Raw genomic sequence first — 121,896 nt, 5'->3', positions numbered from 1 at the left:
AGAGGTCAAAAAACACACATACACACACAGGCTCAGATAAACACAAACTCATAACCAAAGAGAACACACCCTGTCCCTATCACTCTCAGTTAACCATTTACACATTTTGCAACATCAAGTAATGCAGCAATTCAGCATCCACACCACCCACCCAACATATCAACCCATGTGGCATAGAGCAACACCCCCCCCCCCCCGTCCATTCTAGCCCCCTATATAAATTCCTCTGCTGCGTCCCTCTGTCTTCCTCTCCTGCTAACTAACAGTTAGCCATGCATACATTAATGTTTCTAATTCTGCTCTTATGGATGTGTGGATGCAGCGCAGGAGTACAGTCACAGCACAGGTGAGTTACTCCCAGTAATGAAGAATGGAATTTTTCCACCTCTTTTATCATTGATAAATAATTTGTGTGTCTTTTGTATTCAGAATTGATTTTGTGGTGAGTTAATTATGTTTTACTTAGAGTCTTTTCCTATAATATATTGTAATACTATGTAATGTTCCTACAGCAATAACAGTAAAGTGTATCGTGTGAGTTGCTTGACATCTACAGTGGCAGTGGTTCCCAACCTTTTTGTCCTGAGGACAGTAAGATTATGGCCTTCTGGATTTGTGGACTTTTGGTTCTGATGGCGGGTTGATTACATTTTTTTTTAGTATTTTTTCTTTTTCACGTTTACTGGATTTAGGCCAACAAGAAAAGCAAGACATGAATGATTCAATGTGACTACACCAAAGATTTGTTCCTGGCATTGTGGAGAAGGCTTTCAAACTAAATTTAGTTTACTCTTGCTTTTGTTGACTGACTCTCTGTAATTACATAACAATGTCAACTGTAGTATAAATGACAGTGGTTAAGATACATTTTTTACACAAGCTGATATACCTTTAACCAAACTTTAACCTGAGTCTCCCTCTCTTCACAGTCTGCAGAAATCACAGAGAGAAGCAGGTAGGTCACTTTTAATCATCCAACAAATTATGTTTAGCACACATTAATGCACAAATTATATGGTAAACCAATCTACATTCTAACACGACCTACTCACACAGAGCTTGGACAGTAGTGCAGCATATGATCCACTGCTTCCACCACACTGTCCTTGGGATGGATGTGGACTTTACCTCTTTAGAGCTCCTTATCTTCACTATCCACAACTAACAAACACTTTCACACAGCACACATCTGTTAACACAGCCCAAATATACACACAGCAAAGTACAGAAAGGTATCATTTATCACTCAGAGCATTAAAATCACTGTAGTGTGTCACCCAAGCATCATGTTATAAAAAAATGGGTGCTGCTTTCACCTGTTCTAACACATATGCATCACATATATGTATCATATTGTATTGTGATCATACTATGACACTCATTTTAAGAAAATCTCAATATATCACCTTGCTAACAGTATTGGAATATATCACAATGTATTGAATCGTTACTTTTTTGTATCCTGATTACGTAACTCAGTTACACACACTTCACACTCACATTCAAGGCTGGATTACCAACCTCGGTGAACGTGAATGAATTAGTTAGTTTCTGTCTGATGGGCTTTGCCATCATTGTGTGAATGTGTGGCATGTAGTGTAAAAGCGCTTTGAGTGGTCGGAGGACTAGAAAGGCGCTATATAAGTACCGTCCATTTACAATTAATTTATCATTTACCAACCAAGTAAAGCAGGAAGCTGTCCTGGGGTCCCTGCATCACATTTGTTTTGTGGAATTTGATATCACAATGTTCCTGTATTACTAGTTAATCTTGAGGCCCTGTCTGTAGTGTGTTGCAGTGTATTGACAAGAATCTAGCGGTTATGATTCAATATTGCAAAATAGTCAGAAAAACTGTCATAACACAAAAAGTTTACTTTTTTTTACACAACCAGAACAGTGGGATCTGCATTTGTCCCTGTGACATCCAGTATCATAGTCGTAGTTTAATACACTGGTATCTACAGGTTGGGGACATAAACGCAAAAATAGATGGTAATAATAGTTTTTGAGAATCAGTAAAATATCACGAAACAAAATATTGCAATACAATACAATAGTGACTGTTGACCTTTAAACCTGTGGTGTACTTGCTGTGAGGCAGCACTGCCAATAACTCAGCCACCATTCATATCCATAGCAATCTAATTCTGATTATCAATTCAATTTTTTTTTGTATTTGTACGGTGCCAATTCATAACAAAAGTTTTCAAATAGAGCAAGTCCAGACCGTACTCTTTTTTAATTTTTTATTATTTACAGTGACCCAACAGTTCCCACCATGAGCAAGCATTTGGCGACAGTGGCAAGAAAAACTTAATTTTAAAAGCATAACTAAATAATAACATTTTGTCAGTCAATTGAATAATTTATCAACCTAATAACATCTTTCCAATAACTGCATTTTATTATTAATCACAAATTGTTTTGAGGGTAAACGCTATTACATTGCTATTCTTAATATAATTTACCTCTCCATTTTGTGTTTCTCCAGCAGTGCTGACCTCCTGTGACTTTAACCAGGACAGTGACCCCTTCTGCAGGTTCAGTCAGGACAACACAGACAGCAATGACTGGACAAGACACAAAGGTCCAACCCCGACAGATGGCACTGGTCCCAGTGGAGACTACCCTGATGGAAGTCAGTCCTGAACTAATTGTTTATTTCAAATGTCTTATTTCTGTACAATCCCGTCATTGGTAACCAAGCCATGATTGAGGTTAATTTAGATTCCTAGGAGGGAAACATTGAATTCTGACTCATGATTACAGAAATACCCTTCATCTGTCTTCTATGTGTCTACAGAGGGCTACTATATTTACCATGAGGCCGACAATGTGGCTAATGGACAGAAAGCTCGTCTGCTGAGCCCAGCCCTCTCATCATTGGCCTCTCAGATCTGTGTCCAGTTTCAATACTATATGTATGGTTCAGACAATAACAATGTCTTGAGGGTACTGGCCAGGAGGCCTGGAGCTGAGGAGGAGGTCTGGAAGAAGACAGGAATCCAGAGTCCATCCTGGCTGCAGGGCTCAGTCACTGTGTCAAAACCCAGCAGTCAGAGCGTCACTGTGAGTGTCAGCAGGTTACTGGCTTTAACACACAAAGCAGAGAACAGCAATGTGGTAACTAGGACCCAGTCTGGTAATTTGGTTATATGGGGGGAAAAAAGTGGTGTTTGTTCAATTTCACAATTAAATAGTTAAATCTTGAGAAATGTATTATATGATAAGTTTACATTAAAAACAAAGAATCCTGCACAATGTCAGTCACTTCAAACTTTAACTCTTCAAAGTTTTATCTGACACAATTTACCTGGACATCAAGGGTTTAAAAACATAAATTCACTTGTCTGCTACTGCAGTCTGTTAACAGAAACTGGATTGGAAAAGTATTTTCATATAGGAGAGCACATATTATTGATTAAACACTATAAAACACAGCTATACCTCAAATAAATAGCTAAGTTTCCATCAATATTTAGCACAAATTTTAAACAAATTTCAGAAAATTGGCAAAAGAATGTCAGTACTTGGTGGCACTTATTTTCCAGTCTGGGGCCTTCAAACTATTGCAGAACAAGAGGGCTTCACGTGAAAGACAATGTCATGAAAATTACATTTCTGTTTGTTTCATGTATTAATTAGAGTCACAAATTTGATACACCAATTTTTCCACCCAGGCCAAACGTAAAAACATTTTTGTGATATTCTGACCTATTTTTTTCAAATATCCGGTATTTCCGCTCACTTGGAAATGCACTTACTGTCTTATGAAAGAAAAAGTTGAGCTAAATGAGCTACAACATATTTGAACCCGAGTCAATTGCCATAAGAATGAATGTAATTTAACCAGACTGTAAAGCTGAAATTTGTTTGTAACTTAGATGCCAAGTCTGTCATACAGTACAACTGCTTTCTTCATATTGTCGCAGGTTGATAATGTTTTCTTCCTGTGTCTATAGATTGCCTTCGAGGCTCAGAAAGGCTTCAGTCCTTTCTGTGACTCAGCTCTGGACAACATTGTCATTACTGAAGGAGCATGTCCCTGTGAGTTTACACAAATGTGCGCATACACACACAAACCACCACATCTCGAAGTATCCTTAGCAAGATACTGAACCCCGAATTGCTCCCAATGCTGTGCATCGGTGTGTGAATGTGTATGAATGAGTTAGTTACTGTTTGATGGGCTTTGCCATCACTGAGTGAATGTGTGTGAAAGGGTGAATGTGTAAAAGCGCTTTGAGTGGTCGGAAGACTAGAAAGGCGCTATACAAGTACAGGTCCATTTACCATTTTTTCAAAACTCCAGTATACAGTATCTAAAATGGGTGACATCACGCACTTCACACAAACACATATTGCTGTATCATTTATTGTCTAAATCGTTTGTCCACAGCTTGTGTTTCTGGCTGTGACTTTGACACTCTTGGTGACCTGTGTGGGTGGATGACACAAGCTGACAATCCCAATGTGTTTGGCTTTGATCAGTGGATTGGGCCAACGGACACTGAAGGCACCGGACCTGATGATGACTTCTCCAAACCTGGATGTAAGTGGTTTTGCTTAAAAGTCTGTATTAAAATTGTCTGTCACTGAGTCTGCCAGAATGGTGCAATGAGGTATATAAAAAAATATTGAGGTAACAAATTAAATTTGGATTATATATCATCAGACCCAGGGATGGAATTTAAAGCAGATTTTTGCCTCATGTTATTTGTATGAATGAGTGTTTTTGCAATCTGGGTTCAATCGAAACCGCAATTGGGTACCACCTGTGCAGATTAAAGTTAACATTTTCTGTGAGCTTCTATTTCTATGTTTATGAATTGTTGTCACGAATCCACTGGCATCTTCCCATTGACTTGCAATAGCACCACCGAATGGTTGCTTCACATCAGTCTGAAGACACAAAAATAATCTCAAAAGGAAAATGTGAGAATTCAAACTGTTATATTTCAGAATTCTGATATTAACTTCAGAATTAAGCAAATAATGCAAAGAAGGTATGAGCCTTATTAGTCCTGAGGGGTACACCTTCATTCAAGATTGGGCCTTCTTAACTTCAACATAAGCCATAATCAAATATTTAGCTGTTAAATTGTGGAATAGAATACATCATGATAATGTTTTTATTTTATTTGTTTTATGTTATTCTTGTCTAATAGGCAGTTGTTTATTTTGTCCCTTTCATATGTAGTGGGTGCCTACATGTTGATGGATTCTTTTGAGGCTATCCCTGGAGTCAAAGCTCAGATCAGAAGTTCTCTAATAACCCCCTCCTCTGGATGTTTGGACCTCACCTTCCACTATTACCTCTATGGCACCAGCACCACCATGGAGCTTAGCGTCCACACTATTACCACAGGTAGAAGAATGCATCTATTGTTATGTTCACACATACAGGAACACAGACAGCATGAAAATGTCTGTTTGACTTAAATGTGTTTGTTCGATTTACCAGGTGGAAGCCTTGGACCTGCTCTCTTCACTGTCAGGGGGAACCAGGGTCAAGGATGGAAACCAGCAGAGGTCCGCTACCTGGGAAATGCTGCCATTCAGGTAAATACTAGAACTCTGTGTGTCTCTGTAGGTGTTTGTGCATAGGCTTACATTAACTTATTTTTCACATTTATATGTATTCCAGTTTGTGATTGTGGGTACCTTTGGAGAAACTCCTCAGACAGATATTGCGGTTGATGCTGTATGTGTCTTGGCCTGCAAAGGTGAGAAACTGACCAGAGGGAATTCAAGTTATTCTCTGCACCATCTGAAATATTTATATGCCAAGTCAATGACAGATGTTTTCACAAGAAACTATTTATTTTTCATTTATAGCTCTGCCAACAACTCCTCTACCACCAGTAACAACTCCAGGACCAACTACTCCAAAACCAACCACTCCAGGACCATCTACTCCAAAACCAACAACTCCAGGACCATCTACTCCAAAACCAACAACTCCAGGACCAACTACTCCAAAACCAACCACTCCAGGACCATCTACTCCAAAACCAACAACTCCTGGACCTACCACACCTAAACCAACAACTCCTGGACCTACCACACCAAAACCAACCACTCCAGGACCAACTACACATAAACCTACAACTAATGGGCCTACCACACCTAAACCGTCAACTCCAGGACCAACTACTCCAAAACCAACAACTCCAGGCCCCTCTACTCCTAAACCAACAACTCCAGGACCATCTACTCCTAATCCAACAACTCCTGGACCTACCACACCTAAACCAACAACTCCTGGACCTACCACACCAAAACCAACGACTCCTGGACCAACTACACATAAACCTACAACTAATGGGCCTACTACACCTAAACCGTCAACTCCAGGACCAACTACTCCAAAACCAACAACACCAGGACCAACTACTCCAAAACCAACAACTCCAGGACCAACTACTCCAAAACCAACAACCCCAGGCCCCTCTACTCCTAAACCAACAACTCCTGGACCAACTACACCTAAACCAACAACTCCTGGACCTACAACACCACAACCAACAACTCCTAGACCAACTACACCCAAACCAACAACTCCTGGACCCACTACACCAAAGCCAACAACTCCGAGACCAACTACGCCTAAAACAACAACTCCTCAACCAACAACACCTAAACCGACAACTGCTGGACCAACAACACCCAAGCCACCAAGTATGGCATGTTCTCAAAGTTTGGATTTGGTTTCCAATAATACTTCATTCATAATTCTTTCATTCTGTCTTTCTGTCTTATTATATTATTATAATTTTCATCAACCAATTTCTTTTCTTTTTGCTGCACAGAACCATGTCCTCCTGATTCAGAGTATATAGACTGTGGTCCAGCTTGTTTCCCCACCTGTATGGAACCCTCCACCAACTGTTCTGGCTCTTGTATCAGTGGCTGTTTCTGCAAACCAGGGTTTGTCTTCAAGGGACGGCGCTGTGTGCCTCTGGAGAAATGTGGTTGTTTGGATGACCAGAATAACTATTATGAGGTTAGATTATGTCCTAGTTAATTTTCCCATACACATAAATCCCTGCTTATTACAAAGATATACTGGCAAGACAGTAAACGACAAGGTTGTACTATGTAGTTATTGTGACATACAGTGAACCAGTATTGATCCATTGTTTAATTTTGTTTCAGCCTGGCGAGATTGTTTTTGGTGATGGCTGCTCAAAGCTGTGTCGCTGTGTAGGGAACTACACTTTGGAATGTGTTGATAACTCCTGTGACACATCTGAAGAGTGTCGCGATGTCAATGGTGTGTCAGGCTGCTATCCTAAAGGTAAATTGTCAAGTAACTGGAACAGGAAATAGTACATTGTGTTGTCCATTCACATCTTAAACAAAAGTTTTAAGAACTGTCAGAGGCAGAAGGCAGAACATCTGTCATCATAGAGAGGGGTAAGACAGGATGATTGTTCAAATGTTGGATAGAGTTATGGTGCCATAAGCTTTTCTTAAAGACATTCATAGTGTTGCACTAGGTTGTACGCGCAAAACATAATATTAATTGTGAGTAGAATGGAAAAAGAGAGCTTTGTGACAGAAGGGCAACAGCTGACTTTTTTTTTCATGCACTCATGGCCAATGATTTCTTAAAATGTCAGACATTCCAACATCTGAAAAGGTTTCAGACACCTTTTGACAATGCAACAAGTAGGTAATTTGAAACATACTCACACTTTAGAAATTGGAGCTATGGTTTTAGCCAGTGCCATTTCATAAACTATGTCTATGGTGAAATAAAAAGTGCACTGCAAAAGCCCTGCGGTGTGGTTTGCAGTGTATGTGTACTGAGCTAAATAAAGTTGCTAGCCAGTAGTGACGTAGGCTACATTAAGTATATTGCAGCACCTTGTATTGGTGTAACCAGTAGATTATGGTGGCTAATTTTAGAAAACTTTAGATAATATTGCTCTGTAACTGACATTATTGAGTCAGTTTCCATATTGGTTCTGTTACACTGCATTTTAGTAGCCTACACATTCCCATGTCACTTTCTGTGGCCACAGTGACTGTTGTTATAAAGTTATATGTCTCATCTGATTTAACTGGTCGGACCAGTGTAACATATTTGTAGTTGTTAACATATACATAATTTTGTATTCCCAAAGATACATCCACATGCATAGCGTCTGGTGATCCCCACTACACCACCTTTGACAAACGCAAATACAACTTCATGGGCAACTGCAGTTATTTGATGTCTGCACCCTGCAATGAAACGACTCTGCCATACTTTGAGGTCAATGTCGACAATGAAAATCGCTATAACAGGCCCACCATCTCCTATGTAAAGGCTGTACATGTATATGTACATATGGTGAAGATCTCGATCCTCAAAGGTGGAACTGTGCAGGTAAGAAATGAAGGAAGGAACACAGTTGTTTAATGTTCACCTTTTTAGTTGCTAATCTCATTGTAACAGTAACTGTAAGTTTATAGATAGATAGATAGATAGATAGATAGATAGATAGATAGATAGATAGATAGATAGATAGATAGATAGATAGATATACTTTATTGATCCCAAGCTGGAAAATTGGAGATTCTATACATGAAGAGTTTATGTTTCCTCAGTAATCTCATAATGTTATTCTGATTCCCTGATCCAGGTGAATGGGACCAATGTAAACCTGCCAGTGACTCCAGCCCCTGGTGTCTCTGTGTTCAAGTCAGGACAGCACTACACTGTGTCTATGAACTTTGGTGTAACTGTTCGCTATGACGGAAACCACTTCATGGATATCAAAGTGATCAAAGAGTAAGTGAAGACTGAGCAGATGCTCTCAAAAGATACTGTCTCTTAACATGTGTTTTTAAAAGAAGTTTTCTAATGATGAAAATAAACTGATAATCAGTGAAACGCTAGCGTTTGATTGTAATGAGAACATAAACTCTTGCAGCTATCAGAAGAAGCTGTGTGGTCTGTGTGGCGATTACGATGGAGATACCAAAGATGACTTCCGTAAACCAGATGGATCATTGACCAACAATGCCAATGACTTTGGACACAGCTGGAACACGGACCCAGAGTAAGTAGCATACAGTAAAATCTCTACAGACACCTACATACACACATAGAAAATTTTTAACTGACTGTCTGTGTTGATAGGTGTAATAAGAAACCCAACACCACCATCCCTGGGTGTGATGAGGAAGAGCAAGAACAGTATGAGAGCTCTGGATATTGCGGCATCCTGCTGGACAAAAAGGGTCCCTTCGCTGTGTGCCATCCAAAAGTCAACCCCAATGTAAGTCACTCTTTTTGTGTTTTGTTGCAACTTGGCGCCCCTACAGTTTCAGAGTGCAATACCTTACAACGCTTGCCAACCAGGACTCTGATCTGTACCATATTTCATGAAGAAAAGAGTTTCCCTCCAATGTCCTCTGGCTGATTTGCATCAACTCTCTCTGCTTTAGAAAGAGCTTGGAGCACCAGGGGATGTTAGTACAGGAGCTTTGGACCAATGTTACAAATGTCAGCACTCAATTTTTCAAATTCAGTGCCCCATATCTATGTTTTCCGAGCTATACTTTCGCTGTCATTGTGTCAGAGCGGAGTATATTGCTTATGCTTAGTGGTATTTTATGTAGTCCCATGAAGCTTTACGCATTCTCGTGGGAGATTGTACCCACTCAAACCAACTTACATAGTGCAAGAACAGAAGTTCAGCGCCTTGTGGGAATGACAGAGCCATTCTCCTTATTACAAGTAAGTGTACCAAGCTAAGCTGTTATTTTAAGGTAGAATAGTTGAATAATGTTGTATTAAGAATTGTAACTTCACCAACTGTGTGTGTCTTCAGAATTACTTCAGGGACTGTATCTTTGATCTGTGTGAGCTGGATGGAGCCAAGCCTATTCTGTGTGAAGCTATTGAAGCCTACGTGAATGAATGCCAGGACCGTGGGGTCAACATTGGACCCTGGAGGAATGAAACCTTCTGCCGTGAGTGTTGGGTGATGGGATGGATGGAGAAATGATACGTGGATCGGGGGATGTAGGGAGGGTAATATAGGAGCAATAGCGAGCTGCTTCCCAAGGGTCAGGAAGGTTTCTTATTTTGTCTCGGTCTGTATTATCAATAATCTCAGAGCTGGAAATAACTCCCAATCGGCCAAACATTCTCAAAGCTGCGTGTGCCTGTGCAATATGTGCACAGTAGTCCGAGTTGTAAAATGATGTGGTTATGCAGTGCTGATATAGGAAAAATGTATACAGAGTCAAATTACCTACTATATTAATTTGCATATTACACATTTATTAAGTCAAACGAAGCCAGCACGAGCCAGTGGATGTTACGTACTGCAAGTTGATCTGCGCTCATTGGCTGCGCAGTTTTGACTCGTCTGTAGCCGGAAACAATGGCGGCTGGTCACACACGGTCTTGTATTACAGCTAAACAGTACATTCAGATATGTTTCTGAAACAATTTTAAGTGAGAAATAGGAAACACAGTAACAGAATCATTGCATCGTAGTTTCCGCTGGATGGTGACAAGTCGCCTCATTCTCCATTAGAATGAATGGGATCGCTGTGTTATTGCAGCCAATGGAGCTCCTGGTGCTGACCATTAAATATACTTTTAATTGACTTTGGCATCATATTTTTGCATATAACCCTGGTGAGTGATCTAAGTTATTTGCCTATAGCCTACACATAGTAGGTTGCTGATAAAACAAAGTGGTGCCATTTTCTGCAGTTTTTCCATTGTTTAATATTTCAAATTTCAGTTGTCAGGAAACACATTATCATATTTTACATATCTGACTCTTCGTGTCTCTGAGTGTCACACCCAATCAGTTTTCTCCTATTGAAAGTCAGTGTAGGCTTCATTTATGCTTCATAAACTTACTTTATTTTTTACATATACTTTGAGGTAGGATCTGTCTTTAGTCTTAGATTAACTTTCAGTGCAATTCCTAGGAGTGCGAGACCCTTGATAAATACACGCCCTGGTCTCAGAATATACCTCTTTGCCTGCCTTATTGCTGACTTCAGCCTCCCATCCACCCCCTAGCTCTGAACTGCCCCCCCAACAGCCACTATGAGCCCTGTGCAGACCCCTGTCAGGAGACATGTTCTGGGAATCCTCCCTCCTGCAGTGGGCCCTGCTCAGAGGCCTGTGTGTGTGATCCCGGCTACATCCTGAGTGCCGGCAAGTGCGTCAAGAAGAGTTCTTGTGGCTGCAAACACACTAACGGCCAGTATTATAAGGTATGTATGTATGTGTTCTGTCCTTTGTTTGTCGTCAGCACAGTTTTTGTTTGCACGCTGTCCTATTTAAAGGTCAGTTTTATATATAGACATATATATTCAGACCCTGTGTCCATTACAATCGACGTCACATGACAGGGGCTTCTTTTTGACTTTTTGCAACATTTAACACCACTTGAACCCTCAAGTCCATTGAATTGGACATTTAACAACCAATCAAACGGCAGTATAGCTTTGCTTGTTGATGTATGAAAAACATCCACCACACGGAAGAGAGGCATGGCAGGGCTTCACCCCACACGTCGAAGTAAGGATCATTTTCAACAGTTTTACTCACATTTATAGATATTTGTGCCAAGATTTCATAGTTTTGATATAATATTGAAAGATGGAATGTATGAATAGAAGTGTAATATCACATGTTTCAGTGCAAGTTCTTACACAGGATTTTTTCAAATATCACTGTCCATTAGAATGGACAGGGGGTCAGAAACCATGTTATTGAACTCAATTCGCCAGTATTGATGAATGACCTTATTACTATAAAAACAGTACATCAGAACAAGAGAATGAGTTGATAATCAGTTGAAAATATTCCATATGCAGAACAAACAAAAAAATAAGAACATTTGAAAAATTATATTTTAAAACTGTTTGGACCTTACAAAAAAAAACATCATTTGAACTGTTCAAGTTTATGTTCCATGTGATGTCAATGTGACAATTATAAGACAAAAAATAGGTATGATGTTGTCATATGATGTTGGTATTTTAACAACTATTTGTACCCGATGTCCATTGAAATGGACAAAAAAATATTAAAGTTTTGAAGTTTTTTTATATTTTTCACAAACTTGGAACATAAGGCAGGTCTGAAGGGGTTAATTATTTCAAATTCATCATTCAAGACATTTCTTTATTGAATCTTCCTCCTGCTAACACAGTTCAAATGTGTGTGTCTGTGTGTGTGTGTGTCAGCCTGGAGAGGAGTTTTATGTCGAGGACTGTAAGCTGAAGTGTCGGTGTGATGCTCCCTTCATTACCTGCGTAGCCTCGGAGTGCCCCCCAATGCACAAGTGTGAACTCCAGGATGGAGAGCTGGGATGCTATCCCACCGGTAAGTTTACACCCACCGCACTACTAGCCAAGAGAAAATTCAGCTGGATATTCTTACAGTAACAACATAGCTGAAACTTGATAGTCGGTTGTCTTTGGAGGATAAAAAAGTTAATATTTTCTTAATATCCAAAACAACATCTCACTATGTTTAATATGTGAGTTATTCAACGTTAGCTTCTTCTTCTTTGATAAAATGATGAGGTGCTGATCAGTGGAAGCAATAGTGGAACAGAGGACAACCTAGAAATTGTTTTGCTTTTAAATAAGTTAAAACATATTTACATCTTTGGGCATAGTCAAGACAGATAAGTCTACAGTGCTCCTTAGGTTCTTCAAGTGTATTGAACTCTACTAGAAGGATGAACAGCATTCTTCCAAATTATATTCTCTTATTTGGTGTTTTGGTGGTGGAAAACGCTGTTAAACACCAACAGTCTGAATCCCCTGAAGGACCACTAGAAACCACCTGAAAGTTTACAAGGACCCATAGAAGCTCCTCAGTGGCCACCAAAACTCCTTAAGTTTTGCAGAACCTCTTCAATGACCACTTAAACCTACTAAAAGATCCCATGATCCACCTCAGTTACAAAAGGAACCTCTAAAACCTCTTAAAAGACCCATAGATTCTCAGAATAAAGTACTCATATGTGAGTGAAACAAAAGTTGTAGAAGCTTGACCCAGGTTCTTCCTTTAATCTCTGACCCATCTGTATGTCTAAAGAGATCAGATGTATCTGTCGTGAAATACCAGTGAAAGTCAAAGTCAGAAAAGAACTGTTTGTAGGTTTAGCGAAGTTGTTCCTTGGGGGTTGTTCAGGTCTCTTGTCCCTCTGTTTCAGGCTCTCAGGACTGTGTGGTGTCTGGAGATCCTCATTACAACACATTTGACAAGAAGTTCTACAGCTTCATGGGAACATGTACCTACACACTGGCCAGAACCTGCAAGAACAACACAGGTAGGGAGAGGTTTAGACATATGTCTTTTATTTTCATTGCGCCCAAACTTTTTCAAACATTTTGAAATGATTGTTTACTGTATTTTTAAATTTTACATGTTTACCGTTAATAAAATGCATATGTTAGCAGGTATAGGCATATGTTTGATCTCCCATAATGATTAGCTACAAATCAGCAAGGAGTGGGAGATTTTATCCTAGCAACGCACGCTGCTAGGCAATAGCAATAGTCACATGTATTCACATGAGCGTGAATCGCTAAGACCAGGCATAGGCTTAAGTTTGGCTGGTGCAACTGACGTGAAGTCCATTCTAAAGACTGGTCTATAGAGCTATTATTGTAGCAAAAATATTTACAAATGTGTGTGAAGAGTTGTGTAAAATAATCTGTAAATATGTACTGAGATTTGTGAATGTGTACAGGAATCTGCAAATGTGTGTTTAGAATCTGTGTGTGCGTAATCATATATGTAAATGTATAAAAAAATCTACAAATCTGTATTTAGGTTTGCAAGTGTAAGGATATTTGTACACATGTGGACAAATCTGTAAATGTGTAGACAAATCTGTAAGTGCAGACTTAGACAAAAGTCTATGTATTTGCTTGAATAGCTGGAAATACAGACAAATCATCAATTTTTTACAAATTTACAAATCTGATTACAAACACAAGGATTCTAAACACACATTTGCAGATTCCTGTACACATTCACAAATCTCTGTACATATTTACAGATTATTTTACACACACACAGATTGAGATACAGTTACACAACTCTCCACACACATTTGTAAAAAGTTTTGCTACAATAATAGCTCCATACTTCTCTTTACAAAGACCAACTTAGCAGTTCGGACCAGGCTTAATAAAGACCAGTTGGTACAACCAGCCTCAGACTACTGCAAGACATGAAAGCTATTATCAGATATTTTGCCCTTAATGGGATGTGTCACTGAAATCTGCTTTAGTCAACCCCTGCTACAATCTGGCAGAGCCCTAGACTTTTGAAGCTGATATAAATATTTAAGTAATTAATTAAATCTGATAGCAATATATCAACCAATATTTATTAATATAAACTATGTATGATTCTGTGCTCTCTGTGCAGGTCCTTGGTTCTCAGTGGAAGGAAAGAATGAGGAGAGAGGAGCACCAGGACTGTCCTACCTGAGAAAACTCTACGTCACTGTGAATGGAGTCACTGTGACCCTAATGAAAGCCAGGAAGACACTGGTCAGTATGGGCAACATTTACACCAATATGCAATGTACTGCAAAAACAGCCCTTCTAGAAACAAGCTAAATATTCTTAAATCTAATCAAATGTTCTTGTATTTAGCAAATCAATCTTCCAATGGGGTAAGCCAGTTTTGCTTAGCTGGAATTCTTAAAACTAGCATACAAATCTAGCCACTGAAAGATTTAAGCAACTTGTGCTTATTACAATCAATAAAAACTTAGTCAAATACAGATTTTGGTCACTTTATTGCTCTGAATTTAAGAATTTGTACCTTAATCTAAGAGGAATAATTAGCAAAAAAAAATGCTTACAATAAGACACAATTTTTCAAAAAGAACAACAATAAGAATAAGTAACTTTGTCTTAAATAAAGCCACCAGAAACATTCTTTTTTCAATTTAAGCTGTCACTATCACAAGATGATAACTGGGCAAAACAAGTGCATACGCATGTGCAACACCACAGCTGTATCATTCTCTCTGTATCAATCTTAATCCCGGTTTAGTGAAATTACAATTCAAAGCCTGCCCCTTCACCTTTTTTGTTTCATCTCATCCTCTTCCTTCTCCTCGTCCACAGATCACACTAGTTTTCTCAGTGTCAATGCTCTGCCATCTTAACCCCTAGAGCAAGAGAGATCCAAATCCCTTTATGCTAGGTTTTTATCCATGTGTCTTATGATCTATGATGCATCGGATTTGAAAAGCTGCCAGGAAACTGTAAATATGTTACAAATATTAACTGTTTAACATTGTCTTTACGACGTTGTTGTCTTTCCTTCTGGCAGGTAAATGGACTGCGGGTGGCCCTTCCTCACTCCCCCTCTCCTCTCATGTCTCTCAGTCTTGCCGGCCAGTACATCACCCTGAAGACAACCTTTGGTCTCCAAGTACGCTGGGATGGAAACCATTACGCCCAGATCTCAGTTCCCAGGTTGGTATAGCAGTTAGTTGAAATGAAAGAATTAGGTGGTGACACCCTAATAAAAGAGGTAGGCTAATAAAATTAACACTTTATTGTTTTGATGTTTTAGGATCTCTTCATAGGGTTCCTGCATAGATGTGTTTTTTTATTGTCTTTTTTATTTGGAAAATTCTTACATATGTACATATTATACAGCAGGTAAATGTTTCATTACAGAATTTTGTGTTGATTCTGGCTGCCCCTGTGGACAAAAGTGGTAGTGTTTCTATCACCTCAATTTTGTCTGCTTTCAACGGGAATCTGACTGAATTCGACCCGGTGCCATTAAGAATAACAATAAAGAAGGGTGCCTGGTTAGCTCAGTGGGTAGAACTGGCAACCCATGTACTGAGGCTGAGTCATTGCTGCAGCGGCCCAGGGTTCGAATCCGACCTGTGGCCCTCTGCTGCTAGTCATCCCCTCTCTCTGCCCCCCTTTCCTGTCTATCTTAAGCTGTCAATATCATAAAGGCAATAAAAGCTAAAAAAAATACTTAAAAAAAACCAAGAATAACTATAAAGAAATAGCCTGTCTTGGTGTTTATGGATCTAATATACAGGCATGAGTATCAATCTGAGACTGTTTTATAACCAGAAAGTAACCAAAAAAATATTTTTTGTATATTTAAGGAAAAACTTCAGGCAACATAGAAATAACAGATATATAGTAAGATAACTCTGGAATATTAAATACACTAAAGCATGAACTACGGAACCAAGGACTCAGGTGACTCTTAGTTTAAATTTATTCAACATGCTGTCACAAACTCAATCAGTGCTTCCAAGCAGGTTTCAAATTGTGTGATTTGGGGGGAAAAACAAAATTAAAATGAAATCGCTTTGCACTCAGTCGAAACACACCCTAAAATACTGAATTATATGGGTTTGGTACACACCAAATCTACTAAACAATCATAAATTTTTTCAAATGCAGCCATGATATGAATAAGAGTAATCTAACTGCTGAAGGTCCCTGTGTAGGTTGACACAACTAAAGAGGTATATTTTGTGAAAACGTCTTAAGAAATCAGCTGGGCATCTATGTAAACTGTAGCTCAAAGGTCGTTCAGATCTGCTATTTTTGATAAATCCTCCCAACATTCTTAATGCTTTTGTTATCTTCCATTGATGATGCCCTGACTAATTTAAGACTCTTAAGACATCATCTCTTAATCCCGAGTTCTCTTTGTAGCTCCTACTACGACCAGATGTGTGGTCTCTGCGGTGACTACGATGGAAATCCAGACAATGACTTCATCAAACCAGATGGCACACTGGTGGGAAATGTCAATGACTTCGGGAACAGCTGGCAGACAGAAGAGGATGAGGATGACTCGTGAGTTTATGTGCATTATTTATTTATTTTTGCAATAATCTAAGAATTTCCCTTAAACGTCCTTGGAAATTCAAGCATGTGACTAAACTACATGTGACTAGGCTCATAGATGGACTACATGCATTCAGTTACTGGGAGTAATAAATAAATAAAACATATATTATATAAACAATGTGCATTTTTTTTTGTCTGTGCTCAAAATGTTCCATTGGTACACACTGAATTGAGACACAAATATGTTGCCAAAATTGTTATATACTTATAATGAACAGTCTAAATTCTTAATGACATAATTCTTGAAGATGAATTAAAAGAATGGACTTTTGATTTGAGAATTTGAACATGATCCTGTTGTCGTGTTGTATTGATCAGGTGTAGCCAAGGCACCAAGCCTGACCCGGAATGTGACCCCAAACTTCAGGCTGAGGTGGTGAAACCAGACAAATGTGGTAAAATCAAAGACCCTGCTGGACCCTTCAGGTGAGAAAACAGCCCAAATATTGACCTGCTCCAACTGTTGGGCGGCAGGTTGTTCTACTGTTTGGTCCTGAGCTAAAACCATTACCCTGCTGAGATGCAGATTCCATAACTGATTTCACTTAACAGACATAACAAAGATTTTTTGTGACCACACACCCATTCAGAATAACAACCCACCAGTTGAGAAAGCTGCTAGTCAGATAGTCCAATTGAGGGTTAAAAGTCACTAGAAGCACATTCATGCCATGTCTGTGGGGAAGTGTCAGGTTACAGCTATGTAGCAGGCCACAGTGGTTTTATATGGGGAGGAGGAGGGTCAGGGTTAGTTGGTGACGAAAGCTGCCCCAGCATACATCACCAGCCTCCAGATCAACCAGTAGTGAAATTCAATTGCCTTTCTAGTCGAAAAACTATATAACTACAGTCCATTTACCATTTAAGTAGTCCATTGTAAATTAATTCATGACCACACAATGTAAAATGACTTGTGTCCCTCAGTTGCTCAAAATTGGTAACCTAAAGCACTTTAATGGTTTACTGGTTGAACCCACTTGATGCTCAATGACCTGATAATGACTTGTTAACATTCACAAGGCGTGACCAATAGGAGGAGATACATAGAAAATCATAAACAAGTGTCTGTAAATCATTCTATTACACCTTACAAAGACTACTTGTTTATCTGAGGTCAGATTACGTATTGTTCTTGGAAAATCACATGAACAGCATTGGACTCTGAACCACATCTAAAGCAATGTGTTCTCTACCTACCTACCTACCCTAGGTTTAAGACACCTCACTGTATGAACTGTAATGACCCCAAATTTAATTAAATTCAATACCTAATTTTCCCACAATATCTCTCTCTCAGGTTACATTGTTGGATGTTATTGCATTTATTTCATATATTTATTTGTATATTTGTAATCTATATTTGTAAAAAAAGGAATAAGGAACTGTCCTTCACTGACCTTCCCAATATGTTGGACCACCTGCCTTCTCCTCCCCAAACTGAGCATGTTTTTTTCTCTGTTCCAGGGAGTGCATCAGCGTGGTAAATCCCACTCCATTCTTCCAGAGCTGTGTGTATGACATGTGTCAGTTCAATGGACAGCAGCATGTACTGTGTGACCAGCTCCAGGCCTACACTGATGCCTGCCTGAGCACCGGAGCCAAAGTCCACCAATGGAGGACTCCAGACTTCTGCCGTAAATCTTATTATTTATATAAATTTATATACATAGTATTTTAATATGACAAATGGAGGATCCATTGCAGGCAGAACTGGGCCCTCATTAAATTATTGAATAATAATAAAAAAAATTAAAATAGGCCTATTTGTGGAAAAAAATTTTAATATTTGAGTTACATAAAAGCTTTGTATTTGTTTTCTTCCTAATTGTCCTTGAAATAGGGTCAAGAACCCCCCAACCCCCAACACAAAAATGGTTTGGCCACTGATCAAAATTTGATGTTGTCATTTGAGTTGAAGTTCAGTAGGCTCAAAATATCTGGTCAGCACAAGTCCGGTGCTCAGAAAAGGAAAGAAAAGAGAAGAAGAAAATAGAGGCCTTAGAGATTTTCTAAACAAATATTTAAAAAAAGGTGGTGACGGTGAAGCTGGAACTAGTAAAGTCAACGTAGAGCAAGGTAAGAAACAGCGCAGCCAACGTTTACCAGCTTTGTAACGTAACCTAACAGGCCAGCTCTAATGTTAACGTCCATTAGCTTGTATAAAAGCCTGACACAACACGTTTTCTTTGACAGAAACAGTTGAGTTTGGTAGCTCCGTCAGAGAGAATGAGACAGAGAGGAGAGAGATCCAGCTGCAGGCAGGTGACAGAGAGAGTGATGCGGGAGGGGCCCGCTGCCCCGCAAACGGAGGGACAGAGTCAGGCTACTGGTGAGAGAGAAGAGAGAGAGAGAGAGAGAGAGAGAGAGAGAGAGAGAGAGAGAGAGTCACAGTGATGCGGGAGGGGCCCGCTGCCCCGTCGGAGAGTCTGAGCAGGATGAATCAGAGACTGATCACACACTTAATTTCAGCGATCCTGCATTATGGCCAACTAGAATGACCGACTCTGATAGAGTGAACCTTGTACGTGTGATGGCAAAACGAACGCCTTTCTCAAAGAGGGCAAAGGAATTGCCAGCAGATGCAGAGGGCAGGGAATTCCCAAACTATTTGACATATTCCACATCCCACAATGGAAGGGAAAAAATCGATCGCAGCTCAAAAAAGGCCTTATTTTGCCTATCATGCTTGCTGTTCTCCTTTGAAGTAGAGAAAAAGTCAACTAGTGCACTAAATTCCACAGATGGGATGAAAATATCGAATATAAAATAGAGAGGAAGAGCAGAGGAGAGGAGAGGAAGAGCAGAGGAGAGGAGAGGAACAGAAGAGGAAGAGCAGAAGAGAGGAAGAGCAAGAGAAAAGGAGAGATCTGGGCCCATCTAAGATTGTCTCTTCCTGGGCCCAGGCAAGACTGTCAGCTGGCCTGGTGGTCGGTAGTATACTATACTATACTATACTATACTATATATACTATTAAAGTACTTACTTTTTTACTGCAGTGAGCCACCAGGGGGCGATTGAGATGTTTTTGCTTTACTTTTGGAGAGCTGTCATGTTGTCCATCTTTATGTCGATGGTACAGTCATGTTTCCCTCATGTTTCCCTTCCCTTATTTTAAACCAAATCTTGATGTTTTCCAGAATTAGTTTTGCTGATTAAACCTAACCAAAATGTGGCCGTTACATGTGTGGATCTCAACTGTGCTTGCAGATTCTGGCAGTGATATGCCATCATAACGTACTGAAATACTCAGTGACTGAGTTACTTCCATACTACTGCACCCAAGTGTTCTTGTTCTTATCATCTTTTCATCTTTGTCCTAATCCAACTGCTTCTCCTGTTATCTATCCTGGTCTCTATCCTATGCTCCTGCTTATCTGCCCCACCTAAATCTAAACTGCCCTCCAACCGCCCTTGATTTGTATTCGCTCTGTTTCCCCATGTAGCCCTGGCCTGTCCTCCCAATAGCTCCTACTCCCTGTGTGTGAGTTCGTGTCCAGAGACGTGTCTGGGTGTGGTTGGACAGCCCGGCTGTGAGGATGTGTGTGTGGAGGGATGCGATTGTAATCCAGGCTTCATCCTCAGCAACGACAAGTGCGTGGCACTGAAAGACTGTGGCTGTGTGGACCCCAGTGGTTCCTACCACCCTGTAAGTGGGAACAACCTCCAAGGGACTTAAATCACAGCCCACTGATCCTGAACAAAAAATAAACTAATCTCATGCTCACTTTGCCATGAGGCTGAAGTCAGGATATTAAATGAGTGGAGATATTAAATTACGTGATCGCAACAAGAATAGTATCAGAAGCAAAGAATAATAACAGTGAGTGGTTCCATGGTTCATCAGGTGCAGGGATATGAGAAAATTGTGAAAGAGAGGACTGTCAATCATCAATTGTACAGCTTACTTGACATGACATCATCTGAAGCTAATGCTTGCTTAACCTTGATCCAGCACCTGCTTACTCCACATTACAGTCCTGTTGTGATGGCTCAGTGAACATTTCAAGTGTCCACTGCTCACTAAGAGTGTTGGAAACACAATCTGACCAAAGGGAAGGCAAACATTTCAGTGGCCTATCTGCAGAAAAACTGTTTTTGTTACAATGGTTTAACGTAAGAAGAAGGCAACTTATCAAATAAATGGTGTTTTTTAAACAGATGGATGTCACAATAGAGCATCAGCATCTCAGACCAAAACAGTCTTTTTTGATGTTCCAACTCTGCTTTGGTTGAAATAAATACAGTATTTAATTCACTGACGTAGATGAGAAAAACAGCCATCTATGTAAACAAAGAATACATTTTTCTACTTTGAGGTTGTGATAAAGGCAGACAGAGACACATTTTTCAATAGGCCTTGGTGTCACAGTACTTGCTTCTACTGTAGTTTAATCAGAGCAATTAACTGCAACATCCTTTGTTGGAGAATGGTTGGTTGAGGGTCCTTTTATGTCATCCTTGCTTGAATTTCACAACAGGGTACACATGGTTTATTCGTGTAGAGAAATGGGAGAAAACACAAATCGCATTTTAGGGGGGAAGCAGCAGTGACATGCCATAATGAGTTACTGGTGCCTGATAAATTATGTCATGTCTGTTTATTTTGTGGAAATGTCAGAAATGCACCTAAAACTTGCAAACTTGCAACATTTTAATAGAACTTAATACATTCCTTGTAAAAGCCTACATTAGAAAATGTTTCAAGGACATATACCCAACAATACTATTCTATTGTTTTAGTTTACCACCATGTAAGCACTTTAGATTCTATTGACATTTGGCATTTTGCCTTTATTTGACAAAATATGAGGTAGCATGTAGAAGATTATGTCCAAAAATGCCAGTTTGGGTTTTTAATGTGAAACTGGGCAGAGCTTTGTGCAGAGCAGCATGTACTTCACATCAGTTAAGAGACTGAGAGATGACTCTCAGTCTGAACATACTCAATAGACAAATGGGTTGTGTGATCTGACCTGGACGATGACGTTTTTGTGGAGGCTTTAAGCATTTTGATCTTGCACTGATTGTATTGTATCTGCCTGTACAATGTATAATTTACATTGTGTGTGTGTTTTTCAGGTGAGTGATGACTGGTACTTGAAGGGTTGTGAGCAGAAGTGTATGTGTAACAGTGGAGGTTTGATACAGTGTCACAACACCAGTTGTAAACCAACTACTGAGAGCTGCCAGCTACATGATGGAGAATATGAATGTCGTCCCCTGGGTATGTTAATAACACACACATATGCACACACACACTCTCTCTCTCTGTCTCTCTCTCTCTCATACACACACGACAAGTTGATAAGGTTTGAAGGAATAGGTCCTCTTCTACCATGGTCATTTACCAATTTGCAAAGTGGGCTATGCCCCAGACAAGGGGCCTCCAAAAGCCCTACGTGTATATTCCTAAATTAGTTTCTGTTTAATTGCAACACAGCAAACCTGGGGCAATGTACTGTATGATCTAGATGAGTTATTCAGAAGAATGTGATATGTTTACATCTACCTATTTATGATAGGTCCCCACTATTAATGAGTAATGGGAAGAGCCTTTTTTATATATTTGTTAATTTTATGAGGTACAAATGGTAAAGAATCCTGTTTTTCAGCCAATATGACAGAAAGAGTGCACTAAGGACAGACATGAACATCCGATAACTGAACATTCAGTGGCTATTTTCTCAAAATGACATTTTGTTTACACTCAAGCAAGAAAAAGTTCTGACTTTATTTGTTCGACCTGGTTTCTACTGAAAGAAAAATTAGAGAATATTTAATTGAGACACCACCTAATTTGCATAACCATGTCATGATACAAACAAGTCTAGTATGTGGATACATATAAATTTGCTTTATTTTTGGAAAATAATATTTTTTCCTGGGTGGTGCCTGGTCTTTTTTACTGGCCATTTTTACTTCTATCTAGTCTAGTCATGTCCAATGGTGCTGGGTTGTATTTGTGAACATCTATGTGAAAAATTGGCCCTTAATTTTGAAATAATTTGTCCTTGAAAAGTATTTGAAATACCAGAGACTGACAACCCTGCAGATGCAACAGTAGTTTAGATATTTTCAGCACATACCAGAGGAAGGTGTGAAATCAGTGTAATATGTCATTAAACCCCAATAGTTCACAATCTACACAGTTAAGAGTTAATTTCTTACCTCTCATGCTCAGGAAATGGTATCTGCTCAGTATCTGGTGATCCCCACTATACCACCTTTGACAAACACACCCACCATTATATGGGAGCCTGCTCCTACACCCTGACCAAACCTTGCAATGACTCCTCTGACATGCCATACTTCACCGTGGACACCCAGAATGAACACAGAGGAAGCAATAAGAAGGTTTCCTATGTCAGGGCTGTGGTGATCAATGTGAGCGGAGTGACTGTCATCCTCGGCAAGGGTCGCACAGTGCAGGTATGTTACCTTCTTTCACAGCAACTGATGCACTAAAGCAGTGGTTCACAAACTTTTACCCTGAGAGACTCCTTTTCTATCATTCAGTAAACTGACTACGTGACCTATATTTTATGGATATTTCATCTTCTTTTCAAAACTATACAATGAACCCAAACAGTGAACACAATAACGGCAACTGCACTTTTTATACAATTTTCTGTCTGTATTATGTATTTATTCACAACTTTTTAACAATCATACATACTTGTCTTTTGTTCTTCTTTCTGGACAAATTCAATGTTTTCTTGTTTCTGGCGCTTGGATGTTGTTAGGTCGGGAACCACTGCACTAAAGCTTTAGTTCCGCATGATAGATTTATTTTCTGTACCGTCCCCTTCATCGCATCTGTGGTCAGATTTAGTAATATTTAGTGCTGAAATTATGACTCAATAAACGATTAGTCCACTGGTTCCCAACCAGTTGGGACCCCCAATAGGGGTCGCCAGAGCTTCAGGGGGGTCACAAGGCCTTCTTGATTTTAAGGGGTGAAAGAAAACTTTACTAAATTTTCACTAAATTAAATTGTTATTTTTAAACTTTAGATTATTAAGATCTAAACTTTGAAGACCTGAACACTTGTCCTGCATTAGAAAAGAACACAGTTAAAACAACCAAAGAGCTCATAGAACAATGGCCAAGTGTCAGGGAGAAGAAATACTTGAATTTGTCAAAAAAAGAAGCTTGTTAAAGATGTTCCTAAAAATATCCAAAAAACTCATCTCTGATATCTCAATATTCACGGGAAATACTCGGGAACCAGTGTTTTGAACTGATGAGACAAAACAAGACATTTGAAGAAATCATCTAGGAGCCTGGAAAATTGTGATTAGCATTATTAAATTGGGGTTTTTAAGACATGACCACGGATAAGCACTGCTGTAAATGAATGCCTCAACATCATTGATGCCCATCATCAAAATAAATGTTTTTCAGGTCAATGGGACAGTGGTTGTCCCACCTGTCACCTCCATCAGTGGAGTGAAGATCTACTTGAGTGGAAAGTTTGTTGTCCTAGAAACATCCTTCGGGCTAAGGGTGCGTTTCAGTGGCGACCACCATGCTGACGTTACTCTGCCAACCACCTACAATGGCCTGCTCTGTGGCATGTGTGGTAAGAAACAGCATGATAATTTGTCGTGTCTCATTCCAGGATCTTAAAGCTGCAGTAGGTTTATTTTATGAAAAATAACATTTTGTTATATTTTCTGAAACTTTTCATTGTATCCTTTACGCTTTTGGTTGGTGGCTTGAAGATGGTTGACTGTTGAGTCTCATTCCCAGCATCGGTATTTTATCAAACTGGGAATGAGACTCGGCAATCAAGTCTTTGTTTCTAAGTCTTAACATGAAAATATCTTGTCATAATAATAAACTTTTCACATTATAACATTATTTCTTTTTCTGCCATGGTAGCAATACACTGCCATACTCCGACCTATGACTACCAAGCCAACCAAAATGCTATTCCCAAAGGCAACCCTGAATGTCTTTTTTAGCATGTTGACTAATCACTCTGTGGTGAGGCTTAATGTTTGTTGCCCCGGTAGGAAATTTTGATGGAAACTCCAAAGATGACAACTTGAAACCAGACAATACACCAGCTGCTAACACCAATGAACTGGGAGACAGTTGGCAGGTTCCTGACCCGCGGCCTGAGTGAGTCACACACAGAACTGCATTTTCTCTCTTGGGGCTCTGGTTAGCTCACCTGGTAGAGCTGGCGACCATGTACCAAGTTGCTGCAGCAGCCCAGGGTTTGAATCTAACCTTCGGCCCCTTGCTGCATGTCATCCCCTCTCTCTATACCCCCCTTTCCTGTCTACCTACTGTCACTATCCATTAAAAGCAAAGGCCAAAAAAATAACTGCATTTTGTTATGTCAATAAAACATACACAACTCTCTAGTAAATAATCTCTTTCCTTACTCTAATGGCAAAAAGAACAAGGCCTTATATTAGAGACAAACTCATCATTATTTGCCTGTTGATAAATTCAGGATAATATCCATTTCTACAGCGCTAATTCCATCAGCATCAGAGGAAAAATATTACATTCTTTATTTCCATACATAATTATTTCCAATTGCTTTCATTACTTTGCAGTTGTTGGGTTGATATAATAAAAACCTACCAGGAAAGGCAGGGTTGACTGCCTTAGGACTTTTAATGTGAAATATCTGCGGAGGAAGTGTTTCAGGAAGTGTTTCATTGACGTTGACAGGGTCTCAGCTGAAAGGAACCAAGGTTAATATACAGTAGCGTAGGCTGACCCTATTCAGCTAAACGTAGGAGGCAGGTTTATTTCTAATAACAAAGATTATTTATTGTAGACTGTTGTTGAATCCTGAACGTAGGTGATTGAAGAACCAGAGCTAACCAGAGCAGAGTACTCCTGGTCCACATTTCTTTTCCCAATAGTGTTTTTAATCCATTCATTTTACCTCCACTAGACCGTGAGTGGAGATAAAATGAAACTTATTTTAAATTACATTTAAGTAGTTTTTAATTTCATTTAAAATGTTGTTGTATTTTGATAGTATTATACGTTTTTTATTTCATTTTTTAAAATATTTCAGAGATTCCTCTGCACACCTAGAGGCAGCTTGAAAAACCAGTGGATTAGAGATCAGAAACTCAGAACAGCAGGCTTTTAATGAAAATTAGTATTGAGTTTCATTGTCAGTAACTTAACAGTGAAAACAAGAAAGTTAGAGCAACTGAGACTCATTTGTAAATGAAAACAGTATTTCTGAGCAGCAGGCCAGACAAAGTATTTCATTGTGCAAAGTGCACAATATATATATATATATATATCTCATCCACTAATCAGAAGTATTTATATCGTCTACTAATCAGAAGGTTGATCCCCAGCTCCTCCCGCTGCATGTCGAAGTGTCCTTGAGCAAGATATTGAAACCCAAATTGCTCCTGATGCTGTGTATCAATGTGTGAATGTATGTGAATGAATTAGTTTCTGATCTGATGAGCCTTTGCCATCACTGTATGAATGTGTGTGAATAGGTGAATGTGTTGGTGGTTGGAAAACTTGAAAGTAAAGTCCATATAGTTAATCCTTTGAAAAAAGTATAGGCTCGGCAGAGGTCATTACACAAACATACACACTCAAACACACAACAAAAATCACCACTCTCACCATTCTGACGAACCTTCCACCTTTCCCCCAGCTGTACCAATGGTGGAGGACAGGAAGACTGTGATAAAGAGGTGGAGGAGGAGGCCAAGAAGCCTACCAGCTGTGGCATGATCACTGATCCCAATGGTATTACACACACACACGCACACACAGTGCATCACATTGAGAATAACATTTTCCAGACCTGTCACCTGCATATATCCTGATCTGAATGATACTAGATACTAGATTTAAGTCAGCAGAATAGAGTATCCAAATTGTGAAGTGATAACTTAATAAAATTGTTTTTTGCATTCACGTCCACTATGTCTCTGTGTCTTTGATCTTGACTTTAGGTATCTTTAAACCCTGCCACTCTGTTGTGCCCCCCGAGCCATACTTTGGAAACTGTGTGTACGATATGTGTGCCACTGGAGGTCAAACCGTGGCTTTGTGCCAGGCCATAGAGAGCTATGCTGACATGTGTGCTGTTGCAGGAGTCCCCATCGCATGGAGAAACAATACCTTCTGTCGTAAGTCTGTGTGTGCGTGTGTTTGTGAGCCTAGGTCTGACAGAGGAAGCCGTCAGAGACACATTTTAGACTGAAGATCAATTAATTTGGAACAGCTTGTCCAATTGACCATTTCTAGTTCAGACCTTCCCTGATAGACTCCCTTCATTAAATTTGAACACATTTTGTAGATTATTTTTTTTGTAATATTTTGACACATTAACATGGAATTCATCAATAAGAAAACTCTTGCCAAAACTTAGAGTTGCCAGTGTGAGAAAAACATAATTTGCAGCATTGCATTTTACCTACCTTTAACATCTTCCAAATATCTGTTTTCCAAATGTCTTCCTCCCTGCAGCTCTGAAGTGCCCCCCAGGCAGTCATTACAACCCATGCGGCCCCGCTTGCCTGCAGCCTACATGTCAGGACCCTGCGGGCTCCGGTGGCTCCTGCAACCAGCCCTGTGTGGAGGGATGTGTTTGTAACCCCGGGCTTGTCCTTAGTGGAGACAAATGTGTCCCACTCACCGATTGTGGATGTACTGATGAAGACGGAAAGTACCGGCCAGTAAGTGTGCTTAGATGATTTTTTATAAATTTGTTTGTAAGAGAATGTGTTGCTTAAACATCTTTACATGCACTATTGTGTAGGTGGGAGACTCTTGGTTCACTGAGATGGACTGCTCGGAGCGCTGCAAGTGTAACACCAACCACAACATCACCTGCGAGCCTTGGCAGTGCAGCCCTGCACAGGAGTGTAAAGTTGTAGAAGGAGTACTGGACTGCCACTCTACAGGTAAACATTACAACAGACTGGATGACCAAAGATTCACTACCCTTGAAGCTCCACATTTTCAGAATAACTATTATCTGGTCATTTTCCATCTTAAAATACATCCAGATTGATTCAATTGAGTTTATAAAATAAATTGAGTATTATTTTTGTAGTTTTGTTTATCATTTCCCTTTGAGCCAATTGTTGATTAACTATCAAGTATATTTCTTACATTTCACTGAGCCTCCTTTCCCTCCTCAGGTACAGGAGTGTGTCACGTGGCTGGAGATCCCCACTACTACACCTTCGATGGTGTGATGCACACATTCATGGGTACCTGCACTTACACCTTGGTAGAGGTATGTGATGAACATCTGTCATGTTTGTGCCACTGGCTGCTTTGCCTGTTGTGCGGAGTGTGCCCAGCATAAAAAAATAACAATGTTTTAAATTATTTTTCTAGGTGTGTAACACTACCAAGGTAACTCCATTCAAGATAGTGGCTAAAAACGAGGAACGTGGTCAACCAGAGGCCTCTTATGTTCGCTCCGTTAAAGTCTATTTGCCTCATGACACTGTGGTTGAACTGCAAAAGAGCCGCAGAGTTCTGGTAAGGATAATTTTTCTGTTCTTTTAGATTGGATCATTACTACAGAAAACAGTGATGCTATACAGCATAGTGAAATTATCAGAGGCTGACTGATGTCTGTGTTCTCTGTTTTGTCTTAGCTGAACGGACGGCGGATGCGAACCCCAGTTTCCATTGACTTAGTCGGAGCCAAGGTGATATCCAGTGGATCTTACAGTCTGCTGGATACGAACTTTGGTCTGCAGGTGAAGTTTGACGGAGTCCATCACCTTGAGATCACTGTTCCTGGAGAGTACTTCAACAAGGTAGGAAAACATGAGCCAGTGTGTTTGTCAAATGTAATATCATCGATACGAAAGTATCATCCTAAATGTGGTTCGAAAATCTTTATTTGGATGAATGAATGAATGCAAGATGGAACCTTGTTGAGGTCCCTTGTGCATGAAACACTGTAATAACCCTGTCCCACCTCCCTGTTTTCCAGCTGTGTGGCATGTGTGGGAACTACAACCACAACTCCTCTGATGACAATCTGATGCCCAACAAGAAACCAGCCAAGGATGTGATTGAATTAGGCAACAGCTGGAAATCAGATGGAGACAGTGATCCTGGGTCAGTGGGTTCAGCCACGGGTAGTATAAATGTCATGAAACTCAGTGTTTAGTTTCTCTGAATTATTTACACATTCTGTGAGCATTTCAGTACATTTTCTATTGAGTATTTTATTCCTATCTCCAATAAAGGCAAGAAAACCTAATATATATATATTAGCACCCTTTCGAGATAATTCAACAGCACCATATTGGCTATTGCAGGCTGGATAAGTACAGTTAATGATTTAGCTTCCACAGTGCAGAGCTGCACTTTCCATTCAAGCCTTGCATCCATCACAGAAAATAAACTACATGCATTACATATACCATGTGAGGCAGCTGTGGCTCAGAGGCAGAGTTCGATCCTCAGCTCCTCCCGCCACACGTTGAAGCATCCTTGAGCAAGAGACTGAACCCAAAATAGCGCTCAATGCTATGAATCAGTGGATGAATGTGTATAAATAAGTTAGTTCCATTTGATGGGTGAATGTATATGTAGCGTTAAAGAACTTCAAGTGGTCGGACGACTACATAAGTACAGTCCATTTAGCTTTATCACTAAAGAAGGCAGATAACACTCAGAAAGAACACTGCAACATCCCAGAGACTGAATAAACCATTTTCTACCCTCTAGTTGTCAGCCAGACACTCGTCCAGACATCCACCCAAACTGCACCTCAGAAGAGGAGAAGCTGTATGAGACTCAGTGTGCCGCGGTCATCCTCTCTGACCTCTTCAAGCCCTGCCACTCTTTGTTGCCCCCTGAGGCTTTCCTAGGTAACTGCATCTACGACATGTGCGAGTATGACGGCATGCAGGCTACGCTTTGTGACAATGTGGAGGCATATGCTCAGGCCTGTCAGAGTGCCGGAGTAACCATCAGCTGGAGGAACAACACTTTCTGCCGTAAGTTAGAGCAACACTGACTGACCATTTAAACAAAGAAAAGCTTGTAGTTTTACTCCTCTCATCCTTAACTCTCTTTTTTCCTGCAGCCCTGCCCTGCCCTCCTAACAGCCACTACTCAGACTGCACCGCCCCCTGCCCCCCAACCTGCTCTGACCTCTTCCCCATCTTCTGCCACCTACCTCCAACCACCTGTGTGGAAGGCTGCCAGTGTGACGCCGGCTACGTCCTCAGTGACAACAAGTGTGTTCCCCTGGACAAATGTGGCTGTCTGGACTCAGATGGAGAGTACCATGATGTGAGTGGATGTGCAGAGTGTCAACGGGGTCCTAAAAAGTCTTAAAAAGCCTAAAATCTAATAATCAGACTTTTATGAATAACATATAGGAATATCTATTGTCAGAAATGGAATATAATAGTCATAGGTATGTTTTCATTAGTGTTGTCACCTGAGAATAAGAATCGTGTTTTAATTACCTTAGAATGAGACGTTTTTATCTACAGATGGAGCAGGTCCTCTTCTACAGAGGATGCCATGTTGAACCTGCATCTTTCTACAGTAGCTCAGAATGGACAAACCAAACCCTGGCTGTATATAGGGTCTTTTTCGAGTCAGTTTTGTGGCCACTGTAGTTTATCATGAAGTCCAACTAAAACTGACACTGCCAAGGACAAGGGCAGACTGCAGCGTATCATTCGATCCGCTGAGAAGGTGATCGGCTGCAATCTGCCATCCCTCCAGGACCTGTACGCCTCTAGGACCCTGAGGTGTGCAGGCAAGATTATGGCTGACCCCTCCCACCCTGGTCACAAACTCTTTCTAACACTTCCCTCTGGCAGGAGGCTGCGGTCCATCTGGACCAAAACCTCACACCACAAAAACAGTTTCTTTCCATCTGCAGCTGGCCTCAGTAACAAGACCCGGAACCCCCTTTGACACTGACTCTTATACCCACTCTGTATATATGCATTACATTAATTCACTCCCGTCTTCTGCACAGTTTTCTTTCTTTCTTAGCTTATTTATCTATATTTTAAAAGTACTTTATTTTTCTGTGTGATTTTTGTGTGATTTGTATATTTGTATATTTTATGCACCAACGCACCAAGTCAGGTGTAGGTGTAAAAACATACTTGGCAATAAACAATTCTGATTCTGATTCTGATTCTGATAAGTCTATTTTGTGTGGGTATGTGTGTGTAGGTGGGAGACTCTTGGCTGACAGATAAATGTGCTGACTCATGTACCTGTAATCTTGGAGGCAAAATCACGTGTAAGGACCACAGCTGTAATTCCAACTCAGTGTGTGCCCTGGACAAGTACGGAGACCTCTACTGCAAACCCACCCGTGAGTCCACCACTCTCAACAGCTTCACCTGTAATATCACAGCATGTTGTAACTGCTTGGCAGTGTACAGTTCAGAGATTTCAAACATTAAAAATGTCAGAAACGTGGGCTGGTTCACTAGAAAGCACCACAGTTCCAAGAATTTTGAACAGTAGCAGCTCAAGAACCAGAACTAATTTGGTGGAAAGGGGAGAGTAACTACCTTGGTGCACAATACAGTTCTGTATTGTTTTGGTCATTGCCCATTTTGACCATTCAATTTTTTTTATCATCCTCCCTAGAGTTCAACAAGTGCAGCGTCTCTGGGGATCCTCACTACCGAACATTCGATGGTTTCACCCATCACTTCCAGGGTCCCTACACCTACGTCTTGACTCAGGGCCACAACCTGCAGAACTCTATGATTCCCCTGGTGGTGAGGGGGAAGAATATCAGACGTGGGGGGAACAGGAAAGTGTCGTTCCTGGATCAGATGTACATTGACGTTTACGGTGTCAATGTTCGTTTCCTGCAGAAGAAGACCATCCTGGTCAGTAGTTTGCCTTTGTCAGATAACTTGCTGTTTTCTGTAGTAAAAGTATACACTGCAATCATATTGTATCTCCTCTAGGTGAACGGAGAGCGTGTTGCACCTCCTCTTAGCCCAGTTGGTGGTTTAACTATCACAATGAATTCCAGGCAGGTCCAGCTCACCACTGACTTTGGACTTACTGTACGCTTTGATGGCAACAGTCGTGGAGGTAAAAGAAGAGGAAAGCTCTTCCCTTACTAACTGGTCTCTTCTTTGGCTTATTTGTCAATTTCACTCCTCTGTCTTTCTCTTTGTGTATCAGAGGTCATACTGCCCAGCACCTACAAGAACTCTGTCAGAGGCCTGTGTGGTAACTACGACGGCATCACCAGAAATGAGTACATGAAGCCAGACGGGACGGTGGTCAGGGACCTGAACACGTTTGGAGAAAGCTGGAGAGTCAGTGACCGACAGGGTGATACACTGCAAATAATCAACCTTCCTCACACAGTCCACCTCCACAGGTAGGACCACAACCTGAGCTACTACTTTAGCTGTGAACACAGTCTCTTTAGATTTTGATATAGACCTTTTTCACAGCAGCCATTTTCACGAGAGTAACGCTAGTGCAGCATGGCACGCCGACAACACCAACACAGTTTAGAAAGAGAAAGTATTTTTTGTCTGTGTCTGTTGGAAAAGCAATAAACATGATGACATGTGATTCTGAATGAGACATTTGCCGAATTGTTCCATATTAAAATGCATTGTCTCTTCTTTGAAGGGAGAGATGTACACCCCTTGTAAACACAAGTGTTACCAAAGGCACTAATCAAGTTTCTGTTACATTTAGTGTAGCAGAGCTACTCTGTTTGACCTGCTGATATATCACTTAAATTCCGACATCAGGTTAGAAATGTCTTTTCATCCTTTCTACCCTTTGTCTCCAGGCGAGAGGTGGAGACTGATCCGGACTCAGGATTTGAGACATCAGACTGCTCTCAGTCTCAGCTGAATGACTACAACAGTGTGGCTCAGTGCGGAGCGTTGTCCGACTCCAAGGGACTGTTTGCTGCCTGCCATGCGACCCTGCCACCTAAAACCTACCAGGAGTGAGTAGCCTTGGAGTGTGTGGTCTCAGTGATTAGTCGATTTATCGATGAGTTGTCTGCTATTAAATTGACTTCCAACTGTTTTGATAAACGAGTAATGACTTTGAGTCCAAATACCCGATGTGAATATTTTCTGTTTCAGTAAACTGAGTATCTTTGGTTTGTGGATAAAAGATGCAAAGATTCTGAGCACGTCACTTAGGGTTTAGTAAACAGTGATCTTCCCTTTTTTTGTTACCATTTTCTGACATGTTATGGACCAAACAACTAATCAATTAATCGTGAAAATGATTGGCAGATTAATTGATCATTAAAATAATCGTCAGTCCCAACCATACACGCCTTGTCCAAATTGTCCCTGTATGAAGTAATGTGGTTGTGTGAGTTGGCAGCCTTTACTCACGCTCAGCATGTGTGTGTTTGTTCCTCAGTGACTGTGTGTTTGACCTGTGTGCTGAACGGGGCAGTGCAATTCTGCGTTGTGCTAGTTATGAAGCATATGCTGCAGCATGTCAGGAGGCTGGAGTCAAACTGGGAACCTGGAGGCAGCAGCTGGACTGTGGTAAGATTCTGAACACGCAATAAAATAACACTGCTTTTACATCACATGGAAATAATGACAGTAGAAAGAAGCATGCTAGAATGAGTACCAAACCAGTCTTTTACCATTTACCTCAAACCATGTGTAATTTTTGACTGTTTTGGAATTTACTAGCAGTTCGGTCGAATATTAGATGGCAGCCCTAGAAGTTAAAGACTTGACTTGACTTGAGACATGATGACTCGAATTACTTGTCTGTGTCCCTTAAAAGTTTTCAATTCAAATATTACGTATAATGTTGTCAACACTGGCATTAAAAGTGTCTGTGAACGTTACCTGGACCACATGACATGGAACTTGCTTGAAACTTGTGCAAAATGACTTGAGTCATGTCGGTACTATAAGTTCTTTGGGTGAAAACAACAAGAACAACTCATTTCATCTATGTCAAATACATTTCTACATTGCTTTATGTGATTTTCATCAGGCAATATCCACATCAGACTGACTGTGACTTTTGTCTCCCTCCTAGTCCTCAACTGTGACGCCAACAGCACCTATTCCTCTTGTATGTCATCTTGCCCCGCTTCTTGCGCCGACCTAGCAGCACCTTCCGGGTGTGACACCACTTCCTGTATGGAAGGGTGCCAGTGCAACACAGGGTTCGTCATGAGTGAGGGAATCTGTGTGCCATACCCTCAGTGTGGCTGCACCTACCTCAACAGATACTACCCTGTAAGAGGCCTCGAGGACCAGTGACAGCATGTGTGCCACTGTGTGATGATGTACTCTCATTTCATCCTCCCTTCTCGTCTCTCTTTCTCCATCCTGCAGCTGAAGGAGAAATTTGTGACTGAGGACTGTTCTCAGTCCTGTGAATGCACCAACACCGGCGTTGTGTGCCAACCTAAGACCTGCCAGGACAGTTACATCTGCACCATCTACGACTTTAAACGCGACTGCTACAAAGGTGTGTTTTTTAACGGAAGAGTTCTCCAAAATCATCTGCACAGAATCAAATGGCAACAAGCCAAGCACAGCATGTGTCTAATTAGCAGTGTTGGGCAGTAAGGCATTACTAGTTACAATATTGCAGTAATAACATTACTTTCCCCACTAAATAATAATGTCCTTTTTTATGTTGCAGCAAGCCCCTGCCTCAGTTACCCCTGTCTGAATGGAGGAAAATGTAAGGAGGCCAGTAACAACAGTTACACCTGTCAGTGTGCAGAGGGCTTTGAGGGCACAAACTGTGAGGTGGAGATAACACAGAGCGGAGGACTGGGTATGGCCTTCTCATCTGTTTCACCCTTTAGGAATTAAAACTACACACACTGTACAGTTTTGTGACTCGCATTGACAAAACCTGTTCACAGACATGTAAACTCCCGCCACAGTAGGTGTCTCCAGGAGCACATTCTCCCCATGATCACACAAAAAGATTCACATGGTGAAAAAAGAGAATACAAATAGAAACTATACAAGAGCAGTTAAATGTACAATATATAATTTCTGCCATCAGGGGGTCTCTGACGTCAAAACAATAACAAAAGACAAAGTTTGATGACTCTGTGAAGTAGCGTGGGAGTAGCTGTACACATACAGTACCCACGTGTGTCTGTGTGTGTGTACATGTATGAGGCAATATAAACTAATATAAGCATAATATAAATTGAAATGTAGTAATATAGTATAACATAATGTATAGTATAGTACAACAGTGAAGCACAGAATATAAAATATAATAAAGTATGAGCATAGTATATATAGTACAATGAATAATAAATTATCAAACTTCTGCTGCATACACTGTTAACTATTTAGCAAGATAGCTCTGATTGAAGCAGAAGGGTCATTCTTTAAATATACATACATATTTAGGAATAATAAAAAGACTTAATATCACAAAATTATATATATTTCTCATTCCTAATATATTTTCTATCTTTTCCTGACAGAAATGGGCTTCCATTGAGAGCCAAAGTTTTCTTTTTTCTTAAGTTATCTTTTTGGCCTTGTTGTTGTTGGCTTTATTTATAGAGACAGCTGTAGAGAGGCAGGGGGGGTGGGTGGAGAGAGGGGGGATGACACGCAGCAAGGGGCCGCAGGTCGGATTTGAGGCCGGGCCGCTGCAGCAACTCCGTATATGGGTCGCCGGCTCTGCCGACTGAGCTAACCGGGCACCCCCAAAGTTTTATTTTTTAAACTTTATTGTTATTTATTACAGAAACCAGGTGGGTTATCCTGATTGCGGTCCTGGTCCCAGTGGCTGTCATCATCATTGTGACCACCATTGTGTGTGTTAGCAAACGCAAAACCAAGTGAGTCTCAGCTCAGTCTGTGCTGTACAGATTATCAAAGCATTTGTTTGTTTGTATGTGTGTGTGTGTGTGTGTGTGTGTGTGACCTGGTGACTGACATTTGCAGAATGTCCAGACTGACATTCCCCAGCGTAAGGACACTGCTGCTTCTATCCTCCACTAAACAGACAAAATACACTCTTATTAAAGCTTTTCATTGCAGGTCACATGTTTATGTAATTCAGAAGCAGCAGTCATCTCACAGTGGGTGAGAGAAAATTACAGATTCACGATCTTATTGGGAATTTCTGGGAGCATTCTGTATCAGCACTGGGAAGGGAAGGGTTGATTCACTGACTGCCTTCTTTACTCTACTTTGGACTTTTTCAAAATCCTCTCTACTCTTACCTAGGGCTGGGTGACAAAAACTCAGATTTTGTCATTTTTTTCTTCTTAAAAAAAAACAAACTAAAACAGACACCATATCTTTGACGATGTGAAACACCACTTATCACTGCGCCCCCATCTTTTCATATGGGATTCTATGGGAAAATGATTCTACACAGTCTGTGTAGATAAGTGACTTAAAGGGATTTGGGCTTGTTTTACAGAGCATCCATAGTTTAAATCTCAATTTTTATTTGTCGCCCAGCCCATTTGTCACTCTACTCTCAACTGCAGGCAGAAATGTGCTATTGGTCAAATTTAATCCCGGTTCTTTCACTACACAGGAAAAAGAAGATAACGGAGAAAAAACTCAGCATGAAATCAACAAGTAAGAATTATCATGATTGTTAGTGGAAACTAAATATGAGTAAAACTCAAAAGAACAGCAGTCAGTACTAAAACCACATTTAAAAATAGCTGACTGTTGTTTTTTTGACACAATAATGTCCGCATGCAGGGTTCAACCAGGCTTTGCAGAGTGTGAATGAGTTCACAGAATATAAAGTTTTTAGAATTGACCCTACGTTTTGCTAATGTTCGCTAACTTAAAATGTGACTATATATATGATATATGTTGCCTTTGCTCAACTGTTACTGGAACATAATGCAAAAAGGGGCGGGACTTAGTAATGGTCAATTGGACAAGTTGTCCCCAATTAACTGTTTTTTTTAAATGTGTCCCTGAAAGCTGCCCCAGTCAGAGTCAGGCTCACAAACATGCATGCTTACACAAACTTACTGGGTGCTAGGCTTTTGAGGATGGTTAAAACCAGACTTTTTAAGACCTGAGTTAATAGTTAAAATATAAGAGGCTGACCCACATTTTGGAAGGCTGATATCATTGTCTGATATTGACCACAGCAGATATGCAAATAGAATAGCATATTTGAAGATATGCAAATAGAAGAAGCAGTAGAGAAATGTATTAAAGGCTACATTTAACCTCTGTTCATCTTAATTCAAATTTGAAATGTATTTGTTGTATTTTATTTATATAATTTATATTTGCTGTAAAGTTTACTTGTTAGAATGTATTATTTTACATATGATCTTAGTGTCATCCTTGATCATTTGTCTTTGTTGGGTACCTCTTTATTTTAAGAATCTGTAATCTCCTAATAACCTCTAAATAATTCTCCAGTATTAATTACAGAGAAAATACAAATACAAAGTTCTGAGACCATTTGAGTTTAATTAGTTCTGTTGAGTTTATAAACCAGTTATTTATTTACATAGGAGTCATAGAAAGTCAAATTTAGTCTGCATTTGTGTTGTAGACAGATTTCACATTTCTGCCCATTCATCTGTGAGCATCAATATCATTACTAATAAACGGTATTTGTGCAGCTCTAATATTGATCCTTTTTTCTCTTTTAGGTGTACCATATAAAAACATGGATGAGGGAAGAAATGATAAAGTGACTACTATGTGATGACAGTTTTATCTGAATCAAACAAACACCTGATATGAGGCGAAGTTCATTCAACATGCCTGAGAAAAATAAAACACTGTAAGAAATGAAGGAAGTAGTTTTTGTTTTTGAGTGTTGTGAATATATTATAGGTAATATTATATATTATGATATAATATTGTTCATGTGCCCGTGTTTTGCTTTTTAACTTATGCTGTTCAAAATTTAATTTTAGGCAGATACAGAAAGTGCAAATCTCTCTGTGTATCCTTTAAAATGTATATGTATTTTTGGAATGAAACGTGCAAAGAAAAGAAAATGTGTTTGAAAGTGCGTTTGTCTGTTAAAAAAACATGATAGACACACATTCTCAGGCAAGCATGTTCCGTACATGATGAATTCTAATGACTCTGAGGTTCCATCTAGCACCACTACCAGCTCAAAATGTATACTCATCAGATACTGTATCACCAAATACTTGAAAGGGAGAGTATGGAGAGGATGCTACAACCAATAAGGTTCATGTGACAGTCAGAAACAGCTGAAGGTTTACCTGCTTTTTTGCCATCCATGTTCTACCCTTTCTAGTTTTAAGAAAGTAATCCGTGTAATAGCACACAACCCAACTGTCCTTGAAAAATAGTTCAGCTGTCTACAGCAGTGGTTCACAATCTTTTTCTATAAGGGACCCCTTTTATATCATTGCACAAACTGAGAACCCCTTACTAAGTGACATTTTATGGATTTTCTACAGTATGAAACTAATAAACTGTACAATAAACCCAAATAGTGAGCACAATAACTGCAGGAAGTTGGTGTAAAACCAGTGGTTTGGATGAACTTTGAGCAGATTATTTCCTGTAAATATTACATCAGAGGTAAAGTTACTGATGGTTTTAGAAACTTGTAATACAGCTATAGGTCTGCATTGTGTATTTTGCAACAATCACACATTATATCTAAGCAAACATTTCATTTAGTTTTTTCCACAGAATTAGACAGAATGCGATACAGGCCTATAATGTATATTTTGGGGTTTTCTTAAAATCAAGGCCTCACAACCCCCTGTGAAGCTTTGGCAACCCCTAGTGGGGGTCCCGACCCCCAGGTTGGGAACCACTGGTCTATAGGAGTATTTGACAACTTGGGAATGAATGGTTCTGACCTTTTCAGTGGACCTCCACCGTGCCATTGTTATGCCAATGATGATTTAAAAAGACCTTTGTGGCTTTACATTGCTCACAATGTTACTTGCTTTGCAGATCGTACTGGTCCCTTGAGAGTTAACACTTGAGAAACTATGGAACTGATGCAGTAGTATGTGGGTTGAATATATGCATATTAAACACAGACTACGCAGAAATACTTTGTCATTAAAGTAGGAAGAAAACAAGAGATCCCAAAACACGTTACTTGGGGAAATTCATCAAACATCTTCCACACATATTGAATATCACTCAAAACATTTGTAAGGAGGTTCAATAAAGAGGAATGAAATGAAGAGGTACATTCAGATTGTCTGGACAGCAGCTGTGAGATTTAATATAAGTCAATACATTTACTATTAATTTCCAGTGTAAAAATACCACACATAATTTCACATATTTCCCCCTCAATTTCAGGACTTTAATGTTCAGTATGAACAGTGTCCTGATAGGTAACACTGACACATCATACAAACATACTGTATGTCAACAATAGGCTTTTAAGTGTTCATGGTTCTTAGAGGAAGATTCCTATGACTTTATTGACCCTTTGACCAGGTGTGGAGCCAAACACTGTAAACATTCGGGCTTAGCCCAAACCTAGTATTTCAAGTCATTTGAGATAATAGAATGTCTATAAGCTGTACATCATTTGAGAAAAATACATTGAAGAACCTAATGTACAGAAACAGCGATGATGATGTGTTCAATAAAAAATAATAATAATAATGTGTAGACACACACACTCGTTCAAGCTTTAATACAGCTTCTTCAATGCCCACAATAAGACGATGATTTTGAGAAAACGTGATTCAATATGTTCACTTGCCTTTTACAGCTCCTCCTCTTCCAAAACCCTGCCTGACAAAGTGAGACTTTTGACATTATAGGACCCTCAGTCCTACAATGTCAGTGTTTTTGGGAAATGTGAAAGAAACGGAATTTCTGGCTCTAAGCAACATTAATCCAACAAAATCATATCAGTCAGACCCTGTTTTCACTGGAGACACACAAGGTTAATGTTTTACACGCAAGTTATTGTCAGCTATTATTTAACATGCTACACTGCTAAGGAAATGAGAAGACACTGTAAAATGTTGTAGTACACTGCTGCACGATTAGACCATAGATGACAGCAGCACATCAGGTACTTTGCCCTGGTGAAAGCAGCCCCTCTAGATTGACTGGGGATAAAGGCGAATTCTGAGGTCTTTGCCAATTTAAGAGCATAAAATAAGCATCGCTTTTTAGCTATAGCCCAAATCCTACGGTCAGTCAGGCAAACATTTGTTATCTCAGCGATTGGTGTCGTTATATGGAAAAAAATTGAAAGAAATAGGGGTTGATGAACATCCTTTCAGTCTGCCTCCATTAACGTGGAAACAACTGACATACAACAACCCGTTCTCATTCCCAACTCTTTCTGACATCTGACACGGTTTCTGTCATTAAGAGACAGGTTTGGTCGTCTGTCCAATATGACGTTACTGTAAACTAATTCCTTCGCTGTGGCGAAGCAGAACTCCCGTTTGTGCTTATTAATTAACCTTTCACTACGAGAGAAGTAGAAAACATGTGAGTTTTTTTACTTCCCATGCTGCTTTATATTTTGGAAGCCACAAATCTCTTCTCCACAAATCTCTGTCCTTTACTCTTTACGGAAGTAAAGAAAATCGTAACCTGGGTTTTTTTCATCTTTGTACAAATGTGACGCAGGAATAGTGCCACTAGATACTTTGTTTCACCCAAAAGGGAGCCTGGATGTTCTGAAGACAGGACAGTTACCTATGCCTGCTCTTATCTATGGCATGCACACTGGAGATCAAAATTAGAGAAAAATCTACAATTTCCCAAATGTCAAGGTCACTGCTTAGTCCTATTTGAAATGATCCAAACCGGAGTAAAATAGCAGTATTTTAAGCATATTTCAGTTACATATGCTCTGAAGCACAGTATAAAAAACTTAAATGAGATATTTGAAAAAGAACACTGATCAAAATTAGACAACACTTTCAGATATCTCCCAGTTATTGGTGTTAATCCGGCACCTGGTGCTAATTTCCTTAATTATCTGACAAACCTCATTTAACTTGCAGCCTAACTTTCCAGTTTTCACTGACTTTGCAAGATGGTGAGCCATTCTAAAGTGACTGAAACCCTTTGGCAGCAGGTTGTCCAGATGAAGGCCAAAGGGATGACTATCAGTCATAGCAAGAGAAGTTGGTCGTTCCCAATCTGTGATTTCTAGAATATTGCATCTTTACAATGTCACAAACTCATTCAAGTCCCCCAAGAAGGCTGGTCATCCACGAAAGACAAATGCAAGAGAGGACAGAATAATTCGGAGAATCTCAGTGGGCAATCGGTTCAACGCTGCAGCTAGAATTGCTTGCATGTTCAACGCTGAACAGGGTAAGGATCTGTCTTGTCATACAGTGTCTCAACGTTTTAGAGCATTTGAACTGAAAGCCCAAACTGCAGAGACCAAACCTTTCATATGCAGAAAGATTCAAAAGGCTAGACTAACCTTTGCTGAGGAGCATGTTGTGTGGACAGAGGAGAACTGGTCCAAAGTTCACTTTAGTGATGAAAGCGAGTTTAATTTATTTGGGTCCGATGGGAAACAATATGTTTGTCGTCAAACTGGGGAAAGACTGAACCCAAAGTTTGTAAAGAAGTCAGTGTCATGGTTTGGGGAATGTTTTCTGCAGCAGGAGGTGGGCCCCTTATACAGCTACATGGCAGAGTGAATACAAATGTCTATCAGAACCTTCTTCCACAACGTGGTTCCTGCGTTCATCAACCAATCAGCCACAGGGACAATGCCCCCGTCACACAGCAAAACGGGTAAAGCAGTTCCTTGATACTGAAAACATTGAAATAATGAAATGGCCAGCCCAGAGTCCTGATCTAAACCCATTAGAAAACCTCTGGAAAATTCTTGGTGACAAAGTTATGGCCAATTAACCCAGTACAGTCACCGAACTGTGGAACAGACTGGAAGAAGAGTGGACCAGAATCACACCAGAACAGTGTGAGAGACTAGTGATGTCCTGTGGCCTCAGATGTGCTGACGTCATTCAAAGCAACGGCCTGTACACTTCCTACTTATTGTTGACTGTTGTAACCTTAAGAAAATGTTGTAATCTTTCAGCGTGCTACAGTCATTGCTGTTCTCTTATTTTGATCATTGTGTTTTCTGCAAAATAAAGGTTTTTTGTTGAAGTGTCTTGGTCATTTTGTAAAACACTGTTCTAGTAGCATGGTATAGCTACAACAAAAACTCCTTCAAATGTTGAGAAATGAAGATTACATTATTTCTGAAAAAATCAAGTGTTCCTAAATTGTTCTTCAATTTTGATCTCCAGTGTATGTGAGGGGTCAATAAAAGACAAAAACATCTATTTAAAACTAAGAAGCCACATAACTGAAAAGTAACAATCCAACGTTGACAATAAATAGACAGCATTAAGACAATTCAATTTAAATAAACTAGCCCGTGTGTAAAGACACTGAATGCATCACACTCACATTCCAATTGTATCGCATTTTATAATAAATATATAATGGATGTCAAGGCTGCAAACCACTTCCAACTATAGTAGGAAAGGTATGAGGCAATGCAAGCCCTTCAAATCTTAGCTGATGTCCTCCAGTGTACAATAACATATTTGTATTCGTAATATAAACAAATTACATTTTCATTTTTGTAACTTTAAAAAGGTCCAGTGTGTAACATTTAGGAGGATCTATTGGCAGAAAAGGAATACAATATTCATAGGTATATTTCATCAGTATGTAATCACCTGAAAATAAGATTGTAATCATTGTATTTTTTTTTTACCTTAGAATGAGCAATTTTTTTTCTACAGAAGGGGATGGTTACTCTTCTGGCAGAGTTCAGCATGTTAAACTGCCATGTTTCTACAGTAGCCCAGAACAGCCACACCAAACACTGGCTCTAGATAGGACCTTTGGCTTTTTTGCAAATTTCGCAGCCACCGTAGTTTCTCCTTTGTGCTTGAAAGGCTGACCTGTCAATCATTAGGTAGCCATGCCCAAAAGCATACATGGCTTTATCGTCTATTTAACTCTAAATGGGACCATCATTTACTAAATTAACATCAAAATGTATTGAAGAAGACTGAAACTAGCTATTGAGACCATAAACTTGTTAGGGAACTGTTTACTGAGCTTATAAATGAAGTGACAAGTCGGCTCATTCTTCATTAGTGAATAGTAAAGGTGTGTTATTGCAGCCAATGGAGCTACCCTTGCTGGCCTTTACATAGAATGCAGGTTTTAAGACACTTCCGCGTTGGCTTCACTTTTCAAACCCAGAAGCTCTGTCCATTATATGTACTGTCAATAATTTCAAGACAGAAACAGTTTCAGAACATGTTTAACTTAGGTTAGAACAACACAACAGGCCTGGCTCACATTAGGCGTTGATGTTCATCCCAAAGGTGTTGGATGTAGTATATCACATGGAAATAGGACTGTTTCAAGGTCTATGTTTTAAGACGTAGCTAGGCTAGCAGTTTTGTCTGATCTGACGGGGGTTTGATACCAAACAAATTTATTTCATGAAATGTTGGAATGTTACTTTACTACTGGATCCTAATTGCCACATTTCCTTACTATATCCTATAAGAAAACAATGGCTGCCATACAAACAATCAATGATGAGTCCCTAAACTTGACATTACTTCTTGTAATACTCTATAAATATCTACAAAATCACCCAGGCATACAAGTAGGAAGGCAATAAAAATAACCCATTGAGTAAAATGGAACAAATGGAACAAAGGCTGGAAGAATGTAAAAAATAAAAAAAATAAAAAAATAAAAAAACAAACTTAAAAACGTTCTCATCTGGAGAAATGATAACCCAGTGAAATGATGAATCACCTCCTCCTTCCATCAGTCTTTCGCTCTGAATGTCTCCTTGAGGAAGAGGCTCTGGCAGCTGGACAGAAGGATCAAACACTGATGTTTGTATCTCCAGTAAAGGTTTCCTTTCCAGGTCATCTGACAGCAGAAACAGAGAGAAGATTTGCTTAACATGCTTTGACTGGTTTCAGTTAAGAATGCCAATATTCTGTATTTGACAGTTTGCAATATGTGGTGTTACGAATATGTGGATTTTGATCCCCAGCCTTAGTGTCAACGAACAGCCTAGTCATCCTGCCTCCTCTCCAGCTGGCCTCTGATCTGCAGCACCTTTTATTACACGGTTTCTTTCATTTGTTGCTCTTAAACACGTTCATGGTATTTACTACATTGGCTCTGAATCAGAGTATCCACTACTGTACTCACTAAATGTTACCACTTTAGTTGTACATTTAGATAAAAAAGGAATGTTAATTAGAATATGCCATGTCATAACTGAGAACTATGCTGTAAAAGCTGATTTCTTACCTGCTCTGTACCTCTTGGATTGGTTCCAGCACTAACACCTTACACTCTCTCTTGGCTATTCTGTCCATTGAAATGAGGGTGTGGTCAGGGGGCAGGTAGAGGGCTCTGCCCATTGGAGACCCTATAGATGGGGTTACAGTCCGACGCTCCATCACACTGCTTGACCTGGAGACAGTAGAGACACTGCGTCAAGGACATGATAGCCAGGAATGTGTAGGTCCGACTTTAAATGTCTCTCCTGTACTGCATAATGTGTTGTATCTAACAATTAGAACCGACTGATATATCATTTGGCCGATAATGATTTTCCAGCCGATATTGGCTCTAAACAGCCAATCAGATGACACATTTATTTTATTTGACAGGAAAGTTATATTCAGTCTTTCACATGCATAGATTTTTGGTGGGACGGCAAGTACATTTCCCAGCAACAACTCATTTGTGTTCTTTAATAAAGTTATTTGTTCAAGAAAGCAGCCTTCTCAGTACCTGTGCATTGTCACATTGGTGCACAATGCACATAAAAAAGGCCTATTTTCATTCCAACTAAAAAATTCACAGTATCATATTATATTCAGGGTTCCCACATGTCCTGGAAAACGTGGATATTGAGATACATTTAGAGACCTGAAAATGTATTAAATTTACCAAATATCCTGGAGATAATCTATGCTGTCTGTTGTATTTTAGCCCCTCACTCAGCCTGCCTATGTAAACCTAGTTTAGAGTTAAATTGGCTGTGGTGAGAACAGTGGAAAGTGAGCTAACATGGAGTGTCCCATAAAGGCTGACCACCTACCTGCAATGACTCACTTCATCATGAAGCCTGCATCACTAAAATCGAGGAATAAAACTGGGAAGAATGTAAATATGATGCCTAAAATGTCCTGGAAAGGTCCTGGAAAATGATTTCTTAAAAAGAGAGGGAACCCTCCCCACTAAAATTTCATTTCAGTCGGGCTCTACTTACAATGACCTCATCTGTAATGTGATGCATTTATAAAATTACAAATCCGATACCACACATGAATAAGCCCTAGAGGTATTCGGTTTTTGGGTTACGATTAGTGGACCCACTGATGGGATCATCAAGAAGCTGCCATATTTTCATAAATGCTTGTCAAAGGGTTAATTAATGACATAATAATGAAAATATAGCTGAGATAAACTCTCTATTGGAAGCAGCACGGTGCTGCACAGTGATCCTCTGTACCTGACGTGGTGTGACCTGGACGGGTTCTGGTGGGAGAAGCTCTGAGACCGGCCCAGGCTGTGTCTTTCCAGCAGCTCTCTGACCGCAGGACCAGAAGATGAAGGAGAGTTCCTCAGTGGAGATCGAGACTCCATGGGAGGAGTGGACACCGAGGCTGTGAACTGGAGCTTCAGTTTCATATGCTGGCTCAACTACATTGTTGTCATGGAGCAGGATCGGGATGGACAAGATGGAAGAGCACTTTATTACATTACAATTACTGTATTATAATTACAATACACGAGTATTACGTGTGTAGCCGTGTTAATTTTGTCAATGAATATGTCTAGTTATGACAAATGTTTATGACAAATGTTTGTTTATAAAGAATAATGTAAAATGGTAAATGGACTGTACTTATATAACGCCTTTCTAGTCTTTCGACCACTCAATGCGCTGTACACTACATGCCACACTCACCCCATTCACATACATTTATACACTGATGCACAGCATCGAGAGCAATTTGTGGTTCAGTGTCTTGCTCAAGGATGCATTGACATGCAGCGAGAGGACCCAGGGATCGAACCACCAACCTTCCAGCTGAGAATGACTTGTCAATCACAAGGTAGCCAAGTCCTAAAGCATACCCTGCTACTCTACCCTGCTACTCTAAATGAGACCATAATTTACTAAATGAACATCATACTATATGGAAGAAGAAACTATAATAAATAAATCAAGTGAAAAGTAGGCTAATTGCTCTTACATACTGTCAATGGCTCAAGGAAATGAGGGAATACCAGTATATCAGTATACAGGAGAGCAGTGACATCCAGACAAATAATTTTGGTACCTCAAAGAGTCCAGTCCTAAGGATCTGGAAGGCCACGGTGAAGGAGAGGGTTGAGCCCTTCCTACACTGTCCGAGGTGGTTGATGGGAGACTGACACACCACTGCCCCAACCCTGGGGTCCTGCTGACCTCCTCTATGAGCTGATGAACAGATGGATGGATGGATGGATGGATGGATGGATGGATGGAGGTAGAGACAAGATGGCAGAGGGGAGCAGGTAACAAGCACATGTAGGGGAAAGAATGTGAAAGTAGATTAAGACAGAAAACTGGATGACTCAAAGGAGGTTTGTTTAAATACATTGTAGTGAGTTTTTCTAATAGTCGCGTCGTACTTATCTCTGCTGCTATTTCACACTAACACTGTACAAATACACAAATTCCAATCACTTCTAGATTGCTGTTTTTATATAGCTGGACCAGTTACGCACTGGACCAGTGCGTAAGATTTAGTTGCATTTAGTGGTGAGATTGTGGATTGCAAAAACTGAAACCCCTTGACTCAACAACATTTGAAGGAGAAACTACGGTGGTCGCGATGATGAACATATCTACAGCCAGTGTTTGGTTTGTCCCTTCTGGGCTACTGTAGAAACATAGCGGTTCAACATGGTGGACTCCATGGAGGAAGACCTGCTCTCACTTTAGATAAAAACATCTAATTCTAAAGTTAAAAAACACACTAGTTCTTATTTTCAGGTTATAATACAATAATGAAAACAAACCTATGAATATTATATTCAATTTCTAACAATAGATCCTCCTAAATGTTACACACTGGCCCTTTAAGCTATTGTAAATGAAAGCCTTCCAGGTAAAGGTAGATTTTAATTTGAAACAATCTGTAAAGTAATAAAAACATAAACTAGACATAAACTAGAAGTGATTAGAATTAATTAGTGAATTAGAAGCATATTTGTAGCTTAAAAGGGCCAGTGTGTAGGATTTAGCAGCATCTAGTGGTGTAGTTGCAGATTGTAACTAACTGAACACAGCTCGCGATTGCATTTGAAGACCTGGGAATGAGAACAGGAATGACCCTTGCAAAAAACGTGAAAGGCCTTATCTAGAGCAAGTATTTGGTTTGTCTATTCTGGAGTTTGGTCCATTAAGACTTTGAAAGAGCATTTGTTGATAAACTGTTGTGTGTGTCAATTAGGTCCCTTCAATGCTCATCTACAGCCAGAGGTCCCAACTAGAAGGAAGAATCATCTGTCCCAAGAAAGGAAGCAGTCTACCAAAAAGCAATATAGGTTTGATTTAAGTCACCAATAATCTCTGTTGGTAGATTTGGATGGGGTTATATTTGTTCTCTTTTGCAAAGTATCAAACAATACATAATAAAATTGCTCAGTAGAGAAGCTTGGAGGACTGCCTCTAGGTTTAGAACCTAACATGTAAACTGCAAATGATTGGAAGATTGAAAAAAAAAATTTTTTTTTAAAATAGAAAACTTAGCTAGAACATACTTAGTGTGAAGTGTAACAACACTTACTCATGATCAATACTACACTTTACTCCGTTGGCTGTGTTGCTGAAGAACTCAAAGTGAACTAATCTGAGAGAACAAAAGCCTGAAACAGCAGTCAGAAGTGGCAGTATCAGTGACCAGTGAAGCAATAACACTATTTACTGTAGAAATGAGTCACAACTTGTACTCTGACTACACTACACAGAGTAAATCTAATATGAGCTGCATGTTAGAGTGATGAATAGTTTTCTTTTGTAATGTAACTGTATGAAACAATACTGATATTTTATTTAGCTCTTTAATTGTAATGCATGTGAGGGGCTTTGTGCTGGTGGTAACACACCCACTGCTGGTAGAATTTGAGGTATTCACCAATTAGCTGAATGTGTAAAGGTAAAAGCTGGCAATGAAAGTGTTATATCAATGGCAGTGCAAAAAAGCAAGCAGCACTATGTCAGCTAACCTTGAAATAAGCTTTGCCTGTCTGTTCTCTGTGTTGTTTCCAGTGGCATGCAAAGAGCATAAAGGTGGAATGACAGGTGCAAAGTGAGGCAGCACAAAGCCAGGTATTACAGGTATTTTGACTTAGAGGCAGAAGCAGTTCTGTTGCAAGATGATACAAGCAGAGAGACCGGTTTGTCAAGTGCTGCTGTTGTAGTTTAGCTATAAACGTTGACAAAGTCTGTCTAGGGAAGAGGTTGTGGTGGGCAAATGGGTTACACACAGGCCTTTCCCCTGGAAAACTGGATTTTGAGTCCCAACCTGGGAGACTGGGAGAGTGTAGTGTGGGAGAGAAACAGGATTTGGGGGTAATAAAATAGATGTGCCCCTGGTCAAAAGGTTGAGTTTATGATAGGAAGAGCCAGGGGGAAGTCACACATCAAAGGATCATTTGGTGAGAGAGACCTGGATTTACAGGAGTAACATTTGCAAGACACACAGGGGGTTTCATTGTTTGTGATGTAATGAGATGCACTGAAATGTATATAAGGGAGAGCATTTTGGAAGTCGGGAGAGAACATCCATGACGTGACCTTCTCTCCATGCAGCATGAATTAAAGTGACTTGATTATCACACCGGCTTGAAAGTTCTTCAGAGACTTAGCACCTCTCACGTTTGGGAAGAATTTCCACGACAGTAGATTTTAGAAACAATGATTAATGGTTAATGTTGACATATCAGGTTTAGGAAACAAGTTTACTTGGTTAGGTTCAGTGAAAGATTGTGGCTTGTCTTTGCCAAAACAGCTATGGTGCAGATTCCATTGTTTGCTACAAACACCTAGGTGCATGTCTCTGCCGTTATAATGTGCTATGATTATTGATATAAGATATGTACTTTATTAATCCCCTATTGGGGAAATTGTTTTTTCACCCGTTTTTATTTTTACAGACAGACAGACAGACAGACAGACAGACAGACAGACAGACAGACAGACAGACAGACAGACAGACAGACAGACAGACAGACAACAGACAGACAACACCACACACACACACACACACACACACACACACACACACACACACACACACACACACACAAACACACAGGCTGAAAAACACACGGCAGTGCACAGGAGGTGAAACTGGCACCTCTCCAGCTACCAGTCCACACTCCGTATTGTGGTCTGTGGGACTTGAACCGGTTCCCAAGCCAAGTCCCTACAGACTGAGCTACTTCCGCCCCTAATGTTATAAAGCATTATGAATATCAGTGTTTATAACTATAATTATACATCACTATCAGCACAGGATAATTTAAGTATGTTAACATGACATACAAAGGCTTACCAGATGAATCAATTAATTAAACAATTCACTTTATTTATGCTGAGGAGTGAAGCATCCTTGCGAAGCAGTTGTTGTGCCTTGGGGTAAATCACCAATCACTCAACTGGACGACATGTAATGAACTGAATGAGAATAATTCTTTGTGCACAGTAAGAGTAGGAGGTAGAAAGTGAGACTGTATGATGGTAAAGACTGCTACTCACCCTCAGAATTCCAGATCAGACGAACAGCCAGGAAATCCTGCAAGTTGTTCAACAGGGTGTATTTTACCCAGAAGTTCTCAAGTGGCCTGACAGCACTGGGACAGGAAGCTGTCATCACCATCCGAGGACGATACAAGCGGATACTGGGCAATGAGTAACAACTAGAGATGTATCTGGAGACAAAGCAAACAGGCATTTTAATTTCCTTTAATTTGTCTTTTTCATCATAATTTTCATAGCAGGAAAAGTACAAATGAAACAAATTATGTTAATGAAGGCTCAGGCTGTCCCAGTGAGACACCATTGAGCATGCACAATGCCAGCACTCGCTTACCTAAATGTAATACATTTGTTTTTAATGTTATCACTGAAACCTGTGCTTTTCCTGCTATGACATGTTCATAAAATCAAAGGGTAACCCTAATCTTACTTGAAATATCTCACAATTACCTTGTGAAAGGCAGTGTTGGAGTGTACCATTGTAGCACAGCCACCAATGGGACTTCCAAACCCTGTAGAAAAATATACAATAAACATATTACGATCATGGGAAATTAGGACATGGTCCTTAATGAAGGAGGGCTAGGGTTAGGGCTTAATGCCTAAGACAATTTCAAGCAGTTTAAGCAAATTACTCTTTTTTTTCTTAAAAGAAGATAGACAATATATTTGTGAACCTGAAGTTTCCAGGTCTTTGGCAATTTAATGGCATAAAATAAGAATACCGTACTGCTTTTTAGTTAATAGCACACAATCATGTTATGTCTTTCTGATCAATGATTGCCAATGGTATAAGACAAAGAATTTAAGAAATAGGGATTGAGTGTCCTTTCAGTGGGCCTCTATCATGTAGATCTTTTCCACCCACGGGGAACTGGCTCTCTTCCATGATGAGGGTTTGTGCATGACGCGCAAAATGACTGAATGAATTGAATGAATTCAAACTGAATGAATTCAAAACACAATCAAACTAGCGTCTTCCTCGGCGCATTATCTATTCCACCTGTCTGTCTCGCTCTTGCGCTTCCTGCTAGAGCGCCCCCTGGAGGACGTTAGCCCGTAAAAATTTATAGATTAGCCGCATCATTGTTTAAGCTGCAGGGTTCAAAGCGTGTGGAAAAAGTAGCGGCTTATAGTCCGGAAATTACGGTAGAAGGTATGTCAGCTCAGTCTATGTAAATGGTAAATGTACTGTACTTATATAGTGCCTGTGTAGTCTTTTGACCACTCAATGCGCTGTACAGTTCCCACATTCATGCACTGATGGCAGTGGCTGGCCATGCAAGGTGCCAACTGCTCACCAGAACAAAAACTAAGCATTCACACACACTCATACACCGATGCACAGCATCGGGAGCAATTTGGGGTTCGGTATCTTGCTCAAGGTTTGAACTGCCAACCTTCCAATTAGTGGATTATCCACTCTACCTCTGAGTCATATGTAAATTTTTAAGGTTAAAATACCCTCTGGTCCCTGCAGTATTTCGAGTGGGCAGACTGTCAAACCAAACTCTATTCTAAAAGCTGGTGTGTAAGGCCATCAAAAAAAAAAAAACTTCAGTTACACCATCGCTAAGACTCTATTGTAATTCTCTTCAATCTACAGATACAATAGGCACACATGTCAGTAACATCATTAACTAACCTGTGAAGTGTTTGTCACAGACATACATATAGTGACTGGCCGGGTTCCTCTCTTTACCATGTTTATCTTATCTGCAAATGGTCTGAAGCCACAGATCGCTCTTTTTTACTGTTCTTCACTCTTTGGAAAAGTGAAGAAAATCGTAAACTGGGATTTTTGTTATTGTTTGATGTGAAAAATGTGAAACAGCAGCTTTTAGGAATGATGCCACTAGTTTTTTTAAGTTTGGCAATGGCCCTTTTACAGAGGTTGCTTTCACCCAAAAGGGGATATGGTCGTTCCTGTTCTCTTCAATGTGCTTGCGTCCAAACCACAGTGGTTTGCAAAGTCAGGATCCCTTAAGGAACAACTAGCAGTGTGACACAGCATTTAAAAAAAAAACATGGACAGCTGCTTCAGAGGGCAGCATAGATGCTGCTAGCATCAACTATAAGGATGTAACAATACACTCACAATATGATTTCTTACAAAAAAAAATTTAAAATGAGATCGAAATCAAATTATAACTTAAAGACTGAAGTCTTTACTTGTCAGACAACATCTACATTTTTCTCTTATGTTTTCTTTATTAAATTAAAGAGTCTATCTAAAGTTTATTACTGAAGTAGGGTATAAACTGCCAAACACTGTATATTTCCTTTTCTTTGTACAAGTGAACTTGATATTTTTCCTAATCAGTTCTATCAGAACTAGAGAGTATTTCTTAATTGGAAGAAGAGCAAATAACAACACTTAAGGCTTTTCTTAATGGAAAAGATGTTTTCACTCTTCTCCCGACTGGCTTACTGGTTTGTTGAACCAATCTGTTCAAGCCTGTGACAGTGATAGACAGATGGTTCATTCAAATCACATTACTGCATCAGTATTTTTTTCAAATATTGCCTGCCCTTTTCGAGTGACAACCTTCCTGATGGTTCTGTGTAATAAACCATCTGGCGCAGTTGGGTTACTTACCTGTAATCTGTATATGAATATATGAATAATTCTGATTTTTTTTTTATTATACAAATAAAAAAACATTACAGGATTAACTGGTGGGGACAGGGAGCCCTTGTCCAATATGTATAATTCAATTCAATTCAATTCAATTCAATTTTATTTGTATAGCACCAATTCATAACAGAAGTTATCTCAGGACACTTTTCAAATAGAGCAGGTCTACCGAACATTATTTACAGAGACCCAACAGTACCACCATGAGCAAGCACTTGGCGACAAGGGCAAGGAAAAACTGCCTGTTAAAAGGCAGAAACCTAGGACAGACCCTTTGGATCTAGGTGGGTGGTCGTCTGTCTCGACCAGTTGGGGTGAGAGAGAGAGAGAGAGAGAGAGAGAGAGAGAGAGAGAGAGAGAGAGAGAGAGAGAGAGAGAGACAGACAGGCAGACAGGTGCACAGCAACAACAGTAGCACCAACTACACTAATAGTCGACAATAAGGCTGGGAGTTCGTGTGTATGGGTGGTTTCCATAGGCCACACAGCACTGCCAAAAAGGAATCTCAATAAAGTAACAAGGTCTTGTTTCTGGGAAATTAGTCTAATCAGTTTTGCATTAGAAAAGTAATCTGATGTTAATAATAATAATTATAGAAATCAACTAATATTTTTATTATGCTGTTTTGCTAATAAAAAATGCACACATTCTTAAATTCAGCTCAATAAAGTGACCAAAATACTTATTTTAAGAAAGTCTATCTTAAATAAATTAGTTTTTATTGCTTGTAAGAAGCACCACTTGCTTAAATTTTTGTTCTTTTTTCTACTTTTAAGGCCTCTTACAGTTACAGCTAGTTTTAATAATTCTAGCCAAGCAAAATTGGCTTACCCCATTTGCAGATTATTTTACTTAATACAAGACATTTTTATTATATTTAATAATATTTAGCTTGTTTCAAGAAGGGCTGGTTTTGCAGTGTGTCAACTGTTTTCATAGGGACTATTTCCTCAATAGAAAGAATTTGCCCTCAGGGGATTCTCCACTGTGTCATTCCATTAGTCTGAAAAACTGAAGTGAACTTAGTGAAATTATCCACTGGAGGGCTGAGGGAGCCAGTCAACAAAAATGCTCACTTCAGCTGTGTATATCACCCACAATGCATTGAAGTTGTGCAATGGTTAGGCAATTTAATGTATGTCAATTTTAGGGAGAATGCACATTTATCATTTCAGGTTACAGAGAAATATTAATGTGTTAATGAGGTAATTTTCTTCCCTATGAAAATCATGGATTAAATTGCTTTTAAGTTTCAGTTTTTTATTAAAATTGTTTGTAAAAAGCAGTATAGCACTGGCGGCCAATTTCTGATAGTTTGGGCTGAAAGTGTACAAGGGCAAGTGATATCCATTTAAATCCCCCGCAGCTACCTCGCCCATTTTCCCTTCACTCTCCTAGTGGCCTTGGTGTGACATATACTGTTACATAATACCAAGTGGAACTACTAATGAAACACAGCTATTGTGTTCTGTGCATATGGACTGTACAGTGACACCGCTTTTGGAACAAGGTGTGCCTAATTTTAATCTAAATGGCCAGATACCACTAAGAAGCAGGATTTATTTATTTAGCTCATTTGGACGAAGTGACCCTTTAAATGAGTGGCAGAGAATTTGTGTGTTTGTGTGCTGAATATATGGTTCACGAAACACAAAATTGGAAATTGGAGGAAACTAGGAAGATGGAAAAATGTACATTCAACGGCTGAAACATTCCATTACTTTGATTTTAACAAACAGAACTGGATTTTAATTGTCAGAAGTCTGAATTTTGGGAAGATGGGAAGCAATTACCAATTTTGTGTGGAGTAGCAGAAAAGTAATATAACTAGTAGTGTAACTAATTACTGTTGACAGGGAACAATAAGTAAAGTAATAACATTACTTTTGAAAAGAGAAACTAGTAGTAAGCAATGAGTAATAAATTACATTGTAACTAGCCCAACACTGGTGATGGCCTTAGCTATTTAAGTCAAACATTCTACATTTGTTTTGTCAAGCATGATACAGTGTCTGAAAGCAGCCAAAAGTGTGAGGGTTGGTGCATGGTACTGAAGAGTTATTTAGTTGTCAGGAGGCGGAGCTCCGGTGGGCTCTGGTCTTAACTATGCACCAAGGTTAGCGCTGCACGATATGGTAAAAAAATATATCATATTGCGATTATCTTGACAGATATTGCAGTATGATTCACAATTAGTGGGAATTATCATTTTTGATTACCAATTAAAATGTTCACAGAGAGAAAAATATTAAAATCATGATGATGTGACATTTGTTGGTGTGTATACAAAACAAACATGTTCTTACATCTGAACAAGATTTGTAAGTCAGGGAATCTACAGTACTTTATTTAATGCCGTTTGTCACATTTTACCTTTATCAATAAACTGCAGCTTCTCTGATTTGGATATTGAACTTGGCCATATTGCGATTTCGATAATAATTTGATTAATTGCACAGCTCTAACCAAGATCACAAAACTTATTTGGGCATAAAACTTAAAGATTCCAACATCTGATTTAGCTCATTTGTATTCACAGTACTGTTCAGTAATGGGATTTTCTTTGTCTTCTCTGATAGTCTCTAATCCAATTGTCAGTCTTTGTCATGTATTCCTCACCTCACTGGAGTCCTTCTCCCCTTTGTCTTCTAGCTGCAGCTGGAACAGGAAGTTCTGTTCCTCCAAGGCGCTGAGCATGCTGGGTAAACGTGATGACTCGCTGTCTATCCGATAAAATGAAGCCATGGTGACCTCAGCTGATTGGTGACTTAAGTGGAAAGTGTAAACAAGAAGTGCTTGTTAGGATGATTTCTTATCACTGGGGCCCTTCGTCTCATATAAGATACTATGGGAAAATGATTTGACATGTTCTGTGTAGATGAGTAACTTTATTGGGGCACATTTTACAGAGTCCTCTACAGCTGTATATTCTCACATTATAACATTCATACTTTAAATCTCAATTATTATTTATTTTAATATCTTACATCATAAATCATTGTTTTGAATTGTTAATTGAATTAAAGCTGCAAGCAGCGTTGAGCAGGACCTCGCACTCCACGCAACTCGGGGCGTGCTGCGGCCGCATCGCTGCCGTTCTTACCCATGCGGACCAAAACATGAAATTTCACGTAAATCAGCTCAAAACTGCCACGCAGTGCTTACTTCCTGTTGCCAGTAGGTGGCGCTATCACTATGTCTTAATATTGTCATGTAGAAAAGTTCAGGGCGGGACTGCTATAACACACGTGAAGTTTCATTGAGATTGGACCACGTACGCTAAAGTTATGAGGACGTGTTCAGGGCGAGGCTGTTACAGAATATATGAAGTTTATTGGAGATTGGACATTGCACACTGAAGTTATGAGTGCTGTTTTATGGCAAATCGGCTGAATTCGACAAGTCGTCACCGGCACGGTCATTTCACGTAACTCAGCTCAAAATCGCCATGCAGCACTTACTTCCTGTTGCCAGTAGGTGGCGCTATCACTATGTCTGAATGTTGTCATGTAGACATGTTCAAGGTGAGAGTTATCAAACACGTGAAGTTTCATTGAGATTGGACCACGTACGCTGAAGTATTATTTTTGTCCTTTTTAAGTGAGCCTCAGGGAGCCATGGGGAAGCATCGTACCAACTTTCATCGTAATCACACATATCGTTGTAGAGATATACACTTCTTAATTTTAAAGAGCGCCACCTAGTGGCGATGGCCTGAAATTGTGCACGATGCTTAAGGAAGACATGTGGAACTATGGACCCAAGTTTGGTGTCAATCGGACATACCAATGTGGAGAAATGGTCCACTTCCTTTTTTGACGAAAAATCAACAGGAAGTGCTAATTTTATAGCGTGCTTATTGTTTGAAATTTCAAAAATGTTCAAATTACTTTTTTTGCCAGGGCGGTCCCCAGGTGCTAGGTGAAAAATTTTGTGCGAATCGGACAAAGCGTGTAGGAGGAACACGAAAAAGTAGTTTAAGGACATTTCGCGCTCTAACGAAAAAAAATTATAGGCGGAAGTGGGCGGGGCCTATATAGGAAGATACAGCTCCATTCACCGAAAGCGTGGATATAAGGTTTTTGAATGTACGATAAACTATGCAGAAGTTATTAGCCTAAACGCATTTTTTATGATAGTAGCGCCACCTAGTGGCCAACCTGAAAGCGATGCATAGAATATCCCCATTTTCACCAGGCCTGACAACTTTGCCAAATAAAATTGAGTTTTCGTATATGTTCAGGGGTGCAAAAATGCAGTCAAAGGGGGCTAAAAATAATAATAATAGGTAAGAAGAAGAAATCGAGCAAATACAATAGGGACCTTGCCGGTCGCTGGCTCGGTCCCTAACTAAATCTAAATGTAATTTCTGCAACACATCTTCACTGCAGCAGTTTTAGGTATAAAGACCTTGTATGCCATTCCACATATGTAAAATTAAATGTTCCAGACTAAAATTTTAAATAATATATGCAATGTTGTGTACTTCTATGCATTAAAGATGGTTAAAATTCTGATTCATAGAGGCAGATTTTTTTATTTTTATTTAAGAGAGTCAAAAGTGACCGTAGTTGCAGAAACAGCCTTGTATACTTTTACATGTTAACTTTAACCTTAACGCTAACCATGCTAATTTTTTGTCAGAGTTGCGAACATGTACTTACCAGACATTGTCGACTATGAGAACTGAACCATCTGGCATCATTGGGAGGTAGGATGAGTTATAGTTGGGAAGGATCTTCATATCTCTGAGACACACCTCGTCCTGAGAGCTACAGTTCAACACTGAGGAAAGAGAGGAGTAGAAAAAGGTTTGCAAAACTCATTACTCATCAGTGACCAGTCATGTTGTGGAGATAAAGCATCAGCATTTAAGTGGTGTGTCACCCTTTACTAAAAATGTTGTATGATGTACAAAAAGGACTATAATTATCTATTTGACAGTGCCACCGTATTTCATTCTTATAGGGGAGAGCGGGGTAAGATGAGCCATTTTTTAATATTTAGGATCACTACATCAAGGCAATCATAGTTTTGTCGCTAACTAATATATCTGCATATATTTCAGGATGTTGTGCATCCCTTCAAACAAACAGAATGAGTGTAAACAAAAAAAGTGGTCTCGTGGGAGGAGCTGGGTAAGGAGCTGGGTAAGTTGAGCCATATACCTATTTGGTCACATGACACACAATGTCACAATGTTTTTTACCATTTCCTAGCAACAAGGGGTGGCTCAACTTACCCTTTGGCTCAACTTACCCCACTCTCCCCTACTGGACAGAAACTTCCAGTTGAGTGTCTGAGAAGACAAACTCATTTCAAAGTAAATTCACAGGCTGGCTCAGAGTAGAGATAGAGTGAGCGGGAGTAGAGGGGTTTGTTGCACCTGTTGGGGTGGGACAACAGATTTTTTAATTGGTTTGAGGAATTTATTGCGTAACTTTCTGAATAAACATACGTGTGTGTGTGTGTGTGTGGTTAGTGAGTGTGTGTGATAAGTGAGTGTGTGTGAGAGAGAGAGAGAGAGAGAGAGAGAGAGAGAGAGAGAGAGAGAGAGAGAGAGAGAGAGAGAGCGCTGCGGGTCTACCTTTGAGGACAGTTAGGTGTTTTCCAGAAACAGTCATCTGCTGACATTGGACACCGGGAGGAGGAAGAACATTCAGGAGTGTGCTGACTGAGAATGGAAACCAGACACCGTTAAAGCCAGAAACTTTACAACACGACATTACATTAAATCTATAATCCATTTGGACTGATTTTGTGTGCCATTCCACAGAATTCTGTAGTCCTAAAAAACCTGGTAAGTTACAAGTCTTCGAACTCTTTGGTGTTGAGAGAAACATGGTGTGAGTACCCTGTGCCTTGAAGGTGCTGAGGTCCTGTCTGAAGGTGTGTGTTGGACTCCTGAGCTGCAGAAGAGTCAGATAGCCATGTTCCCTCACCGCCACCTTGTCCTCCTCCTGACTCCACACAGTCACAATGATCTGACGTCACAGAGAGGCAGACAAACGCGGGACCAGACAGTTCACAAACAGGGTCTTAGCTTTGTACTTTTGTCCATCATTTCAATGTTATTTTACAGTTCACATTTGTTGTCTCCTTGCCAAATAAGTTAGTCTGATGTCAGGGTTTGTTTCCAACTTGTCTGATTGTCTAACTGCTTGTGTGTCTTGACCTTGCCAGATTTGTCACCGTGATCTAGAGTATGAGCTCTTATCCTCTGGTAGACTTCCAAAAGCAAACTTTTAAAAACCTCTTCAACCCTACCTTGTCTAAAATTTTAAATAATGCTGCTTGAGGCTGCAGGGATTACGCAATAGATTAATAGTGTTCTTATCACTGGTTATGTAAGATGTGCAATAAGTGTAAAAGGTTATGTGCAGTATGTATAGTTTTTGGTTGGGAGTTGGTACAGAATGTGCTGTTTTGCTTATGTTCTCCATTATTACACATGGAGGCAGCTATACGAGTGCAGGATTTGGGTCCAAGTCAAACTTTCCTACAGGGACAACAAAAGTATATTGTGTCATATCATATTGTATCAAATTGCATTGTATCGCATCATATCATGCTGTGTTCTGTCATATCGTATCATATCGTATTGCATCTTATTGTATTATATTATATCGTGGCACATGCCATTTTTGAAATATAGTTTATAAAACAGGAATGTGAATGTCTGTAATTCAAGTTAATTTAATACCAGATAAATCAAGGTAATTCATACATTAAGGGGAACAATATTGTAAATCCAACAATGCCATAAAACAGTCCTGCTGCTCACTAATGTGCAACATTGCCCCTAATAGTCTCATACAACCAGAAATATCAAAGGAATAGCTACCACAGGATAAACACAACGGCTGACAAATGTATACTGTCTCACAGTAATATCCAGTTTGCATTGTTGCAGGTGTGTCTGACCTTGACTTTGAGTGTGTTGACCGGCAGCTTGTCCAAAGAGACAGTGAGACTAAAGATAACCTGATCATCCAACACCAGAGCAGACTGCAAAAGGATAAGCAGAGGGCAACATGTTAAACATTAAAGGCAGTGTTTGTTTTGGGGACAACATGTGAAATAAATTAGCAGCCATCATCAACAAGAGTAATAGAGCTGTAAATTACAATTATAAAGTCATTGTTCAATAATTAACTAATAATTTTCAATTAATTGTTCAGTTTATAAAATGATTGAAAAATGCCAGTGAGGTCCAAACAGATAAAAAAGAAAGAAAGCTTGAAATCATTTATACATAAAAAAGAAAAGCAAACAAAACATTCACATTTTTTAAAATATAAATGGTAAAAGAACTGTACTTATACAGCGCCTTTCTAGTCTTTCGACCACTCAATGCGCTGTATACTACATGCCACACTCACCCCATTCACACACATTCACACACTGACTGCAGTGGCTGCCATGCAAGGTGCCAACTGCTCACCAGAATGGAAACTAATCATTCATACACACTCATACACGGATACACAGCATCGGGAGCAATTTGGGTTTCAGTGTCTTGCTCGAGGATACTTCGACAACCTTCTCGATTAGTGGAGGACCTGCTCTACCTCTGAGCCACAGCCACCAACATCTGAACCAGTAAACTTTAACATGTTTGTCTAATAAATAACTTTAATGGTTAATTGATTATCGATATGAAACAGTACTGCTAAAGCACATTGTACAAGATTACACTATACCAGAAAAAAAGCCTTATTTTATAGTGCAAAAACAAAATCCATGTAACAAAATATTATTATGTTAAGTAATTACAGGGGCTATATGAAAATAATAATATTAATAATAATAAATAAAAGTGAAATAAGCATAGATAGATAGAAATGGGGGACATTGTTATATAAGTACATTTTAAATATTTAATTCAACAGACACAATTTGGCTGTTACCCAATAAGTATTGAAATGATGTACCCAGCCATTTACAGACTGGTATCATCTGTGATGCCTTCGGCAGCTGGGGATCTCCTCCCTGTCTGAAACCTGGCCGGCAAACAGGTGGAGCCCAGAGCTGGTTTAAAGCCCCTGAAGATATGACTGCACTGTCAAGTCTGAACACATCTGGAGCGCAAAGATTACTGCAACAGGCAGACGGAAGGCTGCAGGCGCTTGTGTCAGACAGAATCAAATGTAACAGAAGAATAAAGGGCACGTTCAGTGTAGAAAGGACATGTATAAATGTCAGTGGTTTGGTTTCTCATCAACTCAGGAAATAGTATGAAGGTTACTTCCTATTATAGTGCAGGTGGTGATGAGTCAGTTTAAAGGTTACAGTTATCCTAAATGCCCTCCAAAACATTGTCATTGTTTTTGCCTTGAATTCAGACTTTATTGGATAGTAAATACAGTGTAAAGAAAGGGGAATCCCCTTTCTATTAGAAATTCTCTAGGCTCTGACTGGTTGTTTTCATTCAGGCCCAAAGGATTCTTGCAAATACCATTAGGAGCACCACAACAAGGCAGAGGAAACAGATTGTTTCACAGGACATCTCTCTCATGTACTACTGTCTGGGTTAAAGTTTGAGCAAATACGACAAAAAGTTATATTTATGAAAGTGACCTATTGCAGCTTTAATAATGACTAAATAGTTATTAGTATTAGTATTGGTCTTTGATAATAAATAAATAAATAAATGAATAGGGGTCAAACGTTGATATCAGTATTGGTCTTAAAAATGAAGCTAATTCTGACCATGAGTGATTGCATGTGTGCATGCAGTCTTACCCTAATATTTTTAGATAAGTTACCTACTGCAGCTTTAACTACTGATTTTTCTTACCTTTACCGGTTCTCTCCCACACTTTCGCCCATCACTGGCGGAGTTGTTGTGAACTAGAAGCGGGCTGCACTGTCTGAAGGTCCGGTTGTTATCCGGTCTTCCGCGGTCGTCTGTGGTTCCAAACTCCCTCTCTCCGGGCTCCTCTTCCCCGTCCTCGCTGCAGCTGCTTTGGAGGTCAGGCTGGTACTCACGAGGCCTCTGCTGCCGGCTCTCGGCGACGCACACACTCGCCTGAGCTGACAAGAAACCCGCCAGATCCTTCAAAGGCAAAACACCGGAGCTGTCATCCCTCCCCGCTGCGTTCCGGGACCGCAGAACCAACAGGAACTGGACGCTCTCCCCGAGGTAGACGTGTTTTCGCCGCGGAAGAGTTGTGTACTCTGTCGGGTCTAACAGAGTCGATATTGGAGCGGAAGGAAAGTACATCAAATACTCGCATTGTGATTCCATCATTACAACCACAAAGAAACTAACAGCTAATACGCCGTTAACCACCAGCTGCAGTGTAAACAAACCGAGGCGCATGTATGGTAAAAAAAAAATACCCGGATGTCAGTGTGTAAAGCAGTCTAATACATTTAACATCGTAAAAGGCATAATTTTAATAATAAGTCACTCTCAAGCTGTACATATCCATCGTCGCTGATTAACTTCCGTTCACAAGTAGAAATACAAATAACAGGATTGCTAGTTGATGCCCGACAAACAGCTTTCACCAGACCACACTAATCAATGACCGGGAAGCAGAACACATAGCCAAGCTTCAACTTTCTGCATAACCAACCAAAGTACTGAGAACAGGGCAGAGACAGAAGACAACGGAGCCCCCCTAACAGACATGGGGAAGGGAAAAAGTCGGGGGGGAATTAACGAGTGAAGAAAAAAACACAGGATGGGAGAAAAAAACAGGAAAAGTTTAGAAATGTTTGGATATTCATAGATTCTCGAACTTTATGGAAAAAATACATCAGACACACATTATCGTTAAAGCTGACTATCTGTATGTGCCACAATAAATGTCTGGAGGTGATCTTTAATAAATAATAAATAAAGGTTAAACAAGTGGCATTGTGATATTACCATGGCCACAGCCAGCTATGAGTTTACCAAGATCCGGACCTTGTTAATTATTTCCTGATAAAATCTTCTAAGGATTCTTCTTCTCAACAGGGAGTTGAAATCGTCTGTTTCAAACCACTATGTGTCCTGGCAGCTGAAAAGCTCTATATGTAACGAGTTGCGCACATCGAGTACAGTCTTGTCATTCTGTTGACTCCGTTTTTTAAGGGGGCTCTGCTTTTAAAATCCTGGCTATGGCCCTGGATATTATCAGTAGTGGAAATAGAACTCACATTCTTTACTTTTACTAACTACTACAAGGACGGGTAATACTGCAATGTAAAAATACTATACTAACTTAAAGTCTTGCGTTAAAACATTGTTACTGAAGAAGAACAATCAGATAAATGCACTTACAGAATCAAATGTAAAAGTGGTAATTATGAGCAATGGTCTTTTTTATAGTGTTATTATGCATATGATATCATTAGATTGTTGTTACTGATGCTAGGTACTGATACATCTAAGCAGAATTTAATGTTGCAACTGATCAAGGTGAAGCTAATTGAACTAATTATATATTATACATCAGTTCATAAACTGTTGGGCAATTTACTTCACAAGACCAGTAAAGATAGTAAAATTGAATTGAAATCTTATATATATAGTGTCAATGATTTGATTATTTGATGATAAACATTTCAGGAGGGGTATTTACCAATCTCAGGATAGCGTACAGTTACAACTAAAATATGGTGAGAAATCAAAGGGTACAATATACTGTATGTAAGAAAGCCATCTATCCTCTGGATGCACTTGATCTGTAGTTTGTGCTTGTACAGTTTTTGTGAGGCTGTGATTACCCTAGAGGTCACAAAGGTTAATTTTATAGAATGAGGTTAAATTAAAAAAAAATTTGACATCATCATACACGAATACAATTGACTCCACGTGAGTCTCAGCTTTCCATTTATATTCAATTTATTTAATTCCAATACTGATTATGGACCCCAGTATACAGAAATATTAAAATACACTAGGTGAAAATAACCATAATATGCAAGAAGCTTCATGGAATTAGCAGAAAGTGGGCATGTTGGTAAAGTGGGGACTCGTGGGTATCTATAGAAACAATTTTATGCAGAGTGGGGTGGCACTGGCCACCCCCGAAATCTGACTGGCCCCTAGAGCCACCCCATTATCCTTACCTCTTCCACTCCACACAGTCTTTCAGAGGATGTAGCAGACTCCATTTTAATGCTAGATATAAGATACTAGTATCATAAAACTAGACAACCTGACACATCCATTGGTACCTACCATGCTAGCATGTCAGGATAATGCTCCAGAAAAACCCGACATTTTTTAAACTAGTATGACATGGTTGGTACCAATAGATGCGCAAGTTTCATATATACCGGAATCTTCACTCTAATTTTAAAAGCCACTACAGCCTCTGAAAGACAGTAATGTTGGCCACAGCAAATGTCATTAGTTATTTTTATAAAAGTTGCCTACCGCAACTTTAAAGGTCCAGTGTGTAACGTTTAGAACTTACGACTTACATGTGCACTGCGTTTCATGAGTTTTTGAGCATGGGAAAGCCTCCAAAAATGCGATTCATTTGTTACTAAAATAATAATAATCCTTACAGATACAATAGATACAATACAATAAATATCCATAAAATATATGTCACTCAGTTTACTGAATGATAGAAAAGGGGTCCCTTAAGATAAAAGGTTAGGAACCACTGAATCAACATGTAAAAACGAAGGAGACGTGTTAGTGAAGATAAAGAACTGTTGCTTTTATTCAGTACAAGAAAAAAACAACTCAATGGATGCACACACAGATCTACTACACATACCAACAAAAATATGCTGTTTCATCTAAGATCCAAGCCAGAGTACACTGCTCTTTTCTGAATGGTCTCCTGCCTTTCTAGTTCAGTCAAATCTGCAACAGCTTGAAGGAATATCAGATCAATAAAGTACTTCCTGTCAGTAATAACCCGGACAGAGATGGAAGCTGTTCAAATGAAGTGTGTGTGTGATAAAAGATGAGTCACACTGTGTACCAGAGCTTCTGCTCATTGAGGTTTGACACAGCTTTTATTCTTACATATAACACACTATGTAACATACAACATGTTCACGTATGAAAACCTTAATACTAGTAACAAGCTAAAAAAGTCACAGTACCATATCAGTAAAACATTTTAAGCAGATTTCTCCTGGAAGAATAACAACAAAACTTTGACAATATGTGGGAAGACAGGCATGAAAATAAAGCACAGTTTTCCTTTTTACTTTATACACCTATCAGCAGAGAGTGTGACTGTGTAACTGGGAGTGCACATAGATATTAACCACACGTGTGTACACAGTGTTACGGAACCATATTGTACTCACCAATGAAAAACATCATTAGAGACCCTTTCTCGTAGTAATGACCTTTGTGTCTTTAACTGGAACATAGCATCTCATAATTACAAGAGAATATTTAATAATTAAGAGAAAATTTATCATAATTGTAAGATCAGTATCTCTCAATTACAAGTAAAAGATTTTATATTTATGAGTTAATTGAAACCTCAATTACAAGAGAAAATTAGATAATTATGTGACTCCTGATCATTTTTATCTTATCTGGAGATCAACGTGTAATTATTTTGTCAACATGTTTTTTTTTCATGATTAATGAAACCTTTATTCTTAAGTTAATAAAATCAAATGTTTTTTTGTGCTAATATTTTCCATATGTCCATCCGATATTGTGATTTAATGCTTGTCATTATTTTGAGAAATCAAACTATTTTCCCTTGATCATAACATAATTATATCATTATATCTTGAAATAAGTTAATCATTATGGTCATATTAATATTTCTGCTATGTTGCTATGTGTAGACCTACTCTTTATCTCTTCAGTCATGAATGCTGATACCTATGCTGCAAGAGAGAGGCCTCAGGAACATGGTTTAATCAATATATTTGGCTACGTTCACACTGCAAGCCTTAGCACTCAATGTTTGTTTGTTTGGCAATTCACTATTTTTTTTTAAATCTTTCCCATATCAGATTCCAGTGTGAACAGGTCATAGTCAGTCTAGAGTGATGATCTGAGTCACAAAGTACAGACTGAACGTGGCCAAAATCACATGAAATGGTCAAATGAATGTTCAATGTGATGAATTGTTTCACTACATTACAGGAGGCTGTTTTTTAATTACAATCTGCTGAATTTTTAAATTCTGTTAAACATGGCCATATAATCATGCTATGATCCCAGTGAAATCAATACACGATAATGCTGAAATATGGTCCAGCCATAAGTGTGGAATTTGTCATCAGTGTTTCAACACTAACTGAACATATGGAGTGTGTGCAGATCTGAGGTTTTCTCATCAACATAAATAGTGAATTCCATCATTCAGTGACAGACATTCCTCCCTGCAGCACCACTAACCTCCACAACAAACCCTGATAAATACAGTATGTACAAATGGCAATTAGAATAATATATACAGAAAGACATTGTTTTAAACCCTGGCATGTAATATAACATCTCATGACAGCATCAAACAAATCCTGTTGTGTTTCTATTACTGCAACTGTTTTGTGCCTTAGTGTTTCTCCTATAGTTCATTTAACAATGGTGGACCAGAACGGCAAACATCTATTAGATTTAGTCCAGTTCTTCACTTTAATACCAGCATATGGAGTTTATATCATCACAACAAAATGATGGCATTGAAGCAAATCAAATCCCTTCCTTCAGATAAACATACTGATAACTTAGCAGTTCCTGGAGCCAAATTTGTCCTGATGGTGGCACTAGAGGTGTGGTCATTTAAATCAGTCTTTCTTAAATGGGGGTACCCCTAGGGGTACTTTGGAGTACTGCAGGGCTTATGTGAGAGGGAGTTTTTTAAATGCTAATCGAAAAATATGAGCCATGCATAATTCCTTAAGTAATTGTACTACAATACGTTCAATAAGACTTTTAAATGTCTGCACTGAGATTTCTGCAGAAGACAGGTCTTGATTTGTCTAAAATCATATCGGGTGGCTCCAAATTTTTTTATCTTGGGCTAAAGCAACACTAGCAATCCTACATTTACGCTTTTGTTTTGTAGATGACCACAAGAGACACATTTTTTGTTTTGTTTTACGATATAGAAAATCTAAATTAAAATTTTAAAAATTTTGCTCATCCCTTCTTGACCATGAAAAAGAAACAGCCTTGTATTTCAATTAAAATTTTTGTATTTTAACATGAAAATCAAATAATTACATAACCAAAAGATGCAAAGAAATACAAATACTCTGGCCAAGAATGGTCCCTTCCATTGAGGTCAATACATACATCTATACTATATATAAAGGGGACCATTGCGTTCAATACTATTGCTGTAATACACTTTCCTGCCACTAATGGCAGCACTAAGCACACTGCTGCTAGCACTCCCTGAGAGAAAGGAAGAAATCCTGCTGCTGCATTTATGATTGGACATGGTTTGTACTTTAACAGAAGAGACTTCTACTGTCTCTATTGGCTCAGAGTCATACATCCCCTGTCACATTTTATTGAGTGACTAAAATGGTGTTGTAGGAGATAGCCATGCAGGACTGTGATACACAGTGTGACATCTTGGATCAGGGCTAAGTATTGGTCTGGCACACTTTTGCATACAAAGATCACTGTAAATAAGGATTATGTAACTGACGCAAACTTAAAATGTCTAGTGCTAGTTTCAGATTAAAGTCAAGTAAATATTAGCCAATGTTTGCCTGGAAGGGGGGGAAATTGGCCCTTTCTTTTTAAACCTTAGGGTTTCTTTATCATCCATTTGACTGTAAAAGCTGATTGGAAATATCCTTTTCACCAGAGGAAACAAAGGAGGTAGCCATTCAGACACAACACAGTACACCCAACACCCCCAGGAGGCTGACTGCTGTAAGGTGACACCAATCTTTGCACAGAATGGAGAATGCACTCTGCTGTTCTCTGAAAGAACTCTTTGCTTGGGACTATGAGTCTCAATCAGTCAAATGTTCAGTGCTGGATCTTTTATAGAGACACAATCAGAGCTCCAACACACTTTGTTTCCAGACCTCCCTTCCATAAATCCACGTTGATCACCCTGTGCATACAGTATACTCCCTTGGCAGTATACCAGCTGACCAAGCTCCTCCAAAACAGGACAATTCATTCTAATATAATTCAGTCCACCTACCAGGCTCCCTTCATGTAAAATATTTAACTCTAAATATCATTCTCAAATGACTCGATTGCATGGCTGTGAAAAAAATTAGTCCATTGCACTACAGGTTGCAGTTCTTCATTGTCATAGGAAAGACTGTGGTGATGGTATGGTGGTAGCAGCAGCAGACTGATGTCTCACTCTGACGTGCACTGACTGTTCTACCCAGTCCCCAGTCTCACAGCAGCTAGCCAGATGCTCGCATTGGTTTTGCACGTATGCTCTGTACCACATGACAGCCAGGCTTATATGATCAAAGTCAGTCACCACAAAACATGAAGAGGTTTTACTTGATTGTAAGTAAATGCTGTAAGCCTGAAGTATTATTCACTTTGCTTTGGGAACCATAGACTCTCTTCAGAGCCTCCCTATACCCCTCAGATGTACTATTCTGTTCTAGAGTTGGGAATATGATCTAGCATAGGTAACAGAATGAAAGTGGATTGTTAATCGCTATTGTGTTCTAAGACTCATACAATGCAACCACTGTGTCCCCAGTTTGAGCACATAATTAGTGACACTGCTGTCTGCCAGTGTCAAAATGTTATCTGCATAAAATCAGTTTATTCCTCACAGCTGTGTAAACATGGAACTCCACCCACTCCTAGCATTGTTGTGTGCTCACAGATCTAAAATGCAGTTGCATCCAGTACAATTTTGAGGCTCACTAATGTGTTTTTGGACAACCGCAAATGCTGTCGAGAAAAACCAGTCAGACAATGTCAGTAAGACACACAGAAATTCTGCCCTCCACAAAAGCAAAGTCAGATTTTACCGGAGTCCCAACTCATTCATGTGAACATGCCAAAAGGTGTGTTGAGTGACCAGGGACAGGTGCCCAGATGTTTTGAACTGCACAAAGCAGTACAACCAAAAAGTGACAGGTGATATGATCAGATTTTTTTTGGGGCCTTTTATTGCCTTTATTGGATAGTGACAGCCAATGATAGACAGGAGATGTGGGCAGAGAGAGAGGGGATGACACGCAGCAAAGGGCCACAGGTCAAATTCGGGCTCGGGCCGCTGCAGCAACTCTGTACATGGGTCGCCAGTGCTACCGACTGAGCTAACCGGGCGCCCATAAGTATTACCTATTTTGTTGGTTGTTTTTAGATGCATTACTTCTATTTGGATTTTAATTTTCAGTTGATCAATTTTATTTTTATTATTTTAAGTGGGTCCTGAGCATGTGCTACTATTAGTGTTAGAAATGTAGTGACAGTGTGTCTTTATGTTGTCTGACCTTTCTGACCTGTCACTATGCATTATCGAAACTGGTTTCAGTCTTGGTGTGACTTAAGTTATCTAATCTGATATAATATCAGTTAAAGGTCCAGTGTGTAACATTTAGAAGGGTCTATTGGCAGAAATGTATAATCACCTAAAAATAACAATAGTTTTTTCGTTACCTTAGAATGAGCCGTTTTTATCTCTGAGTCCGCCATGTTGAACCGCCATGTTTCTACAGTAGCCCAGAACAGACAACCCAAACACTGGCTTAAGATAGAGCCTTTTGCAGCCACCACGCTACATGCTTGAAAGGGGAGGGTGAGGTGAGTTGGTTGCCATCTGAGACTTCAAGATCTGGCCCCATGGGTCACCAAAACCCTACATTTAGTGGCCAGAGTACATTTTTGGTGGCCCAGATGTAAACTTATCTGAAAACAAGTTGAGGCCAGTTGAGGAAACTGGTGGCACACACCACAGTACATTATGTCAACATATTCTGGTCACTTACACTCCTGCCTCAATTCACCCCTACATTTAAGTGTTGATTTTAGGCTTAGTAAACCCATACTTCAGTAGCCCCCAACATATTGGCAATGAGATTGCAAAGGAATTTGAGGAACTGAAACGTTGCACTGGTGAAAGTTTGCAGTATGGATAAAAGTCGGTGGCTACCTACATGTAATATTTGGTGGCAACAGAGCAACTCTTTGTGGCCACGGTCCATTGGGCATGGTTATTATTAAACCCTGAGATGCCGCTAAATCCTACACACTGGTCCTTTAATCTGAAACAGGAAGAGTTTAAAGACCCTGTCTCACAGAGGATCCTAAAATTCCCCAAATACCTGCTGACCCATTGTTCAGGAGGAACTGTTGAGTTGAGAACATTATTGCACATTATAAAAAATCAGGGAGTGCATTTTTAAGATGCAGCTGCTTTGAAATATATTTTGGCCCCCACACTGATATGATTTTCACTTTTAACCCCTGACATCAAGACAAAGAAATGTATCTCTGCATATGTCAGACAGATGGATACATTCCATCTACTATAGAAGATAGTGGAAGGAAGGAATGTGCCCAAATGCTGACATTAACCAGGCTCCTGTGGGCTGGTGAGTATCAAGCAGCTCAAGACAGGAGCACAGCAATCAGATAATTTTCCCTTGTATTATCAAGAGATATTTAGGAAGCTGTTCAGGTTAGTGGTTCGAGGCGAGGCTCAATACTGATTCTGTATCCAAGAGCGAAATAGAAGGTTTATCCTAATTATTTTACTGTTTTTTACTGATATACAGACGATATCAGTAAAGGAACATTAGTGCTGTATACATACTCTAACACCAGTTTTTGTCTCTCATGTATTACCATTGCTTCAAAGTCACAGATCTAAGCATGTGTTTTCATGAAAAATATTTAACAATCATTGAAAAACACAGAAGGTGGTTTAACAGCATTTAGAATCATCATAAAGTCTCTTCTAGCCATGAATGAAAAAAAATCCATTCACTGAACAATAAGAATAATTTTTAAACCCATTTTTCAAGTGGATCCCAGTGGAAAGAAATGACATATCTCCTATTTCATTTTGTACATTACTGTACATTTACTGTATGTTGTACTAAAACAGAAAACACTAATTGAAAGGAACAGCAGAGTATGACTGAAAATAAATGTTTTTTTGTATATACAACATTTCCAGCTACCATCTTTGTTTTGATGGAAAAATAGAGTTAAAATATTGTACAATATTGTAAATGTATTTGTCAAAGATCACAAGGCCTTTATCTTTTTGAAAAAAAAGATAGCTCAGTCACTGTATCAATTCACAAAAACACTGTACTGGTTTTTATATTTAAACCTCCAACCGCTAGATAGCAGTGTTGTAAACTGAGGGCTTTGATTTTGGATGTTACATGGACTGTGATAAATACAAATGCCGATCTCAATAACGCCTTGCTTACCAGATTCTTGCCAATACACAGCCCTAATGGTAACACATGAGAGGGAAAAACTGCGGCTGTATGTACCTTTACATTGAGAACTTTCAAGCATGTGCACCAAGATCAATGGGGAAAATTGGAACACTTAAAAGTATTAATATGAACAGGAAATAAAACAGTCTTCCCCGTCTCTGCTATAACATATCATGTCCCATTTGTGATAAACAGCAGCAGAAAGCCTTGCAAATACTTTAAGAGTGCTTCTCCTTATAAAAAACAAAGTGGTCCTTTCACTCTCCGTTGAGACAAAACATACAATTCTCCTTCAGCTTGTTACTGTAGCCATAAAAGTCCACAAGAGTTACACTAACTAAAAGCAAATTACAGCTTTTAAGAAAACAAGCAAATGACCAAAAAGTGGAAGTGCAAAGGAGGACCTTTTGTTTTCTCATGTGTAAACCACAGTCGGCTCAGTTTTGAGTGTCATTAGTCCATCTGACCCTAAGACCAAAGGTACTGTATTTAGGAGTGACACTTACCGCAGACTATCTCAACTTGCTTTTTCTTGCCCTCGCATCAAAGTCTGGTTGCTCCTGATTAAACGGCTTCCATCCCAGTCTCTCTCCCCCTCCTCCACTGTCCTCCCCCCCAGCCTCCCCCCCCACCAGCCTATCTCCTGTCCTGGACAAGTCTTGTCTTAAAAAAGAGCCACCAGCTGCTACCATCAGGCCCTGGCTCTGTTGCCCTGGCTGGGCTTGGACGGCCGGAGCCCGTGGGAACTGTTTAGCATCCAGCACATCTTTGTACTGAATCTCAGGCCTGATCATCCTCAGACAGGCTGTCCTGGTGGCATTGTCCAACCCTGGCTGGAGCTCATAGCCAAGAATCTTGATTAATCCACTCTGGAACGGGCGGATGTTTTTGTCTCGGATCCGGTGTGCCTCCACAGGCTTCCCACCATCCCTAAGACAAACCCGGGCCAGATCTTCCCGCCGTATCCTGAGAAGAGCTACCTCCTGCTCCATCTGGGCATGACCAAACCTGTCAATTTCCTCCCAGAAGGTCTGGTTGAAGGCTTTGTATAAGTACCAGTCTAAGGCATTCCACTGACGCAGCTTCTCCCGCTGCTCCTCTGTTAGTGCTAGATTGGGCAGTGTCTTTGCTTGAGAACGTCCCCCTCTACCACCAACACCTGCTGCTGCTGCAGCTTTGCCCACCCAGCTACCACTTATCCCACCAATGCCACTGGGCTTCTGCTGCCGAGCGTTGAGGCTGAATGAGACGACAGCATCCAGCGGCCAGCAGAGGGCGTGTCTCAGCAGGATCATAGACTGGTCAAAGTACTCAGACACTAAAATCAGCTTGAAGGCCTGGCGGATCATGGCCTGGCCATGTTGGGCCAGTGCCACTGAGAAATTAGCATTGTGGTCCATGCCAAAGTCAAACCAAAGCAGATTGCGAGCATAGTGGTTGTTGCGGAGACGTGGGTCGTAGTATTTCTTAGGGTCATCAGCAAAGTCACCCAAGCCTTTGGTTTTCCTAAAGGCAGGTGCTACCTCTTTGTAATAAGCAAAGGAGGACTCAGCCAGAGCGACCGGATCCCTGATGATAGAGAAGTAGAATGTGTCGGCAGGCATCACCTTCTCCACCTATTAAACAGAGGAGGAAAACAAATAAATGTGCCCTTAATGTGATGAATATCATCATATTGATGGTACATATATATGATTCCAATGAATATATATTACACACATACTTAATAGCTATGTAAAGAGGGATTCTTATACATTGTATAGCTATACAAAATGTGATTATTTTGGTTTCTCCTGGCATTTTTAGATGCAAAGCCTGCAAAACTGTAGGTGAAACTTCACTCACTCACAGGTTCACGTGCAGTCACAAGATTCTAATGACATACAACATTAAGAATGAGACAGGAAGATGGAAAGATGAAAGTACTGCGCTACTTTTTGATTACTCATTGTATCATCCCAGTCAGCGTGTGTGAAATCTGGAATTGCCAGTTCATTCTTAAATTAGTGGCCTTTGACCTTTTCATTGTCCAACCAAATGTGAAATATGATAATCAATTCTTGAGTTAGTAGACAAAAAACACTGACATATAAAAGATGGACCCAATGTACAAAAATGAATCAAGGTCCTGCCCATATGCCCCGGCTAACTCAATCATGGCTCAACTGTCATGACGTGAAACCCCCTTTTTATAGCTTTACATAACTAACTAAAACCAAACTTAACAAAAAAAACCTTGAACATACAGCAGCGTGATAAGAACTAACTAAAATGTCCCATCTGCTAACATGAAAGCAGCAACCTTTATGAGCTATTCTGCAAACAGCCACCAGGGAGCTTAGAGATGTTTTGGCTCCATCTTTATATATGTCGACGACAAAAACGTGTTTTATAAAGTCACCTCTGACCACTAAAATCGAATCAGTTCAAACACTCACCAAGCAAATACACTTATATCCCATTATCATCATTTATCTATGTCATTTTATTTTCTCCTCTCCTCTTCTCAATATCTCACCTCCAGCTTATTAAATCTCATGTGATTGCCCATGATGTGGAACTCCACAGCCCTGGGACCTCTGTAACCTTTGACCCTGTGAGCATTGAAGGGCAGCGGGTAGCCCAGCTGGTAGCCCAGTGGCAGTGCGAAGCAGAGGTTGCGCTCTTCTCCAAAGCGGTACAGCATATTGAGCACGGTGCTGCTAGCCGTCTTGTGGGTCTTGAGGAACATGATGTGAGTATGAGGCTGACAGGAGCCCAGAGATGGTCCCTGAGCATCAGGGGACGAGAAGATGGAGCGAGCAGCTGGCTGGACACTGCTGGAAGACATAAAGGGAAGGGAGTCTTTTTACTTTAGATCATATTTCAAGCTTGTTTTTAGAGAAGAAAATCTCTACAATACTATCTGCTCAGCAGCAAACAAGAGACAGACACAGTCAGAGACTAGCTAGAAATTTTTTCTCACGATTGGGTGACACCATTTAGGGCTTCATTAGATGGACACAAACACAACTCCAAACAATTTAATGTGTACATTGACAACTTTTTATGTTCAACATAAATGTATAAGGTTATAATATGTCAATATTGTTTGCTTTGTAGCACCCAAGTGGCCTAGACAATCACTGCATGGCGTTTAACTTAGAGTTAAACAGAATTTTTGCAAAAATGCTCACAAAGTGCTCTGATGCTAGAAGTATAGTTTACGGCTTTAACCAAAACAACAAAAACTGTGGTTTTTTTTCTTCCTACAATGTCATGTTTGAATGTGTATGTGCAGAGTTTGACACTAAAAAGATGTTTTCACGTTCATCTGCTCATTGAAAATCTGATTTCAAGGGGCAAGGCCGAGAGAAAGATAGTAGATATTTCCCAGGTCGTCAAATATTGACATTTGACATATTTCCTCACAACATTGATCAGACATGAGTTTTCCTGACATTTATTAGGGATGTGATATATATATATATATAACATTCCTAATAAATGTTCCATTCCTAATAAATATATATATTTCTGTATTTTATACAGTTTTGTACTATGTTTTATTTAAAAATAACATGAATTTAAAAATACGTAATAGGTTTATCTTTTCTTCTCCCTGGAGCTTGTTCAATAGGTCATCATTGTTATAACGAGGCCTACCGTGTACATTTTTAAAGTTTTTCTACACGCCTTAAAATCAAGAAGGCCCCTAGTTCCCAGGTTGGGAACCACTGGTATAGTATATTTATAGTTCTAGCAAACAGTTCCCTTCTTCCACATCCATTTGACACAGAGCAACATGGGCCTTTTTACAGGACCCATACCCACCATCCATATTTCTATAGCAGCTAATACACTCCACTGCTGCACTGTTCAGGCTGACACTTGGGATGTCACTGTAGGTACTATGTGTAACAGCTGAAAACACCTGCTGTCATCACTGATTGCTGTGTGGCCAGAAGTGCTACATCCCTGAAGGTTTTATACTGCACAGTGAACATTTGCTCTATGTGATTCAATGATGATTTATCCTTTGTGGGCTCAGTCACACTCTTGTTTTTATAACAGCATTTTTAAAATTCCTTATGTGTCCATAAAAACACATAACTATAGAAACATAAGCTGAAGGGCATCCCGTGATGACAGACTTCTTGTCAATTCGACAATGTCAATGTCTCTTCCTGACCACAGCCTGTTGCTAGGGTGGCCATTTCCTTCACATCAAAAAGGAGGACACTTTGCATACACGGGGACACGCAAGCAGATATTTGTTTGGTATGATCCGGTTTTAAATTTTAATGTTTTTCCACCAGATTACATAAAGGTGCATACACATACCACATAGCTAATAATAAATATACAAGATACAGCTCATGACAACGTGCCCTTCCAATTCAGATTACACAGGTCTAATAAACATCATACAGAAACTGTTCTTAATGTTTTTATCTGGATAGATAAAGGGTAAAAAAAATGCAGCACCTTCTGTTTCAGATGTATAGGCTTTGCCTAGGCTTTGCCTATACATCTGAGTATGAGCATTTTCAGAATTTCAGTCCAACAACCGACATTAGCTCACGTTAGTTCTCTGTTGCTGAGAGCTTGATTGACAGCCTGGGTGATGAGTGGCAATCAACACATGGCTCATTTGAATATTAAAATGAGCCATGTGTTGATAGGTCACAACAGGAAAATGTAACCAATGAAATTAATTAGTCTGACACACATTTTTAGCCAATAAGTATTAAACTAACGAGGTAATGTGTCAAAAGGTGGACCTTTTTTGTTATTTTCTCAAAAGGAGGACAAATTAGTGTCCAGCTTAAGGCTGCGCCTGCAGCCGGACAGGGCATTTAAAAGCCGGACGAATAGCCACCCTACCTGTTGCTAGTTCCGCCTGCGTTGTTTGCTTACTGATTAATTGTAGCCTGTACAATTGCTTTCAGCTACTGAGTCCTGCTCTTAAGTCCACATCTGTGTGAGCAGAACCGCTACAGGGGGTTCACAATTGTTCAGCAAAGCAAATTTGTATGTCAGAGTTAAGCAAACCTGAACTAGACATAATAGATGTGTACTTTGTCCCCACCAGCAAATTCAACACAACACTGAAGCTACAGCTAAGCTAAAACTACAATACAAATAAAATAAAATTAATAAATGAAATCAGATACCTCTTGTTGAAGATGACCCCCAGCAGCTGGCCAGCAAATGCAATGGCCACAAAGAGCAGCAGTGCTTTCCACATCCAAACTGGACCCAACCGACCACACACCAGCCATCGCAACATCCTGGGAGGAGGGGGGGTCGGAGTGGGAGAAGCGAAGGATGGATGGAGAGAAGCAAAACAAAATAAAAATGGGGTAGAGAAATTTAGATAAGGAGTGGGGGCAGAAGGAGATGTAGGAGAGGGCAGTAGGGAAAAAAAAAAGGTGGATGTCATATAAAAACAGAGAGGGCAGGGCAAAGAGAGGGGGGTAGAAGGGCAAAAAGAAAAAATAGAGAGAGGAAGAGATTTGGATGAGTCATAAAACAAACATGACTAAGGCATCATCATCGTCACAGGGAGGACAGCAGCCTGAAAACACCCAGAGAGAGCAGAGCCGACTGCAATCCTTTCATATTCTGTACCAATACTGTTTGTTCAGAATTCCAAAAAAATCTACAAAATATATTTTCCCATATATTTTCTTTATCATATTATAGATTCTGAGGTACAGTATAACCTGTGCAAAATGATTCATATTTAATTTTGTGGATGAAACCCACGACCAAATAGCACGTTAATTTTTCACGGCACCAATTTGAATCTTCACACATTTATATTGCGATTTAACTGTCTCGTGATATATCTTTACATTCTTATTTTTAACAGATGAATATTTTGTGTGCTCCTCCTGCATTAGCCTTTGGTTAAAAAGCATCAGCAATTCCAGTTTACTAATTGTAAATGCTGAATGTTCTAATGCATATCAAAGTAAGTTACTTCTCTCAGGCTGCCAGTTTTGATAGTAATATGGATATTTGTTGTCAGTGATTATTTACAGTGCAGATGAAAGACATTTTGAGTAAGTGCTCCTCTTGTGTTATGAGAACAAAGTCCTCCATGTGGCCAGGGTTAAAAGCAGCAAACCAATCACATAAGAAACAGGATTCTACAAGTTGTAGAATACACACAGTACATCTGTAGTTTGTGCCAGTACTCTTTCTGTAAAGGTAATTTGCTTTGACCCACTGTAAATGCTGAATATGCAAAATGCATTTTATCCGCACTGAAAATGTTTTGAGAATTTGAACAGTTGGAGTGTGCCCAGCATTCCCTGTGGATGGGGTGGATATAGTCCTTGGAAATGACTTGGCGGGAAATAGAGTTTAGTGTCGGATGGAGAAGTAACAGCTTCTGAACCTAAGGGGGGGTTGTTCCTGGCTGGCGCAGTTACTCAAGCAAAGTGGCAACATTCTCATCAGGGGTACGCAGGAGGATCCACAGATGGAGAAGCGTTTGCATTGGTTATTTGTGGGCAGCAATCCTTGTTTGTTTTGCAGGCATTACTTTTCTTTTCACAAGACTAATTATGTCTGTAAAAAAGATCACTTCACACCGACACATGAAGCCAGCAACTGCTACGATAGGAGGGACTGCATTGTTATAGAGTTATAGCAGACGTCAAAGAGGTTAAAGTCACTTTTGATAGAGCAAAGATTGGTTTCAGTTGTTTTGAAGGAACCGACAATGTCAAATATAAAAAAGAATCCAAACACAAGTGCAAACGAAAAGAAATTGTTGTATATTGGTTCTGGGACCCCAATGGTAGTGCACACCAACCATATCTTATCAGTCTCCCTCTCTCCTTCCAGCCAGCAGGTAATTGGTTTGATGCTGTCTTTCGTTTTATACATGCATTGCCTTTTACTGACAATACTGATGTACATACATATTTTATACTTTGTTTGGTGTGAATATTGGTTGATAAATTTAATTTGCTTTAAACACTTAAATTGTCTCTGTGGTCTCCTTTCTACAAAATATTTGAGAAATATTTGTGGCTGTGTCAATTGAGCTGGTATGAGGTGGGATATTTTCAATGTTTGATTATGAAGTTATCAAAAAGGATTCAGATTAGATTACATTTTGTGCAATCAAATGGGTTACGCTATTATTTACAAAAAGTGCCATATAATTTGAATTCAGCAACTGATTACATTTCAAAGTAATCCCCCCTAACCACATCAATCTCATAGCAACTACCAAGATAATTCTGTAATAACTTTTTCTTCTATGTGACCTTTCTTTATTTGGTAGATCCAGGAGGTGTCAATACTGAAACTAAAACATGATAGTATGCTTTGCATGGATGTGATGAAACATGGTCTCTGTGTTTAAGCTATGTTGAGGGCCTTTCATTTCCTGTAAATGAATGAGCTGTGACTGCGGTACAAATAAACTGGCCAATTGAAACTAACATTGTTCCTCTTATGATGTCTGGTTCCACTGTATTACTCTGGGTGTAGAGTTGTAATGATTACAGTACATATGAACATTTTGTTAGATGCAAGAAATATGCTTACCCCCATTTGGAAGGGTAATGACAGAACATTCTATTTTCTCTGACTTGAGGTATAGTTAAATTATTTTGGTTCACCTTGGGCTCAAATGGAAGTTTATGAGCGTGGGAAGTTTTCTATATACAAGTGAAGCTGTGATTTTCATCATTAAATGCCAGAAAAAAATAATTTGTCTTTTTTGGTGATATTTTTAAACTGAATGGCACCAGAATCTTATTTAGCTACTTTTCCCTTTGTTTCAGGATACTTCTTGCCAATTTTCGGGGGTGGGGGTGCTCGTTGTCAACTTGTGATGGCCCAAGGTAAAGGCTAACATGAAATAATGGTGACAAAAGGCAGCAGAAAACATCTTCAGGACTGGACCTGGCTGCTGTAACTGAGCACTTCAACGATGTTAGAAACAACAATGACTAGTTCTGTCAACATCCACTTTTGTGTTTAAAGTAAATATTTGCTACTGATTTTTCTACAGCAGTAGATAAACCCATATCTGTAAGATCATAACCCAGAGAAAGGGTAAGCGTTTGCTTGAGGAAATTCAAATTATTGCTGATGTAACAGTGAACAACTGTATTTCTGTTCTCACTCTCAGTGGTCCACAACAGGATGTGTGAGTGGGAGACAGACAACCGTGGCCACATTTGTACATTTACATACCACAATGTAAATTTACAGTCTGAGTAAATGCAGTCAGTATTAGTCTTCTGCTCTGTCATCCCCCTGCTTCAGTAAACAATAAGAACATTAAACAGTCATACACACATGGATGCAGCTCAATGGACCGACCTCATCTCATTCAGCCAACTTTTTATTCCTCAATAGACAACCACAAACAACATATTTGACTTTTCATATGAATCCATAGTATACGTTACTATAGTACTAAAATTATTTTGTTGATTTTAGGAAGTTTGGAAACTTTATACCCAGTAATGGTAAGAAGTAAGAAGGCCTCAGTTTCTCTCTGCTAAACAACTAAATTAACGCCTAAACCAGGTTATCTATTTTATTTCTTTGTGTTTTCTAGGCTCAGATATCTAATTCAGGGACCTTTCCAAAACAAAAATTAAAGTTGAAATGGACAATGTATCAAGTAAAATGACCTGTTGGTTCCTTGCTGTTTACAGCTTATCAAATGTGATTTCAGTTTCACGCTGCATGTGAACAATGTTTGGTTTTATGTTGGTCAGGCAGAATAAGCAACCTAAGAACATCTTTGGAGTCTATTTTGTAAAAATAATTTGTAATTTTTTATTTAATACTAAATTATTTGACGTACAATATGTAACTTCAGCCGCTAGGGAGTCTCTCATATCAAAACAATAACAAAAGATGTCACAAAGTAGGATCATGGGAGTTCTTCACCACCTCGCAGATAGTTGACAGGGGACTAAATTGGGATTGGGATTAAATGACAGATTTGTTTGAACCCCACATATAGAACATAGCTCTAGGATTTAAATGGATGGTAAATGGACCTGTACTTGTATAGCGCCTTTCTAGTCTTCCGACCACTCAAAGCGCTTTTACACTACGTGCCACATTCACCCTTTTACACACATTCACTCAGTGATGGCAAACAGAAACTAACTCATTCATACACATTCACACACACCGATGCACAGCATCGGGACAATTCAGGGTTCAGTATCTTGCTCAAGGATACTTGTGACATGTGGCAGGAGGAGCCAGGGATCGAACCAACAACCTTACGATTAGGGGGACGACCCGCTCTGCCTCTGCACCACAGCCGCCCGCTGTTTATACACATTTGAATGGAGAAATGTTACATATTGAAGCTTGAACTGAATCTTTATTTGTAGTCTCACACTGCAGTTCTATTTCGTGTTTTTTTCATATTGTTTAAAGAACACAATGATTGATGGACAAAACATGTACAAACATGCAAAAAAAAAAAACATTCGCTAGTTGTTAGATTAATCCTTAAGGAAAATTGTTGTTTATTGCTTTCCTAAGTAGATTGACTATATAAAACTTTTCCTATTGTGAAGTCCACATGAAATGGAAATCAGGGTGTTATATGTTTCCAAAGATTTATGTATTTCTTGTAAAAATAGGCAGCTAGGGAGGGACTTCTCACACAATTAAGACGGCTAACACTAGCTGCATGAGCTAACTAGCTTAACAGCATCTAACAATGGTTTCCATCTGGAAACTCCGTAAATCACCTTGGTATCGCTGTTGTTGTGTTCACTGGTAGACTGCTGAGCATGCTAACGGTTGCTACAGCAGCAGTTAGCCAAGTTGAGACAGAGCAGCCGGAGGACGTCAGAGGGAAAACCAGAAAATATTTTTTCCTTAAATATGACTCAGTGTAACCCAAATCACTGATAAAGTTGTGTTTTAGTGATAAAGCTGCTTTTTTGATTGAGTCATTAAGTTTGCTAATTAATGAATATGCGCTCTGTGACACTAATAGTTTAAAAAGGACTGTCGGATGAATGTCATGATATTATTGGTTGAAAGTGGTTGGTTCAAGCATACGTAAGCATACTTCACATTTTGTTTTACAGAAAAAAAAAAAACATTGGCATACATTGTTAAACAGGGGTACAATGTGATCTTTATGGGTTAAAAGGGGACTTTAAAGGGTTTTAACAATGTGTAGTAACTGTGTTGTAAAGGTTGCTGTTAGTGAGAAAAATAGGAACAAACTTTTTTCCTCAGTGCCCATGGGAGGCACAGGGTTCTGTGTTATATGGTGGGGTGGAGACATCTCAAAGAGTAGAAGCAAACAGAACAGAAGCAAACAGTAGGAACACACCGGCTCCTTCTGAGTGCAGTGTTTTCACTGTGATCTGATAAATATCATTGACCAATATCAGAGTGTGTTGATAACATATAAACAACAGCAGTAAAACCAGTTTCAGAAGTACACAGATAGAATGAACATACACTAGGAACGGTAATACAGCAGTGGCCACCACCCATAGTCTCATAACCATAACACAAAGAAGCCTTCAGTTTGTAACACAGCTTTCACTTCCAGACACATGCACACACACACACACACACACACACACACACACACACGCACTCATATGCCATAAAAGACATGAATGGAACATGTTAAAGGCCTTTGCGCGTGAAGGAGCACCTCCAGCCCACCCACACCTTCTCCTCTTTCTATTTAAGATCACAGCCCAGCGCCACCTTTTATTCCGCAATCACCGCATCACAGTCGCCGTAAACCGCACTGATCCGGACCTCCGTCTCTTTCTCCAACCTCACATTCTGCTAGCTAACGTTACCTGGCTCTCCGTTTGAAAAGCATAGCTGTGTCCCCGGGCCGGTATTGGTGACGGTGTTATTGTGCAGCTGCCGAGAGCTCGGAGCATCTCGAAGGCTTCAGCTGCAGCTGATCCGCCGCACAGCAGAGATCAGGCCATGGACCCGGCGCAGACCTGCTGGATCCGTCTTCAGGATTCTGACAGTTCCTTTGGTCCGGACCGAGTCTGTAACGAGAGTCTGTCGCTGTGCACCGACGGCTTTAATGCTTGTTGTGCAGACAGCCAGGACACAGACAGAGAGAGAGAGAGAGAGAGAGAGAGAGCGAGAGAGAGAGTAGAACTTCCGGGCACTTACAAAATAAAAGCGTTTTTGCGGACAGGAGCAGAGGCAGGAACCAGGATTTTACAAAAGTCAATAAAAGGTCTCTTTTTCAGTTACCAAGTGACTAACCTAGCCACTAACCAAAAAACACAACTCAAAATTGCATTTTTATTAACTAATTTTGAGTATGTTCAGTAAATTTGATCTCCTAGGTAGGTCTTAGGGTAGCCTATAGCCTGTATGGATGTAACTGGTGGACATTGTTGGGCAGTAACTTAATAATAACTTAGTAGTAACTTAATATTGTTACGGTAATAATATTACTTTTTTTGTCACCCCTACTGATTTGAAATCCAACGATCCAATCACATCCTTGGATTAATTTTTGTAATCATGGAGGAAACTAGTTTGGAAGATGGAAATGCTTAAATTCAGCAGCTGGACCATATCATTCCATTGATTTTAAAAAACAAAACTGGATTTTAATTTGTTGTAAGTCTGAAGTTTGGGGAGAAAGCCACAATTACCATTTTTTTGGTTGAGTAGCAGAAAAGTAATATAAATAGCTGTGTCACTAAATAGTTTTGACAGGGAGTCATAAGTAAAGTAATATTACTTTTGAAAAGAGTAATGACTAACTAGCCAAACACTGCTGGTGTTGCAATGTCATGTAAGGAAAAAATGACATTGCAGTTCCATGAAAGTTTTCAAATGACAAAGTTTTTATTTTGAAGGCAGGTTAGATGTGTTTCTGTGGGTTTGAAAAAGTAGGTTTGCTGAATCTGACCTCACCCTGTGATGGTCAGAGAAAGCAGCCTTACTCCACCATATACATACATATACAGGCGTGGAGAGGATAACGGATTACATGTAACGGATAAGGATACAAAAAAAGGCAACTGTAAGCTCTTGCCATGCTCACACATTACTACACTTTTAGGGTGAAACCATGGCTAATCTTACAGTTGTCATACATTATCATTGCCCCTTAAGCAGAAAAGGGAACAACATCACAGTACAGTGGAAGTTCTGCCTTCCAGCTGTGAAAATGCCTGAATTTGCTACATGAGTTTTTATTTCAAAATACACTGAACAAAGAACACATTTGTCATGCTAAAAATCTTGGTTTCTATTTTATATTCTAAGGTCACATTGTTCTGTTGTATTAAAGAATACACGTCTTATTAATATGTCTTTTATCTCTTTATTTGCATATTTTGTACTGAGGTAATCCAAAAGTGACAAAAATCAAATCAAGAAATCAAGTCACGTTACTTTAATATTGTGATACTTGGATTATGTTACTGACTACATTTTTTAGTGGTAATCAGTTATTGTATGGGATTACATTTTTAAAGTAAATATACACAGTGGAAAAAGATTTTTTCTCAGTGCTGTTACACTGGCATTTGGAGTACCTCACAAGCAGTGCTGTACGCAGGGTTTTAGAAACACAGAGGTCCAAAAATGTAACTTGCTAGGGCAGTGTGGGGGCAATTACTGTCTCTCTGAGCCGTTATATTAGCTATAACACAGCTACTGGCTCAGCTACAACACAGGTAACACACAGAACTTTTACAAAGGTCTGTGAATGTTCTTCTAGTGACTGTCAAAATTCCAGCAGACTCTCTGAGAGTGCCGCTAACTTCTAGTTAAGTTTAGTTTGGCCGTCCTCATGGATGCATTTTTTTAATTTGTTGAGTGGGAAGGAGCTAGCAGAATTGAAAGGTGTAGTTCAGTATCTTGCTCAAGGATACTTCGACATGCAGTGGGAGGAGCCAGGGATTGAACTACAAACCTTTAGATTAGTGGTACACCCACTTTACCTCCTGAGCCACAGCAAGCCAGCCACATGTGGGTTGAATGTTCATAAAGCTGAAAGGACTTCAGCTGTAATAAACATTTTTTAACACAAGTTCATGTCTGATTTGGGTTCTTGAGAGTTTTTTGCAGAGCTGAATAATGAATAATCAACTCTGCAGGACCTTGCTGCTGTTCAGTAATCTCCCACTGCTGCAGCTGTTACAACATGTCTGCGTTATCCACTAAAGCATGACTGCTCATAGACCAGGAGTCTGCAAGAGCTATTCCTTTAACACCTTGCCTTCTATGTTGAATTCCTGTACACCAGATGGCTCCCACCCTTTGTACAGTGAATTTCCACTTCTTTCATCTGTACAGGGGGATTATATAGAGGTTTAATACAGTTTATTTATTTGTAAAATTATTTAGAATTAACTTAACTAACTAAAAAGAAAATATTTTTTATCTTGTGACGAGGTGAAAATAAAACTTGATAGGCTGAATTCTCTCCATTATATGACAGCTGTGTGCATCTGAAACCGTTAGAGATGCATATGAATTTATAGTAAATGATCTTGTGCCCACAAGATAAGTAACTTGTGCGCACAAGATAAAAAATATTCTCTTTTAGGGACTTTTGGGCTCAGTACACACAGTCAAATTATTTTCTTTTTGTCAGATATCTTGTATAAGTATTGAAGTTTCCACAACAGAAATGTTGGATAAATATTTTTTATCAGTGTAAAGCATTGGTAAACTGTACAGTTATCACTGAAAACAGCAATAATTACTGATGGTGACTTTTATTACAGTTCTTTAATTCAAATTCAGACTAAAATAAGAAATATCTAATAATAACAGCATTCTTCTTTAAATTTAGGCTCTGTGGATACAGTAAGTAATTGCTGCCCTGTTAACACTATATATCTACACAGTGCTTGATTCTGCCTGCAAATGTGGTTCATTTAATAACCTGTGGGGTCCTTGAGTAGATCCTTCAGCAGCAGACTGTTACACCGTCGGTGTAAGAAGGAGGGGTTCCGCAGGTCTTTCATTGCTGCCATTGTCAGACTCTACAACACCTGCACCACCTGATCATGTTGTAGTTTCTGTTTCCAATTACCACCACTACTCACCATAGCTTTTATGTCGGTCTTTTATCTGTATTTATTTTTTTCACTCCAGTTACTTACTTGCTGCTGTGACAAGTGAAATTCCCTGTTGTGGGATGAATAAAGTATACTCTTAACTTATTTCTAGATTATAATCAACCAATGAATGTCCATAGAACAGTGTATTTTTCTTTTTACCAAAATATTTAAAATAAACCAAAAAAATCTCATTATATTCTTATATTGTTCTAAAATCTAAAGACTTTATTACCAAATATTATTATTATTATCTAATTTACAAGTTCACTCTCATTACATCATTAACTTTGCCTCATAATATTCCAGATATACTCTGGAAAGGACAGGAAACTTTCCAACACTGTTTCTTGAACTACCTGTGCAGTCCTACCATTAAATTGGTATTTTAACAGCCTTTTAAAATGCAGCCATTATTTAATTTGAAATGAGAAAAGAACTGTCATTTATTAGTACTTATTATTTGTAATTACTTAAGTTCAGCGTGAAAACTGACCATACATATTCTTGAATGATTGAATTTTACTTTTATTTATTTGATCTGACAGTCAGTTTTTGACTACATGACATTATGCGCAGTTTCGACTCATCCGTAGCAAGAAACAATGGTGGGCACACACAATCTTGTATTCCATATAAACAGTACCAACCAGTTTAATTGCCATTTCTAAGTGTTATGATTAATGTTAATTAAAACAACATTTAAAAAAGAAATTATTTTAAGTCTCTAGAACAAAAAAATGTGGAACAGTGAAAAGGTCTGGATATTCTGCATAGGTTTTTATCCTTCACCTTCACACTAATTTACCCACTAACTCCACCTCCAGGATTTGAAGGATCAGATATCCTGAGAGCAATGAGGAAGATGAGCAGTCAAGCTTCAGCTTCATTTAAAGCTGACATTTGTTTTAGTCACCATAAGGCATCAAGGGACATGAAAATAATCTGTGTGGGTTTTAGCTCTTCAGAGACCCTGCTGATGGAAATCTCTCACTGGAAAGATTGAGTGAGACTAACCAACGAAAACAACCAATCAGAGCTAGTAGTTGATTGTTGAGCCTCATTCCCAGGGTGTCAAATACAGATGCTGAGACAATGAAATGAGACTCACCAATAAACTATATTTAAGACTCCAACTCAAAGTGTCTTTATATCTTTCTTGGCTCTGATTGTTGTTTGATTGTTTTGCAAATGCCATAAGGAGCGCATTTTTGAGAGTATTATTTTTTTTATGATTTCTTTACATAATCCTCTGTATTATGTTTTTTTTCCCATACATACTTAATAAACTTCTTTTTTTGACAAATTCAGTGTTTTCTTCTCAACTACTGTTCTAATAATATACTAATACTATATGTTCTGTGTCTTTTGTGTCTTTGTTGATGTCTTGAGCACACTGAAGCAAATCCCTAGCAACTTGCACCGAGTTGTATGGCAATAAAGTATTGAATCTTGAATCTTGATAAGTACACCCTAATGGGGGACCCAACCCCCACGTTTGGAATCACTGATATACAAGCCAACAACATTATGATGCTGTGATTTGTGATTGTATTTCATTTCAATTCTACCTGTCATAATCCTTCAGGATATGAGTGTTTTCCTCCACAGTGATTTAGGAACATGCTGTAATCAGTCATGCTTTGCATTGTGTAATATGTGGATTGTTATTTGCATTCATGCAAACATATTTAGTTTGTTTAAGTCTTTAGGGCTGATCTGAATGAAGTGACCAGACTAACAAAAAGAGTGATCTTCCAGTAATAATATATAAATATGACATTCCATTACTGCCAATATATCCTCCTAAATGTTACACACTGGACCTTTAAGACACATAAACCTGATCAGTACTGATGCAGAGTTAGTGTGCAGCTCTGGTTCTAAATTTAGAAGTAAAGCCTGTAATCGGTTAACTAGTTCCTTTGTTAAGGAGCGCAGAACCAGCTGCTCCAGACAAGCCTCCTCCTCTTTCCCCTCTCCTCCACAGTATCCATATGGCACAGTACACAAAGGGGGTGCATGGTGTCTTGCTGCTGATGGCATATGAACCAGAAAGTCCAGTTTGAATAGGTGTAAAAAGACTGTAGCTGTTTAAAATGAGAGGATTTCACAACCCTGGAATGTTTTCATTTTCTCCTCCCTACTGATCTTTGCAAGTGTGTAAGTGAGTCAGAGTATAGGGAGGTAGTTAGCCATAAAGTGTGTAGATCAGTGGTTCCCCACAGGGCCTTCTTGAGTTTAAGGGGTATAAGAAGTTTTTAAATATATAGACAGTTAGCCTATTTCGTTCATTTATGTGAAGAAAACTAAATGAAAATGTTATTTTCAAAGTTCTAATTGTTATTTAAGACTGAAGTTTCTATCTTGAATAATAATTTAAACTTTAAAAATAACAAGACCTGAACACAAGCTATATCCACAGAGTTATTACTCCCTGCTAAACAGCCTCATCCTGCATTAGAACAATGGCCAATTATCATGGAGAGAACACTGAATTTGTCAAAAAAAAGAAGCCCTAAAGAAATCCTAAAAATAGCAGACAAACATTCACACAGTAATGGCAAAGCCTATTGAATAGAAACTCATTAATTTTACATTAAAACATTTTCTGATAAGTTCGGTTACTTAGTTATTTGTGCTAATGCAACATTCTTACCGAAAAGAATAAGAAAGCTACATTCCGACCGACAATACAGGATCTATCAATTTCAGTTTTTCTATTTGTATTTCATTTGTGTAGCACCAAATCATAGATATCTCAGAACACTTTTCATATATAGCAGGTCTACACCATCCTTTAAATTATCAATTATTATCAATATTCCTGCAATTCCTGCTTATTAGTCTTACTTGTTATGGTCTCAGCATGGCCCTGGCACCAACCTGCGTGCCATCTCCTGAATACAGTTCACAACAAGTACATACTTGTTGTTCTCGACACTGTCTTGGGCGTGAACAAATCTTTAGCTGCACACAAGGCCACTGTTAGAGAGGAAAGCAGAAAAAGCATCACATGACCTTTCTATATAAAAAAAACTTTTTTCAAATTACATGTGTATCATGTGTATGAATCATTTGCTCTATGATTGTTGTTTTGGAAGGTGGCAGAAGAGGAAGTCATTGGGTCAGGCCTACCACAGACCAGCCAGTCTGAAACCATGTTTACAATTTGCTAGATGCACACGCTGGGTCTTATTTGATGTGCATACACAAGCCTGCTGAGCCCATGCCATGGAGTAGTTTTTGGACCTACCATGTAGTCCATGTAGAATTATGGAGGGAGACAGCTACAGAGGTATATCAGTCCCTCCAGGAAGTTGCAATGTTGTGATCACAACAATTAACGCAAATTCAAACAATTCCCATGAGTCCTGCGCAACCTTGCAATTTTGTCCAGACACCTGATCAACTTGACCACATTAATGAAAACAAAGGGGCAAACACAATCAGTTACTTCAACAACACTTGCTTCTTGTCTGTGAAAAACATATTAATCTATTCCTATTGTACCCTCATCCAGCAGGGGGCGGAGCCAAACGTTGTAAACATTTAGGGCTAGCCCAGACCTAGGGGGGTCTAAATCTGTACATCATTTGAGAAAAACATGATAGTTGCCCAGGGCGGGAAAAAATCACTTTGTAGCTTACATACTATTTGGGATTTAATTGTTCTCCAACTATCTTCATCATTGTGAATGTTAAGGATGAAAGATTTTCACTACTGCCACCTAAAAAGAGGCAAAAAAGTGGTTTGATATTATTTTTTAGTTACATGACATAGGTAACCTATGAATTTGGTGTAAACAGCATTGCTAATCTTTAAACTTATTTTTGTACTACTTATCCGAAATGCTTTAATATGAAAACAGTTGTTTTCTGGTATATAATGCATGAAAAAATGGTAATGTCTTGGCATCAGTGCAAAGTTTTGTGATTTGATTTTATATATATTTGAATTATAATACTGTGGCAAGCAGCACAGAGTTAGAGAGAAGAAGCATCTCTCAGCAATGTCAAGAAAGAAAAGAATATTTAATATTTGAAAATATTTAGCTGAAATATTCTTTAATAAACTTGTTTGAAAAAAAGCAGTACCTTTGCAGAGTCATATGGGTGCAAAATCTCTCTTTTTTCAGCTCAAATACTCATTCCCACGAATTAAACCCAACTCAAAAATGAATTGTTTAAGTAATTGATGATTTAATTCCAGTTTGTTCCACTGACTCATTTCTTTAAGTTCTTTAAGTTGACTTGATATCATACAAAAATGTAGCCCCCAAATTAATTGGCTACCATTTTCATAATCGATTAGTTATAAAAAAAAAATAATTATTCTCAACTGTTTTGACAAGTAATGTATTAATTTGCTTTAGTGGAAGAGTATTTTAAGTGGTAACATTTCTATAACAAAGATTCATTAAAGGCAAGTCTTACTTTAATTAGATAAGTAACACATTTTTTGTTTGGAGAAATGCTGCATATGAGCGTAATATACTTACTAGTTTTAAGGTCAATTAACTGAATGAAAATTGGTACAATTTATCTAATTTACCTTAACAATAAATACTTCAGTTATTTCAAATCAAATATTTGTTCATGCTTAAATTGTTGGAGGTAATAAATTTAAATGGTTTAAGGTTTGCTCAAACAATTTGAGTTGAACTAACTCATCTGTTATCTGTTATCTGTCTGCTCATCTAATCTGTGACCTTTTCTTGCAAATCACTTATCGGTCAGGGTCTACAATGAATGTTTAGCTGATAAATCTGCTATCCTACATGTGAAGCCATGCCATAATACTGCAATAGATGGTGATATTTCCCCAGTGAGAGAACTTTTCCTTCGGTCCATAAAGAGTGAGGGCTGGAGCCCAGTCTGCCCCTGTAACCAGGTAACTTGGCTTAACCTGGCCCAGTTGGGCCGGGTTAATGCTGCAGGATCAGTCAAACAAGATTACCCCAAAGTAGAATGCCAGGACAGTAAACCGACAAGTGTTCTGTGCAGCCTATGTGTATATAGAAGCTATAATACTGTCTTTATAGCAAGAAACAAGCAGGGCTGTTTAAATAAGAAAATGAACTGATCAGATTCACAATTGAGTTAATGTGGTGGTAAAGAGTAAACCGCCAGTATGTCGGTGTCAAAGGCAGCAACACATTAAACTGTAAACCTCTGAAGCGACTTCCGGGCACAGTTTTCAAAACAAGACAACTTAATTCATATTCGGTATGTTACTGCATATTATTTTATTAATGATCTATTCTTTATGATAATATTATTACAGTATTTCACAATACGGTTCAATTGTTGCCACCACTTAAAGAAATCTTGTTAGATTATGCTCAGTGGGCTATTTGGTATGCTTTTTTTTGTATGTTGAATGTCGGATTAAGATTTATTTTGTAAAGCTACAACCCCACCGTATGTTATTCGGGCTGAAATAAGGGGCAAACCCGTCAAGCGGAAAACAATGATTTTTTTTTTCTATCCTACTTTAAGATCATGGTTTATCTTTTATGTTGAAGGAGAATTGTTGGAACGTGTGCTGCCGACGCACCGACCCTGTTCCCAGCATACTATTGAATGTTCAAATATTAAGAAGACTCACCCTCTGTTAAATACCGTCGACGTGGACTGTGTAAAACGGACAGCAGTGCAGTTATAAACTCTATCTTTTCTTTCTGTTCAACTCCGGTCGCTCTCCGGTTGCAGCCTGGCTTGTGGTTCAACTCCTGGACACAAATAGAAACATCACACCTTGTCCCATTGGTCACAAAAAAGCAACTATTCCCAGTTCCGTCTCTCAGTTTAGTTCACAGCACGGTGCGGTCATCTGAAACCACAACGGTGGTTTCATCAAGTCCTTCTGTCCTCCTCCTCGTCCCCCCCTTCTTTTTCTCAGGATGGCAGTGCCTCCGGTTTAGCAGTTTACCCGACCTCTCTCTCACTTCTGCTGTATGCTGTGAAACACTTCTGCCTCTGTGACATTAATGGAAATGTCAGCAGTATATATTTTTATGAGGGACCAAGCCAGCGACCGCTGGAGGTCCCTATTGTATTTGCTAGAATTCTTTTTCTTACCTATTATTATTTTTAGCCCCATTCGACTGCGTTTTTCACCCCCTGAACATATATGAAAAAGTCAATTTTATTTGGCAAAGTTGTCAGGCCTGGTGAAAACGGGATATTCTATGTGTCTTTTTCGGGTTGGCCGCTAGGTGGCGCTACTATTGTAAAAAAATGCGTTTAGGCTAATAACTTCTGCATAGTTTGTCGCACATACAAAAACCTTATATCCACGCGTTTGGTGAATGGAGCTGAATCTCCCCATATAGGCTCGACCCACTTACACCTAGAATTTTTTTTTGCTAGAGCGCGAAATGTCCATAAACTACTTTTTCGTGTTCCTCCTATACGCTATGTCCGATTCGCACAAAATTTTTCACGTAGCATCTGGGGACCGTCCTGGCAAAAAAAGTAATTTAAAGTATTTTGATATTTAAAAAAATAAGCACGTTATAAAATTAGCACTTTCTGTACATTTTTCATCAAAAAAGGAAGTGTATGTATGTCCGATTGACACCAACCTTGGGTCAACAGTTCCACATGTCTTCCTTAGGCATCGTGCACAATTTCAGGTCATCGCCACAAGGTGGCGCTCTTTAAAATTAAGAAGTTTATATCTCTGCAACGGCACGTGTAATTAAAATGAAACTTGGTACGATGCTCTCTAAGAGATATGTCAACAATCTGCCACTAGGTGGCGCTCTGGTGGCAGGGTAAATCACTGTGCGGAGACCGTAATAGTTATGAATATATAATTCACAGGGCACGTGTAGACTGGTGCCTGTAGCTCACATACCAAAAATCGTGTTTGTCATGTTTGTACCGCCCCCTACAGGATTTTTCACTGAAACTCGGTAGGCACGTGTACAAAAAAGCCTCTGGGACCCATACCTGAAACCCCACGAGAAGTCGGCCATTTTGATTTTCATTTTCACTTTCGCGAACTTTTCGCGTTGTATTTGAACGAACTCCTCCTAGGGAATTTATCGGATCTACTTCAAAATTGGTCAGTGCAGTCAAAAAACATTGCTGATTAAAAGTTGTGCTATTTGTGACTGTACGTTGAAGGGCGTGTCCATGGCTTTCCGTCAAAGTTGGCCATTTTGAATTCCGTGCTCATTTTCGGTGAATTTTTCGCCTTGTATTTCAACGAACTCCTCCTAGGGAATTTATCGGATCTACTTCAACATTGGTCAGTGCAGTCAAAAAACATTGCTGATTAAAAGTTGTGCTATTTGTGACTGTACGTTGAAGGGCATGTCCATGGCTTTCCGTCAAGTTGGCCATTTTGAATTCCGTGCTCATTTTCGGTGTATTTTTTGCCTTGTATTTCAACGAACTCCTCCTAGGGAATTTATCGGATGTACTTCAAAATTGGTCAGTACAGTCAAAAAATGGAGCTGATTAAAAGTTGCGCTATTTCAGACTGTACGTTGAAGGTGTGCTGTCAAAGTTGGCCATTTTGAATTCTGTGGTCATACAAACTAGATGAAGTTTAGCTATTTGTGACTGTACATCAAACCGCGCGCCAGTGACGACTTGTCGAATTCAGCTGATTCGCCATAAAACAGTACTCATAACTTCAGTGTGCAATGTCCAATCTCCAGTAAACTTTATATATTCTGTAACAGTCTCGCCCTGAACACATCCTCATAACTTCAGCGTACGTGGTCCAATCTCAATGAAACTTCATGTGTTTGATAACAGTCCCGCCTTGAACAGGTCTACATGACAATATTCAGACATAGTGATAGCGCCACCTACTGGCAACAGAAAGTAAGCACTGCGTGGCGATTCTGAGCTGATTTACGTGAAATTTTCATGTTGTGGTCCGCACATGTAACGACGGCACAAGACGCAGCCGCAGCACACCCCGAGTTGCGTGGAGTGCGAGGTCCCGCCCAACGCTGCTTGCAGCTTTAATTTTATTTACAATACCTTTTTTGCAACAAATAGGTTTAATATAGGAAGAAATACATTTTGAAATACACTATGCAAATGAATACATGTATAATATTTTAGTGTCTTGTGTTGCTAAATGTACTCATAAAATGTTTATTATATTTATTTTACTTAATGTTCCTTTAAATATTTAAAGTCAAGTCAAAACAACAACTCAAAAAAGAGTTTTCCCTCTTGTTCCAACAGTTGGATGTTTGAGCTTCATTGGGCAGAAATACAGAAGCCCATTTCTGCCAATGTGATGGGAAAAAGAGGATTCTTTAAGTCATTATAATGACTTAGTATCTCAAGATAATGAATGAAAATAACGAAAATAAATAACTTTATTGCTATTTTGAGATTAAGTCAAGCATGGTTTGTCAACCCTGGTCCACTATGCTACTGCTACAAGTGTGATATAAAATTTGAAGCCACCAGTGCACATACACTAAGAACGGACTTTACAGTTGAGTAAGAGACATCTTGTGTCCAGCGGGGAAACTTTAGAAATACAACATTTGCAAATTCATAGATTCAGGAAATTTTAATGAGGAAGAAGGAGTAGATTACCTTTATGGATTTTAATGCGGAAATTATACTTTATTAGCACTCAAAGCGCTTTACACTACATGCCACATTCACCTATTCACACACATTCATACAGTGATGGCAAATATAAGGTAACTAATTAATTTACATAAATACACTGATGCACCTATTCTTCAGGGGTCACCTGTTTTGTGCGCTTGTTCTGCGAAGCTGTGTCCCACATATGGAATGGCTGGAGGTTCACCACATGAAGAAAACTCCAGCGTCAGCTCCAGTGTCGACTTTGTTGAAACTGTAGTTCACATCAAACATCCTTCGGGAGCCATGGTACGGGCCAGTGTACAGTGGGGCCAGCTTGGCAGTGAAGTTAGTTAGCGCGTCTGACCTGGGATGAGACTTCACTCGGACCAGGTCTTCAATCCTAGGAGACGTGAGCCTGCAAACCCTTCACTTTCAGTTCAAGGTTTTCTGTGGTGTGTCTGGGTGCAGCACGACTTGGAAAAGCTGCAAAGTAAGCATCATCGTAGGGGTCTGTCATGTCTGGATGAGTCACCACTATTAATTAATTTTCTTTTCTTCTTTTTTTCCTTTTCTTTTATAAACACACACACACACACACACACACACACACACACACACACACACAAAATCACCAGTACTGTTATCTTGCAGTTAGACTTCAATAATACAATCTGAACCTATATAACCACTATATCACATAAGATTGTAACTTGAACGGTATAAGCATTAAACTAATATTCTCCTTTAAATTACTCTTTGGAAAAAAAGAAAGGCAAAATACCTGGAAACCCTCTCTTGAGCTAATGCAAAGAAAAAACGTGAAACACCCTAAACATCAAAATAAAGCTCTGCATAAGTCTTAAAGGACAACACCACTCAGTATGAATAAAAAAAACAAAACAAAAGGTAAAAGCACATGCAAGTTACCAGTGACAGCTAGTGGTGATTTTGGGTGGGTGGGCTAACAAATGCATTACACTCATCAATACCTCACACAGCAGCAACAGCAGCATCACACCAAGTTACAGCAACAACATTGTATACTTTGGTATAGCAATTGCTCTACGGCAACACTGGGGAGACATACCCAAAAGAATGGCCTGATGCAATCTCTCTGTATCTGTTCTCTCTCTCTCTCTCTCTCTCTCTCTCTCCCTCTGCACACATCAGCACATGCCAATTGCGCCACAATAACATTATAGAAAACATTGCGCACGTTAGGCCCGCAAACTCCACACTGCTGTACATCACCATCATCTAACCTTTTAGTTTCTCTCTGCAGATCATTGGGTAATGTTCACATGCAATGTCCAGCTGCTTCTGCGAGAAACTGTTCTTAAACAGCGGAAAGAGTTCAGGGTGCCTAGCTTTCTCAAAGCGAGTCTTTGCAGGGCTCCAGAGTGCGACCAAAATTTTTAAGAGTGCGACTAATAATTTTTCTAGGTTGCACTGGTGCACCTGACGCTGCCCGGGTGAAAACATAACACAATTTATTTCGCAAGCGCATCATCTCTCTGTGTTCTCCTGTGACCGAGCTCACACACTCATGGTAGGATCATATCGTGTTCTAAACCAATAAGAGACAGAGCTCGGGCGGGTCTTTGCCTCTGATTGGCTGTGGTCCTGTTCACCGCGCTAAATTGTGTGTGTTTAAAAATTGCGCGCGACCTGAGTGCCAGAATAGCTGACTAACTGAAACGGAAAAATAAAATAAACGTGACAAAACGAGGGAAAATCCCCACTACTGAGAGTCCATCCCGTCAAGACACGGAGCCCTCGGTCCCTGGTGAGATACCAAGCCCCGGTCCTTCGGCGACAGCATCAGACTCGGAACCAGAGGAGGAGACAACCGAGTCTGGGATAGAGCCCGGCTCCGAGACCCAAATTAAAAAGGCCAAAATATATTCCTTCAGACAGGACTGGCTGAAACAATTTCCCTGGCTGAGGTACAACAAAGGACGTAACGTAATGCATTGCGTGTACTGTCCGGAGTGCGGTCAGAATATGGCCGGAAATAGTGCATTCGTGAGCAGGTCAACAACGTTTCGTATCGAAACTTTAAAAAAACTTAAAACGTCTAAAAAACTCACAATATGCCGCGTGTAGAGAAAGTGGCCCCTCTCCCAGCTGCATTTCAGCGGCAGGTAGTAGTAATCAGGTCCTCTTTTATTTGGAAATGTTTTATTTCAGCCCAGTGAAGCACTTTAGACACTTTTCTTTTTATATATAATTGTGCTTCAAATAAAGACAAGCATTTCTCTACACCTTATGCTTGTTTAAAAATCATTCACATTATATGAAAGTTATGGAGAGCGATAAAAAGGTGACCTTAAGGCGTTAAAGGCGACACAATGAAAAATTTGGGTGCACCTAAATTTTGTGCTGGTGCACCTAAAAAAAAGGTTAGGTGCACCAGTGCAACCAATGCATAAAGTTAGTCTGGAGCCCTGCTTTGACTGCTGGACCATTATGTCACAGCATTGTGTGGCTACTGACACATTATCAGAGGTTGCAGCGGCTGCAGCTGTGTCCTAATCTGGATGTGGCTGATTGTCGTCTGTGGTCAGCTTGTCCTTCAGTTCAGATATGGAGCACGAAAACTTCTCCAGGGCCTGTCTCGTTTTTAGAGAATCTGTGGTCTGTTTCTGAAGAATGCTGTAGAGAATATCGACATGCATGAGGGCAGAGTGGAAAAAAGATGAAAAGAATGCTAATGTCCCCCAGAAGTGCGGACAGGCCGTGCGCTTGTTGGATTGCCCCAATAAGTCCATTAAAACGCTTCAATTAATTCAGAACGCTGCAGCACGAGTACTGACAGGAACTAGAAAAAGAGATCACATCTCTCCTGTACTAGCTTCTCTGCATTGGCTCCCTGTAAAAAGTAGAATAGAATTTAAAATCCTCCTCCTCACCTATAAAGCTCTTCATGGTCAGGCCCGTTCATATCTTAAAGAGCTCATAGTACCCTATTACCCCTCTAGAACACTACGTTCTCTGAATGCTGGGCTACTTGTGGTTCCTATAGCCTCTAAAAGTAGAACAGGAGCCAGAGCCTTCAGTTACCAAGCTCCTCTCCTGTGGAACCAGCTTCCAGTTGTGGTTCGGGAGGCAGACACCCTCACCACATTCAAGAGTAGGCTTAGGACATTCCTCTTTGATAAAGCTTATAGTTAGGGCTGGATCAGGTGAGTCCTGAACCATCCCTTAGTTATGCTGCTATAGGCCTAGACTATCGGAGGATTTCCCATGGTGCACTGAGCTCCTCTCTTCCTCTCTCTTTCTGCACTCATTCATGTTCCATTAATGCATGTTACTAACTTCACTTCTTCCCCAGAGTTCTTGTGCTTTCTCGTCTCGCAGGTTCTTATCGGTCCTGGTGGAACCTCCTGCCATGGTCCTGCTAGATTGCCATTGTCAATACTGTTGTTGCTGTGCACCTGTCTGTCTGTCTGTCTGTCTGTCTGTCTGTCTGTCTGTCTGTCTGTCTGTCTGTCTGTCTTCTTCTCTCTCTCTCTCTCTCTCTCTCTCTCTGTCACCCCAACGAGAGCCGAAGGATCTGTCCTAGGTTTCTGCCTTTTAACAGGCAGTTTTTCCTTGCCCCTGTGTTTGCTCATGGTGGTACTGTTGGGTCTCTGTAAATAATGTTATAAGGAGTTCGGTCTAGACCTGCTCTATTTGAAAAGTGTCCTGAGATAACTTCTGTTATGAATTGGCGCTATACAAATTATACGAATTTAATTGAATTTAATTTAATTGGATTGACATGCTGTCCCAAGACTGATCATCCCTTATTTTTTCAAAACACTGTTTCAAAGCTTTTAAAGTTTCACTTTGTCTGTCCTGACGCTGGGATCCTCATGCCACACACTTCATCCAGGACTGCAGTTTTCTTAGGGGACTTGCAAAAGCTGAGATGTTGGCCAAAAATATTCTGACGGATGTGTGAGATGAGCAGGCCTGTTGCATGATCAGGTTTAACTGGTGGCCATAGCAGTTGGAGTGTTGGAGGGAACGTTTCCTTTAAGCTGGCCTGTAGGCCGGATGATGCGCCGCTGCCCCGTCATACGTCTGTGCGATCAGTTTGTTCTCCAACTTATATGGCTGCAGCTTCTCCAGCAGCAGTGTTTCGAGTTCCGACACAGTTCTGTCCACTAACGGGGAGAAAGTGAGGAATCTTTCCACCACGATGGAGGCTTCAGTGATGTACCTGAGCACAGTCGCACACTGGCTTACACAGGCCACATCTGTCTCATCAGCTTGCAAAGCCACAAAAGATGCCTGCGATATTTCATCTACCAGTTTTTGTCCATAAATAGCTAACATAAAGTCAAGCAACTCATTTTGGCTGGTCTTAGATGTGTACTTTGCAACCTGTGTGTTTGACAGGTGATCTAAACTGTCTAACTGTCTAAAAAAGAGATTATTACTATTACATTACATTACATTGTAAAATGTACAGATGAAATCAGAAAACTTCCAGTCAGTGTAGACAATGTAGGCTGAACTAGAAATGCTTGCAAGGAAATTGTTAACAATTTTTACCATTCACGTCTTTGTAACCACAGAGGGGCGCTCTTCACAAGGACATCAAACCCCAGTTCCTTTACAAATATGTATATTGTGAATAGGCAGTTTGAACTAGGGGAATTTAATTAAATTGCTGCAGCGATGGCACCCTTATGACTGGCGTCTGAAAGTCTGTATTTTCTGTCACCTACATACACAAGCCAACAAACATACAGCGTACACAGGAAACCACAAACTTCTCTATTACATGCATCAGTCTCTTAAACATGCAAAAGCAGAAGATAACATTGGCCCCATACACATCAGAACTGTTCCTTTTATTACAAGGCTACACTGTTTCTGTCTCTGTAGCTTATCTGTTTTTTACAATCCTACCTGAAGCTGAACAAAACTATAAACTGTGACTGGCATTTCCACTCCTAGGATAAAGGACACTGAGATCTCCGAATTAAATTGATAAAATGTACTCATGAAACCAAGTTACTAATAAAATCCTGAGGGGGATTTTGATGTTAGAGGCATATGCCTACATGCTCAACTTATTATACTCATACACATGATGTAGATCAATGAGGTCCCAGCCACAACCACAGATAAACGAATTGTGAAAGGTTTTTGGCCTGCCTCTGCTTCCCTTTTTGAAATCCTCCCTAGTTACCTGGCTCCTTGCCAAGACAACAACCTCTCATCTGCCGTCACAATTTACATATATACATTTCAGTAATTTTCTACCAAACTGTGAGGATTCTTGCAGAACCATTTTCAGTGGGTTATAGATGGATTGCTAGGATTAAGCCAGTACTTGGCTAGTATCCGGTATCAAATGAGTATGAACATCTTTAAAATCTAATTTAAAAAAACAACAAAGCTCTGTAAATAGTTTTCGTACTCTTGTGATCGAAAACATAGCCCAGAAGGTAAATTCAGTTTTCTTATAAATATGATCAACCCATATCAATTCCAGGCTTAAATGAACAACTACCTACCCATTTTCAGTTTAAGCCACACTCATGGCTAATGGAAGCTCCGCCCATTGCAAGAACAGATATGAATACAGATCATTTAGTTGGTTGAACAGATATAGGCACAGATAATAGTGTACTCGCTCATTAATTGCTCTCTGGGTTCTACATAACTTAATATACATGCCCCACACCTTTCCAACTGTGGAACTGGGAGGACTGCAAACTTTATGAAACAAACAAATCAACAAGTTAAGTCAGTTTTATTTACACAGCACAATATCACAAATCCAAAACTAGCAATGAGAGAAAATGTTCACTCCCAGGCTTCTCACCCATGTTCTAGTATGACCATTTGGAATAGCTATAAACTATTTAGCTGCAATCAAGTGACACTTGAAACAAATATTTATGTTTCAAGCCTTTATACATGTAACAATAAAAGTCAGAAAAGTTAAATAGGATCCAGAAATTAGTAGTAAAAATTGTATACTGTATACAGATAATTAGCTGTTTGTCCAAAAAATTAAATAGCTAATTCTGTTTTCTATCTCATGTGAATCTATCAGGAAAGTCAAATCTTCCAACTTAATGTTGATTAAAAAGTGGAACTGAGAAACACATAATAAGTTAGTCTTCTACTCTGCAAGAACTCAACCATACAAGTGCATCATCAGCATTTAGCTCAAAGCTTGTCTCTTCTTCTGCTCATCTTGCCTTCTCCTTCCTTGCAGTAAAAGCTTATCTCTCATCATTTCTCTTCCAGTGTATCTTTTATCTCTGCATTCATGATGCATGAAGAGTGTTTTAGTGCCACCATTGCAAACCATTGCAGCACTCAGTTATCCTTCTGTCTTTAGCTGTTGTTAGGCACTCTGCTCCTGCCGTTTACCTCAGAACTATGACTATTCAAAGGGAACATCCTCCGAACTGCGCTTACGTCTACGTTCCTCCTAAAGGTGTCCGTGGTAAAATAATATGCAACAGGATCTAGTACTGTGTTGAAGCATGCCACCATCAGGCTATAGCGGTATGCAGCCAGCATGAGGCATGTTATATTTTCTCTATACACATAGAGGAGAACCAGGGTGGCATGGTAAGGGAGGAAGCTGAGTAAGAAAACAAGCAGGCTGGTAGCAATCATCCTCTGGATCTTTCTGCTGTCCACTAGGTTGATCTTGGCCACCGTGCTTTGTCGGACAGCATGGACCAAACCCCAAGAGCAAATCAACATGATTACTAATGGGATACCAAACCCCACAAACAGCGTGGTAATAACCACCCCGGGCTGTGTGGCGTAGACCGGCAGGTTATCAAAACAATGCTTGTTGGAATCTTTTCTCGAGAGGTAGATGGGCAGGCTGGCACCAAACGTGAACATCCATATTCCGATACAAATCAGTGGTGCTTTCTTTCGCCACTCCTGGACAACTGTTGACATAGGAAAGGTGACAGCCATGCAACGGTCAAAGCAAATACAAGTGAGGAGAAAGATGCTCCCATACATGTTGGCCTTCAGGATCAAACCAAGGCCATCACACAGCCTCGGAGGAAGGCCATCAAATCCCAGATGGTAGTAGATCCTCATGGGCAATGTGAGGATGAGAAGTACATCTGCTATGGCCAGGTTGGTCATATAAACAATGGTTTGTGACCTTGATTTGGTGTGACAGAAGAAAAAGACCAGTGCTATGAGATTAAAAATGAGCCCCACAATGGAGATGAGGGAGTACATGCACACAGAGAAGATGTTGATGTGGCCTGTACTATCGTTGTGGCAGGCAGAGGAGGCGTTGATGGACATAATGACCTAAGAGCCAGAAGAAAGAGAAGAGTGGTCAGAAAAAGTGTTTATGAGAATAATTACATAATTTCTAATCAACAAAGACACAAGAGATTAATGGCTAAGTCAACTCTGGTAACTGTGTTTCAAGTGGTAACTGTGGCTATCAACATTTGTTTCTTTTAACCATGTTTTTTCTAACCTTAACTATTTCCTTGATCCTTTCCTAACAGTAACCAAGTAGTTATTACACTGGGAAAGGTTAGGAAAGCTTCACCCTTATGAATTCAGGTTTCACTGAGAACAATGCTCTTTTTTGCTCTCCGATCACATTCACAGAGTTACACATTCAGACCTGGAAGCTTTCCAGTACAACCACAGAGTGATCTGCTAGCCACTGAGAGGCTTGGGCTTAAAGTATATTTTGGTGATTTTTTAATGACAAGATGTAAGCACAGCCTTTCTAGGATTCCTTTCAGCAAACATTAACACATAGTTACATTTTTATATCATTGTGGCATGACCTTCATCGGCTCCTTAGGCCTGAGGCATGTCAACAGCTGTCATTTGGAAATGTCAACTGATGCCAATTTCAAAGATGTGCAAATATTCAGACTCTTCAAACCTTGTGCAAACAGCAAGCATGACTTCCTCTAAAGTCCAGTTCTCATTGAATGTGTTTTTCCACTTGCCAACTATTTTGGGAGATTGCTGACAAATGGCCCCAGATCTGAGATAAATTGGTGTAAGGAGGATCGAAGTTGTGTGAACTGTCCGACAACTCCTTAACAGAGACATGTTCCTGAACATACCTTGAAATCTACAATGGACTACTTCAAGAGACACAAGGTGAATGTTTTGGAATGGCCCTCACAGTCCCCTCCCTTAAACATAATTGTTGTTGTAAAATCACCAAAATATGTAATTTGTCAAAGTGGGTGCCTAAACCTTTTCGTACAGCTGTATCATTAAAAATAAAGTAAATGCAATAAAGATTAGAATCTGTCAATATTAATTTAAGAGATGTTCATACCATTATGTGAAAGAATGACTCTTAAAATGTTTTTCATATTTATTGATAATCTAAAATCAGATGCCAACACATATGTCTGAATGTTTGTATTTAATCTGTTTTTTTCAATATGGTCTAATGTAATATTGATATTTTCATTGCGTATTTCAGAAGACTGCTTTTCTCAGTTTACCCGACAGTTCCTGATGCAAAGTTTTACTAGCACTGATGCAACAATTGTATTACTTCCTCCACAGAAAGTGTAACATTATTTCAACAACATTTGGTTTTTCATATATGTAAAATAAGCATTATGATTATTAATATTATATGGCTGGTAAAAGACAATCTGTTTGCATTTAAGGCTTTCGGTTCGCATTTATTTGTAAGTGGTAATTCCCCTTCTCTCACATCTAAATATTAATTTCTACATCTTTTTGATTCTCAATCATACAGCACAGACCCACACATTGAAAGTGAAATTGTGAAAATGTGACTTTACCTGTTAGACGATCAAAGGAGGTGAAGATTCAGAGGAAGAGTGTTTCTGTCATCCGAGCAAACTGATACTGACTCAAGACAGGAAGTTAACCAACCTTAGGATCTCTCTCTTTCTCAGTCTTTATGTATGCATCTATTACTTTCTGTGGAACTGCTATCTAGCAATTTCAATACAGTTCAATTTTATTTGTATAGCACCAATTCATAACAGAAGTTATCTCAGGACACTTTTCAAATAGAGCAGGTCTAGACCGAACTCCTTATAACATTATTTACAGAGACCCAACAGTACCACCATGAGCAAGCACTTAGCGACGAGGGCAAGGAAAAACTGCCTTTTAAGAGGCAGAAACCTAGGACAGACCCTTCGGCTCTAGGTGGGTAGCCGTCTGCCTCGACCAAGACCTAGCACACAACACAATTGTTACATTCTAACACTGGACATTTTTATTCATTGCCTTGATGTTTTTAGTTCTACATTATTTCACCAATTTTAGACCAGATCCAGTCCAAACAGGTCTAATGCCATCACAAGACCAAACAAAAATGATCACAGCAGTGAGTGAGTTGGGGCCATGATGAGGATGAACTATTATTAAACCTTGAAGTCATGTCTCTAATTCACAAAACACAGTGCCTGTATAATTTGTAGATCTTAAATTATTAGGGAAATTTTAAGTCCATTTACAGTGCTCCGAAAAGCTTCTGAAAGCTTTAAAAAATATTGTTTTAATATCAATAATATTGACTTGACTGGTTCACTGTTGGGTTTGACATATAAATCATATTTTGTTAGACAGGGCCCTCTAGCGGCTAATACAAGAACAAGTATTAAGGTAATACAACATATCGAGAGAGTATATACATTTTGCGAAAAGCTGAGTCGTCTATTAAATTTATTTAATGCCAATAACGTAACAACTAAAGAAAGATTTGAATACGCCATACTTCAGCTTTTATTCATTTATTGATCTACTGGGATTTGGAGACCTCGTGGCGCAACGGTAGCGCGTCTGACTCCAGATCAGAAGGTTGCGTGTTCAAATCACGTCGGGGTCATGGATTTCATCTTTTCCTGTTGTTCACACATTGTCCGCGACCATCTAATCAGAAGTACCACGTAACTGGCTGCAAGCTGGCTACCTGCCTGAGGGTCTCCATCAACGGGCCGGATCCAGAGGAATTTAACTACCAAAGGGCACTAGAACTGTTTTTTTTCAAAGCCCAGGAAAATTAAATGTCCAAATTCGGGGTGCAAGGTTTGCAAATAGGGATGTAGGGAGAGTTGTAGAAATGTGTATTTTGGATGTTTTCTTTCCACTAGTCTGAAAGAAGACATGTTATGGAAGCAAAATAACCCAAAATGTTTTTGCCTGCCATGTCTCCCCTTAAGGCTGTACCCTCCGAATCCAATTTATTTTTTATTACAATTTAGCTTACAGTTTAATAATTTATTATTTTATTTGCTAAAAAGTAAACTAATTCAACACAGGTAACCACTTTTGCTTAATTTTTTTGATGGCTCAAATGTATGCTCTAGTTGATTTTGTGTCACCATTCGTATCTATACAGCCAATGTGTTTATGATTAAATTGTTTACAAGAGCACACAGTTCTTCGTGGATCTAGCCTCTTAATTTTGCTTTCAAAGTGCACCAGATTGATCCATTTAACTTTAAAATGTAAAAAGAAAATCTTCCAGGGGAGCATGCCCCCGGACCCCCCTACAGGGTCCGGCGTCCACCCACCATAGTCTCACAAAATCCTGTGAGAAAAACTGCAGATATATACTTACACTGCTATAAATCATATAAATATCGGAATATAATTTAAAATCCTCCTCCTAATCTATAAAGCTCTTCGTGGTCAGGCACCTTCATATCTTAAAGAGCTCATAGTATCCCATCACTCCACTAGAACACTGCAATCTCATATGACTAAATTGATAAATGGTAAATGGACCTGTACAGCACCTTTCTAGTCTTCCAACCACTCAAAGTGCTTTTACACTGCGTGCCACATTCACCCTTTCATACACATTAACTCAATGATGGCAAAGTCCATCAAACAGAAACTAACATTCATACACCATCAGGAGCAATCTGGGGTTCAGTATCTTGCTTAAGGATACTTCGACACGTGGCACCAGGAGCCAGGGATCGAACCCACATCTTTCCCATTAAGGAACGACCTGCTCTGCCTCTGAGCCACAGCCGCCCTTTTTCAATTCAATTTTATTTGTATAGCGCCAATTCACAACAGAAGTTATCTCAGGACACTTTTCAAACAGAGCAGGTCTAGACCGAACTCCTTATAACATTATTTACAGCCTCCTGCCATGGTCCTGCTAGATTGCCATTGCCAATACTGTTGTTGCTGTGCACCTGTCTATATGTCTCTCTCTCTCTCTCTCTCTCTCTCTCTCTCTCTTCACCCCAACTGGTCGAGATAGACGACCACCCACCTAGATCCGAAGGATCTGTCCTAGGTTTCTGCCTTTTAACAGGCAGTTTTTCCTTGCCCTTGTCGCCAAGTGCTTGCTCATGGTGGTACTGTTGGGTCTCTGTAATTAATGTTTTAAAGAGTTCGGTCTAGACCTGCTCTATTTGAAAAGTGTCCTGAGATAACTTCTGTTATGAATTGGCGCTATACAAATAAAATTGAATTGAATTGAAATTGTTTCTATATTAAGTATTATGCCTTGTTTGTTTTATATGTCATTTACACTTTGTTTTGTTTATACTATCAATGCCTATCAAGGGATTGGTGTTGGAAATTAGCGTAGGCTATGTACACATGTACAGTACATCTGCAGTTGTAAAGGTTTCTGTTTTTGTCCCTTATAAATCTTTGTGGTTTTTTTTCAAATATCAACATCCTATTGAATATGTGTTTTATTAGTTAAATTAGTTGTTTATGTAAATGGCCCATAACACAATAACAGAATCAAGTATTCCAGGTGTTCCAGCTATCCGCAGCTAATGTCTCATACTACTGGACAGCCTTATATTTTTTGTGCACATTTATCATTGTATCCTCAAGGACCTCTTGTGGTTGCAGTGATTCTGAATTTTGACTGTCAAATACAGATGCTTTGGGGACCCTGGAAATGACACTCAGCAATATACTATCTTTCTTTGCCTCTAAACCAAAGCGTCTTTATTGTTTCTCAGCTCTGATTGGTTGTTTTTGTCCAGGCCCAGTTGATTCTTACAAATGCCATTAGAAACAATGGAGGAGCCAGATTAAAGATTTTTTTTCACAGAATATCTGTGTCATGTACTACTGTCAAGATATAGTGCACATTTAGAAAAATATGACAAAATGTTTTTTTAAAGTTACCTACTGCAGCTTTAACTGTATTCTGGATATCAAGAAGACAACTTGACTCCGTGAACCCAGGTTTAGCGTGTGTTAGCCTCTATTTGGTATACTTTGTAAGCTTTTGTCCAGAGCTTTATTACAAAATATTTTTAAACATACAAATTTACAGACACAACTACAGCATACATCAGTCTTTCCATCTACAGTCTACAATCAGTGTAATCTGAGAACAATGAATTAGTTAGAAAGTAATATTCATCAATAATCCCAGTCATTCCTCTTGAAGAATTTATAATAATGATGATGATTTGGGGCACAAAGGGAAAACCAGTGGACAGCTGAACAATGGGTAAAAGCAAGTATATCTCCAGCCTTAACACCTATCCCATCCCCCATTGGTGCAGTAAACCATGATGATGTGGATAAAGGTGCTGATGGTGATAATGACCCCTGTCATTTCTTCTTCAAGAGGTCATGGTGTGTTGTATTTCAGCTTACTGTTGAGAGAAGACAGAGAGATGGAGGTCAGTTTACACACCTGGATCACAGTCCAAGCACACACAATACCTGGCCTCAGTGTCATTGAGCAAGACATCAGATCCCAAGCAGCTGAAGAGCAATTGACTGAGTCAGGCCAAAGAGACATCTCCCTACATGGAAGGTTTATGTGAGCAACACCAAAGAACTGGTGACCATTTGAGATATAGTTCTGGAGGAATAAACACCCATTGTCACACCAGATTCTGCTCTGATATGGAGACGTTTACTGGCAAGAGGTGAGCTCAGAGAATCTTTGGGATTAAACAGTAGATTTACACCGATCAGCCATAAAACGTATGACCAGTGACAGGTGAAATAAATAACACTGATTATTTGTTAACATGGCACCTGTCAGTGGGTGGAATATATTAGGCAGCAAGTGAAAATTTTGTCCTCAATGTTGATGTGTCCTAGCAGGAAAAATGGGAAAGTGTACGGATTTGAGCAACTTCCGGGCTCCAGGTCTGTAGTGGTCAATACCTATCAAAAGTAGTAGACAGACAGACCTGACGAATTCAGACTTTTCGCAAATTGGTATCAAGATGTAGTTATTTCTGCAACCTTTTGATCAGTTTATTGTCATTAAATCACAGACAAATCTGTATATTTTGGGGTCATACCAGCATTGTTAGCCGGATTAAAGGGTGAATATTGACCTTGTGGTAATTGCGTGAGTGGTGCTAGTAATACAAATTATCCTGCGAGTGAACTAGTGCTAAATAAAGTATTGGGGGATAAATGTTCTCTTCATGTTTGGTGGGATACCATTAGGCATAAAACTATGGAACTGGCCACTTTTGAGATTGATGCTACTTCATATAAAATGGTGTATTCCTTTGTACAATGTTGATCATGTGGTTGTGGTTGGGTCTCTCTGTGTGTCATAAAAGCTGATTATTTGACACAAACACACCTCCACCGCCTGTGGCAAAGACAAGTGTGTAATTGTAGAACAACTAGAAACATTTTTGCCTTTAGTTCTAACAGTCTTGTTTGTCTCTGGCATGCTGAACCCTTTACTATTTAGTCTCACCTCCTTGCTGCCTGTGCCACAGATACATCCAAACAATCCATTGACCATCTGAATGAGACAGAGGACAAGCTCCACACATGCTGCCACTAGCAGAGTGGAGAACAGTCCCACGTTGAATTCGACCACATTCTCTGGAAGTTTACACCATTCCCACATGTCCTTGTTAGCCAGGTAGCTCCCATTACTGAAAAGGACGAACATTAGCAGTGTAGTCTTACGTAAATAGAAGAAACTTTTTTCAAAGTAGTATTTTATAAATGTCATTGTATCTGTAACAGTAAAAATGTTAAATGTATGATATCTGTCTATACTGACGGCCAATACCTGTTGGCAAAAGGCACTCCCCATTCTGGAGTGACGCTCCCATTGCTCCAGTAGCACAATGGTCCATTAGCAAGGCCCAGGGCAGCAACACTTAGACTGTACACAGCCCCCACCACGCCAGCTGCTGCAAAACCAATGGACAGGAACATCTGCATGGAGCACACACAGTGGAGTCAGTGCTGTAAGAAAGAGATTCAACCTTGACAGTGTATTACACTTCACAGAAAAAGCTTGAGAGAACACAGTATTTCATACTGTATCAACATTAAGGTTAATTTATTTGCACAAAGAAATGTAAGTTGTAGCCCTTCATATAACATCTACCCTATACAAATATTTAAAAGTAGGATTTTGTGGTGTAGTTGTAGGTCGCAACTCCCTTACTTCCCCCTCCCTTTCCAAGCAAAAAGAAGAAACTTGACCATGGCTATGATGCGCACGGAAACTGCAAACTGCACTAATGGCCTAGAATTAAAAACCCAGTTTAAAGGATTTTGTGATATATAGGTGAGGTTTTCGGATTGCAACTAACTAACAACAAAAAATCTTGAGCGCTCTTAAATAGAGCCAGTGTTTGGCTTGACCTTTTTGTGCTACTGTAGAAACATGGTAGTTCAACATGGCGAACTCATGGAACATGGAAACATGGAAGGCGACTCACACCGTCAGTCGATTAAAATGTCTCCTTCTAAGGTAACAAAAACACAACAATTCCTACATTTGGGTGATTATACACTCATGAATATATATAGTCATGTAATATTATGATTTTCAATATATACATAATTAAAAAAATAATAATTATTAAAAAAAATGTAGGCCTACATTTCTTCTTTATTTTTGTGAAGCAGATTTAATTAAATTTTAACATTTTAAAGTTTAGATTTGTATTCAAGATTCAGACTTGACTATATATTTAGAGAAAAAAGTATGCAGTTAAAACAATCAACAGAACAATGGGAAAGTCCAGGGACAAGAAAACACTGAATTTAGTATTTAGTAAACCCTATTATGTATATTGTTAAACATTTTAAAAATACACAATAAAGACAGATAATTGTATGAAAAGTTCCTAAAAACTCATCTCAGATGAGGGTTAACCCTAACCCTAACCCTAACCCCCAGGAAATAATCTGCTAAAAGTCATCCAAATTGCTATGTATATAAAAATTGATAAATTGTACAATGAATTCGAATAGTGACCACAATTACTGAAGTGATTTGGATTGGAATTTTTTTAACAATCATCCATACTTAATAGGCTGCTTTTTTGACAAATTCTGTGTTGTTGTTTTTTTACTTGGCCATTGTTGTGCCTGCTCTTTGGTGGTTACTTTTCTAATGCAGAGTGAAGGCTCTATGAATATAGTTTGTGTTCAGGTCTTCAAAGTTTAGATCTTGATGATAACTATTTATAGTTATATACTATATATACTATCACTGCACTCATTATAACAACTGAAATTATTATTATTTATCCATGCAATTTTATCATTATAATTATTATTAGAACTATTGTTATTACCTTTTGTCTCTCTTTCTTCTCATTTGTTGCTGTTTTGGCCCATTCACTTAACTCTGTACACATTTTTATTACACAATTGTGTGTTTGTGCGCGTAGGTGTGTGGTCAACGGCACCATTTTTTAAAAATTGCTTTTATTTTTTTCTCTTTTCAATTGTCTAGGTAGATCTATATAGGTGTAAGTCTAGGAGTATGGTTTGTTTGGATTGTTGGGGTGCTAGGGGTTTGTTGGGGTATTTGTTTTAGGTCTTTGTTTGGCTATTTGGTGGACTGATGAGTTGGCCTTTTGATTGTGATGTTGGTCTTGTGGTGTGTCTGCGGATGGTTCAGCCATGATGTGTGGGCGCCGGAGGTATTGTTATTCTTATGTATAGTATGGTGTGGCCTATATATATATATATATAGTATGTTGTATGTATTAAAATAGAAAAATAAAAAATTTAAAAAGTTTATATTTTATATAATGATCTTAACTTTGAAAATAACTTTTTCATAGTGGGTTGTGAATCACTGCTCTGAAGAACAACTCGGTACAAAATGTTCCTTCCATGGCAACAAGAGAATGTCAACACTTCAATTAGACAGCATCCATATACTGTGCACTTACCCCACAGCGGTTGGCACAGCAGTTGTTAGCACTGGTTAGATGGATGTGGATGGCTGGAATGAGGACCTGATAGCAGAAACAGAGAGAGGGGGAAAAATGGAAAACAAAAAGATAAAATAACATGAATGAAGGAAGAACAGTCCAATGGGAAAGGTCCTAAAATAAAGAGAAAGCAATCTTTTATCTTCTAACCAAACCGTATGCATGTTGCTTGCCATTAATTTGCACATACGACGTTGGTCGTATGTGCAAATTAATAATTACACAGATACACACGTACAAGGAAAAAACAATACAATAAAACAATAAAAGCATAGCAAGGTGATGCTGACTGGAGTAGAACACTAATTCGATTCGAAAAAATTTAACTTGATGGGAATATCCCATTAAATGACATAAAAATCTATCTATATAATCTATTTTTAACCAGCTTTAACCTTTTTGGAAGCCTTAATAATAATCACACTAAATGTAACTCATCAAATCTACTCACCATGATTCCTCCTCCTATCAGGCCTCCCATATACTTGACTTCCTCAGTGATTCGGTCAGTTCCTTCTCGGTCTTTGGCTGCATATTCTGTTTTAAAGTCAGGGAAGAAGAGCATGATGTTGCAGATGACCGACACTGCCGCCAGGACGTAGAGGGGGATGGCAATGAATTTAGAACAGGCTCCTGTACACATGATGTCTTCAGGTGGAAGGCCAAACTACTGTTAAAAATAATTAAAAATGCCTAAAATCCCAAGTACTCCTCCAACCAGATTATTCAGACTTGCCTCAAACCTTTTCTTCTGACACACTTGGAAAAACACAAAAATATGATAATTGTTAGCTATCACACATCAAGTGCAGCTTCATGCATTAAATGTCAGAAAAGGGGAACTTAAGAACTGTTTAAATGAGGCTTCAGAGGGTGGAGGGTATGAAGGCGGAGCTACAGAAGATAAGGTCAACTAGCCTTATTATCAGCCTTTATCAGCGTGTGTGTGTGTGTGTGTGTGTGCATATGTTTCCATGAAAGCCATAAAAGCTATTTGTTTACCATCTGAAATTTCTTGAGCTTACAGCATAACCCTTCTTAATAACAGTGTTGTGGAGTAGTGAATTACGTAAATTAAACTAGTAGTTTAGCTAAATTTTTCAGTATCTTGCTGGTAGTTTAACTACATTCATATCTGCATAATTCAAGCAGTTTAATTACTTTTTTTGTGTAGTCAGCCACTGAAACTACAAACAATTTTGGGCCATAAAAGGAAAGGAATGATTTTATTTGATTATTATTTATTTTGCTTATTTGCTTCTCTAATGTAATTTAACCCCATTTGATCAGCCCCATACCCTTTTTCTATCAGCCTGACCACTGTGAGCATGTGGGCACCGATTCGTCAGGCCGCCCCCGCCACACACCTGACTCTGTCGTGAATGTGCAAAAAGGCAGGCGTTGCTCAGCAACAGCGTCAGCATGGATAAAATCTGAATCAGTCTGAGAAATAACTTTTTTTATACTTAAGAGCTATACTTTCTCATGAATAGTGGGGTTTTTTTTATTGTATGTATCGCCTGTGAACAACTGAGCACTTTTTTGCAATTCCGGTTAACAATAATCATTTGAAACATTTCGACCAAAATTAAATTGGTTTAGAATCTGAAAAGTTGGTTTCCAACTGGAACCAAAAAATAGCAGTTTTTCCTTGGGAACCAAAGTGAGCTGATGAAGGTCTGAGACGTTCCAGAACACTTAGGGTGCCCGAACTGTTGCATGTTGCATTATGTTTTTTTAAATTTCTGACATAAAAGGTAACTATGCATTAATGTTTGCTGAAAATATAGTTTTTTTGTGTCCCATATTCTAGAGAGGGTGGGTTTACATTATTTCAATTTAAAAAATGGCAGCAGGCACCACCAGGTTCCATGAGAACCTGTAAGACGAGAAAGCACAATAAGTCTGGGGAAGAAGTGAAGTTAGAAACATGCATTAATTGGACATGAATGTGTGCAGAAAGAAAGAGAGAGGAAGAGAGGAGCTCAGTGCATCATGGGAAATCCCCCGGCAGTCTAGGCCTATAGTAGCATAACTATAAGCTTTATCAAAGAGGAACGTCTTAAGCCTACTCTTAAATGTAGAGAGGGTGTCTGCCTCCCAAACCCAAACTGGAAGCTGGTTCCACAGGAGAGGAGCTTGGTAGCTGAAGGCTCTGGCTCCTGTTCTACTTTTTGAGACTATAGGAACCATAAGTAGCCCTGCATTCAGAAAGCGCTGTGTTCTAATGGGGTAATAGGGTACTATGAGCTTTATAAGATATGAAGGGGCCTGACCATTAAGAGCTTTGTAGGTTAGAATGAGGATTTTAAAATATATTCTGAATTTTAAAGGGAGTCAGTGCAGAGAAGCTAATACATGAGAAATATGATCTCTTTTCCTAGTTCCTGTCAGTACTCGTGCTGCAGCGTTCTGAGTCAATTGTAGCGTCTAAATTGACTTATTGGGGCAACCGGATAATAAGGAGTTGCAGTAATCCAGCCTAGAAGCAACAAATGCACGAACTAGTTTTTCTGCATCTGTCTGTGACAGGATGTGTTTGATTTTTGCAATATTACGTAAGTGAAAAAAGGCAGTCCTAGAGGTTTGCTTTATGTGGGAGGACATATCACTTAACAAAGATCCAAGATTCCTGAGTTTAACATCAGAAAGACATGCTTGTAATTGAGATAACTGATTCATTTCATCAGGCTTGATTGATAGATATAACATATCATCTGTTGCCTAATGCTGCCTAAGGGAAGCATATAAACGGTGAATAGTGAAATATAATTGGTCCAAGCACAGACCCTTGTGGAACTCCATGACTAACTTTAGTGTTTATGGAGGATTGTTGTTAATTTCCTTTAATGCCAATTAGATGCTCAAGTCTCTGTAATAGAATATTATGGTCAATGGTGTCAAATGCAGCACTGAGATCTAACAATACAAGTACAGCGACAAGCCCATTGTCTGAAGCAATTAAAAGGTCGTTATTAACTTTAACCAGTGCTGTCTGTGCTATGATGTTGTCTAAATCCTAACTGAACAGTACAGAACACGCACACACAGAGATCTTTGTACAGTGGGTACGGAAAGTATTCAGACCCCTTTAAAATTTTCACTCTTTGTTTCATTGCAGCCATTTGCTAAAATCAAAAAAGTTCATTTTATTTCTCATTAATGTACACTCAGCACCCCATCTTGACAGAAAAAAACAGAAATGTAGAAATTTTTGCAAATTTATTAAAGAAGAAAAACTGAAATATCACACGGTCATAAGTATTCAGACCCTTTGCTGTGACACTCATATTTAACTCCCATGCTGTCCATTTCTTCTGATCCTCCTTGAGATGGTCCTGCTCCTTCATTGGAGTCTAGCTGTGTTTAATTAAACTGATTGGACTTGATTAGGAAAGGCACACACCTGTCTATATAAGACCTTACAGCTCACAGTGCATGTCAGAGCAAATGAGAATCATGAGGTCGAAGGAACTGCCCAAGGAGCTCAGAGACAGAATTGTGGCAAGGCACAGATCTGGCCAAGGTTACAAAATAACTTCTGCAGCACTCAAGGTTCCTAAGAGCACAGTGGCCTCCATAATCCTTAAATGGAAGGAGTTTGGGACGACCAGAACTCTTCCTAGACCTGGCCGTCCAGCCAAACTGAGCAATCGTGGGAGAAGAGCCTTGGTGAGAGAGGTAAAGAAGAACCCAAAGATCACTGTGGCTGAGCTCCAGAGATGCAGTAGGGAGATGGGAGAAAGTTCCACAAAGTCAACTATCACTGCAGCCCTGCACCAGTCGGGGCTTTATGGCAGAGTGGCCCGACAGAAGCCTCTCCTCAGTGCAAGACATATGAAAGCCCGCATAGAGTTTGCCAAAAAACACATGAAGGACTCCCAGACTATGAGAAATAAGATTCTCTGGTCTGATGAGACCAAGATTGAACTTTTTGGCGTTAATTCTAAGCGGTATGTGTGGAGAAAACCAGGCACTGCTCATCACCTGCCCAATACAATCCCAACAGTGAAACATGGTGGTGGCAGCATCAGGCTATGGGGATGTTTTTCAGCTGCAGGGACAGGACGACTGGTTGCAATTGAAGGAAAGATGAATGCGGCCAAGTACAGAGATATCCTGGAAGAAAACCTCTTCCAGAGTGCTCAGGACCTCAGACTGGGCCGAAGGTTCACCTTCCAACAAGACAATAACCCTAAGCACACAGCTAAAATAACAAAGGAGTGGCTTGAAAATGGCTGTCCACCAACGTTCACCATCCAACCTGACAGAACTGGAGAGGATCTGCAAGGAAGAATGGCAGAGGGATCCCCAGATCCAGGTGTGAAAAACTTGTTGCATCATTCCCAAGAAGACTCATGGCTGTAGTAGCTCAAAAGGGTGATTCTACTCAATACTGAGCAAAGGGTCTGAATACTTATGACCATGTGATATTTCAGTTTTTCTTTTTAATAAATTTGCAAAAATTTCTACATTTCTGTTTTTTCTGTCAAGATGGGGTGCTGAGTGTACATTAATGAGAAATAAAATGAACTTTTTTGATTTTAGCAAATGGCTGCAATGAAACAAAGTGAAAAATTTAAAGGGGTCTGAATACTTTACCCACTGTATGTTGCCAGCTACAGCTCTATACAGCACATGGGAATAAATGTAGAGAAAACGTTGTTTTTTTTTTATTTCTAACCATGTTACTTGTTTTGATATAAATTAATCATTACCATTATTAATTTTTAGAATCTAATTATGTTATTCAATAACCAAAACTCCAATACCAGCCTATATTGTACATAAAGTATGTACATGACAGGAAACAAGGGATAGACCCCTGCAATGATAATGAATAGCCACATTTATCATACTACACTGATGGATACGCAGTCATACGCAGACTAGTCAAGAAATCCAGAAAGGTTGATTTGGCTGTTTTTTCCAAACACTTTACGGCAGAATATAAGCTGTCAACAGATCTTGATGCAGCTGAGTCAGATCAACCCCCCTCTGTCAGAACAGCACCTTCAGTCAATACATATTCCTTCAAAAAGCCTATCAATTATTTTCCTTTAACCTTAACACAAAGTGTCTTTTATCAGACCACAGTCATAGAACACTGATAAAAAACTGTCAATTTGTAGAAGTTGCAGTGTGTGTGTGTGTGTGTGGTGTGTGTGTGTGTGTGTGTGTTTATGATTTGATTACCCTATCAGTGAATTATGGCACTATTCAAATGCGTAGGAAAATGGACTCTAACCTACATCTGACACACACACACATAGGTTCATAAAAATTGTAGGATAAATCTAGCTCCAATTTAACAACCCCTCAGCATCACCAGGTCTTAGTGAGTGATTTGGTGGTTTCCATCATTGCCTATTCTTATCTTTGTGGAGGGGAAGTTTAAAGGACCAGTATGTAGGATATACTTTCATCTAGCTAAGTAGTTGCTGATTGCTACCCCTGTTCCAAGCTTGTGGTTCAACATGGTAGACTCTGACTCTGTAGATAAAAATGACTTGCACTAAGATATGATTCACCAACATGATTCTTATTTTTTTGTGAATTATACACATGAAAACATACCTATGAATATTATATTTCATTTTGGACAATAGATCCTTCTAAATGTTACACACTGGACCTTTAACCAAACTTAAAATACACTGTGTGATGAGATTACTAGTGATGGGCATGATACACGCACATTATAGGGAGAGGCAGTTTTGTGTGCTTTCTCTTACAAGCCCTGCCTTTATCTTCAGGTGGTTTACAACATATCCAGGCAACAGTCATTGTGATCCTAAAGCACTAGCACTAAACCTTGTTCTTATACTTATCTCCACCAGGCCTGGAGAGGATCATGTGTTGGTTGTGTGTGTGCGCGTGTGTGTATATCTGTCCACAGCTAATCTCGTATACAGGACCCATCATCCTCATATTTTTGCACATATATCACTGTATACTCAAGGTCAAGGACCTCTCGTAGTTGTGGTCATTTGAAAAACATATTTTATTGACTGCTGTTTCACTGACTGCTGACTCCTTACCCCTCTTAATGGCCTGTAGTCAAGTAATCAACGACCGGTCCAGTTGGGAATCTTCTGCTAGGCGATCACTTTGCTGTTGATGGATACTTTTGTTGCCATTTTCACTTCAGTTCCGTTTTACATCACTGGTGTTTTGGAATATTCCGAGGTTTGTCAAAAAGTAGCTCATTTCCTTTGGTTACAACTTAATGTAACCTGGATATTGTCTCCCTTTCATTCAGTACAGAAACCTGGTGGCAATAATCAAATTAATTACAAAGTAAATGGACTAATTCAGAACGCTGCAGCACGAGTACTGACAGGAACTAGAAAAAGAGATCACATCTCTCCTGTACTAGCTACTCTGCATTGGCTCCCTATAAAATGTAGAATTGAATTTAAAATACTCCTCCTCTCCTATAAAGCTCTTCATGGTCAGGCCCCTTCATATCTTAAAGAGCTCATAGTACCCTATTACCCCACTAGAACACTACGTTCTCTGAATGCTGGGCTACTTGTGGTTCCTATAGTCTCTAAAAGTAGAACAGGAGCCAGAGCCTTCAGTTACCAAGCTCCTCTCCTGTGGAACCAGCTTCCAGTTGTGGTTCGGGAGGCAGACACCCTCACCACATTCAAGAGTAGGCTTAAGACATTCCTCTTTGATAAAGCTTATAGTTAGGGCTGGATCAGGTGAGTCCTGAACCATCCCTTAGTTATGCTGCTATAGGCCTAGACTATCGGGGGATTTCCCATGGTGCACTGAGCTACTCTCTTCCTCTCTCTTTCTGCACTCATTCATGTCCCTTTAATGCATGTTACTAACTCCACTTCTTCCCCGGAGTTCTTGTGCTTTCTCGTCTCGCGAAATGAGAACCTTCTCATGGATCCTGGTGGAGCCTCCTGCCATGGTCCTGCTTGACTGCCATTGCCAATACTGTTGTTGCTGTGCACCTGTCTGTCTGTCTGTCGCTCTCTCTCTCTCTCTCTCTCTCTCTCTCTCTCTCTCACCCCAACTGGTCGAGACAGACGACCACCCACCTAGAGCCGGAGGATCTGTCCTAGGTTTCTGCCTTTTAACAGGCAGTTTTTCCTTGCCCTTGTCGCCAAGTGCTTGCTCATGGTGGTACTGTTGGGTCTCTGTAATTAATGTTAAAGAGTTCGGTCTAGACCTGCTCTATTTGAAAAGTGTCCTGAGATAACTTCTGTTATGAATTGGCGCTATACAAATAAAATTGAATTGAATTGAACTGTACTTATATAGCGCATCTTCCAACCGCTGGAACAAAAAAAAGAAAAAAGATACCCAACCCTCATGCATATACACGGGACACACTGCCCACTTGTATCCCCTACCCAGTAGATTCTGTGACGGATTCTTGGTCGGGTGTTTCCAAAACCAGTCATAGCACTGACTCAAAAAAGGTCAAAGGTCATGGGCCAGGGGTCAAGGAGGATATTTACATGAAAACTGCACAAACTCCAGTGATGAAGACTGCATGTCTAAAGATCTGGAAGACTTGTATCTAGACCTTAAATCAAGATTATCTTTCACACAACTAGTCCCAAGGTCATGAATGAAATTTTACACGCAATAAAAGAGTAAAATAATTAATAATCTATCGAGTTAAGACTTGAACATACAACAACCTCATTGTTGGTTTTTAACTTACTGAAGGTCTAATAGTCATTGATATGAAACTTATCATGGATCTACATCAGATTTTCAAAAGATGAATATTCTTTAAGTTTCTACAATACTTCAGAATCTTTTACTTAGAACAATCCTGAACCTCCCAATGCAAATTACAGAGCATCTTGAACCTCCTGCCTGAATTGGACCAAATAAACAAGAAGAACATTTTCATTGCTTTTCTCTTAGAGTTTACACGGAGAGTTTTAGACATACCAAGATCCAAAAACTGAACTTGCTAGGGGGGTTGGGGAATCATAGCATGAGAATAGTTATTTTTAGGCAGTTGTTTCAAGACTTTTTTGTATACCCCTCTAAAAAAAAATACTGAGGTCCATACCTTTGTGACTTCAATGGTGGGTACACCCATGCTCGAAAGATATTTGTGATATTTTTTACCTCCGTCTCTACAAAAGTTACTTTTACATAGGATGATGGGATGCATCAGTTTTCCCAAACCAGCCAACAATAGTTTACCCAACAATGTGACAGTTGAAGTTTATGAGGTTTTATTGGTGAATACACACCAATCTCCTGTTTGTGCCTGGTACTACCACTCTGACGGTATTCTGACACATATGAGACACACCCACAAACTTGGTATGACTACAGCACCATACACACTGCAGAACATTAGCATAATTAGCACATGATTAGAAAACCCTTGAAAGACAATTCAAAGAAAAATCCCTCTCTTCAGATGGCTGAGATGCAGTAGGGGAAGATGAAATTTTTTTTTTTAAATGCACTGAATATTTGCTGACTAAATGTCTTTATTTAAACACACTGGTTTTCCCCATAATTACTGGGTCATGACATTGATTGACTGATGACGCTTTGTGTTGACGTTGATGGAAAGTGTAGCGTGAGTGATAGCACTCCTGTCCTCCTCATGACTCACCACAACATCAGCAGTTCAAAGGTACAATGAACTGGTGAACTGTAATAATCGTATGTTGTGAAAGCTTTCAACAATACTTAAAATAATGTACAGTCGTGGCCAAAAGTTTTGAGAATGACACAAATATTACATTTTCACAGGGTCTGCTGCTTCAGGGTTTTTAGGTGTTTTTGTCAGATGTTTCTATGGTATACTGAAATATAATTACAAGCATTTCATAAGTATCAAAAGCTTTTATTGACAATTACACTGTGTTCATGCAACAAGTCAATATTTGCAGTGTTGACCCTTCTTTTTCAAGACCTCTGCAATTCTCCCTGGCATGCTGTCAATCAACTTCTGGACCAAATCCTGACTGATGGCAGTCCATTCTTGCATAATCAATGCTTGGAGTTTGTCAGAATTTGTGGGTTTTTGTTTGTCCACCCGCCTCTTGAGGATTGACCACAAGTTCTTAATGGGATTAAGATCTGGGGAGTTTCCTGGCCATGGACCAAAATCTTTATGTTTGGTTCCCCGAGCCAGTTAGTTATTACTTTTGCTTTATGGTAAGGTGCTGGAAAAGGCATTGTTCATCACCAAACTGCTCTTGGATGGTTGGGAGAAGTTGCTCTCAGAGGACGTTCTGGTACCATTCTTTATTCATGGCTGTGTTTTTAGGCAAGATAGTGAGAGAGCCCACTCCCTTGACTGAGAAGCAACCCCACACATGAATGGTCTCAGGATGCTTTACTGTTGGCATGAGACAGGACTGATGGTAGTGCTCACCTCATCTTCTCCGAACAAGCTTTTTTCCAGATGCCCCAAACAATCGGAAAGGGGATTCATCAGAGAAAATGACTTTACCCCAGTCCTCAGCAGTCCAATCCCTGTACCTTTTGCAGAATATCAGTCTGTCCCTGATGTTTTTTCTGGAGAGAAGTGGCTTCTTTGCTGCCCTTCTTGACACCAAGCCTTCCTCCAAAAGTCTTCGCCTCACTGTGCGTGCAGATGCACTCACACCTGCCTGCTGCCATTCCTGAGCAAGCTCTGCAATGGTGGTGGCCCGATCCTGCAGTTGAAACAACTTTAGGAGACGGTCCTGGTGCTTGCTGGACTTTCTTGGGCGCCCTGGAGCCTGTTTGGCAACAATTGAACCTCTCTCCTTGAAGTTCTTGATAATCCAATAGATGGTTCACTGAGGTGCAATCTTACTAGCTGCTATAAACTTCCCTGTTAGGCCCTTTTTGTGCAATGCAATGATGACTGCACATGTTTCCTTGCAGGTAACCATGGTTAACAGAAGAGGAACAATGATGTCAAGCACCATCCTCCTTTTAAAGTGTCCAGTCTGTTATTCTAACTCAATCATGACAGATTGATCTCCAGCCTTGTCCTCATCAACACCCACACCTGTGTTAACGGAGGAATCATTGAAATGATGTTAGCTGGTCCTTTTGTGGCAGGGCTGAAATGCAGTGGAAATGTTTTTTTTGGGGATAAAGTTCATTTTCAAGGCAAAGAGGGACTTTGCAATTTATTGCAGTTGCGCTGATCACTCCTCATAACATTCTGGAGTATATGCAAGATGCCATTATAAAAACTGAAGCAGCAGACTTTGTGAAAATTTATATTAACTTTTGGCCACGAATGTATACTATATACTATATAATGTATAAATCATCTTCAAAACGAATAGAAGAGCATTAGCTTCTTAGAAGCTAATGGAGATAAAAATAACTGAAGGGAACTTCAAATTGCAGAAATCATAAGTACACTAAAATGTACATGTAAAACAAGGTTAGCAGCACTCTTCAAGGAGATTCTGCAGCTTTAAGGTCCAGTGTGTATGATTTAGTGACATCTGGTGGTATAGTTGCAGATTCTAACTCAGTCACTTCACCCTCCAACTCCAATCGCAAAGGAGATATTATGATGGATGCGAAACATGCAAAAAATGCTAAAGGCCCTATCCAGAGCCAGGGCTGCTGTATGGTGATTCAACATGGCGGACTCCATGAAAGGCGAGCAGGAGTGCCTGTAGATAAAGGCGGCTCATTCTAAGGTAAACAAAAACAAAAAAATAATGTTCTTATATTCAGTTGATGAAAGCATAGTGATATTATTATTATAATATTGCATTTCCGCCATTAGATATCCCAAATGTTACACAGTGGACCTTTAAATAAGCTAACAGTAACTTAGACTGAATGGTTGTCTACTGTTGCCTATGTCCATAAAATAAAAACACCTTCCAATTCCTTTCGGAATGAGAGATAACCGTGGATCGAAACACTTATATATTCAGAAAGTCTAGCTTTAAAGCACAAGGAGACTGTCACGATTGGGCAGGAGTTGTGCAACTTTTTCCAACAGTAAATCCCCCCCCCCCCCCCCCCCCCCAAAGATAAGAGCTTGGATGAATAAATATTATTTTATCTTCTTTAATCTAATACTTAGATTTTTGGGCAGCAGAGGGGACTGTGTGATCTCCAGTGGTGATAGTTCAAACCTTGTTACAGGGATGTGGATATGAGTTCAGGCAGGTTCAGTCCGCAAGTGAGAATTACATAGTTACAAATGTAAAACAATGTGTTTTTTTCTGCCTGTGTAGCCGGTGGTTAGAAACTGAGGAGCTGCTCCTCTCCATGTGAACACGTGTTAATCAGTAAGATATGTAAACTTTGGTTCAGTATGATTACATTATGTCAAACAGCTGCAGTTAAGTTATAAAACTCCACCTACAGGCACGTCCTTACACAACCCAGCATTAATCTTTAGGATTGGTTCATCAGTTCCTAAAGACTCTAAACGGTGGTCCATGTCCCGGTATGATAACATCTGCCGTGCGTAGCGCCTCCTGGCGGCTGACCTCTTGTATTGCAGTGTTCATACTTAGATCCCGCCAACTGTCCTCATCTGAGCAACACTCAAATAGGTCCCCTGCAACAAGCACTGTGCCTGCAGAGGTTCCCTTCACCTGGACACTGACATCTTGTCCTGTGTGGCCTGGACTGGGTACTACAGATACCTGTGGGAGAGAGGAAACATTTCACACTCATGAACCTGATTTTCTGTTGTTTGGCCATGTTATGCGCATATGTTGCCATAGTCAAAATGTCCTGATCCAGTCAATTTGAACAATTTTGGCCACTAAAATCAAACCTAATCAGACATTAGTCAATAAAGTAAAAAAAAACACACATTAAAACAATAATGTAGCAAGTTTGAAGGAGCTTCCGACAGCTGCATCTACATGCACTGTTGCCATAGTGCCATGCCATTATGGTAAATTGCACAACACACCCACATCCTCTAATGCCACCCAACTAATCTCCTGTTTCCAGGATAATTGAAATGGTTGCCTGCACTTCAGCTCATAAACTTTGTCTTTGCCCCCAGAGAGGCGTTTTACTTTACTTACTGAGCCCTGGTTTTAGGCAGTTTCATCCTTTTTATTTGTAATCAATTTTCAGTTGACTAAAACTCCAATATTTTAGTCTTGTTCAAAGAAACATTTTAGTCATCAAAGGATTTTTGTAATCCAAATGTCTTTCTTGTCATAGGATGGGTGCGCATTTCTCTTCCTGCAAGTCTTAATCATCTCCCCAGTGACTTTGCGCACAAGCAGCGAACCGTCGACAGTGCTTAAGCCGGAACTAGCTGCCCTCCATGGGCTATAGGAGCTTAGCCAATGTCAGACGTGATGGGAAAAGACACGATGGCAACAGCTGCTATCATATAGGCTACACATATTTCCTTCCTTCAAAGCCACTAATAGCGGTGAAGTGTGGGACATTAAGG

General features: G+C 39.5%; 6 protein-coding genes and 1 non-coding gene across 13 annotated transcripts in view; 2 read left to right on the top strand and 5 right to left on the bottom strand.

Moving 5' to 3' along the window:
• The first annotated feature begins 232 nt into the window (after nt 1-232).
• zanl (zonadhesin, like) lies at nt 233-37,672 on the top strand. 4 transcript variants are annotated; one of them, XM_051429582.1, is made up of 53 exons: nt 234-346; nt 930-955; nt 2,498-2,641; nt 2,807-3,072; nt 3,966-4,050; nt 4,403-4,555; nt 5,204-5,371; nt 5,468-5,565; nt 5,651-5,729; nt 5,842-6,684; nt 6,816-7,009; nt 7,162-7,303; nt 8,136-8,380; nt 8,637-8,785; nt 8,928-9,056; nt 9,137-9,275; nt 9,831-9,972; nt 11,045-11,241; nt 12,220-12,358; nt 13,200-13,316; nt 14,426-14,550; nt 15,344-15,489; nt 16,711-16,854; nt 17,227-17,334; nt 18,373-18,542; nt 20,353-20,555; nt 21,989-22,133; nt 23,091-23,338; nt 24,314-24,491; nt 24,928-25,036; nt 26,565-26,659; nt 26,869-27,045; nt 27,386-27,594; nt 27,678-27,822; nt 28,063-28,160; nt 28,265-28,411; nt 28,531-28,695; nt 28,875-29,002; nt 29,618-29,889; nt 29,979-30,187; nt 31,094-31,238; nt 31,520-31,767; nt 31,849-31,978; nt 32,072-32,273; nt 32,700-32,861; nt 33,293-33,423; nt 33,935-34,137; nt 34,237-34,372; nt 34,550-34,687; nt 35,630-35,723; nt 35,926-35,970; nt 36,434-36,477; nt 37,527-37,672. In XM_051429582.1, the coding sequence occupies exons 1-53, from the start codon at nt 273-275 to the stop codon at nt 37,580-37,582; spliced, it is 8,484 nt and encodes a 2,827-aa protein (XP_051285542.1). In that variant the 5' UTR covers nt 234-272; the 3' UTR covers nt 37,583-37,672. The 4 variants fall into 4 exon arrangements, with proteins under 4 accessions (XP_051285544.1, XP_051285542.1, XP_051285541.1 ...); XM_051429581.1 differs by having other exon boundaries at nt 2,495-2,641; XM_051429583.1 differs by lacking the exon at nt 35,926-35,970 and having other exon boundaries at nt 2,495-2,641.
• Nucleotides 37,673-39,076: 1,404 nt separating this feature from the next.
• On the bottom strand, nt 39,077-61,935 carry trappc14 (trafficking protein particle complex subunit 14). Of its 3 annotated transcripts, none has more exons than XM_051375208.1 (12): nt 61,141-61,935; nt 59,265-59,348; nt 58,195-58,300; nt 57,928-58,014; nt 57,005-57,125; nt 54,960-55,107; nt 50,153-50,214; nt 49,703-49,875; nt 46,236-46,375; nt 45,401-45,591; nt 44,188-44,352; nt 39,077-43,989 (listed from the first exon to the last, which is right to left on the bottom strand). In XM_051375208.1, exons 1-12 carry the CDS (start codon nt 61,663-61,665, stop codon nt 43,851-43,853), a joined length of 1,941 nt encoding a protein of 646 aa, XP_051231168.1. In that variant the 5' UTR covers nt 61,666-61,935; the 3' UTR covers nt 39,077-43,850. The 3 variants fall into 3 exon arrangements, with proteins under 3 accessions (XP_051231168.1, XP_051231167.1, XP_051231169.1); XM_051375207.1 differs by having other exon boundaries at nt 58,195-58,324; nt 61,141-61,929; XM_051375209.1 differs by having other exon boundaries at nt 39,077-43,797; nt 58,195-58,324; nt 61,141-61,912.
• Nucleotides 61,936-63,984: 2,049 nt separating this feature from the next.
• On the bottom strand, nt 63,985-90,731 carry gal3st4 (galactose-3-O-sulfotransferase 4). Its single transcript, XM_051375222.1, is given in 6 exon segments — nt 63,985-71,287; nt 71,289-72,289; nt 73,192-73,492; nt 75,830-75,946; nt 81,494-87,730; nt 90,356-90,731. Coding segments are annotated over 5 exon segments (1,539 nt in total). The 5' UTR covers nt 81,517-87,730; nt 90,356-90,731; the 3' UTR covers nt 63,985-71,190.
• Nucleotides 90,732-99,059: 8,328 nt separating this feature from the next.
• On the bottom strand, nt 99,060-102,192 carry LOC127349472 (lysophosphatidic acid receptor 6). The gene is made up of 2 exons (XM_051375246.1): nt 102,111-102,192; nt 99,060-100,623 (listed from the first exon to the last, which is right to left on the bottom strand). Exon 2 carries the CDS (start codon nt 100,615-100,617, stop codon nt 99,670-99,672), a length of 948 nt encoding a protein of 315 aa, XP_051231206.1. The 5' UTR covers nt 100,618-100,623; nt 102,111-102,192; the 3' UTR covers nt 99,060-99,669.
• Nucleotides 102,193-103,096: 904 nt separating this feature from the next.
• Nucleotides 103,097-103,168, top strand: trnaw-cca (transfer RNA tryptophan (anticodon CCA)). The gene has a single exon. It is a non-coding gene; the product is annotated as a tRNA-Trp (tRNA).
• A 2,338-nt stretch (nt 103,169-105,506) lies between these two features.
• On the bottom strand, nt 105,507-110,332 carry tm4sf21b (transmembrane 4 L six family member 21b). The gene is made up of 5 exons (XM_051375258.1): nt 109,954-110,332; nt 109,461-109,526; nt 107,330-107,478; nt 107,006-107,189; nt 105,507-105,929 (listed from the first exon to the last, which is right to left on the bottom strand). The coding sequence occupies exons 1-5, from the start codon at nt 110,143-110,145 to the stop codon at nt 105,927-105,929; spliced, it is 594 nt and encodes a 197-aa protein (XP_051231218.1). The 5' UTR covers nt 110,146-110,332; the 3' UTR covers nt 105,507-105,926.
• A 10,188-nt stretch (nt 110,333-120,520) lies between these two features.
• mblac1 (metallo-beta-lactamase domain containing 1) overlaps nt 120,521-121,896 on the bottom strand; it is a 4,276-nt gene continuing 2,900 nt past the window's right edge. Inside the window, exon 2 of one of the 2 annotated variants that reach the window (XM_051375254.1) lies at nt 120,521-121,123. In XM_051375254.1, coding sequence (XP_051231214.1) covers nt 120,884-121,123 — 240 coding nt within the window. In that variant the 3' untranslated portion in view covers nt 120,521-120,883. The remainder of the gene's footprint in view (nt 121,124-121,896) is intronic. The other variant, XM_051375255.1, reaches the window with a different exon arrangement.

This window comes from Dicentrarchus labrax, unplaced genomic scaffold, assembly GCF_905237075.1.
Source record: "Dicentrarchus labrax unplaced genomic scaffold, dlabrax2021, whole genome shotgun sequence".
In the NCBI taxonomy this organism is placed as follows: Eukaryota; Metazoa; Chordata; class Actinopteri; family Moronidae; genus Dicentrarchus; species Dicentrarchus labrax.
The sequence above is the reverse complement of the archived record's forward strand: the minus strand, read 5'-3'. Positions and strand labels throughout refer to the sequence as shown.

Bases quoted from the DNA above. Each gene is read 5' to 3' on its own strand.
- zanl (XM_051429581.1), top strand. From the start codon at position 273: ATGCATACATTAATGTTTCTAATTCTGCTCTTATGGATGTGTGGATGC. The intron at 7,304-8,135 runs GTAAATTGTCAA...GTATTCCCAAAG, and splicing joins GTCAGGCTGCTATCCTAAAG to ATACATCCACATGCATAGCG. The intron at 31,239-31,519 runs GTGAGTCCACCA...CATCCTCCCTAG, and splicing joins CCTCTACTGCAAACCCACCC to AGTTCAACAAGTGCAGCGTC.
- LOC127349472 (XM_051375246.1), bottom strand. From the start codon at position 100,617: ATGTCCATCAACGCCTCCTCTGCCTGCCACAACGATAGTACAGGCCAC.
- trappc14 (XM_051375207.1), bottom strand. From the start codon at position 61,665: ATGCGCCTCGGTTTGTTTACACTGCAGCTGGTGGTTAACGGCGTATTA. The intron at 46,376-49,702 runs GTGAGTAGCAGT...TCTGTTCATCAG, and splicing joins TCTGATCTGGAATTCTGAGG to CTCATAGAGGAGGTCAGCAG. The intron at 45,592-46,235 runs GTACCAAAATTA...ACAACAATGTAG, and splicing joins TTAGGACTGGACTCTTTGAG to TTGAGCCAGCATATGAAACT.
- tm4sf21b (XM_051375258.1), bottom strand. From the start codon at position 110,145: ATGTGTACAGGAGCCTGTTCTAAATTCATTGCCATCCCCCTCTACGTC. The intron at 107,479-109,460 runs GTAAGTGCACAG...TGCTCCATGCAG, and splicing joins GCTGTGCCAACCGCTGTGGG to ATGTTCCTGTCCATTGGTTT. The intron at 107,190-107,329 runs GTATTGGCCGTC...CGTCCTTTTCAG, and splicing joins GGAGTGCCTTTTGCCAACAG to TAATGGGAGCTACCTGGCTA.